This window comes from Eptesicus fuscus, chromosome 2 (assembly GCF_027574615.1).
Source record: "Eptesicus fuscus isolate TK198812 chromosome 2, DD_ASM_mEF_20220401, whole genome shotgun sequence".
NCBI classification, from domain to species: domain Eukaryota; kingdom Metazoa; phylum Chordata; class Mammalia; order Chiroptera; family Vespertilionidae; genus Eptesicus; species Eptesicus fuscus.
This window is the reverse complement of record NC_072474.1, coordinates 110,661,758-110,805,936: the sequence shown is the minus strand read 5'-3', so window position 1 is coordinate 110,805,936 and position 144,179 is coordinate 110,661,758. Positions and strand designations below refer to the sequence as shown.

The window sequence follows — 144,179 nt, the reverse complement described above, 5'->3', positions numbered from 1 at the left end:
TTCACAACTTGTATAGACTTGTATAACCACCAGCACAATTAAGATATGGGATTGTTCCAAAACCACATAGAAATTCCTAATGCTCCCCCTGTAAAGTTACGCCCTCCTTTTCCCTCCTGAAAACCACTCATATGCTCTTCATTTCTATAATTTTAGCACATTGAGAATGTTAAATAAACAGGATCATATAGTACACAACATCTTAGGATTGACTTTTTATAAAAGTAAATTGACTGTTTAAAAGCCATCCAAGTGGTTGCATAAATCAATAATGTGCTTTCTTTTTGTTTGTTTATTTGTTAGTTTGTTCAGTAGTATTCCAATTCATATACTTATGAGAGTTTGCTTAGCCATGCACCATATGAAGGACATTTAGGTTGTTTCCAGATTTGAGCTATTAAAAACAAAGCTGCTGTTTTACTTTTTATAAATGAGGCTGAACATTTTTTACAAGGTTAATGCGTGAAACTTTTTATTACTCTGTAATTATACTCAGAGTTGAAATGGTGGAACAGACAAAAAATGCATTCTCAACATGATAAAAACACTGCCAAACTGTTTTCCAAGGTAGTTGTACCATTTTGCATTCTCATCAGCAATAAATGAGAGGTCAAGTAGTTCCTCATCTTTAATAGCACTTGGTACTCTCAGGCTTTCTTTTAATTTTAGCCATTTTGACAGGCATGTGCCCCATGTAAAAATAGTCACTTTTTTTCTTGAATATAAGATAAAATACACTTCCCCATTGGGCAGAGCCATGATACTTCCAGTGTAACACAATTAAACAAGCCTCCAATAAGCTATGACAGGGGAAGCTCATGTTTTCATACTAGTGTTATATGGATATGGGTATCACAGACACTTTGCAAAATAGATGGAATGAAAGGGAGAAAATATTAGGTAGAGTGCATTATGAAGGAAGGACGCATATAAAATTGAAATGATGAGATTTAGGATGACTCCAAAATTACTACAGCAGAAATAAGAAAGTCAGGATTAAAAGCAGGCCTAGTGTAAATAGCGTGGTTGTGGTAATAACATCAACAAGCATTACTAACATATGGCTGTGCTGGGTTTTATTTGGATCCCATGATCCTCACCCTAACCCATGACACAGAATAGTCAGCTTCACCCACAGACAAGGAAACAAGCTAAGAGCAGTTAGGATCATATCTAAGATCAGAAAGTGAGGGGAATTCTAGTTTCATCTGTGAAATAGAACAAGCATACTATCAATAGTTATTAAAATATTCAAATAAGTGATATCCATAAGCTTTTAAGGGCTATATAAATGTTATCTAGTATTGTTTTTCAATAATTCTTCATTAAAAATTAAATTCACCAAAGAACCCCAGGATTTTAATGGTGGGTACATCTTCTATACAGAAAAGATACATTATCACTCTTTAAATGCTTTTTATATATAAAATAAAAGCTCTTTGGGCTTAATTCCATGATCTCCCATCAGAACACCTAAAAAATGAATATGATAGGAAGCTCAGAAGTCTTTTAATTTTCTGACAATTATGCATGCATATTAATTTGCATGCAAGGAAATATTGCAGAACCAAAATAATATTTTGTTCCCATTTTTCTAAAAACATCAAGAATGATAAATTTGAATATTTGTGGTAAACACTCAGGGAAATGTCAGAATCATTACTTCTGCAAGACATTGTCTCATTGTCAGCTCTTTGTAATCAGTTTAATTTTTATTGAGGAAAAGCAACAATCACAAATCAGCCTTCTCACATCCTTTGAATTCTTATGGCTGCAAATGAGGCTTCCAGCTGCTTCAATTTTATTTTGCAAGCCCACCATGTTGAATCATTAATTACCTAAGAAGGTGCTGCATTCTCATCTCTTCCTGGTAGAAAAAATATATAAATCAGATTGGAACCTGGAGCTGTGGAGTCATTTTTTCTTAAAATGCCATCTGCCAGGTTCCACTTCAGAACATCCAGAAATCATTAAAGATGAGGGAAGGAGGGAGAAGAGGAGGGAGGGAGGGAAGGATTGGAGTGTCAGGGTGTCTTGTCATAGCAGTCTGTGTTGTCACACCTTCACCAGCCTTTACCAGCTCCCACCACACCCCCAGCTTACTGACACAGCCTCCTAATTCCTCTCCCTGTCATCAGTCCTATCGGGCCATTAATCTGGGCAATTAGAATAGTCACTCCATAACACCCATCTGACCACGATTCTTCTCACGTGGCTCTGTAGCCTCATCTCTCATCACCATCCATCTGATAAACTATACTCCCATCATATCTGATTCTGGAAGTCAACATACCCCTTGTCTTGCTGTTTGGATCACCTCTGCTTGAGGCAAAGTTCAGGACTCAATTGATGTTTTTCCTCTTCTAAGACCTCCATAACCTTCTCTCTGACCACCAATTGCCACTACTCATCCACTCCAGCCAGTGGACTGAATACAGTGCCCTGCAAATGAGTGTCCAGAGATTTCAATAGTTACCACCTGTTGTTCTAACTGTCTTTTGCCTTTTGTCCATCTTCTAATAGATTGCGAGATAGTTAAGAGCAAAGATCATGTTACGTCTTCCTTCATAAGGATAGTCTTAAGAATAAAGATGTGTTTGGCAGGGGAAGGCCATCTATGAAGGTATTTCAAATGAAAGAAAGAGGGGAAGAAAAGAAAAAAGGAAGAGGAGAAGAAGGAAAGGGCAATAAAGAATTAAGGGGTAGAGTGAAGTAGAGTGGGCTGGCTGACCACTCTAGTACTGATTCTTCTTTCATGAACCAGTTGAATAATTTGAGTGTCCCAAGCAACATTTTAATTATATAAGCACTAGAAGCCTGGTGCACGAAATTCGTGCACGGCGGGGGGTTGTCCCTCAGCCCAGCCTGTACCCTCTCCAATCTGGGAATCCTGGAGGGATGTCCAACTGCCCGTTTAGGCCCAATCCTGGTGGGATCGGGCCTAAACGGGCAGTCAGACATCCCTCTCACAATCCAGGACTGCTGGCTCCCAACTGCTTGCCTGCCTGCCTTCCTGATTGCCTCTAACCGCTTCTGCCTGCCAGCCTGATCACCCCCTAACCACTCCACTGCCAGCCTGGTTGATGCTTAACTGCTCCCCTGCCAGCCTGTTTGCCCCCAACTTCCCTCCTCTGCCAGCCTGGTCACTCCTAACTGCCCTCTCCTGCAGGGTTGATCACCTCCAACTGCCCTCCCTTGCAAGCCTGGTCCCTCTCAACTGCCCTCCCCTGCTGGCCATCTTATAGTGGCCATCTTGTGTCCACATGGGGGCAGGATCTTTGACCACATGGGGGCAGCTATATTGTGTGTTGCAGTGATGATCAATCTGTATATTACTCTTTTATTAGATAGGATAGAGGCCTGGTGGGGTGGGGGCCAGCTGGTTTGCCCTGAAGGGTGTCCGGATCAGGGTGGGGTTCCCTTGGGGCGTGGGGAGGCCTGAGAGAGGGGCCTGTGGTGGTTTGCAGGCCGGCCACGCCCCCTGGCAACCCAAGCGGAGGCCCTGGTATCTGGAATTTATTTTCCTTCTACAATTGAAACTTTGTAGCCTGGAGCGGAGCCAAGCCTGCTGCTCCCTCCGGGGTGGCAGCCATTTCTGTGGCAGTTAATTCACCTTCTACAATTGAAACTTTGTAGCCTTAAGTTGGTGAGCCCGGCCAGGGTGTGCGGAAAGCTTTGCTTCCCCTGTTGCCGGCGGCAACCCTGGCCTGCTCTCTCAAGATCCATTCTGCAGCCATTTGTTTGAATTTGTTTACCTTCTATAATTGAAACTTTGTAGCTTGAGTGGAGGCTTAGGCCTGCAATGGCTATGGAAAGCTTGGCTTGCTCTGTTACCTGGGAAACCTTGCTCTCTGTGGCTGTAGCCATCTTGGATGGGGTTAATTTGCATACTCACCCTGATTGGCTGGTGGGTGTGGGTTGGCTGGTGGGCATGGCTTATGTAGCGGAGTGATGGTTAATTTGCATATTACCATTTTATTAGAGAGGATAAGTTTCTGCATCTTTAAAATGATATCTAAAGAATCCCTAGATTCTGTTTTAATTTAAAATGGTGTCAGCAGTCCCAGAGTGATTTTAAAGGACTTCTGGTGAAGTTAGGCATTCCATTCCTACCCTGCAAGCTCAGGACCTGCCCTGCCACACAGCCTTCACTTAGATCAGTCCAGGCACACACATCTTTCTTTAAAACCCTGCACACTAATGCTGTCATTCTGAATGTTCCATTTGTCACCACTGTGAAACAAACCAACCTTTCAGGCCTCGTTAACACTCTGAACTGTCTAAGCAAGTGAGACCACATCTGGAGAACAGTGGAGTCCCCTTGGTGCTTGACATTATACCATATTTCTCCATTCAACAAATACTTATTTGCTTATTTTATAACTAGTACTATACTGAGCACTAGTAATAGAATTAATAATGAGACCTAATGTATTCCCTTCTAAAGCTTTCATTTAGTAGGAAATACAGTCAACAAGTACACCTGCCTTAATGATTTGCATAACATGACAGAAAACTCAACTTAAATTGAATAAGCAAAATAAATATAATGGCTATTAAATAAATATAAATATATGTCCATAGGTCAAGTTAAGGTATAGACATTTTTGATGGTCATGATTTGTGGGAGGGTGCCATTGGCATTTAGTGGGTAGAGGTCAGGATGTTGCTAGGCATGCCACAACGCACAGGACAGCCCCTAACCACAGTGAATTATCCTGCCCAAAATGTCAATAATGTCAAGTTTGAGAAACCCTTTCCTAAACTGACAAAGCCAAAATCAGGGCTAAGGATTCCATGGGAACTCTAATTTGGGGAGCCCATGCCCTGATTGTCCAAGGCAAGCTCTCCAGAGAAGAGAACAGGGGGTGACAATGGGACCAGGTCTTTTCCCAGCAACTTGGCTGTAGCAGTTCTTAGGAGAATGTGAAATATAGTAAGTCACATCCAGTTTATGATACTAATCGTGATGACTGTACGCTCCTTCCACCTACCCTTTCTCCAGCCTCCGGTTCCTCAATGATAAAGCCAAATTGTTGAGCTATTTTTTCCCCAAAATCCTTCCAAGCCTGAAAATATAGAAGGTGATGAGCCTCTCCTGGGACTTTCAGGCTTCTGGGTGGCTTGTTTTGGCATTATAAACACACACACACACACACACACACACACACACACACACACACACAGTTTTCTCTCTCCTTAGATGATAGATTTTTCTATCAGTCTTGAAACATTGCCCCACTTCAATTTGCAGGCTCTGATGCCAGCCACCACACCTAACTCAGCCACAAGCTGTCCCTGGCTGCTATTCACATCATCTCCAACCTATCTCAGGTCTGGTGGGAGCAAATGTCACTTCTTTCTGTTACAACCACATCATTGACTGCCAAGCCTGCCAGCCATGTACCTGGCATATTTCCAAAAGGAAGATATTGTGCTATAGGAAGAAGTGGGTGATTTATTATATAAGAGTAATTTTAGTAGAATTAAGTTTTCACTTTGATATTTAACACTTGTAATTATTTTTATTATACCAAGTGCACAAAAGTAGAAAGAGGGGAATGAGACTGTTCATAATGCTACCATCTAGAGGTCACTAAAATAATATTTGGATATAACTCATTATAAGTGATACATAGATTATACTGTAGTTTTATAATCAGCATTGTCCATTGGCAATATATCACGAACATTTTCTAGGTCAATTCATATAGATCCACTGTCACCTTTTAAATGGCTGCATGATCTGCTTTTCTGGAATGTGTAATAATTAATATTAATCCATATTGATGGCATTTGAGTTCCTATATTTAGCTATTAAGTATATAAAAAAATACCCTTGTATCTATATATTTTTCCAGTCATTTACTTAGGATAAATCATCATGAAAATAGGAACTTCATGAGAAACTGAGAGAGGCTTAAAGTTCTTGTTCACCTTTTTATTCCACAGTCTTACTATAGGATCCAGCACATAATACAATCTCAATATATATTTGTTGATTAAATTAAAAATTGTAAATGGGATTACTGAGCCAGAGAGCATGCATAGATTATATTTTAACATACATTGTTAAGATGATACAGAAAAGCCTGGCCGGCATGGCTCAGTGGTTGTAATGAACAAGGAGGACACGGTTCCATTGTTGGTCAGGGCATATGCCTGGGTTGTGTGCTCGATCCCCAGGGTGGGGTATGTAGGAGGCAGTCAATCAATGATTGTCTCTCATCACATTGATGTTTCTATCTCTCTCTCCTGCCCCCCCTTCCTCTCTGAAATCAATATATATATAATATATATATATATATTATTTATTTTTTTTTTTAAGATGATACAGAAAAATTTTATACACATATACAACCCCATCAATACTATCCAGAGGTGCCTGTTTTTTCCTTACTCTTTTTTTTATAGGTGGTCAAATTTATATATATATTTTTTTCTTTATTAAGGTATTACATATGTATATTTATTTCCCCATTGCCCCCCATCCCCCACTCATGCCCTCACCCTCCCTAGTGTCTGTGTCCATTGGTTAGGCTTATATGCATGCATACAAGTCCTTTGGTAGATCTCTGCCCCTTACCCTCACCCTCCCCTACTTTCCCTCTGAGGTTTGATGGTCTGATCAATGTTTCCCTGTCTCTGGATCTGTTTTTGTTCATCAGTTTATGTTTTTCATTATATTCCATAAATGAGTGAGATCATGTGATGTTTATCTTTCTCTGGCTGGCTTATTTCATTAGCATAATGCTCTCCGGTTCCATCCATGCTGTTGCAAATGGTAAGAATTTCTTCTTTTATACCGCAGCATAGTATTCCATTGTGTAGATGTACCACGGTTTTCTAATCCACTCATCTGCTGATGGGCACTTAGGCTGTTTCTAAATCTTAGCTATGGTGAATTGTGCCACTATGAACATAGGGGTGCATATATCGTTTCTGACTGGTGTTTCTAGTTTCTTGGAATATATCCCTAGAAGTGGGATCACTGGGTCAAATGGGAGTTCCATTTTTAGTTTTTTGAGGAAACTCCATACTGTTCTCCACAGTGGCTGCACCAGTCTGCATTCCCACCAGCAGTGCAGAGGGTTCCTTTTTCTCTGCATCTTGGCCACCACTTGTCCTTTGTTGATATGTTGATGATAGCCATTCTGACAGGTGTGAGATGGTATCTTATTGTGTTTTGATTTGCATCTCTCAGATGATTAGTGACTTTGAGCACGTTTTCATATATCTCTTGGCCTTCTTTATGTCTTCTTTCGAAAAGTATCTATTTAGATCCATTGCCCATTTTTTGATTGGGTTGTTTATCTTCCTTTTGTTAAGTTGTATGAGTTCCCTGTAAATGTTGGAGATTAAACCTTTATCGGTGATAACATTGGCAAATATGTTCCCCCAAGCAGTGGGCTTTCTTGTTGTTTTGATGATGGTTTATTTTGCTATGCAAAAGTTTTTTATTTTGATGTGGTCCCACTTTTTTATTTTCTCTTTAGTTTCCATTGTCCTAGGAGCGGTATCAGTGAAGAAATTGCTTTGGCATATGTCTGAGATTTTGCTGCCTTTGGATTCCTCTAGTATTTTTATGATATCTCATCTTATGTTTAAGTCCTTTATCCATTTTGAGTTTATTTTTGTGTATTGTGTAAGTTGGTGGTCTAGTTTCTTTCTTTTTGCCTGTATCTGTCCAATTTTCCCAACACCATTTATTGAAGAGACTGTCTTGAATCCATTATATGTTTTTGCCTCCTTTGTCAAATATTAATTGAGCATAGTGGTTTGGGTAGATTTCTAGGTTCTCTATTCTATTCCATTGATCTATATGTCTGTTCTTGTGCCAGTACCAGGCTGTTTTGAGAACAGTGGCTTTGTAATACAGCTTAATATCTGGTATTGAGATCCCACCTACTTTGTTCTTCTGTCTCAGGGTTGCTGCAGCTATTTGGGTCTTTTTTTATTCCAAATGAATTTTTGGAGAATTCTTTGTAGGTCTGTGAAATATGCCATTGGTATTTGAATGGGGAGTGCATTGAATCTATATATTGCTTTGGGTAGTATGGACATTTTAATGATGTTGATTCTATCAATCCATGAACACAGTATGTTCTTCCATCTGCTTATGTCTTCCTCTGTCTCTTTTTTCGGTGTCCTGTAGTTTTCTGCATACAGTTCTTTTATCTCCTTAGTTAAGTTTATTCTTAGGTATCTTAATTTTTTTTTTGGTGTGATGGTAAATGGAATTGTTTTAGTCTCTCTTTCTGTAAGTTCACTATTAGAGTATAGAAATGCCATAGATTTCTTGGTTTTAATTTTGTATCCTGCTACATTGCCTAATTTGTTTTCTAAGTCAAATAATTTTTGATGAAGTCTTTAGGGTTTTCTATATATAGTATCATGTCATCTGCAAATGACAGTTTTACTTCTTCTTTTCCATTTGGATGCCCTTTATTTCTTCTTCTTGTCTGATCACAATGACTAGTACTTCCAGTACTATGTTGAACAGGAGTGGTGAGAGTGGGCATCCCTGCCTTGCTCCTGTTCTTAGGGGTAATGGTTTTAGTTTTTGCCCATTGAGTATGATGTTGGCTGTGGGTTTGTCATATATGGCTATTATTATGTTGAGGTATGATCCTTCTATTCCCACCTTGCTGAGAGTTTTTATCAAGAAAGTGTGCTGGATTTTGTCAAATGCTTTTTCTGCATCAATTGATATGACTATGTGATTTTTATCTCTCAATTTGTTTATGTGATGTATCACATTTATTGATTTGCGGATATTGTACCATCCTTGCATCCCTGGGATAAATCCTACTTGATCGTGGTGTATGATCTTTCTGATGTACTGCTGCATCTGATTTGCTAGAATTTTGTTGAGGATTTTGGTATCTATGTTCATGAGGGATATTGGCCTGTAATTCTCTTTCATTGTGTTGTCTTTATCTGGTTTTGGTATTAGGGTGATGCTGGCTTCATAGAATGATCTTGGAAGTGTTCCTTCCTCTTGAATTTTTTGGAATAGTCTGAGGAGGATAGATTTTAGTTCTTCCTTGAATGTTTGGTAAAACTCCCCTGTGAAGTCATCTGGCCCCGGGCTTTTGTTTGCTGGAAGCTTTTTGATGACTGCTTCAATTTCTTCCATAGTTATTGGCCTATTGAGATTTTTAGATTTTTCCTGATTGAGCTTTGGAAGGTTGTATTTTTCTAAGAATATGTCCATTTCCTCCATGTTGTTTAGTTTGTTGGAATAGAGTTATTCATAGTATTTTTTAACAATCCTTTGTATTTCTGTGGGTTCTGTTGTTATTTCGCCTCTTTCATTTCTGATTTTGTTTATTTGGGTCCTCTCTCTTTGCTTCTTGGTGAGCCTGGCTAGAGGTTCATCAATCTTGTTTATCATTTCAAGAACCAGCTCTTGGTTTCATTGATCTTTTGTTTTTGTTTTTTTTTTGTTTGTTTTTTTTTTTGTATCTCTGTCATTTATTCTGCTCTGATCTTTATTATCTCCTTCCTTCTGCTCACTCTGGGCTTTTCTTATTGCTCTTTTTCTAATATTTTAAGTTGTAGAGTTAAATGATTTACTATCATTTTTTCTTGTTTTTTGAGATAGGCCTGTAGAGCTAAAAACTTCCCTCTCAGGACTGTTTTCATTGTGTCCCATAGATTTTGGATTTTTGTGTTTTTATTGTTATTAGGTTCCAGGATGTTTTTAATTTCTTCTTTGATATCTTTGGTAACCCAATCATTGTTTAATAGCAGGCTATTCAGCTTCCAAGTGTTTGAATTTTTTTGGATTGTTTTTATTGTAGTTTAGTTCTAATATTATGCCATTGTGGTCTGAGAAGATGCTTGTTATGATTTAAATCTTCTTGAATTTGGGGAGACTTTGCTTGTGACACAATATGTGGTCTATTTTTGAAAATATCCCATGTGCACTTGAGAAGAACATATATTCTGTGGCTTTGGAGTGAAATATTCTGAAGATGTCAATAAAGTCCATCTGGTCTAGTGAATCATTTAGGATTGCTGTTTCTTTGCTGAATTTTTGTCTAGAGGATTTATCTAGTGATGTCAGTGGTGTATTAAAGTCCCCTACTATGATTGTATTGTTGTCTATCTCTCCCTTAATATCTTTCAGGAGTTTTTTATTTGTTTTTTATTTTATGTATTTGGGTGCTCCTGCATTGGGTGCATATATGTTTATCATGGTTATATCCTCTTGTTGTATCGATTCCTTTAGTATTATGAAGTGGCCTTCCTTATCTCTTGTTATGGCCTTCACTTTGAGGTCTATTTTGTCAGATTTAAGTATTGCTACCCCAGCTTTTGCCAGTATTGATTGGACATTGTCAGTATTTCAGCTGCTGCCAAAGTCAATCAAATACTTATCTCACTTTATTCATCTCTTAGATACTTGTGATAACAAACTTTTTGCTTATGTTATTTGTTATATAAATATATATATAAAATATCATTTTAGCCCATTATTTTACAAATATGTTTGACTTTTTTGAATTGGTTAGTAAGTACTATTTATATATTAAGGATATTAATTCTAGGTTTGTCATCATATTAAAAATTTTACTGAGTGCTATTTGTCTTTAACTTTATCATTTTATTTCTTATGCATATATACACACTATTTGGACTAAAGTATTTAAATCTATTTCTTCATGACTTGGGGGAAGGTCACACAAAATCAAAAGCTTCCAGAAGCCAAGCAGGTAACAGAAATGTGTAAAAGACTATATGTAAGACCACATAATATTTTGTTACTGAGACAAACCAAAATGGTTAACATTTAGGGCTTCCATTTCAGTTATTTCCTCTCTTCCTTTCTTTTCTTTGCCTTCTTTCCTTCCTTCCTTCCTTCCTTCCTTCCTTCCTTCCTTCCTTCCTTCCTTCCTTCCTTCCTTTCTTCTGTCCTTCCTTTCCTCCTTTCTTTCTTCCTTCCTTTCTTATCTCTCCTGTTCAAGCTGAATGCATCTGTGGCCAGTACCTAAGACAGACACCATCACTCCTTGGACTTGTGTCTTTTTTTGTGAAAAATCTTCTCCACTCCAGGGTTAGAAAGATCTGCATCTATACCTATGTTTATATCCATATCTGTCTCAATCTATATCATCTATACCTATATCATCTCCATGTCTTCATGAAGTAGTTTTTAATGCTTTTTTCGTTTTAGATTCGTACTTTAAATTCACCTGGAATTTATTTTACAGGAGGGTATGATAGATAGAATTGACTTTGTTTTTTTAAATAAGTAGCCATTTGCCTCATCACCATTTTCAAATTCCTTCTTTTCTCAGGAATTTCAAATGACTAATGTAATAGCATGCCAAATTTTAATATATACAAAACCTATTTATTTACATTCTGCTCTTTCCTGTCAATTTACCTGCCTCTATCTTTATTCATGCCACTACCTCTTTATTCTATTTTATACTTCTCCATAGCAGACATTTGGTAAAGGAATCTCTCAAGACACCCTATTCAACCCTCCATGACATTATATTTTTCAGAGTTTATTGGATATTTTATGCATTTATTTTTCCATATAAACCATTTGTCAAGTAGGAATTCTGATTGGAATACAATTAAACTTAAATTTAGGAAGAATTAACATAGTAGATACTAAACTTTTATTATCTAGTACTATTATAATTAAATCAATTATGTTTTCTTTTGTATGCTTGGGTACAATTTTGTAGTTTTCTTCACCAAAGTCAAAGACTTAGACCTTTATTGTTAATTGATAACTAGATAATTTGAAATGTAATTGCTATTTTGAATTTAATATTTCATCTTAATGCTAATATATTCTGAAAAATGGATCAAGCACTATTGTTTGCCCACTCAAAAAATATATCTGATTTTGTTTCACCCTTTTGCCTTATGGCTCAGAGATCAAATCCTGATTTATTGCACCCAAATATGTCAGTTCTTTTCCCATTAATAATGATTAGTCAATGAGTTGTAAGATACAGGTTCACTAGATGGCCTTCCTTGAAAATTCTATAACTCTTATACATAAATAGTAGAAATTTATTAGTTCTTCATCCATTTAAAGTGACCATTCAGGGTTCTAACTAAGGACAAAGACAATTAATCAAGATGGTAAAATTGAAAGATGAAAAGAACCTTGGTAAAAAAGATGAAAAGAACTTGATAAAATTGCTGAGACACTCAATGACCAATTCATGAGCCACATTAAACACAGACATAAACTAATATATATATATATATATATATATATATATATATATATACACACACACACACACACGTGTGTGTGTGTGTGTGTGTATCCCTATTAGTTGCAGCCAAAATAACCATTGCTGATATAAACAACTACCATGAACCATACACAGTGCCATGGGTTAGAAACCAAAGTAAAGTTGTCTTAAGTCCTGCCCATTAGGAGTTTTACATCTTTGAGAGAAGTTCACAGTCTGGGTTCTAAGTGTAAAAATTAATTCTAATCTTCCAGGCTGTGGTCAACTCCTCTATATCTGGTAGATCAATTCCATTTTCTCATGGATTTTTTGATACCTTTTTTATAGTACTGATTCAAGTTTGTCTTATTTTTGTAATGAATAAATATCCTCCCCACCAGGAGAGAGAAACAAAGTTTTCTGGGAGAGGTTTATAGCTTTTATTTTATTTTATTCTGAGTTGGGGAATTCACATTACATAGTCACATATAACCTATATATAATCACATCCCTAACTGTAACTCTGGTCAGATGATGTAATCTTCTCGCTCTGACCACAGGTCAACAAATATCACAAGTAAATATTTAATAGAGGAGAGGCTAGCTACTCTGTAAACAATTGATATTTCTGCTCTTGTTTTATTCCTTCTGGATTCAATGCCACAAGGTCATTTTTAAACCAGCTACTTTATCCCTCTGCATGTTTATAAGGCACTAACTCTTTGGTGAATGCAAATGCACATTAGGTAGCCTATTATTAAAATTACATATTTCATTCTGTCGAGTTATTGAAGAAAGTGCACACAAACACTGGTTCCCTTCTGTTTTATTCCTGAGCTTACTCCATCACACACAAGATGGCATATCTGATTTTTAAGGAAAAATCTATAGGAGTGTAACCCATTTACAGAGTAAAATCATGCCATCTGTCAACATGTAAATCTTTTTGAGTTTGTTTCTGATAATGAACTGTGAAACCCCAAACTATCAAATTAAAATGAAGAATTTCAAGGATTAAAAATGGCGGCAGAGTAAGTGGATGTTGCAGGGACATGCTCCCAGGAACAAACTGGTATTACAACTAAAATACAGAAAAACTTCCTGAATAATCAACGAAAAACTCATAGGAGAGAACCCTGATATCCAAGGATGGAAAGTGGAGACTGCATAGAGACTGGTAGGAGGGGCGGAGGTGCAAAAGGGCTGGCTGGACACGCACAGACAGCAACTGAAATCCTGTAGAGATATCTCAGTTGTGGAGGGTTGCCACTGACAACTCTGGTATCTAATCCCCAAGTTGGACCCCCAGCAGAGAGCACCAAAACTAAGGAGGGTACCTACATAACATCTGGCTGTGAAAAGCAGCAGGGTGCTGTCTGCCAGGGAATAACAGTTGAAAATTCAGGCACCCTCTTAAAGGGCCATTAAGATACTAACAGAATATTTCACAGACCAAGAACAAACTCTCCAAAAATTCATAGAGAACCATAAAAGACCCCAAATAGGCACAGCAATCATGCGAAAAAGAACAAAGTTGAAGGGATCACAATACCAGATATCAAGCTGTATTACAAAGCCACTTTTCTCAAAGCTGCCTGGTACTAGCATAAAAACAGACATATAGACCAATGGAACTGAACAGAGAACCCAGAAATTGGCTCAAGCCATTATACTCAATTAATATTTGACAAAAGAGGCAAGAGCATACAATGGAGTAAAGACAGTCTCTTCCATAAATGGTGCTGGGAAAATTGGACAGATACATGCAAAAAAATCAAATTAGACTACCAACTTACACCATACACAAAAATAAACTCAAAATGGATAAAGGACTTAAATGTAAGATGGGAAACCATAAAAATCTTAGAAGAAGCCATAGGCAGCAATATATCAGACATATGTTGCAGCAATATCTTTATTGATACAGCTCGTAGGGCAATGGAAACTAAGGAGAAAATAAACAAATGGGATTACATCAAAATAAAAAGCTTCTGCCCAGCAAAAGAAACCATCAACAAAATAAGAGAGCCCACTGCATGGGAGAACATATTTGCAAATGTTACAGGGAACTCATACAACCTAACAACAGGAAGATAAACAATTCAATCTAAAAATGGGCAAAGGACTTAAGTAGACACTTTTTGAAAGTACCTACAGAAAACCAGGAGACATATGAAAACACATTCAAAGTCAGTAATCATCCTAGAGATGCAAATAAAAATGACAATGAGGTACCATGTCACACCTGTCAGAATGGCTATCATCAACAAATCAACAAATGACAACTGCTGGTGAGGATGCCAAGAAAAAGGAACCCTCTTGCACTGCTGGTGAGAATGCAGACTGGTGCAGCCACTGTGGAGAACAGTATAAAGCAGGGGTCCTCAAACTTTTTAAACAGGGGCCAGTTCACTGTCCCTCAGACCGTTGGAGGGCCGGACATAGTTTAAAAAAAAACTATGAACAAATTCCTATGCACACTGAACATATATTATTTTTAAGTAAAAAAAAAATGGCAAAAACACCCACATGTGGCCCACGGGCCGTAGTTTGAGGACTCCTGGTATAAAGTTTCCTCAAAAAATTAAAAATGGAAATCCCATTTGACCCAGTAATCCCACTTCTAGGAATTTATCCCAAGAAATCAAAAACACCAATCAGAAAGGATATATTCACCCCTGTGTTTATAGCAGCACAATTTACAATAGCTAATATTTAGAAGCAACCTAAGTGCCCATCTGCAGATGATTGAATTAAAAAATGGTGGTACATCTACACAATGGAATACTACGCTGCTATAAAAAAGAAGGAACTCTTACCATTTGCAACAACATGGATGGACCTGGAAAGCATTATTCTAAGCGAAATAAGACAGTCAGAGAAAGGTAAATATCACATGATCTCACTCATTTGTGGAACATAATGAACAACATAAACTGATGAACAAAAATAGAGCCAGAGGAAAAAATATTTTAAAATATAATAGAAGTAATCCTGTTATTTGCAGATTTGTAATATTTCCTACAACTTTTGTAATATTATTCTGTGTTAGTACAGTTTTGGTAATATTATTATATTTAATTTTTTTTAAATGTTAATGTTTATTGAATGTAATATTATTATATTTAAAATATTTTTTCTTGAAATATTAATGATTACTGCATGTAACATTATATTTAAAATAGTTTTTCTTGATATATTAATTTTTATTATATGTAAATGGATAATTATTTTGTATTTACAATCTGGTAATATATTTATTTTTATATTGTAAAAAAATAATTCACAAATAAAAGTTTGGTAAACTGGAAAAAATATAGGGGCAGCTTAATTGCAGAATGCAATTTATATATTGTAACATTTTACAGGTAAGGGTTTTTTTAAGGCATCAAAGTGGAACCTGCCAATTTTATTTTTTATTTATAGAACCCGCCATCTTTATTTGTTGAGCCACGTCAGATCCTCCCAGTCTTACCTGTTTCTCTAACTGCTGGCCACTTATTCCATAAAAATACAAATGATCCCATGCAGGTGCAACCCAAGGCCTTCATCTCTCTGTTCTGTCCTCTCTGCTCCCTCAAGGGGTTTCCTATTGCCTGCTAGGGACCGCTAGGTAACCCCACTTATTCAGCTTCAAAGTCTAAGGGAGTTGATGCATATTGGGATAACTTTTGATCCTTGGTATGCAGGAGCTAGTAGATACATTTCTCTCTCTCCTCCTTGCAAATGGACTGTCCTGGATGTCAAGCAGTGGCCAACACGTCTCTGTGAATTGACTGTTCTAGGGGCCTCAGAGAAGTGGAATCATACAATATTTGCCTTTTTGTGACTGGCTTATTTCACTTAGCATAATGTTTTTATTCATCAGTGTGATAGCATGCGTCAGAAAACCCTTTTTAATAATAAAAAATGAAGAATTTCTTTGCTCTTCAGGCACAGGAGCAACAGCTAAATCTTAGATTGGGAGATCATGTAAGTAAAATAAAACACTAAGGCAAAAAAAGTTATGCTAATACTCTACACGGCAAAGGTGGTTTGAACTAAGAGTATGTCTTTTAAGCAGAGATTAATTTGGATAGTTTGGATTCTGCAGTTAACGTGCTCATTGCAGAGGGAGGTTGGAGGTTCAGATGATCTGGTTGTTTGTCCTAAGTGATCAATATCACTGGAAAATCGCCACCTTCTTCCTTCCTTTCTGTGACAAAGCCCTATGCTTGTGAGTCACTTCATTATGTTGCTCCCACAATGACCCCACTCTTTGAGTTTAAGAATACATCATTTTTTGCAAAACATTTTCCTTGGTTTCAAAGGTCTATCTTCTAGTGAGTAACTGTAGTTTGAGCCACTCTGCAAAGTGCGTTAACGTTAAGCGCCCTGTCAGTCACCGGTGACTGACACTATACTTTCCCTCTGGAAGACAAAACAGGCTGGGCGCTTAACATGTAAAACCTGTCTGTACTTCTGGATCTTACAGACTCTCTCTAACATCCCCTGCTGCTGAACCAGTGCTCAGAGGCCCCAGGAGGTCACTGATCAAAGTATCTGCACCTGGAGGTGCCAGGATTTTCTCTGCGTGGAGCCCTGGGCCCAGGCCCTCCAAGAGAATTGAGTGTTCCCAACTTTTATCAGCATCTATTTCTGGAAGGAAAATTGATTGTAAGACAATGAAAACCAAAGTGGTAGTGGAGGTATAACCACCTCCTAGCCTTGATTCTTCTAGTTTAACTCTGGTATGGTCCTTTGAACTTGACATGTGATCTGGGTCTTTTCAGCCTCCACTCCAGTGCTCTCTAAAGACTCTGGCCATATCTGCCATCAATGAATGTTCCACTTCTGGTTGACTCAGGCATAAGAATTTATATTCATTCCTGCTTGGGGGCAAATATATATATACTAGAGGCCTGTTGCACGAAGAGATTCGTGCAATAGGCCTTCCTTCCCTTGGCTTCCAGCACCGGTTTTCCTCTGGCACCTGGGACCCAGGCCTTCGCTCTGGCCAGAGTCTGCCTTCTTTATCTTTGCTGCAGACTCTGGCTGGAGTCTGCCATATTCATCTTCACTGCAGACTCCAGAGTCTGCAGTCTTGTCTTCACTGCGGCACTCCACTCCTGTAGATCCCTTCGCCCCCCACCCTCCCTCTCATAGCAGGCATTCTGCCCCTGCCTGGCCACTCCATGCCTGGAGCAGCTGGGAGGCCATCTTTGGCCTTCTAATTTGCATATTCACTCTGATTGGCTGTGGGCGTAGCGGAGGTATGGTCAATTTACATGTTTGTCTATTATTAGGTAAGATATATATACTAAAGGCATGGTTCACAAATTCATACATGGATTGGGTCTGGCCAGCCTGCCCTAATGTGGGGAGTGGCGACTTGGGGTGGGGCCTGCCAGAGGGAGGCTGTGGGCGGTAGGCCAGCAGGCCCCGCCCCCTGGTCAAACTCCCAGTTGAACTCCCAGTCAAACTCCTGGTCAAGGAGACAATTTGCATATTGGCCTTTTATTATATAGGTATACATTGAGTGGCCAGATTATTATGATCTTTGAACGCATAATAATCTGGCCACTCAGTGTGTGTGTGTGTGTGTGTGTATGTGTGTGTGTATGTGTGTGTGTATGTATATGTATATATATAAAATCTCCACTAGGTTGATATTTAAATGTAAAGATAATTGGTAAGAAATAAACAAGAAAGGTGATGGAAATTTCCAGGAATGAAGTTAAAGAGCCTTCAGGTTTATGTACTCACCGGAGGGCATCTCCATGGGAGTATATTGCTCAGGCTAGTTATATCTACTGGCTTTAGTACACATGAAGATAGCAAAGGTCAGAAGTAGCATGGCTCATTTTGCAAAAGTAATCTTAACCCCACTTCTATGATACTGTAGTCCATCTTCTTCAAGAGTTCTCTCATTGCTACCTTCTTGTCACAGCCAAATTGTATCTTTAAGTGACGTCAGGGGTACTTTTGGTCTATGGCCAGGTATCCAAACTCTACCTTTTGAACCAATACAGCTAATTATTAGTTTTATAGTTTAACTCTAAACAGAGCTGGGATTTTGGTTCCTGGGGGCCAGACCTGGATTATAAAGCCTGTCTAAGGCATCCAGGAGTAAACACAGGAAGAAAGCCATCTACAAGCCAAGAAGAGAGGTTTGGACAGGAGCTTCCTCTATATCTTCACAAGGAATCAACACTGATTCCCTATTGGTCTCAAGTGATACCAATACCTTTATCTCAGACTTCTGCCCTCCAGAACTTTCAGATAATAGTTCTATTGTTTAAGCGACTCAGTTTGTGGTAATTTTTTAAAAAATATATTTTATTGCATTTTTACAGAGAGGAAGGGAGGGGGATAGTGAGTTAGAAACAACGATGAGAGAGAAACATCTATCAGCTGCCTCCTGCACACCTCCTACTGGGGATGTGTCCACAACCAAGGTACATGCCCTTGACCAGAATCTAACCTGGGACCTTTCAGTCCGCAGGCCCATGCTCTATCCACTGAGCCAAACCGGTTAGGGCAGTTTGTGGTAATTTTTAAAGAACAGTCCTAGGAAACCAATACAGCTAACTATTAGTTTCCCTGCACATGGGCCTCTCCTTGGGGGGATTTGCACTTCCCCACAGTATTAGCTGTGTGTTCCAAGGGTGAGAATTCCCAGAGCAAGAAAGCAGAAACTGCCAGTTTCTTCCAGCTTGGGTCCAGCAACTATCACCATGTCATGGCCTCTCTATTTTATTGCTCAAAAATCAAGAGGCCAGATTTATCATTTTGGGGAAGAAACATAAAATAATTTTGAGGCTATGTGTAAACATCATCTCAAGCATTGAGACTGGGAAAGAAACTCAATGGTGGAACATTTTTGTTATGCCCTGTAAAAGATGACAGGTAACACATGTTGTGTACATACCATGCCCTACCCTGCACTCCATGTTTGTTATCTTTTTACTCTGCCCCTGACCCCATAATGTATATGTTGTTGTGATTCCTTTACAGTTTGAAATCAGAAAAATCTAGCATCATATAGTTAGTGACAAAACTGTCATTTGGAACCAAAATGTCTGACTTCTGCACCTGCACTTCTAGCCACTGTGATACCACGACACGGGTCTTTCAAAATGGTTAGAGAAGAGGTACTATTTGGAGATAATTCTGAACTGAGGCCTTCAAACACATACCTGCTGGTTTCTAAGCTTCTCCTCTGAAACATGTTCCCCAGATCCTCCAGTTTAAAAAGGAAATAAAACCCAGTCCCCCTACTTTCATTTTTCCATAAAGGATAGGATGGAATTTAACAAGTTTTATAAAAGTCCCATAGACTAAAAGAGGACAGATATAGACCAGAGCAAAAGTTTGTTACTCCAAGAATAAACTCAAGTGCATTGAGTTTATAGACAGTGGTAGGAGAACAAATCAATTTAACTCTGTATCCCATCATTCTTTACAGGTTTGTAACAAGGTGTACTTTGTTAGATTTTAATCTGTCTATGTTTGAGACACCAAAGCTCTCCACAATCATCTTTTAATGTCATCGCAATTTATAGACAGTAACTAATTTCAAACTTCATAGCACTTGGCTTTTATGATTATTTCAAATCATTTAAATGCAAATGAATTTCCAAAGAGAGAAAACATCAAATGCCCTTGAGTGGCAACATGCAATAGAACAGCGTGCAGAAGCCACCATAGGAATCTGAAGCAGCAGTTGGATAGGGTTGAAAGTAATGCTACATAAAAGTGTTTGCCTAAATCCAATTTGCATTCTATTCCACATTATATTCTATTTATACTTTTTTTTTCATTTTACTATGACTTATTTACTTAATCCTTCTTCTGAAATCCTATCCACTTTTCATTTTAAAGCTAAAATTTGAGTCAGTAAAAGGAAGGATGACAATGCAACATCCTTCCAAAATAATGAAAGACTCTCAGATTCCTCTTGCTTCTCCACACTTCTTTGCAATTAATGTTACCACATGGTGTAGCCCAACATTTTCATGCACATACAAACTATTGCTCTTATTTCAATCTGAGCTAGTGTTTGCCTGCTGATCAAATAATATTTCCTGCACAGAATTGCTAAGGAAAAATATGCATATGGTATTGGAACACAGAAGTCCGGCCTCTATATAAAAACATCCTACTTTGATAGTTCACAAAAGAATTAAAACTATCATGGCAGAGTTTATTTAGAGAAAAGCTGTGCATGATGATATGCTCTTCAAAGAGGAAGAAATATGATACTTAATTTTTTTACTCTACCTAGTATATTCCAAGCTCTGGGTTAGGAATTGTGGGTATAAGCATTATCCCTGGTCTCTACGAGTTCAAACATAATAAAAATATGTTGTTAAAAAGCTATATATTCAAGTGCTGTTCAGAAAAATGCCCTTCAGTTTTTATTGATTTCAGAGAGGAATGGAGAGGGGAGAGACTTAAAACATCAATGATGAGCTGCCTCTTGCATGCCCCCTACTGAAGATTAAGCCTGCACCCCCAGCATGTGTCCTGATGAGGGAATCAAACCTTGACCTTCTGGTTCATAAGTCAGTGCTCAACCACTGAGCCACACAGGCCAGGCACAATGATCATCTTTGAGCCTTAAATAATACGGAGGTAAAAGACAGGGTAGATAATGTGACAGATATTACAGAGAACAGCTTGAATAGGTCAGTCTTCGGGGTTTTCCCTTTACAGTACTCACCAAATCTAACTTTTACTTGTTTTTTAATTAATGTCCCCTTCTATAGTGGAAGAGCCATATAAACAAATACTATAATTGCCTTGCTCAATACCATATCTTTTAGCATAGCACAAAATCCAGGACATAGTAAGAACTCCATGAATATTTGCTAAATATAAGCACTAAAGTGAAAATTCCTTTCCAAAAATTTGAATGACCATTCTCTCTATTGGCTTTCATACCACTCACGTGATCTCATGTCTATTGCTTTTCTAACTATGCTCAACCCCACTCCTCCACGTTATCATATCCTAGTCCTTCTGTTTGGACTACAGTTCTCTCTCTTATCTATGAGGTCCTTCAAGGGCTACTTCAATGATTTGCTTTTATAATAAGAATTAACCTGACAATGATACCTATAATGCTCTCTATAGCTCTGGATTTATATAACATGAGTTATTATTTTCATACCTTTCAGTGAAACCACAAACATAAAATTAGTATGTTTGTGGTTTCACAAAATGTGTGTTTGTGTGTCCTTGAATGCAAAGACCATTAAATATTCTATACTGTATTCTCCACTTTTTAGAACAGAATATCCAAGCCTGGTAGCCCCTAATTATTACCTTAACACTAAACATTGCTGTCAATTTTCTAGAGAAACTAAATGAATGGTCATGAAGTGGTCCACCAAGCATCAAAGAGCAGGTGCACAGAGCAGGACCCAGTATTCATTCTCCCCATTCAGGTCTACTCTCATTTTACTTCTACATGTTGCCATTCTTAGATGCACTATAATGAAACCTATGAAAGATGATAATTTGAACAGTCAAAATCCATAGCTCTTCAACACGAGTAACTTCTCTTTCCTGCAGCTCTATCTTCTCTCCTCCAAACTGAAAAGTCTGGATTAGGGTATATTCTCAATCCCCTTAAAACCCAGGAGGTTCAATTTTCATTTTCTGAGTCAATGGTTTCTGCCACCAAGGGAAAAGCATTAAAATTCTGAATTTTAAAATTAAACATTGTGATATATGACATAATAAACTTCTAACCCTCATATTAGAATGTAATCATCTTTTACATTAACTTGTGCCCAAAGTGAACTAGGAAGGGAATATCATATGTGAATATTACTTCTTATCTTTTCCAAGGAGCTTAAAATTCAATTAGATAGACTGACAAGTGAGGTGACAATTACAAGGAGAAAATGAGTCATCAACTTAGGAACACAGACCCAACCCAGGGACAGGTTCAGTGAGCGCTATGAATCTATAAACACAAACCCCATTCACTAATAGGACCAGAATTTCAGGAAAGGTTCCAAAATAGTGTTTGAAAAAGATGGTAAAAGATTAGTCAGATACTGAAAGTGGTCCACTTGAGGCCACAGGATGTGACCGGTGGTATACAATAACCGTTTTGTGCATAGACTTTGAAGTCATTGAGATATGGATTAATCTGGACTCCACAACTTCTATGTGTAACCTGGATCAAGTGATTTAACAATCATAAGTCTCTGTACAGTCATCTTCAGGCAAAGGTAAATAAAATATTTTCCTCGTGTGTGTTTTGTTGTGTGTGTGTATGGTTTTAGTTGTATGATTTGTGAAGCTCCTGGGGCATAGCAAGTGCTCAATAAAGTTAATATAACAGAAGATCAATATTTATTAAATTGAATTCACACAGTTTTAGAAAGGTATATTGCTAACACAATTGCCTCAAATTCTTTCTGGAAGTCAGAGATCATAAATAAGCCACAAAGCCTGGAGATAGAACAGAACAAGAAAAGGAAGTTGAATAATAATTGTCACTAATATTTGCAAAGTGTTTAAAAAACTCTTCTGTGCTTATCTCACTGGATAGTCTCCGCAGTTCTTGAAGTGGGCAGAAAGAGGGTTGTGTTTCCCATTTTAGTGATGATGACATTAGATGACCTGTTTGCAGTCAGTTACTTACAGAAATGTGGAGCTGGTTATCATACCCATGATTTCTAAATCTCCAACTTTTCTGAAGTAAATATTCTCAAAGTTGTGTCAAGAGATTTTCAAGTAAAGAGCAAGGGTTGAATTTTAACAGAAGTCAATAAGTGTTATATAAATGATACGATAATATATTTAGGAGTGGGTTGATGAATTATAAGAAGGTGTTAAGTGTGGGATAAATTGACATAAGTGTGGGTCTAGATGAGAAATAAGAAAAATAGCAAAAGAAGAAGTTTCAAGGAAGTCCATTCCATGGAAAGGAACACTTGGTTGTGGTCTCACTGTGTGGGCTAGGACTTTTAACTCCCATTTTGTAGTGTTGTTGCACAGATGTGAGTAGCTCCTAACACTTTCTCCAGAAAAAGGCTCTTGTTCCTGACTTGGGAAAATGTCTTAGTACAGGACAGACACAGTTTCAGGAACTAGAGGTACAGAAATGAGAAGCTAACTCTATTTGGGTTATCAAGACCTAGTCAGGGAGACAAATAAGAAGTAAGACATTTAATAAAATGGTGAAAGATTTTAACAGAGAGAAGCACAGGTTTCTCTGAGGTCAGAGAGGAAGGGTCTGCATAGGAACAGAAGGTAAGGAGAGTTTCCTTGGCCAGTGGTGGATAAACTGAGTTTCAAAAGATTAGCACCAGATCAGTGGTAGTAAAAACTGAAAAAAAAATTAAATTGGAGGTATGAGAAGAAAGAGGACTCCACAGGTAAAGCAGTGAGCACAGCCCATGCAAAGCATTGTGGGGTTTGGTGGGTTTATGGAGGTTCTCTGTTGGTATTCCTAGTCTGTGTCAGGAAAGCCACTGAACTAGAGATATTCTTGTACCTGCTCCACTCTCTGCTCATTCTCCATCCATGGCAAGGAACAGCCCCTGTATTTTTCCCCACATGGCATGACCTCAGCTAGCCACAGCCAATTAGACCTATGGGCAGAAAAAGCTGACATCTGAAATATGACCTATGGACTGGAATGAAAGGATGCCTCACTCATTAACTTAAAAAAATGGAAAACAGAGGGACCAAAATAGTGAGTGATATGAACAAAAGCCAAAAGGATATATTTAGAATTACCAGATATGGGGGGAAGATAGGAGGACAAAGACATAAGGAACACAAAGTTAGCAGGGAGAGGGAAGCAAGAAGAATCAGACAGTCAGCTGGTAGAGAGAGAAAAGTAAAGATAAAAACAAAGGAAAATGTCAATAGTAAAACAGAGTGCAAATAGCCCAGAAAATTCTGCATCACTTTTCCTGACAGTTTTCTAACTGAAGCCTATATTTGAGGTCTAGACTTAGTACAAAAAGGGCATTCGTGTTGCAATGTTACTAAAATACAAATTTAAAACAAACCAATGGGGAAAAACAAATGTTTGAAACATATATATATACACATACATATATAGAGCCAGGGTCAGAAACCACCAAGGCTCCACCGAACACTGGAAGTCAGTGCTGGGTTGCCGTGGAGACCCAGCACTGACTGCTGAGGGGGCTGCAGATCAGGCCCAGAGAGAGGCCTAGAGAGAGAGGCAGGGTCTGATCCCCAGCCTCACTGGCAGCTGTTGATCAGCCATTGCCTCTCTCTTTCTCTTTCTGCTTGGCCAGCAGCCAGGCCTCTGTTTCTCTCCAGGCCTCCTACGGGCTGCTGATCAGCCCCACCTCTTTGATCAGGCCCAGAGATAGGCCCAGAGATGCTGACTGGCATAGAAACTGACCAATCAGAACCAAATCTGGGTGAGGTGCCAGGAGCCAATGGCTGCCTAGGAGGCAGAGCTTTTGATTCTGACTGGCATAGAAACTGACTAATCAGAACCAAATCTGGGTGAGGTGCCAGGAGCCAATGGCTGCCTAGGAGGCAGAGCTTTTGATGCTGACTGGCATAGAAACTGACCAATTAGAACCAAATCTGGGTGAAGTGCCAGGAGCCAATGGCTGCCTAGGAGGCGGAGATTTTGATGCTGACTGGCATAGAAACTGACCAATCAGAACCTAATCTGGGTGAACTGTGAAAGCAGAACCTAAGGTTGGGGCTGAGGAGGGGTTTTAAGGGCAATAGCTGTTTGGTATAAGGTATAAGAAAGCGGTTCAATTTTTTCATGACTGGTTTGGTAGTATAGTGCATATGGCTGGCTATCAGTCCAGATATAGGGATTATGTGTTTTTGTCTGCCAAAAGCATCTCCTCCTGCTGAAAATGGCTCCCCCTCCCCCATTTAAGCAATCCTATCCTATATAATCTATCTATACTACTAAAAGGGTAATATACTAATTAGACTGGGTCGACCGGCCATCTTCCAGATGTCCGATTTCCTTCCAGACAAAGCCATGGTGTTGGGGGCCAAAGCAGAGGCAGTTAGGGATGATCAGGCTGGCAGGAGGTTAGGGGCAATCAGGCCAGCAGGGGAGGGCAGTTGGGAGTGAGATCAGGCTGGCAGGGGAGGGCACTTGAGGGCGATATCTGGCTGGCAGGAGAGGGCAGTTAGGCGTGATCAGGCAGGCAGAGGCAGTTGGGGGCAAGATCAGGCTGGCAGGGGAGGGCAGTTAGGGGCGATCAGGCAGGCAGGCAGGGGAGTGGTTAGAAGCCAGCAGTCCCAGATTGCAAGAGGGATGTCCGACCACCAGTTTAGGCCCAATCCCTGTGGGTCCCCGATTGGAGAGGTTGCAGGCTTGGCTGAGGGAACCCCCAACCCCCGTACACAAATTTTATGCACCGGGCCCCTAGTTTGATATATTTGAAACAGATGGTAACTAATTTGTCTCAGAGCTGTTTTATAGTTAAAGCAAAAAGAAAAAGATACTAGGTTACCAGATTTCATTAGCACAGAAAGAAAAATCCCCAGTTGCCCAGCCATGACAAAGTTTTGCTCTCTCAAACTTCAAAATGAATTTACACCTGGATTATTTTCCTGGGGCCTTTCAGTGAAATGAATGACTCCACCCTCCATGATGATTTCACAGCAAATGCAACAATGGTTTTGAAATAATGCACAGTTTTAAAACATCACTAATTGAAAGGAGTCCTGAAAGGGACTCAGATGGCCTGGCTATGTAGCCATCTGGTGGCTCTAACTGGAACTCAGCACACTCTGAAATGGGGCCAAACTCAGGCCTCATCTCTTCCACTGTTAAATTAACATGGAATGGATCATTCAGACCTCGACCTATAAACAGCAATAGATTCCCTTTGCTAAATATCTTATCGAACATTCTTTTTTATTCGTTATGGAAGTTACACTCTGGAAGCTGGCTGCCCTGGAACACTATAAGCTCTTGGAAGGAAGTACTTCCTTCTATATCCCCAGGCTTGCCCCTGGGCCATGCATTCAGAAGGTGTTTAATAAATAAATGATGAGTGATGGACTATAGGAATGAATGACCCAAGAATGAGTCAGAAATTAAATCATACGATATAGACTCTAAATGCCATGTTATTAGAGACTTAAACAGGATGGTGAGACTATTAAAAGTAGAGAGAGCAGGGATGTAGTGAATGATGAAGGAGAAAAGGGGTAACAGAGTGAAGAGAGGTCAAAGGCAAGAAGAACCAACACAAGGCTATTGATAAGAAGGAGGAAAGACCCATATACATAATTTTAATTGTTTTCCTTAATTCTGTGAAACCTGGATTATAACTCATCTCATACATAAAGAGACTAATAGCCAAAGGGTATAGGTATGATAAATTCAGTGGGTTAAGTTGAAGATATGAGGACTATATTGTTAAAGTTTGCCCAAGGTGCTCAGAATCTTGGTATAGCTATCTCAGGACCACATGGCTCATCTGCTCATTTTGAAGACTAAGATAAAAGGACCAAGTAGATCTCATCGGTTGCCCAAGTTTGCCCAGATGTCTTTTTAGTGTTTCAAATGTCTTTTTAAATGATGGATTGTCTTCAATTTTCTTGCATGAAATCCCTTGGGAGATTGTGGAACCTATGGCAGAAACTGATCTGGATGGGAGTGCTGAAGGCATAGGAGGTTGCTATTTCACTTACTGCATCTTCTTCACAGAGTGACTATGCCAATCCTGAATTCCAGGCCTAGTAGATGTAATTAGCTTCTCCTGCTATTTAACCCTTGCAACTGACCTTGAAGAAAACAGCTGGGGAAAAGCAGCTGGTCAGACCAGCTAAAGAAGGAGACAATAACAGTAACCTTTTACCAGGGTGATCAGATTGTACAGAGCTTTGTAAGGAGAAATGACCTGTCTTGTAAAGCTCAGCTACTCCTCTCAGCAGAAATAGTGCTCTGGGCATGGAAAGCTTAGTGAAGGCTGCAGGGGCCCAGAATTGCTGTGCATTGGTGAGCCAGTTGGCGGCCCCACATTGACACCCTGCTGGAGCCACAACTGCGGGTCTGAGAGCATAGACCTTCACTTCTCCCAGCTCAATACAGTGGCATTCAAGATGATAAACACTAAGCATTATGCCTGGAAACAGCAACACCCCATCTGTTGGGTGGTATACCATTTATGAGAATCAACCCATGGAAAATACAATTATTTGAGCAGATAGCACATTACCCATTCTCATAAATTAGAGTTCAGGAATCTTTGGCATTTTGTATGCAATGAATTTTTTTAAGCAAAGGCTTATTACAAGCAATGATATATCAAAAGCAATGAATGCTGTTAACTGAAACATAGGTGGGACCAGTACTTTCCTTTAAGCCCCCTTGTTCACACAACTGCCTCAGAAGCACCTCTTAACGGACTTAATTTAAAAACTATGGATGTAGTGAAAAGAATCCCAACAGCATCTCTGCTTGTGTCTGCCCCACTGTACTACTGGCTTCCAAAGGCACAAATCATATCTGATTTTGCTCAATGTGGCATCACCAGCCCCTGGCACAAGGCTTAAGACAGTGTGTGGGAATACGCTTTGTAAATTCTAAAAAAAAAAAAAGAGAGAGAGAGAGAGAGAGATAAAAGGTAACAGCTAGAAGGGAGTGGTCTCGAGTCATTCATCAGAATCTATTTTCAGGAAGCAATTATGTTCAGTCGAGTTGAAAGTGTTTTCTCAGCAAGTTCACTAGCTCTAAACAAACAAACAGAGAATTATTGTTTGACTGATGCCTGACAGACATTCGAAATGACTGCCAAGCCTATTGTTGCTTGTCATCATTTCTGAAACACCCATCGCTCTCTCCAGCTCCATGTTCCACAACTCATTGTTTGTGAGGCATCCATTGTCTCAAGATCTCCGTCTCACACACCTGCTTTAACTCCTTTCAAACTGCCACACAGCAGCTGAATGTAATTGCACTTTCATCTTCCTTAGGTATCATGTCTAAAGAAAAATCTGCAGTGGGCCTATTCTTCTGATTAGATGGGCACACCAGCAGGAAAATAAATTGAGCCTCTGTCTTTCTGTGAAATCCAATATTTCACTATGTACTATTTGACACAGCTAGGGCTGCACTGATCGGAATTGGACCATTGTAGCTCAGCAAGAGAACATTCCCTCTTATTATATTGCGTGAATAGAGAGAGATTTAAAGGCCCAAGGCATAAACAGTCTTGAGTCTTCATTTCTAGCTCATTGACATGCTGGGCATTAATTAAAACTTCAGAAAATCTTTTACTCGGTGCATGAACTGAGGTTACAGAATGACAATGATCCATAATGCACATGGAGCACTTTATAGGGTCGTGATGCCTGAGATGTGGATAGAGGAATCTGTCCAGCAATAATCTGCCCAGTAGAGGGACAGATACTACCCACAAATTTTTTGTTTGGTATAATGAACTCCAGTTGTTCGCAGGTATCAGCCACTATCTCCAATATCACCTTTATCAGTAATAGAAGTGATATTTTGATTGCTCATACCTTTTTATTTTTAAATACGTTTAGAACTTGAACAATGGAGAGAATGCTGTTTATTGGTTCTCTTTGAATCCTCCTTAACTACTGCTCCAACCCTAAAAGCAAAAATCCCCACAAACAAAACCACAACAAAAAACACAACTGTGCCGTTCTGTATTAAGGAAGCACTTGAATCCAGTTGGATTGGGAAAGGCCTTCTTCTCCTTCACTAGGTTTCTGACCATGCACAACCCACCCAAGAGGAGAGAATAGAAATGAAACTGGGTGAACTGTTACTTAAAAGAGAGTAACTTTAAATCACTGGACTTTTGGGATTCTATGCATCAGAAGCTACATTTTGTTCTTAACAAATGTTTCCCATAAACTGAATTATTTGTCATTGAATATTACAGTTTAATAGAAGTGCAAAGAATTACCAGGATTCCTTATAGAAACCCAAGGCAGCATTCATGTACATTATTTTATGACAGGTGTTTGAAAATATATTTGATTATATTTATTTGATTTTTTAAAAATGTGAAAAGTAAAAAAATAACAACCAAATATTTTTAAAAATGCAATTTGCAGGGAGAAAAATGGTTTAGCAAATGGTGTATTATGCTTCTTCTCTGCAAAAAAAAAAAAAAATACTTTAGCAATTGAAAGATTATATTTCTTAAATTACTTAGCACTTCTCAATGTCTGGTGTTCTCAGCTTATAAACAGTTCTATTATTAATATACAGAGTTAATATAAAAATCACAATCTTATGTTAATTACCTAATTAATCCAGGTATAATTAAGCCACAACAGTCACAACATGATTTTTTTCTTAATTTGGTCTCATAGATACTGAATTTCTTTACAATTTAACATTTCTGGGTGCTTTTCCAACATTTTTATATTTTATATGGACCATTGGGACTTCTTAAAATGCATGAATTCAGAAATCCTGAAGAGTTAGAGGTCTTACATGGTTCCTTAGGTCTTATTTCTAGAGAATTTTGTCCAACTTCACCCTAAGAGCTCAGTAAATAATATTACCCAGCAATTAACATTTGGCACCTCAAATAAAAATAACCACTCCTTCCATTGGCAACTAACCATTTAACAAGGAAAGAAGAAAAGGGGTGTAAAGTGTGTTGAGCACCTGCAGATATGAGAAAATCCTGTTTTGAAGATTGAAAATTTGAAAGCTAAGGACTCATATGTCCTCTCTTCCTTTTTGGGGTCATTGGGAGTGGCAGCACCAATAAATGGTTTCATTCTACAGGTCAAGGTTGAGATGGTGGGCATGGTGTCATAGCTTGACTGGACATAGAACTTCTTGAGGCAGCCTCCACCATCCTTCCCTGGTAACTCTAAAAGCATGGGGCAGAGATGAATAGTTTCCATGGGCCATGCTCCAGAGTGAAGATGGCTAAGCATGAGAGCATGAATGCCTGCTAGGGAATTTCCACAGGAAGGGACAGAGGCAGAGATTGTCCAAGCTAGAAAGGAGATGGTAGTGGCAAGCTAAATCTCAGAGCAGCAGCAGATTCAGCCACGTAAGAAGTGAGGATTGAGTCAACAAAGGAAAATGGACAAATTACACAGACGGTATCATGGAGTATTATTTCCTTTTGTGCTCATTTCACTACTAGATTGTGAAATCCCTGGGAAGTACCCTCATACTATGTACTCATTGACCAGAAACAAACCAGACTCTGAACCTGATGATAAATTTGTGTTTCCCTTTTCAAGATCCCACTCCTTTTAAAGGGCAACACTCTCTCTGTGGTTTGGAATGTGCTTTGTTGGCTATAAAGTTCTACCTAAAGAAGACAATGATCAAGTTTCATTCCATTGCAAGTTAACACATAATTTATAAAAACCATGGCAGCATAACAATGTGAAAATGTCCTGTCAGATCTCTGGGAGGAAACTCTATAGCCCAGCTTAACGACAAAGACACTGGAAATGAAACTAGTCTGTGGGTCTTCTATACACAGTAGCCTCTCAGAGAGAGAGAGCGAGAGAGAGGACAAAAGACCTAGAAGCTGAGGTATCAAAAGCCAGCCACCCAAACAACCCACAGAGATGATGAATGAGCTGTCAAGGAGATGAATAAACAGCAAGTCTGCTGTCATATTCAATGCTTTATTTTGATAAAATAAATGTCATTACAGAGATACTTCATTTGAGAATGATTTGGTTGGAGAGGACTTTAGAGATATTATTAATAAGGGTGGCTAATGTTTATGTCATATTTTCTAGGGGCTTGGCAATTTATATGGGTTATCAGATATAGTCCTCACAACAACCCACTGAGATGGTTAAATGGGCCCCATTGTTACAGATGAGGTTACTGATGCAAAAAAAGAAGAGAAGTAACTTGTTCAAAGTCTCATAACTATAAAATAGTGGGACAAAAATTTACACCTAAGCAGTCTAGTTCCAGAACCTGTGCTCTGCACCATAGTTAATCTCTTTACCATGTAGATGAAGACAACAATGAGAGCATAGCTGCAATTTATGGAATTCTTAATATGAAACTCTGTATAAATAGCATACATTTATTATGTTGTTTCCCTTTCAAAATAACACTATAAATCTAAACCTAAACACATGGAAGAAAAATAATTATGAGAATCAAGTCAGTTAAACCCAAGGAATCTCAGAAATGTTCAAAATTGTTGATACTATGCACTATGAGAAATTTAGATGCGATCTGGAGTTCAACCTGGCTTAACTCCTGAGGCTAGCTGCTTTCCTTTGCTCATGCTGGAGTCTAGAGTTTATTCTTCAGAGAAATGAAAACCAGAGAGGCCCTGAAGGCAGAGTTACCATGTGTGGTATTTGAAAATAAGATACTGAAAATGTGCATTACATGGAAGCCTAAATAGTGAGAATGAGCCAAAAACTATACCATTCTTTATTTTCAAACACCAGCAGAATAAATAGTAGGAGGTGGGTTCACTCACATGCCTGGATCTTCCTCAGGTTGGCTTAAGGCTGAGTTTAGCTAGACTCCTCTCTCTCACCATATAGTCTCAGGTACTCTCCATGTGGTCGCTCTAATAACATATATTCAGGGATGCAAGAGACTAAGGTAGAAGCTGGTGGTCCTCTCAAATGCTAGGCATGGACTGGCAAAGCCTCAGATCCACTATGCTCAACTGATCAAAGCAGTCAGCCCAGGTTTAAATATGTTTGTTTGTTTGTTTGTTTGTTTGTTTGTTTGTTTTATTGATTTCAGAGAGAGGAAGGGGAGAGAGATAGAAACATCAATGATGAGCGAGTCATTAGGCTGACTCCTGCATGCACCCCATTGAGAATCCAGCATGCAACCTGGGCATGTGCCCTGACCAGGAATCAAACCATGACCTCCTTCCTAAGTAGCATCCTATTATAGCATTAGCTCAAAGTCCAGGGTGTTGCATATAAATCATAACCAGGAATGGTGAAGCTCTTTGGGTGTGGTTCCATAACTTCAATTCCTCTCAATCTAAAGATCTAGAAACTGAACACACAGCACACCCAATACGCAATTCTGCAACAGAGACAGGATAGCTACCATGTAAACTCCTGTTTAAACTGATGGAGGCTAAGGGTCATGTTGTAGTCACTAGCATAGGGAAATTTTGGAATCTAGCCAGATGCATATTACCAGTTTTTATGTTTAATTCCGGTCCTGCTTTCTGGGAAATTCTCCATGGCTCTTGACTGCCCTCTGGGTTTTTGGTTCCATCAAAAATCATCTTTCCTTTTCATTTTAAATAGATCATATCCCAGCTTGATTCCTGCTGAGAGGTAAGAGGCCCCAAGAGCTCTTCTTATGCTGAACTCGGTCTTTTTACTCAAAGTTGGTGATAAATATGCCAATAAAATTATTTAAGAATACACCATGGCTTTCCTTTTAATCTTATTGGAGTTCTCTACATTAGACAGTACTCACATCTATATATCTTTCTCATGATGTTCCTTCTCTATTTTTATTTGGCTATGAGGCTGCTGTGGAACAACATCTCTAAAATTCTTCAGGCTATTCTTACTTACACAGAAAGTCAAGAAGGAATCCAAGAAGAACAAAAACAAACAAACAACAAACAAAAAACCCTAGGCATCCTCCTAAAAGTCCAGATCTGGCCTAGTGTCACTTCCATGATATTCTAAAGCTCACGGTAGTCACAGGCTACCCCGTGTCCAGTGGAAGGGAGACAGATTCTCCCTGTCAATGGAAGGGTTGTCACAGAATCACCCACCATCCCTAATCACCACGATTATTTAAGAGAATGGAGGGAGAGAATAAAGACCTGAATATAAGAGAGACAAAGGCTCAACCAACAAAATATAGTCAACAGAGAATATTTACAACTAATAAATGATGAAAGGAAAGTATAAACCTATTATGTAGAGTTTGGGGTATAAATACAAAATAATGGTTTTAAGAGCAGAATGTGGGCATCTCCAGGGAGAGGATTTGTGGGTAGGGAGAGATGGGCAAATCTCCTGCTATATTTTATTTACAGCCTTTTTGGTAATATTTAATTATTTTCACCATGCACATGAATAACTTGTCAGAAATAAAATTTAATTTCAAAAGAGTAATTTCTCTCTATTTTTCCAAGTACAGTGAAAATTATACTTTAATAAATTAAGCAATTTGCTATTATTCTGTACAAGTAACAAAACAATTCACTAGCAACTCTCACTATAGCCAATACCATAGTTTATAGAAGAAGAAAAATAATCAAGACCATAAATGTGCATTACATTCTTTTTAACCAACATTTTTCACACTTCAAAAGTGTTAAAATGCATGCCAATTTTATAATTGAATAAGAAAATAACACCCTGGCTCATATTTGCATTGTGCCTTTGATAAAGGCTTTCCTGTACACACATTTTTTTTTTATATCCTCAACACATCTGCATGACTTTTATTGAACAGACATTATTACTCTCTTTCTTTTCCAAATGAAGAAAGTAAAATTCAATGAGCTGAGTCCATTGCCCAAGGTCATAGGATTCATAAATGCAGACTGCATTTCCTGTCCAGATCCTGGCCTCTTTCACTACATACGGTATGGTCTGTGAAACCTGTAGAAGACCAGGTCCAGAATGGGAGAGGGAAACAGTACTGGGAACATGTACTACTATGAAGCTATGGAAGAATGTTCTCCCACTTGGGCATGTCAGAGGGATAAGTATAATCCTAAGAGGTATACTAGAAGCAATGCAGTCTTAGCAGTATGTGTTTACTATTTCTACATGAGGAAGAAAACAGTGTCTCCCTTGCTGCACACAATGGGCAGATAAGGATTCCAATTCAGTGACATTTCAATGAGAGCATTGAAAATCTCCCTCTGTTAGGACTGGAACATTATCTAAAACTCTCCTTCTAGATAGTGCCAAAGCATAAGTAATTTCAAATTGGCCAAGTTGCAAACTGTCAACTCAAAACCTTGTTTGAGGAAACTGTGATGTGTTTTTTAATAGAAGCAAAAAGGTGGGACCTGCATGGAGAAGTTTCAGAAACATTTCATAACACAGGGGACTCACATCATCCTCTAGGATAGACAGATGTGACAATCCCACCCGCACTGTTTGCGCAGACTCAGCTCATGGACCTGCACTCTGACTTTGAGGAGCAGGGTCACCTTCTTATAGAGTTGGTGAGCCCTGGGGAGGGTGGGTTCCAGACTCATGCATGGATTACCAGGAACATATTGCACCTCGGGGTCACAGAACTCTCATCTGAAGGTTGATTAAATGATATTTTCCAAAGCATGGATGACACACAAGCCAGTCTTAGGACAGAGTTGATACTTTAAATTGTGGTAATTATTTGGTTATTTTTAAATCGGTTAGAATAAAACTAAAACTTCTTATCTGCTCTGAGATGTTCCAGATATTGCTTGAGATGAAACTAGAGTAGGTACTGAAATTGTTGAAATTAGTCAAGTTAAAAGATTTAAAAAAATAGTAATTCATGGAGGATATATGCAGGGTGGGGCAAAAGTAGTTTTACAGTTGTTTGTATGGAAAATATACAGTAATTAATACAAGTAATACAAGAACAAACTCTGTGTTTTCATACTCACACTGGAAACCCACTTTTGCCACACCCTGTAGATGTGAAATTCTCAGAGGTGAGGAAGAAAATGGAAAACAATGGAACAGAAAAATTTTTCTGCTTCAATTAATGTAATGATTTTTTTTCTTTAAAATACAATAAACCCAATAACAAAACCACTAAATATTTACAACAACACTGCAAGGAAGGAACTATAATTTTTCCTATTTATTAAAAAAACAGCAGTTCAGAGGATTGAATAACTTTCCAAGAACACAAAACTAATGGATAACCAGGATTCAAAGCAATTTCTGGGTCACTGCAAAGCCCATGGTATTCTATGGGCTGTGGTAGGAAATGGTGGTATGATCTGGGCAGTTGGGACTTGAATTAGCATCTTGGATCTACCATTTTTCTAGTTGTATGACTGAGCATATTGCTGAACCTCCATGCCTTGGTTTCCTCCTCTGTAAAATAAGGTTAATGGTAAACTGAGAAGATGTTGGCCAAAGGGTAGGAAGTTTCAATTATGTGGGATGAATAAGTTCTGGAGGTCAAATGTGCAGCATGATGACTATCTATACTAATAAAAGGGTAATATGCTAATTAGACTGGACATCTTCTGGATATCCATCCAGATGTCCTTCCAAACAAAGCCACGGTGGCAGGGGCTGAGGCAGAGGCGGTTAAGGGCAATCAGGCTGGCAGGAGAGGGCAGTTAGGGGTGACCAGGCCAGCGGGGGGGGGGGTGATCAGGCAGGCAAGCAGAGTGGTTAGGGGCTATCAGGCAGACAGGCAGGTGAGCAGTTAGGAGCCAGCGGTCTCAGATTGCGAGAGGATGCAGGCCAGGCTGAGAGACACCCCCCCTCTGTGCATGAATTTTATGCACCAGGCCTCTAGTAATTAATAATCCTGTAGGATGTAGCTGAAATTTGCTAAAAGAGTAAACCTTAAATGTTTGCATCACATGTTACACAACAGTAACTATGTGAAGTGAAGGGTATGTTAATTAGCTTGATTATGGTAATCATTTCATGATGTATATAAATATCAAAATATCACATTATAAATATTTTTTTTAAAATTCAATGTTTGGAGACTTTCCCAATATGAAAGCCAAGCATGAATGAATGAATTATATTGTGTTCATGGGATTCTTATATACATAGAATAAGATAGCCATAGTTAGTATTTAGCACATAACCTAATACATAATAAGTTCTTGACAATGCCCAAGCCATTGCTGCTACTGTTGACATGCTCTCTGTATAATTTAATGCCAAAATGATACTCTTGGTGATAACTGTGTGGTGTTGTGCCTTTTATAGATAATTTTTCTATCTATACTAGTAATTTTAATTTTATTCAAAGCCTTCTCCTGATTTTTAAGCACACAGGTTTGCATCTCTCATTTTCCTCTGGATCACTTTGTAGTTCACATTGTTCTTTGGATCCTAAAATGTTTTCAGAGCTTCAGATATCATATTCCTTAGGCTTGGTGTTTCCATCCTTTCTCCCTTTTTCCCATGTGGGCCAGAACTCTGAAAGATGAGACCATGAGGGTAATAGCTGTCAGGTGTTGTGGGCCAGCTCTGCAGCAGTGCTGTACTTACTCTATCTCAGACACCTCATACAGAACATGTGGCATGGCTGCCTTCCTCAGCACTTAGCCATAAGGAATTTGGGGTGTAGAGAGGTTAAGTGACAGACCCACTCTTACCGATGAAATGTGGCAGGGCCAAGATTCACACCCACTTCCACCTGGTTGACAATGTAGAGCCTCAATCAGCACAACAGAGAGCCCACTTTAACTCACGCTGATCTGAAATTCTCCTGGTCTTGGACTCCAATGCTCACTCAGAGCTGTCAAGTTTGTTTGCTGATAATTCCCATAACACCTCTATTATTTTGCCAAGGACATTCCTAATTTGGGGCTCAAGGACATCTTCCATATTTAAACATGAATCTAGGAAAGCATTCTCCTAGGACATCATCAGGGCAGATTGGAAGGTTTTACATTTCAAAGTGGTATTTTTATTTCAGATAAATACACATTTCCTTTGACAAGTTTAATTTTTTAAAATTGATACTTGATGTCTGGTACTGTTTGGTTATGTATTGGGTTTTGTGTGATGATCATAAATTGCCAGCAAGAACCTCCAAAACTCTCTGTAATTTATCATGATCCACAATACTCATCTCAAAATTTGGAGAATTCACTTTAATAGAGATCAAGACTCCCAATATTTCTTATAGTTTTTTTTTTTAGTATGTATGTTTTTTTTTACTGATTTCAGGGAGGAAGGGAGAGAGAGATAGAAACATCCATGATGAGAAAGAATCATGGATCAGCTGCCTCCTGCAATGCCCCCTACTGGGGATCGAGCCTGCAACCCTGGCATGTGCTCTTGACTGGAATTGAACCAAGGGCCCTTCAGTCCACAGGCTAACACTCTATCCACTGAGCCAAGCCAACTAGGGCAATATAGTTGGGTTTTTTTAATGTGTAGATTTTTACATTTTATTTTTCAATCACAGTTTACATTCAATGCAATTTTGTATTTGTTTCAGTTGTATAGCATAGTGTCCAGACAATCGGATACTTTACAAAGTGATCTACTGATGTTTCAACTACCCACCTGGCACTAAATATAGTTTTAAGGCTGTTGAAGGAACCTGCAATGTTGGGCTAGCACAAATCTCTGCCAAATATCGTACCTGACAAGGCTTTTCTTATGACTCAGTTCAGTGAAGAAAACTTCCAGGAAGAGAATGCTGAGTTATATTTCTGTTCCTATTATGTTCACTGATGACTAAGGTTTCTCAGCTTGCAAAACGGGTATTATTCAGGCCATTGGCACTGATGATGACCATTTTGACTTACATTGGCTGTCATTTTGAAAGGCTATCCTCCTTGAGAGTTTTGGCCTTAAAGGATCGATTATTACAATTAACATATGTGAGCTATTATATTTCACAGTAAAGGAACTACCACTAAGCAGCATCCACCTGAGAGCTTAGCACCAAGTAGTCCTCTTTCTCTGCTGTGAACTTCTCTCAAGTGCCTCATTTATATGTGGGCGTCCAGTGATATTTGAAAAGAGAAGATTGGATTATGATAGCATTGAAATTAGAATTCAAGTTCAGGAAAAGGGCAGACAGGGAGGGTTTGGGGGAAGTAGCCACTTATGTGCCTGGCATGGTTTTGAATCCTTGTGTGGATTCAATGTTTATCTGCACATTAAGTTCACATCAATTTATCGCTATCTTTCCTCTCTCTATCAAGACATTAGACCCTCCGATCTGTAGCCCAGCACAGGGTAAGCCTGAGGTAAGTTTTAGATCACACAAATGTTGATCCTTACTGGGTGTGAACATTTGGGTAATTTTATTCTTATTTTTTCTTTCTACAGTTTTATTTTCTTTAATTTTTATGTTTTTCTTTTAATTTATCTTTACTGTTGAAAGTATTACAGATGTCTCCCTTTTTCCCTGATTGCCCCCCCTCCTCCTCACTTCCTTCCCTCCCCCAGGCCTGCACCCCACTATTATCTGTGTCTATGGGTTATTTATATCTATATATATATAAAAGCCCAGCAACCAAATGGCAGAATGACCAGAACGACTGGTCAACCAGTCGCTATGATGTGCACTGACCACCAGGGGGCAGAAGCTCAACACAGGAGCTGCCCCCTGGCAGTCAGTGTGCTCCCACAGTGGGAGCATCGCTTGGATGACTGGGATGAGCAGCACTACCGCAGCGGGCTGATCCCCACAGGCCATGCCCCCACCAGTGCACAAATCCATGCACCAGGCCTCTAGTGTGTGTGTGTGTGTGTGTGTGTGTGTGTGTGTGTGTGTGTATACACACTATATATATATATATATATATATATATATATATGAAGTTCTTTGGTTGATCTTTTCCCTCCATACCCTTCTCCCATTCCTTCTGAGGATTCTTAGTTTGTTCCATGCTTCCATGCCTCTGGATCTATTTTTTTTGTCAGTTTATTTTGTTTATTATATTCCACATATAAATGAGATCATCTGATACTTGTCTTTCTCTGACTGACTTATTTCCCTCAACATAATACTCTCCAGGTCCATCCATACTGTCTAAAAGGGTAAGATATCTTTAATAAATGTTTTAATTAAAAATGCACTGTTCTCAAAGTACTTACTCTTCAAATAAAGTGGGGTCTCCAGAAACAAACTCGGAGTTGGTTTAGGGTGCAGGGGGCACCTTGGGAACAACACCCGTGGAGCAGGCAGGGAAAGCAGAACTGGGTGGAGTAAGTAAACTGTGATGCAGACCAAAGAGCCTCAGCAGACCCACAAGAAGGTCTGAAGCTGAAATGGCCCAGCAAAGTTCTCTCACATGGGCTAAAATCACCCGCCTTTTCTATCATTCGGACCATATCAGTTGGATATGGTTCACTCCAGGAAACTGTGTGATCTTAGGAAACACGGTTTTCTGTAGCTGAGGCCATCCTTGGCATTTCTCCCAGGTGAAGGGACACTTTGATAGCACCAAGGCCTGCTTTACTTTTTTTTTTTTAATCCTCACTTTTTAGAGAGAGAGAAAGAGAGAGAGAGAAGAGAGAGAAACATTGATGTGAGAGAGAAACATCAATTAGTTGGCTCCCCTACACACCCTGACTGGGGATTGAACCTGCAACCCTTTCATGTACAGGATGATGCTCTGACCAACTGAGCCAACAGCCGGGGCAGGGCCTGCTTTATAAGTGCATGGCCTTTGCAGAGGCTCTGCATCCCATGCTTGGAAGGGCCGATGATGCTCACTTCACTACTCTGCTGTTGCTCCCCTGAAATTCTTAATAATTAAAAATCAGTCCCTGCATTTTCATTTTGCACTGGACCCTGGGTGCAAACTAGGTAATGGGTCCTAGGTGGCACACCTCTGTGTCCTCTATGGTTCCTACTCTGTGAGAGTCTGATGTGATCTGATAGGTGTCTCAGCCATGAAACTGAGTTAGTGGATGCTACCCCACAGCTGTGTGGATATAGAATAAGAATCCTGAGATCCTCAGAAATAGAATGAAATGTCACATCATTTAGCTACTTATGTCTAAATAAATGTAATTAGAAGTTACTCAGTGAAATTAAGTAACTGAATCAAAATAAGATATAATGAATTTTTTTTCTTCTTTATGTTGGGACTTTTTTGTGTTTCATTTTGGTGGTGAGTGTTGAGTCAATTTTGGGCTGATTTCTTTACAACATCCCTTTTTATCTCTTTTCCCTTAGCTTATTGGTAACAGAAGCAGAAACAGAATAGATAACTAGGATTGGAGTTGCTCCAGTTTCAGCCATTTTTAAAGTGAAGAAAAGAAGGCTGTACAAGGACATTTCCCAAGGTCACACAGCTTCCCAGGGCCAACCCATGAACTAGCACTCAGCTCTCCTAATTTTAAATACAGTAATTTTTTCACTATATTTGAGATGGAATTTCTTCACTGCGTTACATGCTTAATTTCTCAGTAGCTTGGAACATTTCTAATAAATCGAGTCTATATGAGGATCTGTATTTAAAAAGTGGATGGCAGATTTATGAGGTGACTCTCAAAGCTGCAAATGCTGTCATTCTCTCTAAGGAGTTAGAGTTGTCAGCTGCTGCACCTGGAAGGTTTCATAGCAAATGGCTGCAGTGAATTCACATCAAGATGCTACCTGTTCCTCTTTGTATGAACAGAGAGTTGTCAAAACAGGAAGTCAAATTATAATGGACCCACAGAATCAGCCTGAGGCTGTATTTGCACATCTGGTAACTTTGAATATGACATGTCCAGAGATGGGAACCTTCAGAACAATTTAGAGGGCAGAAACTGTTATTCTGCCTCATAGACAAACTTTGTTGATAAAGGGCTGATAGTTTGAAATGCAGCCAACATGAAAATTCATGCCAAATATCATTGCTATTGGGGTTGGTTGGAAATTGAAGTTTTCAGGCCAATGATTCTTTCCTAGAAGCTAAAATAAATCTGGCACAATGGAATATGATCTTGGGTACAGGCCATATGTGGTCACAAAACTTTGGGTAGCCAACAAGTCAAAATAAACTGCCTCTAGCAATTCAGATCACCAGCAATCTCAAATGACATTGTTGTATTGTTTTCCTGATGTCTTAAATGTCTGTGCATTTTGCCTTGCCTCTTCCTATAGTTATACATGTTTGCTTCGGTCTTCAACTAGGAAAAAAATAATAAAACTAACTTCTAGCTACAAGTAGCATTCATGCAAAAGAGGAGTCACATTGGTGAATTAGAGTGTTTATTTCTTGGTCACTTTGCCGGTGAAATTTTTATCTTTTTACTTTTGGGAATTCATGCCCACACAGTAGATTTAAAGGTTTGTTAAACCTACTTCCAGAAGTGAGGCCCCAGTGTCTTGAACTAATCAGCACATCATCTGGCCATCCTCTGGGCACAGTGATCAGCTCAGACGTGGGTTCATAGCCAGGTGAGAGCCTCCAACAAGTTGTGACTTCTGCAAGGAGGCAGTTCTTTTCTCCTCAGGTCCTGATGGTGAAAAGATGCAGGGCTTAGAGCCATTTTGCCACCATTAGAAAAGCCAGGCTAATGGTGAAGCTAATATAAAAGAGGCCAGATATGATAAAATAAGCACTGATGACCTAGCTTGAGCTATCTAGATGAAACCATACATCTGCACTTCTCAGTCACTTCATACCCAATACTCTGTTCATGGTTTAGCCAAACTGGGTATTTGTCTTTCCCAGCATAAAAAGTAAAAGTTATTAATTAAATTACCTGTAAACTCTAAGTTATCCATATTATAGTACCTGTTCATTTGCCAAAATGTGATCAGTTGAGCACCTACTATGTGTAGGATACTATAGTAGTCTCGCTAAATGCAAATCAATAGATCAATTCCAGTATTTTGTAGTCATCAACTTCCTTCACTTTCTCTAGCAGCATGAAGACAGCTCAATACGTTCTAGGCTAAAGGGATTTCAATTGTACAATTTTATAAGTCAGAGATACAATATGAAGGGCTCCATAGGGTCCAAATACATAGTTTGAGGAGACCCAGGACTATACTTTAATTTCTTCATGCCAATTTCTTACCTATGATCATAATTTATCTTCATATATAAAAATATTGACATCAAAACTTCTGTTTTCTCTCTTCATAGCAGGACTTCAGGTTATTTAGAAGCAACAGTGAGCATAAAACTTAAGGTCCAATATTTTTAATAGATTCTATCCTAGACATTCTTATCTTATTGAACTAAGCTCTCACCAAGCTTCATGGTTTCATCTATGTATATAATAGTGATTCCAAGAGACATATCTCCATCAAAGGCCCTCTTCCTAGCTCCAAACCCTTATGTCAAACATAGATCAGATTCATCCAGCTAGATGTCACACTGAGGCATCTTAATAGTTCTAAACTCAACAGTTCCAAACCAGAATCCTTCATCTTTCTTCAAAGTGTATCCCTCTCCTTTCTATATAATTAGTGGTTTCTAGTTGCCTAAGATAGAAATAACATATTTATTTCCAGCTTCTCCCAAACACTTGCTCTTGTTCATAATCGGCTACTAAGGCTTATCAGGTTTTTTCGTAATTGTGTCACTAATTCACTTCCTCATTTCAATTCTCACTGAGCTACTTGAGATCTTTATTGCTGCCTAATTAAACTTCCATTTAACTGCTCTCCAATTCATCCACAACTTTACCACTAGGATTCCATTTTTGCAAAATAAATTAATCATTTACTTCTCTACCTAAAATTATTTCAACACCCAGCTATGTACAACCTGAAAAGTCTTATTATTCTTTTCCTATTAGTGAATTCAGAAGGTTGGAAAAATATAACATAATCCAGCAATTCCATCTCTGGGTATATATTCAAAGGACATAAAATCAATATTTCAAAGACATATCTGCATTCTCATGTTCATTGCAGTATTATTCACAGTAGCCAAGACATGGACACAAGTTAAGTGTCTATCAATAGATGAATATACAAAATGCATGCATAAAAATGTAAATCTTGCCATTTAAAACAACATGAATAGACTTTGAGTACCTTATGTTTAAGTAAAATAAGTCAGACAGAAAAAGACAAGTACTGTATGATCTCACTTATATGAAAATATAAAAACATAGAACCCATTAAAACAGAGAGTAGCATGGCAGTTGCCAGAGACTGAGGGGTAGGGGGGAAGGGGAGATGTTGGCTTAAGGGCACAAACGTTTAGTTGTAAGATGAATACATTCCATAGATCTAATGTACAGCATTGTGATTATAGTTGATAAAACTGCTTTGCATGCTCAAATGTTGTTATGAGAGTATAACTTAAATGTTCTCATCATAAAAATAAAAAATGGTAATTATGTGAGGTGACAGATGTGTTAACTAACCTTATTATGGTAAACATTTCCAAATATATAAGTATATCAAATCATCACACTATGCACCTTAAACTGACACAACATTAAATGTCAAATTATCGTATCTAATAAAGAGGAAATATGCTAATTGACCCTCACAACGTCACAAAGATGTTAGTGCCCACAGCCAATAAGGAGGGAATATGCTAATTGACTGCCCCACTCTCAAAGATGGCAGAGCCCACAGCCACAAGATGGTGGTGCCCAGTCCCCTCAGCCCCCCAGCCACCCAGGGCCAGCGCGAGGCACAGGCAAGCCTCAGATGATGGCTGACCAGCCGCCCAGGGCCGCCCGAGGCTCAGGTAACCAGGGCCGGCCAAGGCTTGTGCTACTGGCAGTGGCAGCAGCAGAGGTGTGATGGGGGTGTCGCTTTCCCCTGATCACCAGGTCGCCTCCCACCCCTGAGGGCTCCCGGACTGTGAGAGGGGGCAGGCCGGGCTGAGGGACACCCCCTCTCCAGTGCATGAATTTACTTGCCCCGGGCTTCTAGTGTTTCAATAAATCTGGAAAAAACAGGCTCATATGTAGGCACACAGAAGCTCATGCACCCATAACAAACACAGATATTCACTTCTCATTAGGTACACACTTTTCAGTACTCAGAGACAACTGTAACACACAAACAAGCACATAGCAGCAATGACAGCAAGGCATATTGGGGCATATTTAGACCCAAAGAAGTAGGAGACCCAAAGAGAGAGGGAGAGAGAGAGGGAGAGAGCAAGAGAGAGAATACTTGAAAAGTTTAAAGATCAAAAAGAAACTAATTAAGAATGTATATTTATATAGATATACTAGAGGCCTGGTGCATGAAATCTGTGCATGGGGGGTGTCCCTCAGCCCAGCCTGCACCCTCTCCAATCTGGGACCCCTCTAGGGATGTCCGATTAGGATCTGGCCTAAACGGGCAGCTGGACATCCCTCTCACAATCCAGGACTGCTGGCTTCCAACTGCTCGCCTGCCTGCCTACCTTCCTGATTGCCCCTAACTGCTTCTGCCTGCCAGCCTGAACACCCCCTAACCACTTCCCTGCCAGCCTGATTGATGCCTAACTGCTCCCCTGCCAGCCTGTTTGCCCCTAACTTCCCTCCCCTGCAGGCCTGGTCACCCCTAACTGCTCTCCCCTGCTGGCCTGGTCACCCCTAACTGCCCTTCCCTACAGGCCCAGTCACCCCCAACTTTCCTCCTCTGCCGGCCTGGTCACCCCTAACTTCCCTCCCCTGCAGGCTTGATCATCCCAACTGCCCTCTCTTGCAGGCCTGGTCCCTCCCAACTGCCCTGCCCTGCTGGCCTGATCGCCCACAACTGCCCTCCCTTGCAGGCCTGGTCCCTCCCAACTGCCCTCCCCTGCTGGCCATCTTGTGGTGGCCATCTTGTGTCCACATGGGGACAGGATCTTTGACCACATGGGGGCAGCCATCTTGTGTGTTGGAGTGATGGTCAATCTGCATATTACTCTTTTATTAGATAGGATAGAGGCTTGGTGCATGGGTGGGGGCCAGCTGGTTTGCCCTGAAGGGTGTCCCAGATCAGGGTGGGGGTTCCCTTGGGGCATGGGGCGGCCTAGGCAAGGGGCCTGTGGTGGTTTGCAGGCCAGCCACACCCCCTGGCGACCCAAGCGGAGGCCCTGGTATCTGGGATTTATTTATCTTTTACAATTGAAACTTTGTAGCCTGGAGTGGAGCCAAGCCTCCTGCTCGCTCCGTGGTGGCAGCCATTTCTGTTGGGATTTATTTATCTTTTATAATTGAAACTTTGTAGCCTTAAGCGGAGGCCAAGACAGGCCAGGACTGCAGAAGCTTGGCTTCCTCCATCACCGGGGGCAATCCTAGCCTCCTGCTCTCTTCAGCTCTATGGCTGCCACCATTTTTGTTGGAATTTATTTATCTTCTATAATTAAAACTTTGTAGCCTTGAGTGTAGGCCTGGGCCCGCCAGGGTGTGTGGAAAGCTTGGCTTCCTCCATTGCCAGGGAAACCCAAGCCTCCCTCCTGCTCTCTCCATGGCCACAGCCATCTTGGTTGGGGGTTAATTTGCATACTCACTCCTGATTGGCTTGTGGGTGTGGCTTGTGGGTGTAGCAGAGTGATGGTTAATTTGAATATTACTCTTTTATTAGATAGGATTCAGAAAAATAAGACCTAAATTCATCCTCCACAGATCAAAAGACACATTTATTTTTTTTTTTGGGGGGGGGTATAAATTTAACATTATACCATGCATTACTTAGTTTGTCCATGAAATTGTCATAATTGATAAATTTAAATTGTTTAAGGATGTGAAAAATGATGGAAAAAATTTAGGAAGAATGTTAAGGAGTTTCAAAAGAATGTTTGTACCATTTCCCCCCAGAAATAACCTAAAAGTCCTTAAGAAATACTTTCAAAATAATCCAAAATTTATTATTTCTTCTTGGCCTTCATATCTCTATGACAAGATTACCACCAAGGTCTAATCAAGCAATAAAAACTTTATGGTTGGAATAAAGTACAGAATGAAATATCAAGACCCAAAAATGTATGCTCCAGAGATCAAGTATGAAGAAAAGTTAGGAAGGAAAAAGACAATTATTGTCTGAAGTCATAGAGGGAGGCCTCACAGAAGACGTGGCACATGACCCTTGTCATTATGGTGCATATCTAGGTGGTGGGTTTTTTGTTTTCCTTTTGTTTTGCTTGTCCAGTGTCCATTTCCCAATTCTGGGAACCTCCCTCCAATCCTACTTTATCTATTTGATTTGGTTTGGGACTAATTTCAACTAGTACCTCTGAAACCATGGGGTGGGCTCTGGCAGAGGGTTTGGCCAATAAATATTTCATAGGTTTTTTTCAGAGTGTATTTTAGGCCAATAGAGTGAAACATGAGACTTTTATTAGAACATTTGTGGAAAATAAATTATTTTTTATTGGAGTCGCTAAACTAGTTGGATAAAGTCTGGAGCTATGGATGATTGCCATGGAAACTCATGAGTGAAACTTAGAGATAGAAACCCAAGACACAAATTCTGGAGAAAGCTTTATGATTTCTTGGATCTATCCATGCCTGAAAGAACTAGACATCCCCCCTGGACTTTTTGCTTACATTATTCACAAATTCCTTTTACTGTTCAAGCCAGTTTGAGGTGTTCCTGTTTTTTGTGCCCAAAAGAGTCCTGACTAATACAAATACAGATGTAACTGGATCAACATAAGTGGAGGAAAACAATGAAGGCATTCTAAATGAACCCTGACCATTGCAAGCAAAGGCCATGTGAGGGAGCAGTATGTACAATCAGGAGAGGACTGGAGATTATATAATGAGGCAGAACATGAGATAAATATATGCATGGGCAGGTAGGGTCAACAGGTGAGACTTTAAAATACATTGATGGAAGACCACTGATGTCAGGAATCATTTTTGAGCAGTAGTCATATTGACAAGATTATATTTCCATAGCATTTTAGAGCTTCCAGAGTGATTACCTATCATTTCCTTGTATGAATGATCTTTTGAAGACATTAATAGTATTATATCTATTTTAAATATGGATGAACTGGTATTTAGAAAGGTGATATAAAACATATATCACATCTCTGCTGCCTAACATTCAACAGTTTTTCATTGTTCTTAGAATAAATTCAAACCCCTTACCAGAGACTGATTCTTGCATGATCTGATCCCCTACTTGCTCTCTAGCTTCATCCCACACTATGCCATGTATATACTCCCTGCCGTATTCCAGGATACAGTGCTCCAAGATATGGTGTCATCTTCCAGTTCCTCAAAAGCTCTATGTCTTTCAGGACTCAGAGTGTTAACACATACTCTTCCTCTGCCTGGAGGAACACATATATAACGGACACAAATATAGTTTTACGTTTTGTATTAGCCATGTAAAAGCAAAAAGCAGCAGTGAAATTAATTTGAACAATGCACTTTAACCCAAATATTAAAATACTTACACTTGCAATGAATAAAATATTATGAAATCAATTTACTTTTTTCATACAAAGTAATTGAAATTTGATGTGTATTTTATACTGATAGCCCATGTTAATTTGGACTAGCCAGATTTCATAGTGTTCAAACAGGAATATGTGAGTAGTAGCTACCATATTGGACAGTAAAAGTTAAAAGTATTTTTTGACAAAGTCTATATTGGACTAAATGTCTGTTGTTGTTTATCCTAGACACCATCATATCGGACTTCACAGGAAGCCTAGAGCAAACATAGAACAAATAAAATAATTACTTTATATATGCCTATCTGTGTGACCATGTGAGTTAATGTTTCAACCCCATGTTTATAAATCACTTAAAATAATGGCTGGGACAGAGTTAGAATTCAAAAAGTGTGAACTATTTTTATTATCATCATTTATTTTTAATCCATACCTGAGTATTTGCTTAGAGAGAGGGAGGGAGAGAAACATTGATCATTTACCTTCCACACACGATGACTGGGGATCAAACCCACAACCCAGGTATGTGTCCTGACCAGGATTCTAACCAGCAACCTTTTGGTGCACAGGACGATGCTCAAACAACTGAGCCACTCCATACAAGATTCTATTATCAATATTTTTAATAGCAGAGAAAGAATGGGGGCCCAGGGCCCCTGACTTCTAGCCAAATGTCCTTTTCAGAATCCCAGGGGGTCTCCCATATTAACAATGCATTGATGCTGAGTACTGTGTCATGGGTAGCCACCAGCAGCATGGAAATGTGCATGCTGGATTCTGGTGCTGTAAGATCTAAACCACTTCACATCATCTGCTTGCAGGACAAAGTACTGAAAAATAAAACAATTTCATTTTCCTGTCTTGACCTTTAAATCCACGCATGGTGCCTCCACTATGTAGCCTGGGCTGGGAAGGACCCCGATGCTCTTATTAAAGACATAGGATCCTGCTTGTGAACAGAAGCATTGGATGCCTGTCAGGGATGAAAGTCAATGCTGGGAGACCATGGTTTTATGTGAATGCACTCCCATCAATGAGTGAGTTAATGATGCCACACTTGAGCTACATTCCCACTAATGAATCAACTGAAAAAATGAAGGCTAAAAATACTTCATAACATCCTCAGGACTGACAACTGGAAAAAAAGAAGCATTTTCTTAAAGCAAGAACATCTTGAGGACAGCTAGAGTAACCAAATCAAAGCCAATGATTACATAGAAGGGAGAGGATAATACTGAACAGTAAAGGCCTAATTAAGTCTATTTTGTAGACATAAATTCCCAAGATACATTTGTTTTCCTACTCACTAAATATTTTTAAAGGTTACCTAGTCTCTCAGGAAACTGGCCCTCGTATTAATAATTCACTGAAATACAGGAGTAGACACAGATGCTATGACCACTAGTGTGAGAGAATCATTGGTAGTGAACGTAGGATCCTCCTTCACACCCTCTCCACAAGATAAGCAAAATCTGCACTTTTTCACCCTGAGCATCAAACATGTAAGGGGTTGGGTGTGTGGTGGATCATAGAGCAGTTATCAGCAGTTGAAAATGGTGACTTTATGTGTTCCTTTATCACACTGCAGTTGCTTGTCTACCAAGAGCAAGGTACTGTGATAGTTTCTGAGGCTAGAAAACAAATATTGTCCTGCCTCCATTTTTTAAATATATATTTATATTGATTTCAGAGAGGAATGGAGAAGGAAAGACAGAAACATCAATGATGAGAGAGAATCATCAATAGGCTGCCTCCTGAACACCCCACACTGGGGATTGAGCCACAACTTGGGCATGTGCCCTTGACTGGAATTGAACCTGGGGCCCTTCAGTCCACAGGCAGATGCTCTATCCACTGAGCCAAACCAGCTAGCTGTCCTGCCTCCATTTAACTTACAGTCACATGGAGAGGGAAATAACATTTATCAAATACAGCACCCTCAAATAACATTTTGTTCAACATTGATTTGTTATATTAATGAGATGCTTGAGATGCCATAGGAAATTAACTCTTGTTTATATCAATTAGCCTATGGTGAAATTGCTTTTACTATACATTGTTTTGCTTAAAGTAGCAGAATCTATCATTGATGTCGAGTACTTACTACAAGTACATAATAATAAATAACCTTAATAACTTAGTTAGATAAAACACTTTGTTCCAAGACCTGTGATAAGCCCTTCAAATACACTACCTTCATTAATATCCCCACTGAAAATTAACATCAAATTACAACTAAGGTGAGTGCTATATAGGAGAGGAGCATGGTTATGATAGCACATAATAAGAGGCTTTAACCAGTTTGAGAGAACAGTGAGGAAATGACAGTGAGCAGTAGCATTCTGGTGAACAACTAGCATTCGAGAGGGAAAAGTGTGATGTGTAGTGTTTGCCCGTTTCCATGGTATAAATATTCCCACTGTGCCTTCTTGAAGCTTCCATTGTGATGTCACTAAAGGGAACTGAGAACAGAGGTACACAATCAGCCCTCCATATGAAGAGATGCAATCTAGCGTTAGCATATCACTACAATAAGCTATGTTTAGAGAAGACAGGCAACCAGTTGAATGGGTCCCTTCACCAGTGGGTGTTTACATCAATTGTCTGACACAGGGCCACAGGTGGAGATGGGGCTGTCCTTAGAAATATTATAAGGGATCCAGCCAGGCATAAAAGCACACTGAGAATTTACCGGTATAATGAGTAAATGCCTTGCCTATACAAATAAACTATACATTTTACAAGCAATCTTATGACTACTTATATAACACATTAAAGTTCTAATAAGCTCATTCTAGCCGTTGTTCATAGAGTACGTTATTAATGAGAAAATATAATATCTAATCCTGGAAATGAGACATTGATGCTGGGTCTAGAAAATGAGTACGTTTTCTCAGTCACGAAAGGGAGATAAGGACATTCCAAAGGAGAATCTCATGTATAGCTGATTCAGACAGGCCAGTGGCATGGGGATGTAAAATACAATCTTCTCAGGAGGACCGTGAGGTGAGGGTGGTGGTGGACAGGGACCAGAGGTGAGAGTGCAGTGCATTGTGTGGGTAGTGTAGCCACCCCCATGTTCTATCTGCCTTTCCCTGAAGAGCTTTTTTCCCAGAGTAGCATGAGACTTGCCTTTTAGAAGGATCCTTTTTGTGTTAATATGGAAGACAGCTGCAGAAGTAAAAATCTCAGGACAGGAAGATCAGTTAATGGGCTGTGAGAATAGTTTGGAAACAGATGATTAGGACACAGCCAGTGGAGATGCTAAAGGGAGGCCAGGATGGAAGCAGTCCCCACCCATTGTTCCTGCACACAGATGGGTACTGCTGGTGAATTCTCTCCAGACCATTTGATGACACAAAGATGATGGATAATGGAAGAAATATACCAACGTCCTAGCAATAAAAATGGTAAAACTAATAATAAATCTATCAACTTCTTTTGCCTTTGGGTCACTCAAAGGCAAAAGTGTTATTCTATAAACACACATTATAATTACGATTATATTTATAGTTATCACCAAAAAGCACTTAGAGGAATCTATGTTTTGTTTCACTTACTTATGCCAGAGAACTTCGGCTTAAGGCCTTTGGTTTAGAGAGTAAGAGGGGGGGAACATCTGTTTACAAATGAAAGTTTTAGAACAGATACTTTTTGTGGTGAGTTTAAGCTAAATAATGCTTGGTTTCCTCGTTTTTAAATTTTTAGAATTTTTTTTTTAACATTTGGGATTTAAATCTGTGTGTGACAGCAAGAAATAAAGTCAAAGAGTGGAATACATTTAAATAGCTGAGTTCCTGATTGATTTCTGTATTCAAGTTTTGAATAATGTTTAGCATCCCTAGACAACATCAAGCCTTAGTAAGACAGAATTCTTAAAGGAATATGCTTATATTATTTTGTCCTCTCCAGGCCCAATGATTCACTTCTTTCTTTATGCCCATATCTTTTAGACCTGTTGATCCAACAGTCTCTATAATGTGCCCCATGAAGCTCCCAAAAATTTGTAAAAGAGATTATTCATTCAACAAGCATTTAATAAGCAACTACTGTTGTCAGACACTAATCTAGGAACTCAGGGAACAACAGGGACAATTCCTGCCCTGCCCTAAAATGGAAAGGGGTGGGTCCCCAGGGCTCCAATTGTTAACTGTCCACTGTCAGATTTACTTTGGGAGTTAGTGGTCTGTTATGGCATCTCCTTTAAAAACATGAGCCAACACTACTTGGAAATAATTGGTTTATGTTAAACTTATACCTTAAGCTTGAAAATCTATGGTCTAAATAAAGCAGTCAGATGGCCTCAGGTTGCATCCAGTTAGTGGCAGAGCCAGGACTAGAATCCAAAGCTGCGGGTTTCCAAGTGATTGCTGTTCACTCTCCCACATTATGTTTCTGTTCTCTCTTCCCTTGGCAGACTGGCTAGTGGAAGCTCACAGATTTGGAGGATTCTTAGTCTGAATTCCTGATAAATTAAATACATTTTCCTGGCTTCGGTTTCCCCATTCATAATATGAGGATACATGTGGTTTGGTAAATCAGATCAGCCAAAGTATTTTGTACACAATCTGTAAACTATAAAATACTCTACAGATGTTACCAATTATAGTCTGAGACCTTATGTCTGTACCGATACTAATCAAAGTAAAAGATTGGAGGGTGGAATAATAAAAGCAAACTTAGAGGAAAATAATATATTCCAATTAGTCAAATTGTTACAGTTGAAGCAAAAATAAAAATATCTGGGTTGCATCCTGGTCTTTCTTCTTCCTATGATGTCAACTGAGAAGGGTCCTACCTGCACTGTTTCAGACTTGAGCTCTAGAGAGTTAGACTTAAGTGCTTTAAGTTCTCCAACTCTCCATTGCTTCAACTATAAAACTGAGACAAAGCTACAGAGCCTATTTCATTGTGCTGCTCTTTGACATGATGCTTTTAAAGCATCTAGTACAATGTCTAGGACATAGTAGGTGCTCAATAATAATCACCTGTTATTTTGAATTCTAAAATATTGACAATAATTCTTACTTCATGGGCTAGTCATTAGAATTAAATGAATGACGGTTAATTGCATATCCATTAAGTGACTGGTGTAGATAAAAGATGGAAAATATGTTTTTTCCCTTCCTCTTTCCTGAGGTGTAAAACCAACTGCAAGAACAGTATTTGCTGTAAGGGGCATGTCATAAATCCATTCTTCTCAGTCCATGGCTCCAAAATATTAGTGCATGCCATAATCTTCTTGAGATTTACTAAAGAAAATAAGAGTATCACCTTTGGTCCCAGCTCCTGGGGAGAGGGAGCCCAGAAGTCTGACTTCTCACAGATTATTTCAATACAAATAACACAAATAATAAGTTAAAATCTCCTGAGTGGTCTGAGCCCTTGTTACTCAAAGTGATAGTCTTCTTCCAACAGAAAGAGCACCACCCAGGAATTTGCTAGAACCAGAGAATCTCGGCAAGGTCCCCAGATAAATTCCATGTATGACCCTCTGAGGAGTTAGGTGACTAATGCTCCTATGGATCTCTTAGCTTCTTTCTTTCCAATATAATACTTTTGTTATATATCATCATAAATGTCAGGTTTATAAGAGACTGGTAGAAAAACTGGGCATGTTAAAATATCTCAACATTTCTACACAGTTATTGTCAGAGATTTTGTCCATTATATTTTTTCAATGTCTTTTATTAAAAGACTACATGATAAGTTAATTTTAAAAGTAGAATAATGCTTCAAAAATCACTCCTGGTAATTTAACTTTTATCTAAAAAAATGGGAGCAAAAAATAATTAAGATTTTTTTTCCATTGACTGTTATCTCAAAATTAAATTTGATATTCAAGGACAGTAATTCTACTAGTCTAGGTTTTCGACGTGTTCATCACTCTCTCCACTAGCATAGTTCTAGCAGTTTTGTTGCTCTTTCAAAGATTTTTAAAAACATAGGTATAATTTATACATTATAAAGTGAACAGGCCGCCCTGACTGATTTGGCTCAGTGGATAGAATGTTGGCCTGAGGACTAAAGGGTCCCAGGTTCGATTCCGATTCCGGTCAAGGGCATGTACCTTGGTTGTGGACACATCCCCAGTTAGGGGGTGTGCAGGAGGCAGCTTCTGTTTCTCTCTCATAGATGTTTCTAACTCTCTATCACTCTCCTTTCCTCTCTGTAAAAAATCAATAAAATATATTTAAAAATAAATTAAAAAATAAAGTGAACAGGCCCCTTTGCATATGTAAATACCTATGTAGACACCATCCAAACAAGACATAGACTATTTCCCTTTTCATATTCCTGTAAGCTTACCTTACACCCCTTCCCAATCAATAGTTCCTAACTTCAAATTCATCATTCTGACTTCTTCACATAGATTTGTTTTGGCTATTTTTGAACTGAATATAAATTAAATCATAGAGGATACAATCCTCTGTGTCTGGCTTCTCTTATTTAATAAAATGTCTTTAAAACCTAGTTGTATTATTGTGTTTATCAGAGTTTGTCATTTTTATTGTTGTACTTGAGGCCTGGTGCATGAAATTCGTGCACTGGGGTATGTCCCACATGCCAGCCAGCACCCACTCCAATCTGGGACCCCTCAAGGGATGTCTACCTGCCACTAAATGGGAAGTCCAACATCCGTCTCACAATTGAGGACTGCTGGCTCCCACCCACTCGCCTGCCTGCCTGCCTGATTGCCCCTAACCACTTCTGCCTACCAGCCTGATCACCCCCTAACTACACCCCTGCCAGCCTGATAGACGCCTAACTGCTCCCCTGCCAGCCCGATAGCCCCTAACTGTCCTCCCCTGCCATCCTGGTCCCTCCTAACTGCCCTCCCCTGCTGGCCTGATCACCCACAACTGTCCTCCCCTGCAGGCCAGGTTACCCCTAACTGCCCTCCCTTGCAGGCCTGATCCTCCCTAACTGCCCTCCCTTGCAGGCCTGGTCCCTCCCAACTGCCCTCCCCTGCTGGCCTGATCACCCACAACTGCCATCCCCTGCAGGCCATCTAGTGGCAGCCATCTTGTGTCTACATGGGGGCGGCCATCTTTGACCACATGGGGCAGCCATCTTGTGTTAGAGTGACAGTCAATTTGCATATTACACTTTTATTATATAGGATAGTATTTCATTATATCACAATTTTTTATTTATGCTTCTGTTGATGGGCATTTGATTCTTTTCTATTTTGATAATATTATAAATAAAACCAACATGATCATATGTGTATAATTATTTTGGTACATATGTGCACTTATTTTTATTGGATATATACTTAGAAATGAATTGCCCTTTTAATATTCTTCTATGTATGCATACATCTTTTCTGGATATAGGTGGGATATACATGAAGATTGGGAAGGAAAGGAAAAAAAGACAAGAAGGAAGATGCATAAGAGAAAAAAAGGAATAAAGACGACAATAGAACAGCATTTAAGGATTAGAGGTGTGCTATGGTATAGGGCAGTGGTCAGCAAACTGTGGCTCGCGAGCCACATGCGGCTCTTCCACAAAATACCACGTGCAGGCGCGCATGTACAGTGCGATTGAAACTTGGTGGCCCATGCGCAGATGTCGGTTTTCGGCTCTCAAAAGAAATTTCAATCATTGTACTGTTGATATTTGGCTCTGTTGACTAATGAGTTTGCTGACCACTGGTATAGGAGAAAGTGCTGGTTAAGCAGTCTGGAACCCTGGAATTTTTCTACTTTAGGCAAGTCACTTCCTTCTGGAGCTTAACTGATTATTCATTCAACAGATGGTTGGTTGATTAGATGTCCTCAGTGGTTCTTTCTACCTTGATAATCTAGGAATTTAACAAGAATTTTTAAAGTGAGTTATCTACATGTTTGAAAAGGAAACACATTAAACAGTTCTTTGGGATTAATACGTTGTTGGGGAGGGGGCTTCTAGAACTTTTGTTGAAGATTTTGATGCCAGGACTATCAATCTCTACTCCTTCCTGAATCCCTCTCTCAGAATGAGGCATTGCTGAGCTGACTGACCAAAGTCCATGTATTCTTGGGCCCCACTTACTGGTGGGTAAGGCTGTCTGTGCCTTATAGGACAGAAATCCAGGTGGCCCCATCTCTTCCTCATCCTGTCTCCTGGTGCAATAAACTCTCCTGAGCTCTGAGGCTGATGGTCCACCCCGTTTGCTTGGTTGGATGAATAAGTTCAGGGAACTTTGTGCCTATTTACATCTTCCTTTCCATATGAGTGTGTTTTAGTCCAGAAGTCCCAAAATTTAAATTTCGGGAGGCAAAACACATCATTTCATCCCTAATTTATCAAACCCTACTTTAAAGTTATCAGAGAACTATATATTAGTAGTACTTAATTCTTGGTTACTAACAAAACATTTTTCTTCCAGTTGAGGTTTCCCCACCTCTTATGTGTAGCACTCTCTTAATGAAGAACTCCAGAAGAGAAAAGCCTTTCAGAGAAAGGATATTGAGACATCACAGAAATTCTACATGCAGGGTGATCAAAGGTTGTGCCAGGAGAGGTGAGTTGTTAAAACGAGGAGGATGGTGAGAATCCTGGCTGCCAGGGAACCAAGCTCTGTGTGCAATCCAGCGTCAAACCCCACAGCTTCAGATCATGAGGGCTGCTTGGATTAGGACACCATGGGAATCAGGTGTTAAGGAGAGGCAGGGGCTCTGGGACCCACATCCCATCTCCAGACTCACCTGCAGGAGGACCCAAGCATGTCATGGAGTACTGACCCCACCTGAGCTTTTCTCTCTATAGAACACATTCATCTGTCCCTGACAGCTTTTTATTATTACAAGGATTTATATACCTACTCCAGATGGGATAAAAAATACATTTAAAATTATTAAGTCACCTGCCCTAGCACACACAGCTAGTAAGTGGTGAAATCAACATTAGGCTGTCTGACTGCAAAGCCCATGACATCTCTGTCATGAGCAGCTGGCTCCATCTATCATTCTACAGATGAAGACACTGTAGTCCTGGAAGCCTAAGTGAGATGTCAGAGTCAGAAGGAGAATCGGGAACTCCTGACTCACAATTGGATCAGCACCAGTCCATCTGCCTCATCTTGTTAATGCCAAAACAAAGTCCCTGCACTTCCCAAGACATGTTCTGAAATGTCATGAAGGGATTGTTTTGTCATCTCTCTTTTAAGGACTCAGGTACTGGAGTCACATTGTCTGGGTTTGAAGCATAAATCTGCCATTTGGGGTGTCACATTAGTTTTTCTGTTCTTTAGGGTCTTCATATATAAAAATGGGGGAAATAGCAGTACCTTTTTATCCAGTGCTAGGAATACTAAATGAAATAATCCACTTAATTAGTTTACCATCATAGTGGGCATATAGTCACCACACCAGAAGTAGTGGCCGCTACTGAGTATTGCTGTTCTATCTCTGACTCATAAGCAGGCAAGGTGGCTCCTTCAGAAGATCAAAGGATTAGAAAGAAGAAGGGTGATGACTTGTTCCATGACCTCATGGGTCAATGCAGGTACTCTTTCCTGGGGAGTCAGATCAGATCTATATCTTTAATCAGAGCAAAGTCCTAGTCCATCTTAGTCTCATAATTGGCCACAGGTTAATTCATTGCAATATGCCAGGCTTTGAGCTGGCCCCCAGACTCCAAAGATAAAGAACACAGAGATCCTCTCTCGCAGTTCAACCAGAAACTATATCATAAAAAGATGTACCTCTGGTTGTTCACATAGTTTGAGGGAGAAGAGAAAGAGCAAATGTGTGGCAATAAAAATTACAGGAAGTGGAAATAAAAATGAGAGAAGAGAGAAAACACAATGAAACAATACATATGGTATAATGCCATTTCTCTAAAATATCAATTTCTAAAACTTAGAACAAAAATTATTTAATGGCTCAGAATTAAATGATATGCCTCAGAATTAAATGATATGGCTCAGAATTAAATGATATGCCTCCTCTCCTGACCCTGCCAGGGCCTTCAGGCCCCAGGTTGTGACAGGGAACCGGGGGTGGGTGGTGGTAGATGCAGCCCCTTTCCCAGGGGGCCCAAGGACCAGCTCTCTCCTTAGGGCCAGCGGCCAACCTCCTGCGGTCCCTCCCTCCAGCCAGCCAACCTCCCAAGGTCCCCCCCATGCACAAATTCATGCACCAGGTCTCTAGTTTTACATAATACGTACCAGAACAAGAGTGAAAATATAGCTTCTTAACATTAGCTCCTTCAGAGGCCTGTAAATAAAGGTGTCACTGTGGAGGGAATCATTAGCTATACCTTTATACATCTTTGGGTGTGGTTTTTTTCTTTTAATTTTTACTTGTTATAACAGGCAATATTTATAATTTATATAATCTGAAATAGAGAATGAACATTGTTTTCACCCCACCAAAACAGTAATTTTGGATTTCTGTCTATGTGGGAGGAATAATAACACAGGTTCTCCGCAAAGCACTATGCAAACATTCAGGCCAAATTGGAAAGACAGAGAGGCCTCTTCCTGCTCTGCAATTATGCATCTTATCAGCTGGAGATGCTGAGGAAGGAAGCTGGCATCTGAAAGTTTGCCTTGAGCAAGAGCTCAGCTCCAGGAAAAAGTCCAGCTAATCATCTGCAGCTCCAGTTAAGGGAGCTGGAGGAGAACAGATCCTTGCTAGGACTGGGAGATGAAAACTGGGGGAAGTGCATCTATATTGACAGGAAGGTACAAATGGAAAGCATAATAGGGAAGAAGCAGCAAGAGAAGGCGCCCCATGCTGGATTGAAACTGGAGGGAGCGTGTACATTTCCACTGGTTTCAGGAGCAATTACAGATGTCAACTCTACAGGATATTGGATGAGACCATAGGCTCTGAATTCACACTAACTTTATTCCAGCTGCAGCTCTGCCAATTCATCATCTCACCCAGGGCCAGAGTTCCTACCTCTTTGTATCTCAGCCTCTTTAGATAAAAATTGTGTGGTGATTATGATGATAGTAGCAGGAGTAATAATAATAATAACAAGTCTTGCTTCATAGGGGTGTTTTGATTAAATAATGCAATCCCTATAAAATACTTAACTCAATGCATGGTATGTAGCAAGCATATCATATTTTCCATTTTGTTATATTAATCTCAGTAAATTAATTTGGTTGATGGTGAGGGTTGAATAAGGTTTTACAAGAATATATTTTCATGGGCTAATATCTGGCATCTCTGAACATGACCTTATTTAGAAATAGGGTCTTTGATGATGTGATCATGTTAAGAGGAAGATGAAGTCATACTGGATTAGGGTGGGTTCTAATCGAATGACTGGTAAGAAGAGGACAATTTGGACACAGGCACACAGGAAGGATGTCATTGGGAGATGGAGATTTTGGAGTGACACAGCTATAAGAGAACACCAGGGATTGCTGGCAACTGGCAGAAGCATGGAGAAAGTCATGGGCCAGACTCTCCCTCAGAGCCAATCAACCCTGCAGACGCTTTGATTTCAGACTTCTGGCCTCCAGAACTATAAGACAACCCACTTCTATTGTTTAAGCCTCAAAATTTGTAGCAATGTGCAAAAGCAACTGTAGGAAATTAATACATTTAAAGATGTGTCAGTAATTGGTGAATTTAACTAGCAATAGGCACACCACCACATTGTCTGAGGATTGATTAGTCTCATGAATTTGGACATGTTCATTACCAAACATAAAAATCATAGTAGCCATTATTCTTTCTTCCTATTATATAGGGTTGTAATGTAATTTAAAGAGGTTAACAATAAAGAGATTCATCATTATATATTAATATACATTAAATGAAAAATTGTTACAATAAAGAATGGTACATAGTAAATATACTGGTTGTTATCTAATATTTTTGTTACATTTTCTAAGAAAAATGGGCCTTTGGTATTTTATTAATATTTTTAAATGGTTATTCAAGGACTCCAAACAGGTCCTGTTCTAAGTTGGCATTCAAGTTCAGTCCATTAGGTTACACAGACATTTATTCATCACCTCTTATGTATGAAGAGTTTGTGCCCCATGTGGGACTGTGCTGTCTCTGTCCTCCTTGACCTATTATGAAATCCATAAGTGTTACATCTCACTGAATAGAAGGGATGCAATTCATATTAATACATAATTACTAATCTCTTAATTATTAATCTCTTTAAATTCCATTATAACCTTATATAACAGGAGGAAAGAATAATGGCTACTATGGTTTTCTTTACTCCCAATAAAAAAGTATCACGTTAAAGAACCTTTAAAAGTATACAGTACATAAAACAAATTCAGACTATGAAAAATTTCTGTCCCCTTACTATGGTATAAAGTTGTTCTTGGGAAGTAGTTGCCAAGTCATGGATTATAATTTCCAATCCCCTTGCATTTACTCTATGAGGGGCGTTGTTACTCATTTTAACAAACTAATTATGAGCAGAGATGATATGTGTCAACCCCAGGCCAAAGCATTCAGGGGTGGGGAACATCAGGCCCATGGGACATATAAGACCCAAAAAATCATTTGAACTGGCCCTGCCAAGGCATTAGGGGTGAGTTAATTAAATGTTTAACCAAATATAGCAGGCCAATTCTTAAGTTGATAATTTTGTATGGCCCACTAATGGTATTTTAAATATCCAAATGTCCCTTAACAGAAAAAAAGGTCTGCCACCCTGAATAGCAAACTTTTACCATGTCCTCTCTTTCCCTTCTTCATCAACTCTGGAAACCCAGTGATGAATAGGGGCCTGCATCACTGAGTATTTATTGGAGAGAAAGCACCCAGAATGGCTGCCTCAATAGGAATGTCAACACTGCATATATCTACACTAATAAATAAAAGAGTAAGATGCAAATTGACTGTACCTTCGCAATGCCCACCAGCCAATCAGGAGTGAATATGCAAATTAACCCAACAAAGATGGTGAGTTAATTTGCATATGCAGGTGCCGAGGGGTCGGGGGTGGGGCGAGACGCTTGTGTTGTCGCCATGACGATGACACAGGCATTCCGCACTGCCCCTGCTGCTCCGGGCCTTTGGGCAGCATGGGAAGGAGGAAAGGCAGCTCCAGCCAGAGCGAAGGCAATGCGGGCAGCTAGGGGAAAGAAGGCCCATTCTTGCACGAATCTTCGTGCATCAGGCCTCTAGTCCTATCTAATAAAAGAGTTATATGCAAATTGACTGTACCTCCGCTATACCCACAAGCCATGCCCAGCAGCCAATCAGGAGCAAGTATGCAAATTAACCCAACGAAGATGGCTGCAGCCACGGAGAGAGCAGGAGGCTTGGGTTTCCCTGGCAATGGAGGAAGCCAAGCTTTCCACCTGCCCTGGCCTGCCTTGGCCTCCGCTTAAGGTTACAAAGTTTCAATTATAGAAGATAAATAAATCCCAACAAAAATGGCAGCAGCCACAGAGCTGGAGAGAGCAGGAGGCTTGAGTTGCCCCTGAGCGATGGAGGAAGCCAAGCTTCTGCAGCCCTGGCCTGCCTTGTCCTCCGCTTAAGGCTACAAAGTTTCAATTATAGAAGATAAATAAATCCCAGATACCAGGGCCCCCGCTTGGGTCGCTGGGCGTGTGGCCGGCCACATGTCCCTTGCCCAGGCTGCCCCATGCCCCAAGGGAACCCCCACCCTGATCTGGGACACCAGGGCAAACCTAAATTAGTATATAACCTCTTTGAATTCAGGGCAAACCAGCTGGCCCCCACCCGTGCACCAGGCCTCTATCCTATCTAATAAAAGAGTAATATGCAAATTGACTGTCACTCCAACACACAAGATGGCTGTGGTCAAAGATGGCTGCTCCCATGTGGACATAATATGGTCGCCACAAGATAGCCAGCAGGGTAGGACAGTTGGGAGGGACCAGGCCTGCAAGGGAGGGCAGTTGTGGGCGATCAGGCTTGCAGGGGAGAGCAGTTGGGAGGGACCATGCCTGCAAGGGATGGCAGTTGGGGGTGATCAAGCCTGCAGGGGAGGGAAATTAGGGGTGACCAGGCTGGCAGAGGAGGGAAGTTGGGGGAGACCGGGCCTGCAGGGAAGGGCAGTTGAGGGGGAACCAGGCCTACAGGGAAGGGCAGTTAGGGGTAAACAGGCTGGCAGGGGAGCAGTTAGGCATCAATCAGGCTGGCAGGGAAATGGTTAGGGGGTGTTCAGGCTGGCAGGCAGAAGCTGTTAGGGGCAATCAGGAAGGCAGGCAAGCAAGCAGTTTGGAGCCAGCAGTCCTGGATTGTGAGAGGGATGTCCGACTGCCTGTTTAGGCCCGATCCTAGGATCGGGCCTAAACAGGCAGTCGGACATCGTTTGAGGGAAACCAGATTGGAAAGGGTGCAGGATGGGCTGAGGGACACCCCCCCCATGCACGAATTTTGTGCACCGGACCTCTAGTATATATATAAAAGGCTAAGCGATTATCCAACCATCTGACTGGCTGGTAGGTATGATACACACTGACCACCAAGGGGCAGGAGCTGCTGAGTTGTGGTGACTTGGCAGCGGCAGTTCTCTGGTGACGCACCCCGGAACCAGAGAGGAGAGAGCCTGATTCCAGGGTATGTCACTCCAGAACCACCCTCTCGCAATCCAGGACCCCTCAGGGGATGTCAGAGAGCCAGTTTCTGCCTGATCCCCACAGGCCAGGCAGGGGGACCCCACCTGCCAGAGGGACCCTGTTCACTCTGCAGATGCCCTTTGAGCCGAGGCACCATTCCAGGTGCGGCCTGGGGAGGGACCACAGGAGGTTGGCTCCAGGGCGTGTCTGGCCCATCTTGCCCAGTCTTGCCCTGCTGGCCAACTTCTAGTTAATTTCCTTTCAATATGCATGAATCCAATCCGTGCACAAGGCCACTAGTCTATATGCAACTTAAAAGCAGGTAGCATTTAGCCTACACTGCTTATCATTATTATTGTTACCATTGAAGTTGTTACTATATAGCTTTTCATTTTCAAGAGAAAAGAAAAGACACTTCAAAACTCTAGTTACATGGAAGCCATTTCAACTAAAGAGAATTCACTGCCTAAAAACTGACTGCAATGTCTCTCATGTCTAAAGTCTAAATCAAGAGAAAAATATTTCTTGATGCATTTTGTTCACTTTCTTTCCAGTCTCCTTCCAAACAACAAAGTTAGAAGCCTATTTTCCCTGAAGTTTTTGGAAAAGACACTTTTGTTGAAGATTGCTAGCTTTCAGATTGTGACTCCCAGATGTAGACAAAGGTGTCAGCTAGACCTGGCTGATCAAGGTCACCCATAATCAGTTATAAACAATTTGGATCATGTCCACATCACTGAGTGGCTAAGGAGATGAAAAACTCATTCCAGTCAGATCACAATGTAAATTTATAACTTTGTAATGTTCTCTGAAAAAAGAGAAACAAGGTCACCCATAGTGGGAGACTGGGAGAGGTAGGGAAATAGAACTCAAAAATTCTATTTTTGCCAGCACGTAATTTACAAACCATTTTCCCTGCAAAAAACTGAAATGTAATCAGCAATCCATTTGTTTAGTCTTAAACTCTGGTTCTCTTGATTCTCATAATTGTATATCATAGCTGGTGCCCTGGAAGAAGGGCGAACTTCAGTATAGTCGGAACCAGGTAGAAATGCCAATTCTCAAACTGTCCAGTTGTGTGAATCAGGGAAGTCATGCTCTCTGAGCCTCTCTTTTCTCATCTGGGAAATAAGTGTATTATTATCCCCCTCACAGAGTCATTTTGAAGAAAGGTTATTAATGAAGGATCTGGTATAAAGTAGATCATCTTCCTTCTCTTATTTATTTATGCAACAAATAGCTTTGTCTTTTGTGTCAAGTATTTTTCAGGCACCATTCCTAGCACTGGTATTGAGATATAACCCTCATGCACCACACATACATCCTTGTTGGCTATATATGGATGTGGATCTATGTGCACAGAAACACAGATCCATAATTCTCAACCAGGGTAATTTTACCCCTAATAGGACATTAAAAATTGTTATTCATACTAGGGGAAGATGCTACTGGTGTCTAGTGTGTACCGGTAAAGACTAGGGATTCTGCTAAACTTGCTATGATGCACAGGACAGCCTCATCCAAAACAAAGAATTATTCAGCCCAAAATGCCAATAACATGTTAAGAAATCCTGATATAGGGACACACGTGTGTGTTTGCATATGTGTGTGTGTTTAAAAAAATGATGAAGAGTACAGAATGGAAAGTAATAGAGTGTTCTAGAGTTCTAATTAAAGAGACAAACCCAAAATAAAATAAAAGCTCTCTCTTTGTAATTTCTGAGAATTTTCCGAAGAGAAGAACTAGAACTTATAACTGACCACCAGCACAAATCCTTAAGAACCTTGACTCCAATCTTAAATGTCAATTCAAAGTCAGATATTAATTAGGCTCTAATCTTTAAAGCTTTTTTCACTTTCTTACTTTCTCATATTGTGAGTTGTGACGAGAAAGACAAAGTTTTTGAAGATTAATGGACTTAGTACTTTATCCTTAATGTCTTATAGCCCTGGTTTCTTGACCTGTAAAATAGAATCGGTAATAGAAAATACATAAAATAAAGTTGTTTTGAAAACTAAGTGGAATAGCCTATTTAAAACTCCTATATCAGCTTCTGACACACAGTAAGAATTCAATAAAAAACCATTTTCTGCCTACCTAATTGTCTTGGACACGGGAGTGAAGAGAGGGATAATCCAATGAATGCCCCTTGTTTTTTGTTGTTGTTTTTTTTTTTTTTCCTAATTCTGTTAATTACCATTAGTAAATTATTGGCTAAAAATCTCAGAATCATTGTTGATGTTCCTCTTTCTTTCCCTCTCCTCCAGCATTCTCCTCCTGAATCAGTCCCAAAGTCTTACAGATTCAGTCTTTTTGTTAGAAGTGGATAAATGGTATTTAATAGTTTAGGAGCTGACCAAGGGAGCTGTCCAGCAAAACGTTGGAAATTCAGGCCAGAATATGCAGGAGAAGCTGATTCCTTTGTTGGCATTAGGAGAGTCATCTGCTTTGTAGAAATGCCTCAGAGGAAGAGATCCTCAAGGAAGAGCACAGACGATTGTACCTTATGGAAGATTTTCATATAAAGGAAAACACCTATTACATTGGTAGGATGACCCAGAAAAAGAAGTCACAAAAGCCTGAAGAAAAATGAAGGTGTTCAGAAAAATCAGATGTGCTGGAGGAGGAGGAGGACCAAATGAATTTTGTAATTGAAAGGGTACTGTCAAGTTACCAGTTAACCAATTTAGTGGAGCTGCATGAATGGAATCCTTATCTCAAGGGGATCCATTGGAAAATAAAGATATTGAGGTAATTTGTATAGGACATTTTCAAGATGCTTAAAGCAAAGGTAAGTAGAGAGATAGGATGACATCTTGAACAGAAAGAGGGGAGGGTGACCTAGTGCAGAAGTAAAATATTATTTTGGGCAAATAGTGGAGAAAGAGCAGTAGAATGGAAGCCATGTGAAGACACAGGATATTTATGAAGCACATAAAATATAACTCCTACTATATTTCAGCAATTTTCCAATGAGGCAGGGGGTGAAGATGGTCACTGTGAGTGAGTAGGTAAAGAGTTTGGATGACAATTAGAAAGGTTTGAAACCGTTGCTTTGGAAACATGTCAGACATTTTTTAGATAAATCAAGAGATATTAAGTTGTGGGCAGACACTTACTGAGGTTAAATGGAATCAGATTTTCTTTTTTGTTTGTTTGTTTTCTTTTTTATTTTGTTTATATATTTTTGGCAGCAAAATTGTGTTTATTAAAAAGAATCTGGTCTATGAATACATTTCACTGCTTCAGTTGAAGAACCCTAAGCTAAATAAAAATATCAATATTAAAAGCATCATACTGGTTACTACTGTCTTAAAGATACATAAAAAGAATCAAATGCTACAGTGCAGGAAATCAATCACCCCCATATCAGAAATCACAACTTCTTCCAAATAAAGAATATGATAATTTGTGTGGCTTTCTTCCAACAGTGGCTGGCATGGAGCAGAACAAAAGCCAATATACTGGACATTAGATGGCCTGCATCAGAATGTTGGAACGATGAGAATGAAGAAGTAAAAAGTTAAAAGGAAAACTTCAGAAGGGCAGCAATGTATAGAGTTAGTCTATGCATCAGTGTTGAGGTTGGCTATGAAGATATGGGGAAAGAAAAAGAATACGGAAACTATATTGTTGTATTCACTTATTCATAAAACATGTACATCTACTATGTGCCAATGATATTGCCACCCAAGGGGTTAAAGGACTGTTGAGTGTTTTAGCAAACATCCAATTGAAAGGGAAAGTAAGTCACTGAAATGACCTCAAACTCAATAGGGAATTTATTATAAGTACAAGGATATATCTCATAGAACCAAAGGGCATGGAGTAAAATTGCTCTTTAATAAGGACTAGAAATGTGAATAGAAAAGCTCTAAGGAAAAATAATAGAAAAGCTCTACCTTCTCAATTCCTACTTTTATTGAGTCTTATCATCTTATATCTTTGAGTCTTCATCTGCAGCCTGGCATTCTCTGTTCTCTTACATCTTCTCACCCATGGTTTAGGCCACCCAGTTAAAAATTCAACCAATATAGATTAGAGTCACCATATACTGATATCAAAATCTAGGGAGAAAACATGATTGACTCAGCCCTGACAAAAGAGTGATGTCTTCTATGTCAGAAGTCCATACTTCAGTCAATCAGCTACACCCAAGGGTTACCTTGTTTGAAACATAAGAGACTATAAATTGGATAGAGACTCAAAAGGAAGAAAAAAGTATCCAGGAGGTCAGTCTCAGAAGGACTTTTACCTGTTCTAACTGCAAACTGTGAGATTGTGAAGTAAACAATTACACCTACTATTTATTACTAGAGGCCCAGGGCACGAAATTTGTGCACGGAGGGGGGGTGGTTCCCTCAGCTCAACCTGCACCCTCTCCAACTGGGACCCCTTGGGGGATGTCCGACTGCCGGTTTAGGCCCGATCCCAAACCGGCAGTCGGGCATCCCTCTCGCAATCTGGGACCGCTGGCTCCTAGCTGCTCACCTGCCTGCCTGCCTGATTGCCCCTAACTGACCTCCCCTTCCACCCTGGTTGCCCCCAACTGCCCTCCCCTACAGGCCTGATCTCACCCCCAACTGCCCTCCTCTGCTGGCCAATTTGGTTCTGATTGGTCTATGCCAGTCAGCATCAGAAGCTCCACCTTCTAGGCAGCCATTGGTTCTTCACAGCACCCACATTTGGTTCTGTTTGGTCGATTCCTATGCCAGTAAGTGTCAAAAGCTCCACCTCCTAGACAGCCCTTGGTTCTTCACAGCACCTACATTTGGTTCTGATTGGTCAGTTCCTATGCAAATCAACATCAAAAGCCCCACCTCCTAGGCAGCCATTGGTTCTTCACAGCACCCATATTTGGTTCTAATTGGTCAGTTTCTATGCCAGTCAGCATCTCTGGGCCTATCTCTGGGCCTCATCAGAGAGGCAGGGCTTAACAGCAGCCCGCTAGAGGCCAGGAGAGAAAGAAAAGCCCGGCTGCTGGCGAAGCTCAGAAAGAAAGAGGGAGAGAAAGAGAGAGGCTGTGGATCAGACCCTGCCTCTCTCTCCGGGTTGGTCTGCCTTTGGTTGAGATTGGTCCTTACAAACCTGGCCTTTTATATATTAGATCAGTGGTTGGCAAACTGCGGCTCGTGAGCCACATGTGGCTCTTTGGCCCCTTGAGTGTGGCTCTTCCACAAAATACCATGGCCTGGGTGAGTCTATTTTGAAGAAGTGGTGTTAGAAGAAGTTTAAGTTTAAAAAATTTGACTCTCAAAAGAAATTTCAATCATTGTACTGTTGATATTTGGCTCTGTTGACTAATGAGTTTGCCAACCACTGTATTAGATAATATGTGCCAGTCACTGCAATGTGCTTCAGTGGATTGGGTTGAGCCAGAGTGTCTTGAAAGCAGAGACAGGCGAAAGCTTGCATATAGGAAGTTTATTTAGGAATGTGATCCCAGAGAAGAGGATCAAGGGTTGAAAAAATGAAAAAAAAAAAAAAAAGAACAGAGAGCCAACTAGTCCTCAATCCCGAGAGATATTTTTCAAAGCACTTTATGAAATACTTCTCAGAACTGTCTGCCTAGGGAATAGGTGGCAGAACATTTATTAATCAGGTCCAGGACAGCTCCATAGTCATTTCTTCCCCTCATACTTCTAGGTATGCTGTGCACTGCGCATTGCAATCTTCAGCATCAGAAAATCTCCAGGGCAGGAAGTGAGAGGTGTTCAGTGTAGACTTAGGGGTGATGCTGTCAGGTTGCACCTGGTGAAACCAAAGCAACCTGCATGAAACTTGTCACTACAGCCGTGAATGTCTAAAGGGTAGGGCCAAAAGAATGTGTAGTAGTGCACAGGGGGATTCTAGAACAAGAGATGTGAAAAGGTAAACAAACTAAGAGGTGAGGCTGTAGGAACTGGCCTTATCTTCATCTTTATTGGCTCCTCCTTAATTCATACCTCCCACATTCATCAAGGGCTTTCTATTTTCATATAGAAGTTTAATATTTATAACAATATGCACATTAATTAAATAGCTTTCTACAATGTTGTCTTTGAGGATACACAAATGAGGACTTGTTGGCCTTGGTCAGATATTGCTGCTTTTCAGGTGGGGCCATGCCAAAGTAATGTGAATCATAATAAAGCACAAGAATGCTAAGCAATGAACAGAGATCACAATTTAGTTGAGAGAATATAGTCTTGTCATGGCTTTCTCCATGTGGCTTTCTCCAGCAATAGTGGCTGGTAAGGAGCAAAGTAGAAGACAATAGACTTGACAGCAGATGATGTTCGGTAAGATCTTGGGAGGGTGTGTTGAATAAGCCAACATGGTTCCATAGCTAGATGGTGAGACCCTTTGGTGAAATGCTTTATTCCTCTCCATTCTCCCAACCCCATAGCCATAGACACAGGTACGCATGCACACATGCACATGCATGCATGCATAAACATATTTAAATAAGAAGTTTCAGAAATATAGAAACCCAGAACAATTTGGAAATAAAAATTATCACTTGGATGTCATCTCAGTTTTCTGGAACAATTCCTTGAGACTAACAATGATAGCTACCCTGTACTTAATGTTGATGATGAATGATGAACTCAGCTTTCTCCCACTTACTGCTCAAAATAAATCTTTAAGGTGAACATTTATTATGCTCATTTCACAGATGAGGAAGCTTGAACTCAGAGACATTAAATAATTTGCCCCAAATCCTCAGCTGTTGAATTATAAAGCTGAGATTGAACCCGCGTCTTCCTGATTGAGAGCTCAGATTTTCCCAGTACTCAAATGGAAATCCCCATTTGTACCTTGCCTTAAGATTATTTTATTGAGGACTTAGAATTGATCTGTCTATCTTCCTATCCTCTCTGTTATGTTTCACCAGATGCTAATAAAGATCACTACTTTCCTCCCTAACACTGGATCAAGACTAAAAAGTGACAAATTATTGTATATTGTCCACTTAGTTTTAATTTTCTTATATTTTTTCTGTATATATTGATTACCCTTACAGGACTGTAAACTAGTTTTTGAATTATGGACTATGGTTCTTCTATCCTAAACATTTAATTCGTTTATTTCATATACATTTATAATATCTAGAATTTTGCAAGATATATAGAACACATGATGTCCCTAACTTCAAGGAGTTGATAGTACAAATAAGCAGGAAAGAAAAGGAGACACTGAAAAATATGCAAACTGACAGTCATTACAATGTACTATGAAAGCACAAAAATCTTCCCCCAAATCAAATAGGATATCCTAAAGGATTGTGTAGAAAAGATCTTTGTAGCTAGCAAATGGAAGGGAGTATGTGTCATCATCTGAGATGGGAAGGCTGTGGTGGTGGTTGGAGTGGGAAGAAGATTGGCAGGTTGAGATTGAGTTGTCTATAAGACTTCTAAATAGAGATGTGAAGTAAACTGTTGAATATAATATTTGGAGGTTGGGAAATAGGTCTTGACCTTTCAGTGTATAGATTTTCTTTAAAGCTTGATATTGGCTGTAATTAGCAAGGACATAATTATGTAAGGAAAGAGAAGGACAAGCATGGAGCCGGGAGCAGCCCCAGGTGAGGAGGTTACAAAGACAAGGAATAAATAAAGTAAGCTGAGAAAGAACCACCAGTGAAGTAGAAGGAAAATAATGATAATTTAGAGCCCAGTGAATCCTTTAAAAAAAAAGTATTTCAAAGAGAAGTGAATCACCTTTGTCAAATGCAGCTGATAAATCAAATAAGATGAAGATTGAAAACTGGCCGCTGGATTTAGCAGTGGAGGTCAGTGGTGACCTTGAAGTGAGTGATTTCCATAGGGCAATGGAAAGAAAACATGCTTAGACTGGTTTTTAGACAACTCTTTCAAGATTTGCAGCAATGAGGAACACAGAAATGTGGTGCAGACTGACAGGAGAAGTAGAGTCAAGTAATTATTTTTAAGACAGAAAAAAATAGCACATGACTATCTGTTGATTGTAATGACCCAATAGAGAGGGATGATCATTGAGGGTGAAGAACATACAGGATATACAGGGAAGAATCAGTAAAGCCAGATACTTTATACGAGATGTGTATAGGGGCATGATATGAAGAGTTTTTGTTTGTTTTATTCAACAGGAGAAGGAAACTATGAGTTTGACACCTGTCTTATGCTAAGAACCATACAAATGCTTTGCATTCACTATTCTTTACAGTTTTTTGTAACAGCTATTTGAGACTGTCCCCAAGGCTCAGAAAGATTAAATATTTTGAATTAGTAAATAGCAGAATCCTCACCATTCTTAGTTAAAAGGTCGTGCTCTTATCTCAACATGTGCTACCTGCTCTGAAGAGAAAAACAAATGAGCAAACAAAAAAATGAGTTTCTGGCAATGTAAAGGATGGGGCAAATTAGGAGGCAGACACCTATTAAGAGGCTATTTTTATTACCAGCATAAGCAGTGCTGACCATTAGAGCCTTAACTGTGATCTTGGCAGTGGACTGAAGACCAGGCCAAGTAAGAGATCTTTCTGAGGTGGTCTCTTATGGGTCTGGATTGATAAGAAGTGAGGAGTGGTATTGGAAAGGAGAGACAAAAGGGAAGGGAGGAGTCTAGGATGACTTCCAACCTTCCCATGTGGGCAGATAGTGATCCTGAGAGCTATGAAATGAGGATAGGAGAGGGAGGGTTTTTATAGGCAAGAAAATGCCCATGTGTATGGATTTGTGTTCTTCCTTTTCTCTCTCCTCCTTTGCTCATAACTCTTTCCCCTCTTCCATGTCCCACTTTCACCCCTCCTCATAGAAGAAGGTAAGGTCAATTCCTGGTAGAGAGATCATCTTGGAAAAATAAAAATGGTAACAGAAAAAGAACCATGCTATCAGAACACTGCTTACAGTGTTGATAAAAGAAAAAAATTGGAAAACAGTATAGTAGAAATGAAAAGGATGAGAGAGGAAAAATAGAGAGTCCCATAGTAATTTGGTAGAGAAGAGGAAAGAGATGGCTGTTTTATGAAATAACCATCATCATTAACATTTACTGACCATTTACCTTGTGGCAGATATTGGTGTGTGTGTGAGAGGGAGAGGGAGAGGGAGAGGGAGAGGGAGAGGGAGAGAGAGAGAGAGGGAGAGAGAGAGAGAGAGAAGAAAGAAGAAGAAGAAGAAGAAGAAGAAGAAGAAGAAGAAGGAAGGAGGAGGAGGAGGAGGAGGAGGAGGAGGAGGAGGAGGAGGAGGAGGAGGAGGAGATGACCAAATGAGGGGCTACTACCTTTAATTTCTATATGTAGCCAATAAGGTAGGTCCCTTCATTAGATCCAGGTGACTTTTTTAAATATATATTTTATTAGTATTGATTTCAGAGAGGAAAGGAGAGGGAGAGATAGAAACATCAATGATGAGAGACAATCATTGATTGGCTGCCTCCAGCATGTCCCCTACTGGGGTCCAAGCCTGCAACCCAGGCATGTGCTCCTGACCAGAATTGAACATGGGACCCTTCAGTCCACAGGCTGATGCTCTATCCCCTGAGCCAAGCCAGCTAGGGTGATCCAGGTGACATTTGAGAACACTGTAGTAGGCTAGAAAAAATAACCATCTAAAAGATATCTACATTCAAATATTCAAACCCCTGGAACCTGTGAAGGTTATTTTATCTGACAAAAACTGGCATTCACGGATGTTATTAAATTAAATGTCTTGAGAAGGAAAATTCTCCTGGATTATCCAGGTAGACCCTAAATGTAAACACATGTGTCCTTATCAGAGGAAGACAGAGAAATATTTCACTACACATGTAGGAGAAGCCAATGTGATGTCAAAGCAGAGTGTGTTAAAGAGACTGGCTTTGGAGATTAGAGTGATGCGAGCACAAGCTAAGGAATGCTGCCTGCCACCAGAAGATGGAAGAGGCAAAGAATGAACTCTCCTATCTGGAGGGAACATGACCCAGTTGACACCTTGATTTGGGATATTGAGCTCATATTTCTGGCTTCCATAACTATGAAGGAATATATTTCAGTTGTTTTAAGCCACCAAGTTTGTGGTAACTTGATAGCAGACATAGAAAACTAATACATACAGCAGAGGTAATTGGCCCAGTAAATAGCCAAGCCCTCTTACACCCAGGCACTCTGACTTCAGTGGCCTTGAGCAACTCTGGAATGGTCTCTTCCAGTAATTGGACTTCTTTAAATGTTTGCTAGAGAGAGAGGAAGAGTCAAAATTCCTGCCTGGCTTAATCCTTTAGCAGCAATACTACTCTACCACTGATCTTAGGGGTTCCTGTTGATTTTGTGTGTGTGTGTTTTTTTAAAGTATATTTTATTGATTTTTCACAGAGAGGAAGGGAGAGGGATAGAGAGCTAGAAACATCGATGAGAGAGAGACATCGACCAGCTGCCTCCTGCACACCCCCCACCGGGGGATGTGCCCGCAACCAATGTACATGCCCTTGACCGGAATCGAACCTGGGACCTTCCAGTCCGCAGACCGACGCTCTATCCACTGAGCCAAACCGGTTTCGGCAGAGGTTCCTGTTGATAAGCATTTCAGTAGGAAGGCAATAAAGTTGGTGAATTATTAATCCAAAGCTCTAAGAACTGCCTTGGAATGACTTTGAACAGAGTCTCTGGGAGGCTGAGTGAATAATGCCTGTGAGGTCTGGAGCCTTCCCACTGGCTGGGCCTCAGACCTCCAACTAGCTCCCAGGGCAGACAATCCCCTGCCAGGGCTGCTCTCTATCTCACCTTCCACTCCAAGGAAGATGGAGCCTTGCCTTCACTGAGGGGAGGGGCTTCAACCCCCACCAGCCAGCCACTTACAACCCCTGTGCATTTCCCCTGAGCATTTCCCAGCCACTAAACACAACCATCCTACTGGAATGGGTGGTGGGGTAGGGGAAACATTTGGTAAAACAATATTTCCTCATCCCCTCACCTGAACTGAACTGTGGGCCTTCTTCACTAAAGCTTTAGAATAAAAGTAAAAGCTTTTCTAAAATGTTTCATATTTCCATGAAAAACCTCTCTGTCTCTGCAGGTTTGCAGTCTCTCAGTACTGAGGGGCTGGTGGCTCTGTGCTCCTCAGTACCATGGACAGCCCCTCATGAGCCACCTGGTGCTGGGGGTGGGGGTTGAAACCTGCCTGCTCAGTTTTAGCCCTACCTACCCTCCTCCACCTACACATATTTTGTTCCAGTCACAGGATCTCCTCACTTGTTCAGTACAGAATCCCCCTTCTTCCCAAACAGTTTTCTCTGTGCCTTGTAGGACACACACAACTCCCTGTCCAACTTGGTTTGACTTAGCCTTACTCTCAGGGGTCACTCTACTGTGGGTTCCTCTGGGAAGAGCTCCTCCACCAACCTGCCACTAGATCTCTGGACCCAGATCCCTTGTTGTAGCCTGTAACACTGGACAGTATAATCATCTATTTCATTGTCTGTGAGCTCCACAGGCAAGGCAGTTACTTCACTTACATTATTTTATACAGAATCCTAGCACATCATAGGGATTCATTGGGGTTTGTCAACGATTGGATGAAAGTAAAAACAAATGAATGGCTAGCTTTGGGTTGTTTTTTGTTTTGTTTTGGTGTGTGTGTGTGTGTGTGTGTGTGTGTGTGTGTGTGTGTCTTTTTTGTTCCTTAGTGAAGGCTCTGGTGTGTAGCTAAGGTAGCCTCCTTCTACCTCCATCCTTCATAGGGCCTTGCCAGAGCAGAGCAAGTGCTGGACACTATTATCCGTTGATTTCCATTGAAAATTAATCTTGATTAAAAATATAAAATGGTCTTGTGGTGTTAACCTGAGGGCTCTGGGTTCCAATAACTTGGAATCCATTTTCAAAACTACCACTCACAATTGCTCCCCAAAGTCCTTCAACATATTAGACTACTCGCTGTTTTCCCACAGAACATACAATTAAATATCTCTGTATTTTTGTCTATTGCTCTTGTCTCTACCTGGAAATTCCTCTTCTTTCCAACTGGAAAATACTTCTGGTGCCCCTAGGCTCAGCTGAAATGCCCCTCCCCATCCATACTTCTGTTGGGTTGTGCACCCACTTCTATCATAGTATATTCTACATTTAAATCAATGTAGTTGTTTAAGCGTTAGCCATCTCTCAAGTGCAGCTGTGAGATCCTTAAAAACTGAGCAGTTTCTTAATGAACTGTGTACCCTGGAACCTAGTGCTAATCCTGGGGCCTGGGGTATCAAAGTGGTCAATAAGAGTCTGAGAAAATATCCAGATTGACCAAGCCAGAGACCAGGAGGTCACCCCTAATTTCTACAGCTTAGATTATTTACTTTCAGAACCATTTTCCAGAAAAATTAGCTGAGACACAGAAAAGTCAAATAGCCCCAAGTCCAAAAATTTATAGTAAGTTGGTGGAGTAGACAAAACAAGTACCAAAGCCTCCAGATCCCAGCCTAATGCCTTTTCCATTTGTCAGCTCTGAGAGGGTACAGCTTGGTTTTCCATTCACCTTCCTGTATATTGGGACTCACCGGGGGCCGAGTGAAGGGCCTGGTTTCCCTAGAGACTACTTGTCCCAGCACATGTGCCCTCTATGGGATGACTGCAGATAAGCAAGATTAGCTCCTTCTCAATATTCTGAGCAATGCAAATGTGTTCCACTCACACACCAATGACATCCATTGTCAGCCTCTGTGCCAATTAATGCCAATTAAATGCCAAGGCTCACTAACAGGTGTGCTGATTGCCTCTGCAAAATGAGTTACTAGAGCAACTCTCCAAGTGTCAAGTAGACAAGAAAGAATAGAAAGAACATTCTGTCCCCCGGTCCCCCTCCCACCACCCCCACCTCCTCCTCTCTCCCTTAGCTTTTACATTTAATCCCTGCTTCCAAGAATTTTTCCCCTTAAAAGAAAAATCAGAATCATGCTACACATATGCAAACTAAGCCATTATAATTTCTGATATTTAATCTCCCTCTCACCACTGCCCCACCACAGGGCTGACCCTGAGGTCTTTCTGGAGCCCTCTCCCTGAAACCCAACCACCTCACTCATAGCCTTCTGAGTAATCTTTCTAAAAAGGAAAAAAGCTCTCAGTCTGTTATTTTCCTAGTCAAAAACCTTCAGTGACTTCCATTGTCTGTTTAATCAAGTGCATATTCTTCAGATGGGAACTCGAAATCTTTTGTCTTTTGGCCCATGCTATTTTTACAAAATAATCTCCCACTGCACATTAGCCCACCAGGAACTTTCCACTCTACTTTCTATGCCTGCTCCCACCAGCAATGCCTTTTCCTACAACCTCAGTCCAGTGAAAGAACCCTTCCTCCAGACCCGCCTTACAACAGAAACCTCTCAGAACTCCTGAATGAGAACCTCTGTCCCTTTTCCCCAAATCCCAAAGTTATCAGTGCAGAATGACTGGGTTTTGGGCATTTACTGCACGTGTCAGACACACACTGATTGCCTTATTTGTCTTCATTTCATCTTCACAAGATGAGATATTTTCATTCTCTTTTCACAGGTGGGGAAACTGAGTCTCTGAGGGATGAAGTGACTGGCCCAAAGTCACAGAGTTATGAGAGACAGAACCTCGCATTAAACCTAGATTGGGGGAAAGTCCAATGCACAGGCTCTTATCCTACAGCCTGTGTTGACATCCTGAGTAGGATATTGCTAATAACCATGTACATGACAACTATTCATTTCTATGGCTACCTCTATTATCAAGTTCTAAATCCTGAAAGAACATGCCATTTCCACGTTTGTATGCCTGGTACTCAAGGTGGAAACTCAAAAATAGACATTAACATTTTTGAAGCAATTCATTCTAGGCTCGGAGGAACATGCCTGTCCCTCTATCCACTTTTTTTTAATGGTGTTATAGGCATGCTGCATGACATTGTGGATTTAAATTCCCCTGGTGTAGAGGCTTGGCTCTGTGTCTTATTTATATCTAAAGTCTAGGAGCCATAGAGGTTATTTACTTAATGCTCACAGCCTGTAAAATCGAATGGTATCACCCCAGACTCATCAGAGCCCTGTATTTCCATCTCCTTTGTTTCTGCTCACTGTTAGCCTAGGACCCACCCAGAGAAAAATCTTCGCCATCCCTGCTGCCTTCTGAGGTCTGGCTTCCTTCGCCCAAGTCTGTAATCACAGTGACAGCCCTGCTGCTCTCAGATGGGGCTGCGGAGAAGCCTGCCCAGACACAATTTTCATTTCAATGCTCAGACATGAGAAGCGCTCACTGGCTGTGTAAATGAACCCACTGTTTTCTTGTTAAATCAAACTCTGCTGAAGGAAAGCTGGAGAATAAAACTGGCAGAGGATTTGGGGAGAGGGGCAGTGGGAAACCAAACTTTAATAGCTGTTATTTTTTCTTTTTAAATTGTTTCAGCTAAGCTTCCTCGGCTGAGTAAATGAACTGTGTTTTCTGAAGATGCACTGAAAAAGGAGAATAGTGATGCAGGCTTGTTTAATGACAAGGCCTGATGTCTATGACCCATAATCTAATTTAAGTTGCTAATTAAACTGCTTCATCCAGCACCCACACCACTGCAGTAGTTTGGACTTCAGTTCCAGGAGAGGGTCACAAGCATCCATTTTCCCAATATCCATGAAGTAGCAGTCATTTGGCCACCTCTGGAAAACTATAAAAGAAAAAAAAATCTGGAAGATTTTCATAGTGGGCAGAGGGTAGATTCTACTTTCCTTGGGTCTCAGTCTCTTCAATTCTAATAGGTGAGTGGTTAATAGAATATACTAGTAGTTATTCAGTTCCTTGGCAAAGTATAGTCTTTCTCTTTCTCTAATAATATTTGCATCTTCACATAGTTTTGAGAGGGCCTCACATATATTTAGGAAAAAGGAAGGAGAGAGGTGAGAAGAAGGTGACAACGGCCAGACAGACCATGCCACTGGTCATCCTTTTACATGTGACCTCTGAGACTACCCAGGCTGAAGTGCTGTGATTTTGAGAACACACACATTACTCCTTAGATAAATAACAAATCAACAACAACAAACCCCTTCATTATCATGTGACACTTTCCCCTAGTGTTATTAATAGGAGACTTCTACTCTGTTAGAGCCTCAGGGATCTAGAGAACACCATTGCTACAAATGTTCTTGTACCCACTTTTGGTTGTCTACCCCTTTCTTCCTACTGACCAAACCCATTCTTCCAAGGGCTGTGAGGGAGACATAAGTGTGCACACACATACACACACACGCGCACACACACATACACACACACACACAAGTCTGGTAAGGGTGGGACCAGGGCTGATGCTGAAATGGAGCTAGAATTAAACTCCTAACAGCCAAAGTAGTTAACAGGGATCCTAGACTGGATCACAGGGGGGAAACTTAATGCTCCATTGGTTTTCCAGCTCTATTCTACTTCCCTCAGTGCCTAAACCCTAGTTCCAAAGGTTAAAACAGTGGATGCTTGCAAAGAACAATGATAACAAACCCAGTTCTCTTCACTTCAATTACATAGAAGCCAAAATAAAAAGAGGGAAGGAGAGTGATGGCTAGACCTGCTCCCACAATACTCTCTGTCAATTATCAATGAGGCCAAATGCATTGGAAGAGGAAAAGGAGAACAGAGATGAGAGTCCTCCTTCCTCGTGGACTGCACTCTTTGTACTCTCTGTACTTCCACAGTACAGCAGACAATGTCTTGTCCATGTGCCCTCTGAACAACACCCTGTGATCCCACCCTCTGGTGAACCGGGCCAATCAGTGATTTGGATATGACTGCTAACAGTAATGTCCCTGTTTTTAGGGACCGAATATGAGTAGGAATGAAAGAACCCCATGAGAGAGAGAACATATTCTAGACATAACTTTGGCATGGTATTATGTAGAGGAAAATGGGAAATTTGAGGGAACAAGGTGAGTGGAAGGGATGTATTTTAATGTTCAGAATCCAATTTAAAAATAGGTAGAACACACACTGTTTCAAATATCACAGCCTTAGAATAGTGTGAAATACTAGAGAAAGCATGGGCTTTAGAGTAAAAAATGGATTTCTACTGGTTCTGACTATCTGAAAACATACTTTGTTTTACTTTGCCTTTTAAATAATTTTTTTAAATGGACAAAATATGTAAGTCATCTAGTAGAACTTTGAAAGGTGGTAGTGAAAGGATAAATCATAAGATACCTCGGGGCTTGAGTAAGGACAAAGAACCACCCTTGGGTGAAGCCTCTGGGCAAAGTGCTCATTTTACCCCACCCCTGAGTAACTAGATGGTACTCTTTCCCCTTCCCTGTCAGAACCATGGACACTTTGGGGCAGAATCCTCTTGTCTGGGTAACATACACATTGAGCAGAATAAAGACTAGAATAGTGCTTCATAGTCTTTAAGCACTACATTTTATATTTAAACCACAAAAGGGAGCCAGGACAAGAATTCTGAACCTTAAACAGGTTGGCAGCCTACTTGCTATGGACTGAATGTTTTTGTCTGCCTGAAATGCCTATGTTGAAGCACTACCCACCCATCTCTAATGTGATGGTATTTAAGAGGTGAGGCCTTTAAGAGGTAATTAGGATTAGATAAAGTCATGAGAGTGGAGTCTTCATGAATGAAATTAGTGACTGGCATGCTCAGTGATTGAGTGTTGACCTCTGAACCAGAAGGTCATAGTTCAATTCCCAGTCATCCTTGGGTTGCAGGCTCAATCCCCAGTGTGAGGTATGCAGGGGGGCAACCAATCAATGATTCTCTCTCATCATTGATGTTTCTATCTTTCCTTCTCCCTTCCTCTATGAAATTAATATATATATTTTTTATATATATATATATTTTTTATATATTTTTATTTTTTAAGTAAAGAGAGGACCTGCTTCTCCTCCCTGCTCTCTAACATGCTGAAGTTGGCAGTCTGCAACCCAGAAGATGACTCTGGCCAGACCCCAGAGCACCTTCATCTCCAATTTCCAACCTCCACAATTTTCAGGAATATATTTCTATTGTTTATAAGCAACATGGTTTATGATATATTTTTATAGCAGGCCAAGCTGGCTAAGACACTGATAAAATAGAAGATATAGACAGGAACTGTAGTCTTTTAACACTCAAAATGTCCCTGGTACAGTCCAAAACATTCATTATACCAAGAAACAGAAGAATATCAACTTCAAGGAGAAAAGACAATCAACAAACACAATACCAAGATGACACAGATGTTGGAATTGCTGTACAAGGATTTAAAGACAGCTACAATAATCACAAACACTACTGAAACAACACATTTCTGCAAAGAAATAAAACATATAAAGAAGAATAAAATAAAATTGTAGTTCTAAAATATAAAATAACTGTACTAGAGTAAAAAGTACCCGAGTTTGATGTAGCAGCTTAAATAGTCTTGTGATTTGAGTTCAAATGACAACTTTTTAAACTTCTAATTTTTTTTGTAGTTCTTGATGAAACAGTATTGAACTGTTTGTGCAAGATCAACCTATATGTGTGACTGGACTTTGTAACAGATTCAAGCTTCATCAACATGGAAGAGGACAGGTTGGTTGGATGAGATGCATAAGCCTGGCTTTCGATCTTGGGTTCCATTGATTTACTAGTCATGTGGTTTTAGAAAATGTATTTAAACTTTCTTGCCCCATTTAAATATCTATAAACTGGAGCTAATATTAATTTCCTGCTTCCAGGACTAGTGTAAGAAGTAGATGACTTTAAGCCAGACCACATTTACCCTTGATTGCATACATTAGCAAAATTGAAGTATCTTAACAAAGGTCCTTCACATAGTAGATGGTATAAATAAGTAAACTGAGTAAGGAGATTTGTCTTCTGTATGCCACCTGGTATAAATTATATACCCAGTAGGAATGCACTTGGCATTTTTATATTCAGATGACAAGAATGCAAATGATGATTTCACAAGAAAGGAGAAAGTAATCTGGAAGAGAGCAGCTCTTTTAAACTAGATAAAAAATCATCAGGAAAAGATAAGGGGGAGCTTTCTTATTATCTGTCTGAAGTGAAAATTAGAAGCAAGACCCCCAGCTTCCAGAATCACATCATTTTCTCATCCCCTGTGTTAGAGGAAAGTAACTCAATGGGCATGGTAGGGATTCAGACTACATAATTAGATGGTGAATGATAATTAATCTTAGACCTTGAATCAGCTCCCTGCCAGTATGCTTCCTTTCTGTTTCAGCTCTCCATAGCCCAGACTCCCGCAGAATCTCAAACCCACATCTACTAATTTTAGTTTAGCTTAATTAATTTATCCTCCAAATTTCACTTATTGCCTTTGCTCTTTGTTAAGCTTCTATTGAATTTCCCCACAGATTACATTCATTTCCAGAGCCTGGAGGAAGGGCAATAAATACACAATCCCTCACCCTTTGCAATAATCTTCAATGACATGGTGGAAAGTCCCACCCCTTCCCATTTTTGCTAAAAATCTGCATACAATTGACATGACACACATTTGCAAAGTTTGTAAAGGACTGACAAGAACAAAGCCCAAAGGGATGAATATGGTGTTATTTTAAGCTCTATTTTGGGTAAACAAGGTTGGATGTACTTCAGCAGTTCCCATTGTCACCAAAGACACATAAATCATTCTTGGTCAAGCCTTGACAATCTCCAAGTGCATAATGTAAAGAAAATAAGAATAACAAGATTTTAAGACTGACTGGAAAAGAGTTGTTAATAACCCAGATTTCTGCTATTGGGCCAGGATGAATACATGTAGGCTTGCTCTGAGAATGGCAACATTAAGCTGGAAACTAATATTAGGAAAAAATGGTAATGGGTTCAGTTTTAGAAATGTTGAGTTTGAGTTGCCTTTGGGACTTTAATAATCCTAACCTTAATTTCCTTTCTGGACAGAAACACTCCTTGAAAGAGATATTTATACACACTGTTTTAAGTTAGGGTTCACAGAAGGAGGCCAGGAAAGAAGGATTTGCATGGAAATGACTAATTAGAAAGTACTCATCAGGCAGATTCCCACAGAGGGTAACTTTGGCTCACCGCCCCCTCCCCGCCCCCGCCCAAGGAGCCATAGAGATAGTGTAAGTCACAACTCAGTGTCCAAAACAGGGAACGGAGCCGGGGAGTAAGCAATGACACCGCAGGACCTCTTGCATTTCCATTTCCCCTGCTTTGCATGTTTTCCTCTGAGATTTTTGCTGATCCAGCTCTTTATGATTCAGGTCGACTCAAATATCATTTTCTCATGGAAGCCTTCTCTGACAAGATAATCTGAAATAGCCTTCTACCACACTAACTGCCATCACCGCCATCCCCATTCCCACCCCTATAGTCGCTATGCCCCTCTTCTGACCACCATGATCATCAGCACCTCCATTACCACACTGCCAGCAACAGCACCCCAAATGCTACTACCACCCAACTCCGACCATATTCACCACCACCCCTATCATTGCCAACAATACACCATCATTGCCTTCACTATTACCAGACACCTGCCTTTCCCCCTGACCTTACTTTAATTTTCTTCCTAGCATCTTGCACTACTTGATGTTAAATTATATATTACCAGCTTGTTTAGAGTTGTCTGTCTCTTCCCTACTAATTAAAACCTCCTTGAAAACAAGGATGAATTTGCAGTTGAATCACCAGTGTCTCCAGCAGGCCTACCCCATGGTAGACTGAAACATCTATAATCCAGTTACTAGCTAGGAACTGGAGAGAGATGGGATCACTATGGCAGAACAACTTTGAAGAAAGGAGAAGAGAACTGAAGCAAGAGCACAGGAAAAAGTAAAGTTTCCCAGGGAAAGGGAAACCTCTCATTCTTTTGCTGAAAATAAGGTGTGAGTGGGATTTCAGACCTAGCAGATTCTAATTGCTCTGTTAAATGTAAGGTACTTTTTGCCCATCTCAGTCCTAAGTAAGCTCATTAAACATAGTCTAGGGGAATTTTCTTAATGGTTTCATTTGAGAATCTTACTTTATGAGCTTATCAATTAAACCAGTGTACTTAATTTATACTCTATATTACATGCTTTCATGCTATTTTATGTGCTTTAAAGTAGAGACTAGAATGAGATTGTAGATGGAGTCCTGGGGTCGCCATCACCCTGGTCTCGGCTGCAGAAAGACCTCTAGAAGGCAGGGGAAGGCACGACAACTCCTATCAATGCTGCACATGCTTAAATTGGCCCCTTTACAGCCAATGACTGTTTCTCACATTTGATCCCACAGAAGAAACATGTTTTAGAGGAAATAATGTTAGACACTGACCCAGGTGCCCCCCTCCTGATGGCCAAATGGTCTTGGGAGATAATTGTTTCTGAGCCTCAGTTCCTTTGGGTCTAAATATCAGGTGGAGTAAGGTGACCTCTATGACCCCTTAATTCTCTGGGGGCCCTTGAAACAGTATGACATGATCAACCTTGTATTGCCGTACACTTTTTACAAGAGAGGAAACTGAGATTCAGAAATGTGAGTCAACTTGACCAAGCCTCATAGCTCTGGAATGGCAGAGTCATGCCTAAAGTCCACATCAGTCCAGTTCTGAATCCAGCCTCTTGCCCTCCCCAGCACACTTCCTTCCATCCACCTGGCCATCATTGGGGCTTCGAGCAGAGAAGTCCATAGGGATACTGCTGCTGGGCCAACAGCCCAGGGTGATGAGTCCCAGGCTGGGCCTGCGGCAGAGGTGAAGGATGGTCCCCCAGGCTGGGCCTCTGCAATAACTTGCTTAATCCTCCCTCCTCAGCACTGCAGGTTCTTCAACCCACCAAGATATGCACATCACAGCTCCTGGTGCCAATGTTTATGTGAAGACTGTCAAATGATCATGTGACTCAAGAAGAAAGAGGCAGAAAAAAGGGTAAGAGGGAAATGGAAATGATTAAATGAACACAATGCTGGATTAGACTCAATGTCTTTGGGGACCCACTATGATCATCTTTGCTTGGCATGAGGAGCAGTGTGGCCTCTTAAGAGAAGGGGTGCCTTGGTCTCAGGGCACAGCTGGCTTCACTCTAGCCTGCGGCTACATGTGTGAGTGGGCAAGACCATTCTCTTCTCTGAGCCCCCATTTTCTCTCTGTAAATAGAGAAAACAATACCCACCTCAGAGAATTGTAATATGAATCATAGAAAAAAAGCTTGCACAATGCCTGCCATCCAACAGGCATTTGATAAATGGTCATTCTTATTTTGCCTTGCACTGAGCAATTTGCAATGATATGGGGTGATGGGCTATTTGCTTCCCTGAGCAAAGAAATATCTTCAGACAGATGGCAGCACCATCCTGGACACAGCATCTCTCCCAACATCTGCACCCTGCCCAACAGGGTGCCATGCCACAACCCAGGCAGGTGTTGCTATTGCCATGGTGATGGAGTTCCATGCCCAGTCCAACTCTGGTCATCCACACAGAGGATGCAGGTCAACAATTCTTTGTTTGGAATAGATGTGAAGTTGCAATTGATGAGGGAGGCAGGAGTAATCCACAGTCTCAGGACGGTCAGTGCTCTGGAAGCAACCCACTTGACTTCAGTAGACTTTGATTTCTTCATCTATAAAGGGGAAATACTCAAACCTGGCTCCAAGGTTTGTTGGAAGATTGGATTTAGTTATGCATGTGAAATCACCAAGGATGGTGCCTGACGCATAGGAGGTTCTTATTGAATGCTAGTTTTTTTTTTTTTCTTTCTTTCCTATTAGTTTCAATGAGATAAAAAGGAAGAAGAGGATGGAGAGAAGGATGAGGGAGAGGAAGAAAAGAGCAAAAGGATGAGGAAGGATAAAAGATACAATGACCATAATCGTAGTAAAAACAATAGCATTCAGTGTGCCCGCCCAGTCACTTGTTGTCCCAGGCCATTAGTACAAATGGTTAACAATCTGCAATGTATTTTCCCCATGCTGCTATAACACATTATCCAAGAGTGGTGGCTTAAAACAACACAAATTGATTATCTCGCAGTTCTGGGGGTCGGGAGTCTAAAATGTGTCCACAGGGCAGCGTTCCTTCTACAGACTACAGGGAGTGTCCATCCCCTCTTTTCCAGCTTTCAGAGGCCGCCCGTATTACTCAGCACGTCCCCTATGTCACTCCACAGCATCACTCCAACTGCTCTTGTCTTTATGATATATTTTTGTCTGGCTTTATTCTCTCACCACACTTTATCACTTATAAATGTTTTTGCAGATACATTGGGTCCCATCTGCAAAGTCTCTTTGGCCACATAAAGTAATATGTTCATAGGTTCTAGGGATTATGATATGAATATATATGAAGGGCAGGGTCATTAGTATAACTATCACATCCATATATATTATAAAAAAAATGACTTAGAAAAGTTAAGAAATTCTCCCCCAAGATTACACATTTGTAAGTAAAAAAGCAAAGATTCAAACCACACTCTGACACTGCAGCGTATGTTCTTCTTGTGCCTATACCCTAAGATACTCAGTAAATGTTTCTTCTGAAGCCAGGAGGGCTGCATTGGATAATCTCTAAGATTCATCTTCTGTCTGATATTCTGTTCTTCTTCAGGAAGAAAAGCAAAGGTTCTGTTCCAGCCAGTCTCACCATTGTCCCTTTCTCTTCTCCTTCTCTGAACCTAAGGGGAAAAGTGAGAGACCTGGGGCATCTGCAGAAGGAAGAGAATGATGGGAAGCAAGCATTTTCTAAGCAGGAATTTAGAAACAGGCAGAAGCTCTGCTTGTATATATATGACCTTGGAATTAGAAATACAAAATCTGCTTAAGATCCCCCATTGGGCTCCTCTCCTGGCAGCCCAACCATCAAAATCAATGACAATCATGTTAGCGTTTTGCTAATTGAACCAAACAGGAGGTAGCTGGTCTTGAGAAATCCTATAATGAAGTAATTAGTTACTCCATCAGTAAACGGAAATAATAATCACAGATTGCTAAAGCTGAAAATACACTTTCTGATTATAGATGGGGACCTGCAGCCCAGAAGTGTCTGACACCTGACATAGCTGTGAGGGACAAACCTGAAACAGACATGCAGGTCTTTTGGCTGCTGGTCTGATTCTTTCCACAGGATCATGAATCTCTGGAAGTTTGAACATGAATCAGTGATTTTCCTGTAAATTGGAGCATTGGGATGAAGTGACATGTTGCACACGTGGCAGCCTTTACTCCAGGTGAGGGATGGGTGGCTGAAAAGTCCAGTCTGTGTGCGGCTGGGTCTGAGGCTAGGCTGTGGAGAGTCTTGGGTCACATGTACCCATTCACACACCATCGGATGATCTCACCAGCGCACTCAACATTCAAAGGCCATTTTCCCCCTTTTTCATTTCAATTATGAGAATAATGGATCATGAATAAAGATTATTTGATTCGTTCTTGAAAAAAGCAAAAATAAAAACAAACCATCCATCATGAATTCCTCATGTTAGTCACTCTGAATATCAATTTTTTTCTCTATGTCTACTGAACAATTATTTAGAAAAACCAATCCCTCCCTTTATATCCTATATAATAAAAGCCTAATAAGCTAAGTGTCCAGTCATCCAGTGGTCCATTCAAGCAAAGCGTAATATGCTAATGATATGCTAAGGCCTCTCAACCACTTGCTATGATGTGCACTGACCACCAGGGGCAGATGCACCAACCATTAGGTTAGCTTGCTGCTGGGGTCCGGCCAATCGGGACTGAGCCCTCCTGTGGTCCCTCCCCGGCTGGCCAACCTCCCACATCCCTCCCCAGCCCTGATTGTGCACCAATGGGGTCCCTTGGCCTGGCCTGCACCCTCTTGCAATCCAGGACCCCTCAGGGGATGTCAGAGAGCCGGTTTTGGCCTGATCCCACAGGCAGGACAAGGGACTCTACTGATGCATGAATTTGTGCACCAGGCCTCTAGTAGCAATAATAAATATTATTATGGTCCCAAAGGCCTCATCTTATTCCCTAGTCCTCTAAGTGAGCATAGTGAGCCCCAGTGATCTATGTCTGGGTTACAGTGCTTTGTTCCAGCATGGACATGTGAATCAAGCCCAGACAAGAGAACTTTTGCTAGAACAATTAAGAAGGGTGTCCTTACTCTAATGCATGAAGCGTCTGCATTAGATGGGCCATGAAGTCTTGCTTTCATGTGGGAGAAAGTCTGCCTGAAAATAAATAAATAAATCCAAGCTGGAACAGACTTTAGAGAGCAAGAGGGAGAAGGAGAGAGAGAGAGAGAGAGAGAGAGAGAGAGAGAGAGAGAGAGAGAGAGAATCCTGAAAGTAACCTTCTATTTGGATGCCTCAGATTAAATTTCCTTAAAACTAGCTCTGCCCAGATTTCCTAGTTTTTATGATCTGATAAATTATCTTTATATTAAATCAGTCTGAGTATCTGTCACATAACTGAAAGGAAGCTGAATCATACCAGAAATGGTTTCTAATTGATATGTGCAAGTGGCAGAGGCTGGAACATGAGCCTGGCTAGTTGAGGCAGGTGTGAAGCAGTGAGCATGAGAGTCCTCCAGTTCCAAGACAGAGGTTGAAAATCCTTGAGCTAATGTGTACTTATGTAGTCATTTCATGCCATACATACAATTCTATGCCCTCCTTTCTTCATTTAGTCTAATTATAGTGATAATGACAATAGTTTTCAATTATTAAACATTGAGTATCATATGCTATGCATTTTCCAGGCACGCTCTCATTTTATCACCCAGTTGTTTCTATCAGGTAAGTGTTATTATAATTAACAATTAGTGTTAGCATGCCTGAATAAGAAAATGCTCACATTCAAATTCTAAAAGAATTCAAACTTAGCCCTAACCAGTCTTGGATTTGATTCAAACTTAGCCCTAAAGGTCTTGGGTTTGATTCCAGTCAAGGGCACGTGCCCAGGTTTTGGGCTTGATCCCCAGTAGGGGGCATGCAAGAGGCAGCCAATCAATGATTCTCTCTTATCATTGATGTTTCTATCTCTTTCTCCTTTTCCCTTCCACTCTGAAATATATATATAAATAATATATATATATAAAATAAAATAAATCAAACTTTTTTTGTTCTCATCCAGAACAAGATTTCTTAACTACTGTATATTTATTTATTGTATACCCCTGTTTTTCTGTATTTCTTATTCCTTATAAGCATTTTTAACATCAACATTCTATTCCTCTCAGAACATGTCCCAGTCATTTTCCTTTTTTGGGAAGGAAAACAAAAACATAATAAGACCTGGGTCAAAGATGCTGAGACAAGGTTTGGGCCTTGGCTTTAAAAATATTGATCTTTCTAGGGAAAAGCAGTATGGCTAAAACATTTTCATATGGGTTTATCTTTCATCTGACTGAGCCCTGGAAACTTGTACCTGTCTTCCCATCTTAAACCCCATTGGCCCTGCACATATAACAAGGTGGGGGCTTCTATAACTGGAATGAAGGAAGAAAGGCTACTCACTCAAGAAAGTTGACGCATACTTTGTGTGACTGGGGCTAGAGCAATGAAATGAAAAACAGAAAATCTTGTCCTCATAAAGTTTACATTCTGCTTGGGGGAGACTGGCCAAATCAATCAATCAATTGAACATGCAATGTGAAAGATGTCCATGCATGCTAAAGAGAACAATGAAACAGGAAAAGGGGATATAGAGATGGGAAAGGTTGTAACTGAACAGATTCATCAGGAGAAGTCCTCAGTGTAGAGGTGACATTTGGGCAAAGACTTGAAGGCTGTGAGGGACCAGGCCATGTGGATGTGTAAGAAAAGCATTCCAGAAATGCGTTAACACAAGCACAGAGGCTGAGACAGGAGAATCTCTCACATGTATGAGGAAGAACCAGGAATCCAGTGTTGCAGGACTAGAGGAAGTGAGGAGGACAGTATTAGGAGATGAGGTCAGAGACGGTACAGGTCAACAGCACACACCATGGGACCTGCATGGTATGAGTACTTTGGTGTTTTCTTTGAACAAGCTGAAAGGCTGTGTAAGCTGAGGAGTGGGATATTTGACTTGGAGTTTAATAAGGTCCCTTTGGTCTATGTGTGAGAAATAGGCTGTAAGGGGGTAGGCAGGGAAGATATCAGTTGCTTGTACTAGAGTGATAAGTTTGCATGAGCTGAGGAGTGGTCAGGACCTGGATGAGTTGAATATAGAGCAGAAAGGATTTGCTCAGAGGTCAGGTGAGCAATCCAAGGTGTCAAGGATGGACCGTAGGATATAAACATCCCCTGAAAAAGCATACTCGTTTGCACCTGGATAGTTGGAAAGTTAAAGTGGACCAGGGCCATGGCCCCCTTCTGCCCTGGAAAGAAGAGTTGGGTCGCTGCAGATGGCCCATGTCATTCCCTGCTACAGTCATTTGATAAAAAGTAAGGTGATTTAAATATCCCCAGTAACTGTTTTCTTTCAGTGCATAATTGGTAATACCGATCTTTAAAAATGTGCCTTTCTCAGAATGTTCCAGGTGAGTTCTACTTTTTCACTTGTAACATCTCTAAATCATATTTTGCCAGTTATTTCTGTTCTGTGTAGTTTATGGTAGTGAACACTGTGAATAACCTAAATGTCAAGGAATTGTGGAAGATAACAAATTAGTCTTAATATTAAATCTCATCTTTATTGTGAAATAATAGAGAGAGAGTTATCTTGGAAGATCTTAGCTGCATACAATGTTTTCAACAGATGTTGAAGTGGCAGAGATTATGAATAATTTTTTTTTATTTTTCTCTCATGAGTTTCTATTACTTTTTAAATAAGAAAAATTTAAGAAGCATAATAACATTTTTAAAATAATTCTATTAAAGCTTATTTAAGGCATTCCAACTAGTCTCTTGCTTTTGGACATTAAGGTTCATTCATTTTATTATTCTTAATAAATAGGGAATCAATTGTTGGCTAAACATCCTTTGGAACTTAAAAAATATAAAAATTAAAAAATAAAAGACAAAATTATTAAGAATGTGTTAATATTTTAACATATTCCATAGGACATGAAAATTAACAATACTTCACTTGAAAAAGAAAGGCTGGGGTGTAAATTTTAACCAAGTCCACATTTTGACCAAACTGTAGTGATGCTTGTTTTTTGTTTTTTGTTTTTTAACCAAGTAGTGATTCATAACTTATACAAAAAACAAACAGGATGGCATTCATGACCTCCCTGAGAAGACAACAGGTGCTAAGGTCAGATTCCTAGGTTCAACTCTGACACAATTTATCATTATCCTTTGACCTTGGGAAATGTATGTAAGCTACATGCATATATCAGTTTCCTTATCTGAACAGTGATGATGATAAAAGCTTCTCCCTCATGAGACTGTTGTTTTAAGAAGAAAAGTAACCTACCTAAAGCAACTAATCATGATATGTGTCATAGGGTTAGTTCTCAATAAATGTTTATGGTGTATTATCCATTCAGATTACTCTTAAACACTTTGAGATTCCCATTTGTCATCTTCCAGCTCCCAACTTGGGTGGTTGCTGCGGCCTGCTGAGATGCTGGGTTGCTGCAGAGGACTTCTTATGTGGTAAGCACAGCTTCTCATGTGCTTAGTGTGTTCTAAGGGAATGAAACTGAGCTAGAGCCAGAAGATGCTAATTTACTCATCACCCCAGACCAGTGGTCGGCAAACTCATTAGTCAACAGAGCCAAATATCAACAGTACAACGATTGAAATTTCTTTTGAGAGCCAAATTTTTTAAACTTAAACTCTTGGAATGCCACTTTTTCAAAATAGACTCGCCCAGGCCGTGGTATTTTGTGGAAGAGCCACACTCAAGGGGCCAAAGGGCCGCATGTGGCTCGTGAGCCACAGTTTGCCAACCACGGCCCCAGACCCAGTGATGCATTCTGCAGCTCTCCCAGTAAGGCATTGCAGCCTCTTTGCCCAAAGAACTCTGTATATTGGGTTGTGATATATACAGTATATAACACATTGCATTATAATTGGTTGTAATGTTTCCCCATTTAGTCTGTTTCCCTAGACAGACTGAGAGTACTTGAAACAGGGCCTATGACTTATATATGTTGTCTTCTTAGTGCTTGGGATAGTCCCTCTTACAAAGAGATGCTTATTAAATGATGGATGAATGGTTAAATGGATATATAAATAAAAAATGTTTAAGATTGGTCCTCCCCATATATATATTCTGACTTATTTATTTTTATGTAAAACAAAAAACAAGTCATAGCAATAGAGTAAAAATAGCCACATTAATGCCTCCAGTTCCATAAATGAGATAGATTTAGCTTTCTCTGAGCAGTAGCCAATAGTAATAAAAAGGAATAGAATTATTTTCCCAATTTTATAACATAATACATCAGTTAATTTTGTGTTTGCTAAAGGAGAATAAAGTCTATTTATAACTCTACAAATGTGTTTAAGTATTTTTAAAGTGATGAGAGTTTAAATGTTATTAAGTGACTAATGAGAAGGAAGGAAGACAAGAGGACAAAGGAAGAAAAAAAGCTTAATAAATTCTTAGGAAGGAAAAGTTTAGGGTCTCAGAAATATTTATTTGTTGAAACTTACTTTAGAATCTTTATCTTTTCTCGTATGCATACACATGTAAATTTTATAAGATTCAATTTAACTTATTTTCAATCCACCATTCTCAAATAATTAGCCCTCCAACTCCTTTCTTTATCTAGGTAGTCTACCTCATCACCTATCTCATGAAGATAATATAAGCAACAAAAACAAACCAACAGTCAAAAACCTGGAAACCAGCCCTCTTCACCTGCGTACTCTTTTTTTTTTTGTTTTGTTTCTGTGACATTGAGATTGGTGTCTCTTCTCCATCTAAAGTTTAATCCCATTACCTTCAACTTTCTTAGGGGCTTAGCTCATCAATTATCCCTCATTCTCTAATGTATTTTCCAATCTCCTATTTATCTCTCTCCATCATGAGATAAATATCCTCAAATTTTCCCAATTGAAACAAAAGGTGTCCATTTCTCCTTCTTCCCTTCTGGCTAACACTCTTTCTATCCATCCTTATCTCTTCATTTCCAAAGTCTTAAAGTAATTGTCTACCTTCACCACTTTGTCCTATTGTGTCATACATGACCACATATGAATGCACTTTGAAATTAATAACTATCTCCTATCTTATTTTATTGATCATTCAGCAATCTATGTAGAGAAATCTATGTACCTATCTATGTACATCTTTTTCTGCAGTCCAATATCTCCCCAGAGGAACACATCTCTGAAATGGTTTCACTTCCTTCCTCCCCAATGAAATGGCCTCAGTCTAGATCACTACCAAAATAGCCTCTCAGATGTCCATGTGCGTTCATGGTTATCTCTGTGACTAATTGTCTATAATGCAACCAGATTACAGATTTGTAATGTGCCCACCACTTGCATCATCCAAGGATTTGCAAAAAGTCATTAGTGTAATAGAGTAATACATTCAATGAGTCTAAGCATCATTTGCCATAAAAGGCCCTATACATTTTGTCCCCTACATGCCTCTATATAGCCTTCTCCCAGCATCCACAACCTGGTCATAATGGACTTCTTTCAGGTCCTCAAAACATTAAACTCACCAAAATCCAAATCTCACACATGCTGCTACTTTTGCTTGAAATATTACCTCCCATCATCTCTCTTTGACAAACTCTTATGAAAATTTTAAGTATAAGTTGATATCACCCTATTCCTTAATGTTCCCTGAACCTCTAGGCTATTTTAAGTGGTCTTTATCATGTGCTCCAAAAGCACACCATTCTTACTATAAAGTAATCATTATCACACTTTCCTGAAATTCTGTATTTAATCATCTGTTTCTATAGCTAGGCTGTATGCTCAGAGAGAAAAGGGCCTCATTTACTGTTACAACTCTGAAATCTATTAGAGGGACCTAAAACTGTAGACAGGAGAAAAGTGTTTATAAAATTAATGAATGGATGTTGGATACTCAGCAACTGATTAAGCCACCCATCATTTTAGATGGTTAGTGGGAACAAGTGAAGGTTGGGGGTTTTTTATTAGAATAGTGGCAATTTAACTTAAGATTTACATTTAGTAATGAATGTAAGCCATACTGTCTAATATCTTTGCTAGAAAATAGTTATTGTTAAATATTAATAATTTCCATTTTCATCATGGAGTTTGCAATAAGCATTAAAAATAATACATTCACACACAGAGAGAGGCACAAAAATATCGATATATTCTTCTTTCATTCAAAAGGGCCATTGTAATATATCTACTTTACCTTAGCATTCTCATTTCCCAGGACTCCTCAGCTTTGAAAAAAAAACAAAAAACTACTTATTTCCTACAATTTCCCCTAAGAACAGAAACAAGACAGGGATGCCCACTTCCACCACTCCTGTTTGACACAGTACTGAAAGTGCCAGCCATAGGGATCAGACAAGAAGAAGAAATAAAAGGCATCCAAATTGGAAAAGAAGAAGTAAAACGGTCATTATTTGCAGATGACATATATTGTACATAGAAAACCCCAAAGTCTCCATCAAAAAATTACTAGACTTAATAAATAAATTTGGCAATGTAGCAGGATATAAAATTTACACCCAGAAATCTATGGCTTTTTTATACACCAATAATGAACTCACAGAAAGAGAAACTAAAAACAAAACAAAACAAAACAAAACATAAACAATCCCATTTACCATTGCACCAAAAAAATTCAGATACCTAGGAATAAACTTATCCAAGGAGGTAAAGGACTTATACTCAGAAAATTACAGGACGCTGAAAAAAGAGAAAGAGGAAGACATAAACAAATGGAAAAATATACTGTTTTCATGGATTGGTAGAATCAACATTATTAAAATGTCCATACTACCCAAAGCAATCTATAGATTCAATGTAATCTCCATTAAAATACCAAAGGCATATTTAAAAAAAACCTAGAACAAACTCTCCAAAATTCATCTGCAATAAAAAAGACCCAGAATAGCTGCAGCAATCTTGAGAAAGAAGAACAAAGTTGGAGGGATCACAATACCAGATATCAAGTTATATTACAAAGCACTATCCTCAAAACTGCCTGGTACTGGCAAAAGAATAGAAATATAGACCAATGGAACTGAACAGAGAACCCAGAAATTGACCCAAGCCATTATGCTCAATTAATATTTGCCAAAGGAGGCGGGAGCATACAATGGAGTCAAGACAGACTCTTCAATAAATGGTGCTGGGGAAATTGGACAGATACATGCAAAAAATGAAATTAGAACACCAACTTACACCATACACAAAAATAAACTCAAAATGGTTAAAGGACTTAAAATAAGACAGGAAACCATAAAAATCTTAGAAGAAATTATAGGCAGCAAAATAGCAGACATTTGTTGTAGCAATATCTTTACCAAGACAGCTCCTAGGACAAGGGAAACTAATGAGGAAATAAACAAATGGGACTACATCAAAATAAAAAGCTTCTACATAGCAAAATAAACCATCAACAAAACAACAAGAAAGCCCACTGCATGGGAGAACATATTTGCCAATGTTATCTCCAAAAGGTTTTAATCTCCAAAATTATAGGGAACTCATACAACTTAACAAAATGAAGGTAAACAATCCAATTTAAAAAATGGGCACAGGATCTAAATAGACACTTTTCTAAAGAGGACATACAGAAGTCCAAAAGACATATGAAAAAATGCTCAAAGTCACTAATTATCTAAGAGATGCAAATCAAAACAACAATGAGGTACCATCTCACATCTGTCAGAATGGCTACCATCAACAAATCAACAAGTGACAAGTGCTGGCAAGAATGTGGAGAAAAAGGAATCCTCTTGCACTGCTGGTGGGAATGCAGATTGGTGCAGCCACTATGGAAAATAGTATGGAACTTCCATTTGTCCCAATAATTCTACTTCTGGGAATATATCCCAAGAAAACAAGAACACCAATCAGAAAGGATATATGCATCCCTATGTTCATAGCAGCACAATTTACAATAGCTAAGATTGGGAAACAGCCTAAGTGCCCATCAGCAGATGAGTGGATTAGAAAACTGTGGTACATCTACACAATGGAATACTATGCTGCTGTGAAAAAGAAGGAACTCTTACCATTTGCAACAGCATGGATGGAACTGGAGAGCAGTATGCTAAGTGAAATAAGCCATTCACAGAAAGATGAATATCACATGATCTCACTCATTTGTGGAATATAATGAACAACATAAACTGATGAACAAAAATAAAACCAGAGACATAGAAACATTGAACAGACTATCCAACCTATGAGGGAAGGTGGGGGTTGAGGGGGTAAGAGATCAACTAAAGGACTTGCATGCATGCTTATGAGCATAACCAATGGACACAGACAGTAGCGGGTGGGTGAGGGCATGTGCTGGGGGTGGGAGCAGCCAGGGAGAGGTCAATGGGGGAAAAAGGAGACTCATGTAATACTTTAAACAATGAAGAATTTAAATTAAAAAATGAAAGTTATAGATACTGTGATGAAGAACAGCAGTAGATATGAAAATTTTAGTTAAGGTTTATAATAGGGTATCAAAAAATGGGATTGGTAAAAAAATTTATTTAAAAAAACTACTTAATTTCCTCACCATTTCATGTATTTTCATTGATCAGCAACTTTACATCTTTCTATTAGCTTTTCTCTCTCCCTGAAAGACCTTCCTTCTATTAAGTTTTATCAGATTTCCTCTTTTTAGCTACTTAAGGCAACTAAAACTTCACCACTTTTCTATAGAGCTCATAGAAGTTTAAGTCCTTTTTTTCTCATTTTTATCTCCCAGGATAGCACTGTATTCAGGACAGATGAGAATCTCTGAAAAATGAATAAATAAAGTAAATAAAGTGAAGGAAAGAATAGGTGTGTGAATGCATGGAATGATAGCTGAGCAGATAAAACAGTGGATGAATGAAATGAATGGATGAATAAATAAATAAAGTTTAAAAATGGATCTACCCCTTGGACATCCCTCTGAATTGTTTCAGGGATGGAGATACATATGCCTCAACTCATCTCATTGGTTAGTAAACTAAATCTCAAAGATATTATTACACGTACAAGTGATCCAGCAATAAGAACCACAATGGGGAGAAGAACTCATTCTCCTAAGTTCATGAGGAATCTGTGTCCCAGGCTGAGATGTACTAACATCAGTAGTAAACACCATTGGATAAACACAAATGTCTCTCCCACCAAATCTCATATAACCTCAGGTTTCTCCAAATCACAGATTACTTCTCTACTGTGCCAGAATTTGGACTTGACAAGCTCTAAGATCATTCCAGACTGAAGAATTTGTACTTTACTACAGACCCCGAAAAGGACAATGGGAGAAATGAGTCTCAGACAGAAATCAGTCAAGTGTCCAATCAGGAAAATGGAAGCCACCCTAAGTATTTTAACAGAGCAAAGTTAGTACGAGGAACTAGTTAATTAGGTAGGTGCTAGAGGTAAGAGGCAAACAGTGTCATGAAGATTAAATAGACAACAACTGCAGGCAGCAGCTGCCATGGTCAGGGCTAGGGGACACTGTCTGTTCTTGCGAGGGCAGTTCGGGTGCATTGCTAAGGCCACCCAAAAGGAATGACAAGCAAATAGAAAAAGCCCATCTCTCGCTCCTGTTTGACCTTTAAGGCTTTATCTAGCACCATTTATTGGTAAATCCTAACAGTTGGCAAAACAGAAATGCAGTATGCAGGTTCTCAGCTTTGGCATTAAAAGGAAGAGTACAGAGAGATGATTTGGCCGAAACCGGTTTGGCTCAGTGGATAGAGTGTCGGCCTGCGGACTGAAAGGTCCCAGGTTCGATTCCGGTCAAGGGCATGTACCTTAGTTGCGGGCACATCCCCGGAAGGGGGTGTGCAGGAGGCAGCTGATTGATGTTTCTCTCTCATCAATGTTTCTAGCTCTCTATCCCTCTCCCTTCCTCTCTGTAAAAAATCAATAAAATATGTCAGGAAAAAAAAAAAAGAAAGATGGATTTGGTGCTGAGATGTTGCAAAATGAGAGCTTAATATAAGACAAATATAGTAATCTTATTTCCTAAAAACATAGACACTTCCATTGTTAGGGGAAAACAAAATATTCTTTAATAACACTGAGATCCTGCAGAAGAGCAGCTGAATAAGCAAAATGTAAATGGGAGATATGGAAAGAAAAACTAATTTTATATCCTTTGGTAGCCAGTGGGAAGAGACCTAAATGGAATATACTAGACTGGAAAATTAAAACGTTCATATGACATAAACAACGTCTCTACATAAAAAAGCAATCTACGTGGAAGAGAGGAGAGCAGAATCTGGGTCTTTCCCCAGGGAGGCTAAGCAGGCTTAACACACTAGGATGACATACAGAATATCAGTTAAGACCCAAGACTCTGAAGCCAGGACAGCCAACTATTAAACACTGTTGCTTACCACCTCTGTGATTTACACACTCACTGCCCTAGTCTGTGTTTTTACTCATTAAAATTGAGACACAAGACTATTTTCTTCCCAGAACAAGTCCATAAGATGATTTTAAGGAATAAATGAAATATGATCTTAAAGTGACTTGGCACATAGTATGAATCCAATGCTTGGGAGCTATGATCAGTGAATCAGCCTCATCCCCTCTGACGTTCTGCTGGCTGTTGCCATATTTTCTTCAAAAATTAAAAAGTTGACAGTTTAGGACTCCTTTGTGGATGAGAGTGTGTCAAAGAAATTTCTAGAACTAAGGAGGCTACTAAGTTCATTCTTATTCTCTGCCTACTTATGGAAGAGCCCCAAATCCCCCCAACCTCTGCCATTAAACAGAATTACTCTAAATTACTCTGACTAACTCTGAACTATTTTTTATGCCCAAAGCCCAAGGAATCCCCATTTCTGCCCGCAGCTGGTCCAAATTTTTAGTCATACCCTGTTCTCCCTCGATGACATCTTTGTCTTCTGCTTGGCCTCACATCAAACTCATATTAAACTATACAAATTCATCAAACAGCATATGAGTTAAACATAGATTAGAACAAAACAAAGTAGTCTTCTGTCCTTTAACCCACTTGATCTTCAGTTTAGAGAAATGTTTCTGTGAGCATGTCTATGTTTTCTCCACTGGTTAGCATTATGAATCTTCATTTTCTCTACTTGAATTTCAATTATTCGTTTTTTTTTTTTTTCATAAAGGGAGCTGACCGTGGGGGAAATAAAAACTTTGGAGAAAAATTTTTGGCAATTTGTATCAAAGATAGAAGAGAAATTATATTCTGTTGATAAAATAAAAAATAAATAAATATATAGAATGAAAAGCTCTGTGAATCCAGAACTAACTACAGAATTTGAACAGGGCTAGAGCAAAACAAAACATGTGTTTGGGCCATCTGTCATTGGTCCATAGAACATAGTGAGGGGTTTACTCAAATTCAATTGGTAGGTACAATGACAAAATGAGCAAAACTCATTTAATGTTGCCTCCAAAGTCAAGTAAGGGTTTGCCACATTGGATATTCCCACAAATTGCATCACTATTTTCCCTTATTTTAAGTAATTATCCACAAGGGTCCTCCTTCCGAGGGTAAACATTCTCTCATGGGCTGTTGCAATTGGTTTAATGGGAAGTGCTTAAAATGTTTTCTGTTTTCTCGGAATCCTAATGACTCTTCTAACACAGACTCAGATTTGAAGAACTGCAGCTGAAGCTATAAATGGAAAGTGTAAATTACGTCTCCAGATGTGGGGAATGTTTCCCATCAAACAACAACATTCTCCTGCCTCCTAATCTGAAATATAATAATAATGAGATAGTTCGTGGGCTTAAAGCAAGTATTTTTTTATGTTTGCACATCATATGCACATGGTATGATCATAACTTTTTAAAGATTTGCATTGGAAAATAAAAGAAGAGATGATGAGGTGATAATTGCTTTGGGATAAAAATGTAAATGCCATGGATTTTTCTGAGGTTAAGATTTTTCCCAATTGTTTGTTTTTATGCAGTTTCTCAGTCCTGTGTCTTAATTCCCATTTGCAGACAGTTTTTCAGTTCATCATGCACTCTTATTGTGTGATTTCATTCTTTAGGCATCACACCAATATTTGAGGAAGAAATTACTACTATTCCTCACTGATGGGTAAGGAAACCGAGGCCCAGAGACGCAGCGATTCCTTGATCAAGGTCACACAGCTAGCAAGAAGCAGCACTGGGATTGAAGCCCAGGCTGGCTTGGTGACAAAATGAATGCCTTTTCTAGAAATCCTTATTGTCAGCACTCCCTGCTCTCAATCTCTTTGTGAGCCTCAGGAAACCTCCTGGAGAACGTCATACAGGGAAATGGTTTCTTACTTCCATCCCTGAAGATTTTAAAAACAAAGGCTACTTCTCATTAATCTCTACATCCTCAGGGTCTCATAAAAGACTGGTAACAGAGCATCATCCATTAGACCTTAGGCTGAGAGACCACGTTAACCTACACTCACTGAGTCCTATTGGGAAGGGAAGCAGGACAGAGATGAAGACCTGCATTCTAGTCCCTGAGACCCAGTGGGGAAGGCAAAAGGGGAAAGGAGAATGGTAAGGGATGGAAGCTGAGAATGAGGACAGAGAGCTCCAAGATTCCCCAGAGGAACACTCTTGGCACACGATGACCATAAAAGCCGCTCAGGTTTTGGTTGACCTCCAATAAACTTTATGGCACCAGGATGAGAGAAGTGGGACTGAACAAAAACTCAGGAGCTGAGTGGCTGGTGCACACTTTTCTTAGACTCAGCAGGAGAACCAACTACAGGGGGAAAATAAAACACATAGGTTCCTAAAAATAACTTGTTCTACTCTCACAATGATAAATTGTACATATTTTTATTTAATTTTTTATTGATTTTTTACAGAGAGAAAGGGAGAGGGATAGAGTTAGAAACATCAATGAGAGAGAAACATCAATCAGCTGCCTCCTGCACACCCCACACTGGGGATGTGCCCGCAACCAAGATACATGCCCTTGACCGGAATCAAACCTGGGACCCTTCAATCCACAGGCCGATGCTCTATACACAGAGCCAAACCAGTTAGGGCTTTATTTAATTTTGTTGGGATTATTGGGGTGGCATTGGTTAATAAAATTATATAGGTATAAAGTATATAATTCTGTAATATTGTATTGTGTGTTAGCTATTCAAAGCCAAGTCTCTTTCCATTACCATTTTCCCCCCTTCATTCCCTTCTACCTCCCCACCCCCCCTTTCCCTGTGGTATATTTGATACTGTTGTAATAACCTGGTTATTAATTAATAGGAAAGGAGTAAAGGGAAGCAAGATAACATAGGCATGCCATTTGTGCCAGGAAGATGCAGTTAATATTCTCCAGGTCTGTTCCCCACAGATAGATGAGGGAAGTGACTGGATAATAGATACATGCCCAGTAAGATCTGGGTGATGTGGGAAAGTGCTTACTTGTCAGTCACATCTGGGAACAGGGCATTGGCCAGAGTAGGCATGGCCACTGCAGGGTATGAAATATGAGATACGTAAGTTCCTGAACAGAGGATGTTCCCTTTCTTGGCCCTCTTGCACTCCTGGGTCTCCTATTGCAGGGGGAACACATCCCTACATTAGTCCACATGGCTCACAGCCATGGAGAGCCCACACACAATAGACTAATGGACTGTGACTAGCCTGATGCTACAGGGGACCCAGTTCTACCATGGAATGGAAACTCTAGACACTGGCTTTGCTTCTAGCTCTGCTGAAGCCCCAGCTGCACATTTTCCAAGACTGGATTAAGGAAAATGAGACTTTGGAAACCGAGGGATATAATTTCATGCAAGTAAAAGTCATTCATTCTTGCATGCAAGTCTTAGAAAATTGTTTTTCTCAAGATACCGAAAGAACCCAACCCCCAATTCCCAGTGGGGAATGGGATAACCCACTCCTACTAGCATCGGAGAAGTTCCATCCATACAGTCCTCTGATAACACATTTACACAATGGAGTACTACTCAACCACACAAAAGGAAGAAAAGCTCACCTTTTGCTACAGCATTGATAGACCTGGAGAGTATTACACTAAGTGAAATAAGCCAGTAAGAGAAATACAAATACTATATGATTTCACTTACATGGGGAATCTAATGAATACAATTTTACACCTTTAAAGATAAAGACAGACAGATTTATCAGTCATAAAAACAATACTAACTAGCATTTACTGAATTATTAATCTGGGTCAGTCACTCAACTGAATGGTCCGCCTACATTGCTCATTTTTAAGCCTCACAACTCTCCTCTAAAATAGTTATTTTCTTTTCCCTTTTACAGATTAGCAGAATAATACTCAGTGAGGTGAGTAACTTGCCCAGAGTCACAAAACCAAAACTTTATAAGCGCTTTCTCTTCTGTCAAACAGGGATTATAACAACTCCCTATTGGGGTTGATGTCAGGATGAAAAGAGAAATGTATGTATTGGAACAGAGCCTAGCATACAACAAATAACAAGTCTTGTTATTGAAAGCAGAGGAGCAAATGTGGTTTGAATGAAGGTAGTTAAAGTCCCAGGTTTCACAGCCAAATACAAGGGTTCAAACACTTGCTCTGACATTTTCATATGTGTGGGTTATCTTGGTTCTAAACATCAGCCTGCTTCCTTATGTCTAGATACTAATAACAACAATAGAAAATGCCTTGTGAAGCTGTTGTGATAATTAAATGAGGTTTTACTTTCTGGTAGAGGCTATGGATGCATAAAGTTCAACTATACCTAAAACATGAAGGGCCTTCAAATAAAAAGGGACTCTGTGATGTGGGTGGGTGAGATCAGCCTTTATATAATAAGTCATGTTATTTCTTTTTAGGTTTACATCATATTATTAAATTAAGTGACATTTTTTGGCAGATTGAATAACAGTAACAAACATTCAGTTCACAGCCATGATATAATATGCACATGCACTTAAAAGCCTCTCTGACAGTCAGCCTGAGACAAATTCATAAACATGTATTTTATAACCTTCTTAGTTGGATATTAAATAATTAGGCTGGATTCACCTATCAATTACTCAATAAATGAAAATAGAATATTTTCAGAATGAAGGATGTTCCTTTTCTAAGGTGGTTGATGGGGAGGGGGGAGGTGGGTTTCTTCCTCAGACCCCGGACATCTTTAAAATACCTGATGACATGATGATGAACACATCAACAGAAGCACCAAATGACCAACCAACAGGAAGCCTGTCTTGCCATGAACAAATATCTCTTTGGCTATAGCACTGAATAAATACTCTATTTACACAGCCTTTCTATACCCAGCCATATATATATATCTCCTAAAAGAAGAGAATTATTTTTATGAGCCCATCCATTGTTTTGATAAATAAGTTGATGAATACCTCCAACAAGCCAGAAAATAAAATAAAAAATAGCACAGAGAAATCTAAAGCAGTTTCATGACTTGACCGATGTTACACACTTAGAAAGCAAAAAGAGTTAGTTCTCAAACACATGGCTCAGCTCTGTTGGGTTGCTCCTGGCATGTCCTCTGGCCACAATAGCACTTACTTGGTTTCTGTCATCATGATGGAAGATGCAACTTCAAGGGGGGCAAGATTCAGTAAGAATTAGCTCCAAAAGACAAATGATACTGTTGTTCAGAAGGATTTTGCCTAGGACGGTAATCATTATTGGGGGTGTACAGAGATATGCACCAATCCCAATGCTAAGCACTGGATCTCCCAAGACAGTGTAGCAGGGAGTCACCTACCCATTTACCATCCAACACTATTCACATTGACCAGTCACTCTAGTTGAGATTTTGGTTTGTAATTGTATCAATCTACTGTGAAGTGAGCTCTCCAAATATACTTTCTTGGAAGGCTATTGGGACCCAACAACCACGACAAAAATCCCATACTACTTCCTTCAAGACCTTCACCACATTCTTCTCTCAGTACCTGCAGTCCAGTGGCCATTCATTCATTTACTTGACAAATGTTGATAGAGCACCTCCTGTTTTTGGTCACCGTCAGAATGGAATTGATTTTCACTAGATGATACTACTTCTCAATTACTTTTTCTTCTGTTGGGAGAGGGAGAGAGAGATAGAAACATCAATGATGAGAATCATTTATTGGCTGCCTCTTGCATGCCCCCCACTGTGGACCGAGCCCACAACCTGGGCATGTGCCCTTGACCAGAATCAAATCTGGGACCCTTCAGTCCGCAGGCTGACTGACTCTAGTCACTGAGCCAAACCGGCTAGGCTGAATCTCATTTTTGTTGTAGCCTCTTAGCAGAAGCATTCTATTGTTTCTAGATCTTGGGTAGAGATCAACATTTATGGCTACACTGACCAACTAAACATGGAGAAGAATAAGCAAAACAGTGGGGACCCTTGACCTATGGAAGGTAAAAGCAGCCGTGGAGGTGAGTGACTAAGAGGATGGGCTCTGTAGCCAGACTTCATGGGTATGAAATCTGGCTCTGCCACTAGGTAGTTGTGCATGAATCCCAGGCAGGCTACTTTACCTCTCAGTTACCTAACCTTACCTGTATAAGGGGAATAATAATAATTATTATATCATAGGGCTATTGGAAGAATAATAAAACCAACATAAGAGCATAGAACAGTGACATTTGGTGAGCACTCAATAAGTGTTAGCTATTGTTATTATTAAAAATGTTAAATATTTCTATCTAAACTCTAGATCTTTTTGTAGAGCATGCGAATTATCTTCCCTAGCACGTGTCAAAAAACTATGTTATGATACCTTCCATACCTGGAGCCTTGTGGGAAACTAATGCCAGAGTCATTATTATAAACATGGGTTACTCTTTTATTATCAGGGCAAGAAGAAACAGACACTATTTTTAAAACTAATATTTAAAACATGTGTTGGTTTTCTTATTCTTACTCCTTCTTCTTATGATCTTAGTTTTTCAGTTCTCTTGTATGTCCCGGGTCCAATGCTAATCTTTCTTTCATTCTGATTATTCTTCTCTGGCTCTTGAGCCACACTACCTGGGTTTGTGTTTTGCTTCTTTCACATCCTGTCTATTAGAACTTGGAGAATGTACTGAACTCTCTGTGCCTCAGTATTTCCATCTGTCAAATAGGGGGAAATGTTGGGCCAGTGCATTACTTTGTAGATGTAGGCTCCCAATAAATTCTAGTTACTGTTATCACCCTGAGATCTCAGGACAATGTCTGACACGGTAGCTGTTTCTGTAAAGACTTGCTGAGGTATGTTCTATGAACAGCAAAGATACAGACCAGGGAATGTGCAGGGTAGATTGTGAACATGCAGAGTTCCATGAGCCTGAGCATGTGTCACTACAACCGTGAATGTCAAGCTCTCTTCCAGATGTTCAAGCATGTTGGCTCCCAGGCACAACCCCAAGCCAAGCCTCCCCAGACCGCTCAGCAACTAAGGCCAATAAGCTGCCTTAATTTGGAAAATTCCACTCACGTTCCTGGCTTCTGGCTCTGTGCACGTCCCCAGAGGCTTTTATGCCAGCCTTGAATCCCAAATGCTGAAGAGAAAGAAAAGAGGGAATGGAAAAAAAAAAAAAAAGGTAGAGGAAAGGTCGGAAATTTAAACTGAATTGTTTGGTAATGGAAAGTCCCTTTCAAGCCTCCATAATTCTTTATTTGGATTCCATTGAGCACGTGCCAAGAGGGAAAAAGGAAAGGTTAAATCCTTCTATCAGATCTGGCAAAAGAGCTCAGTGGAGCAGCTTAAGAGAGGATTAGCTGTCCCACAATGCAAAAGTGTTAATACACAGGATGCCAGTGGGCTGCACACACCCCGCCTCCCTACCAGGCTTGGGGTCCACTGGCTCTGGGAGGGGGAAACTGGCCCACCAGGTGAGAGTTAGATCCCCAAGGAGGTGTAAAATGGTCAGTCTGCAAGGGGTGGACTGAGGCCTCAGGTATATTCACCCTTTGAGAATATGATAAAAGCTTGCCTCCTTCTCCGTGAAAATACTCACATGTATAAGATTTTACCAAAAACCTGAGGGGACCCAAGGATCTTGTGTATCCTACCCATAGACCTTGAACCTCTGCCTTAAAAACTTCCAGAACTTTTTGCTGGATGTCTTGCTGTTTTTCACATGCTTCTTCCTGGCAGGCTTCCCTGGACTCAAAACCCTTTTGTTAAACTAAGATCAGATCCAAAAATCAGAACGTTCTTGTCTGGGGCCTGATGTGTCTGTATTGGATTCAACAAAGCAGGCCAGTTTAGTGAAAAGTTAATCTGTCATTGGAGTCAATACTGGTTTTGCTCCTAGTGCCAGCCGTCTGAGCTGGATGGGGCTGGAAAGTCATTTCTCACATGCCCAAGTGATTTCCCAGTGGTAAAAAAGGCTGCATGAATATGAAAGGTTAGGGAGCAACGATGACATGGCAGATGCTGGAGGTGCTGAGGGAAGGGATCACAGGTCCTTCCTTTTCCAAAGGAGCTTGTGTGGGGTGAGGAGGAGGACCAAAAACTCAATGACCATAGCTCATTGCAATCAAGTCTTGGGATAAAGGCTCTGTGAGACCTCACAGGGGAAGAATGCATCCTCTCTGAGAGGATCCTTAAAGCTTCTGAGGCAGAAGAATATCTGGGCTACATTTTCAAGGGCAGTAAGAGTAGCCACCTGGGAAAAAAAATGGGGCAGGATATTTCAATCAAAGATATCACCAAGTTCAAAATCAAAGAGAAAAGGTCTGTTGAGAATTGCTGAGTATCTCATAATCATGTGGACACACTACTTACTCTTACTGTGTTGCTGGGAGTTTTGAATGAAAACAAATACTTAAAGGACAATTCAAGGCCAGCGGAACGGATGAAGAGATGTTCGAGCTAGGGCCTTCTCAGTGAGTCTTCTCAGTGCCCTTCAGAAAGGCAGAGGGCAGCTCTGAGAATTAGCCTTCTCTCTGCTTCCAGGTCTGCCTGACCTAGGCCTCCAGCTGCCATGGTTCTGCCGAGGGGAGTTGTTACAAATGACTGCGCTTCCCCTTATGTTTCAGATTCTTTCACCTTCTTTTGAGACCTGTTTCCCATTTCAGATTAAGAGAAGTGCCTACTTATTTAGGCTCTTTGAGATCCTGTGCCTAAGTGAAGGACCCAGTTGGACATCAAGAGAGAAGGCCTAGCTCTCTGGGCAGAGGAAGCTTGGTTGGTTCTCTACCTGCAGAACATCCTCTCAACCGTGTATGAGTGTATGTATATAAAAATTCATAGGATTTGGAAAAGCCAAATCCCTTTTTCCCCATGAAGTTTTAAGCTTGTGTGTGTCTTGAAAGAAATGCAATCCTCATATCCCCTATGTACTTAGGTTGAATATGTTCTAGTGCTTCATGATAATTTCTGCCATCAAAATTCTTAGAGCCTGGAATTTTAGTCTTAAGTTCTTTTCCTCAAATCTGGAAACTAAAGATTTTCCCCAAGAACAAAATGCGCATGAGCCAGACAGAACAGAACTTCAGTTGTTTGTTTCATGCAAGAAAAAAAAAATCTTCTACAATATACCCTTCTGTTGAAGTCCTCATCTGCCTCACTCACCTTATTTATTGATAGGGAGACCTCTTACCTTCCATTTCCTCAGACAGCCCAGTTCATGCCCTTTGCCCTGGCATCACTACCTGCAGTTCCCATTTCCACTCTCCAAATATCTTGGTTTAAATAAGAAATGATAGAAAACCCATTATCAGGCAAAGTTTTGCCATGCCCATTCTACCCTTCCTTTCTATTTGTTATGGTCCAGAAAGATTTGTCACAAGTCACATATGTGATTTTGTCTAGTAACTGCATTAAAAAGGATAAAAAGAAATAGGCAGACTCCATTTAAATAGTATATATTTTAAGCTAATATTACCAAAGTATTATAATTTCAAAATATAATTAGTATAAAACAATAAGATAACTTACATTATTCTATTCTTACTAAATCTTTAAAATTTACATATGGCATATCTCAATTAGGACCACCATGTTCCAAGTGCTCAGTAGCCACACATGGCAATTGCCTACTGTACTACTGTACTAAAGCATGCCACTCCCTGCTGGAGCAGTCTGTCACAGAGTTTCTTCCAAGTGGTAACTGACAACTCTATAAAAAGTTAATACAAGAGGGAGCATGCTACAGTTCCCACTACTGAAGCTCCAGTGTAATCATTGAAATTCATTGTCACCTTCATCCATAACCCATCCTAATTTTCCTGGGAAATTATAATTTTGTTCAATTAATAAACTCTCTTTCAATTACCTCACATTTTTAAACTGAATGAGAGAGCAAATTTTTAAATTGCAGGCAGGCAGAAAAGGAGGGAGGTAGAGAAGGAAGGAAGGAAGGAAGGAAGGAAGGAAGGAAGGAAGGAAGGAAGGAAGGAAGGAAGGAAGGAAGGAAGGAAAGAAGGAAGGAAGGAAGGAAAGAAGGAAGGAAGGAAGGAAGGAAGGAAGGAAGGAAGGAAGGAAGGAAGGAAGGAAGGAAGGAAGGAAGGAAGGAAGGAAGAAAAAAGAGAGAGGGAGGGAATGGGAAGAAAGGAAGGACACTAATTATCCATCCATCTGGCCCCTTGCAACAACACAATCTATTAGCCATTGAATCTATTGCACACCGTCCTGTGGGTCAAGGCATTCTGATTGCCACTCTGACTTTGCTGTACATATGGAGATTCTGTCCACCTGGCTTCAACAGTTAAGTGCTACCACCTAGCTTTTGCTATTCCAGAGACCTATCATTTCATTTTATACTAGAGAACCCAGGTCCATGGCAACCTCTCCCCTGGTCAACAGTGGCCTACAGAGGACAGACACTACTAAGTTTATCAAAGACCTCTTTCCTAAAGTGTTTCTTACTTAAAAGGCATGTTCTTAATTATATAGTTGAAAATATAGTCACAACATTACATTTTCTTAAACATGGCATGTATTGAAAATACTATGTATAAACTTCTTAACTCAAAAGATATTAGTTTCAAATATTAACTTAAAAACTGGATTCTTGCCCTAGCTGGTTTGGCTCAGTGGATAGAGCATCAGCCTGCAGACTGAAGGGTCACAGGTTCAATTCCAATCAAGGGCACATGGCTGAGTTGTGGCCTCGATCCCCAGCAGGGGGCATGCAGGAGGCAGCCAATCAATGATTCTCTCTCATCATTGATGTTGCTTTCTCTCTCTCCCTCTTCCTTCCTCTCTGAAATCAATAAAAATATATTTAAAACAAAACAAAACATGATACTGAATTCTCCCAAACAAATAATTTTAAACTGAGGCATTCTGTCTTGTACATGGTGTACAATGGGCACTTCCTAACTTAAAGAAGGGCTAGTCTCAAGGCTCTTTTCCTTAATATAATGCCACTTTCTGATCTACTCATCTAAGCCATCAGGCTAATCTTGCATTTTGCATTTGGGGGCTCTTAAGATAATAAAATGCATTTTCCTGTTAACTCTGCAGGACTTTTAACTTGATGGGTTTCTGCATTCTTTTCATGTCCAACCTCTATCTTATTAAAATTGTAGTGATTAAAATTTGGATCTCCCTCATGGCTCTACCAGTTGATTTGCTTACATAAAAGGCCACTAGACCCTGAATAGTGACAGCAATCTTGAGAAAGAAGGACAAAGTTGGAAGGATCACAATACCAAATATCAAGCTATACTATAAGGCCACTGTTCTCAAAACTGTGTGGTACTGGCACAAAAACAGACAATACTAGTAGACCAATAGAACAGATCAGAGATCCCAAAAATTAACCCAAGCCATTATGCTCAATTAATATTTGACAAAGGAAGCAATAGCACACAATGGATTCAAGACAGACTCTTCAATAAATGGTGCTGGGGAAATTGGACAGATACATGCAAAAAATGAAATTAGAACACCACTTACACCATACACAAAAATAAACTCAAAATGGCTAAAGGACTTAAAGTAAGAAAGGAAACCATAAAAATCTTAAAAGAACCCATGGGCAGCAAAATAGCAGACATTTGTTGTAGCAATATCTTTACCAAGACAGCTCCTAGGACAAGGGAAACTAATGAAGAAATAAATAAATGGGACTACATCAAAATAAAAAGCTTCTTCACAGCAAAAAGAAACCATCAACAAAACAACAAGAAAGCCTACTGCATGGGAGAACATATTTGCCAATGTTATCTCCAATAAGGGTTTAATCTCCAAAATTTATAGGGAACTCATACAACTTAACAAAATGAAGATAACCCAATCAAAAAATGGGCAAAGGACCTAAATAGACACTTTTTGAAAGAGGACATACACAAGGCCAAGAGACATATGAAAACGTGCTCATAGTCACTAATCATCCTAGAGATGCAAATGAAAAGGACAATGAGGTACCATCTTACACCTGTCAGAATGGCTATCATCAACAAATCAACAAGTGTTGGCCAGGATGTGGAGAAAAAGGAAACCCTCATGCACTGCTGGTGGGAATGCAGACTGGTGCAGCCACTGTGGAGAACATTATGGAGTTTCCTCAAAAAACTAAAAATGGAGCTCCCATTTGACTCAGTAATCCCACTTCTAGGAATATATCTCAAGAAATCAGAAACACCAATCAGAAAGGATATATGCACCCCTGTGTTCATAGCAGCACAATTTACAATAGCTAATATTTGGAAACAGCCTAAGTGTCCATCAGCAGATGACTGGATTTAAAATGGTACTACATCTACACAATGGAATACTATGCTGCTGTAAAAAAGAAAGAACTTTTACCATTCGCAACAGCATGAATGGACCTGGAGAGCATTATGATATGCAAAATAAGCCAGTCAGAGAAAGATAAATATCATATGATCTCACTCATTTGTGGAATATAATGAACAACATAAACTGATAAAAATAGATCCAGAGACATAGATGCATTGAACAGACCATCAAACCTCAGAGGGAAGGCAGGGGAGGTTGGCAGGGGCTAGGGGTAAGAGAATAATTAAAGGACTTGTATGCATGCATATAAGCATAATCAATGGACACAGACAGTAGAGAGGGTAAGGGAATGTACTGGGGGTGGGAATGGCTAGGGAGAGGTCAATGGGGGAAAAAGGAGACATATGTAATACTTTAAACAATAAAGAATTAAAAATATATATATTGATTATAATAATTAACACTCATTTTACATACTGATCATTCTAATGACATTAAGAAAAGGTTAAATTGTGTTCATTATATAGTAACAAAAAATATAAAGCCTAAAAATTTTTGAAATGATAATCTTAATTTGTCAACATTGCCATGTTCCTTTGTAGTCAGGAACCTTTTCATGATTATCTCTGTCTAGACTTTCTGAGGCTACTCACTGAGTCTTAAACATAATAATAACTATCACTTTGGAGCAATTACTTTATGCAGATGTAAACTTGAATGTTTTAAACATATTATCTTGTTTCATTTTTATGCTTAAAAACATAATTATGTGGATATTAATACTCTTACTTTAAGGATGAGAAAACTAAGGCTCAGAAAGCTAAAGGAATGTTATAAATCAATGATAGGCTAAATTTTGCTAATTAACAAACAACCCTCAAATCTCGTTTGTTCAAAGTAACAAAGGTTTATTTTCCACATAAAGTCCTTTCTGTTCTGAATCCAGGGGACTCTCTAGGAACGAATTTTCCCCATATGTTGAATTGGCAGTTCAAACTGAACACCCACCCTTGAGTTTTTCATTTTAATGTGAGGGCTTCTCGATAACCATTGTGGCAGGAGAAGGGAAGAAAAGAAGTGGAGGGTCTTACATTGACAAAGTCTGCAGCCCAGAAGTGGCATGTGTCCCTTCCATTCACAGCCCACAGGCAAGAACAAGCCCCCACTCAAATGAGGTTACCCACAAGCAAAGAAGAACTAGGCACTGATGAACCCTAACACAGACTTACCTAAAGCCACACAGGGAAATGACAGAGTAGCAAAGATAGTATCCTAAGTCAGTGGTCAGCAAACTGCGGCTCGCAAGCCGCTGTTTGCCACTCTGTTGACTAATGAGTTTGTCGACCACTGACCTAGACTCTCGATTCCAATAATTACAGGCTGTTGTTGTTCCTTGTGATTAAGCCCCTATCCCAGTGGTCGGCAAACTCATTAGTCAACAGAGCCGCAGTTTGCCGACCACTGTCCTAAGTCATTTGATTTCAAATTCCTATCTTATTGTTTTGTCAACCATCTCAAAATGTTTCTGTGTTTAAACGGGAAACTGTGTAAAAGCAAGATTCTCAAGTATTGACAAATTTTGGAGGACTGTGAATGCTTAGAAATTATTTAGGACAAGAAAAAGTTTCTTCCACCTTAAATTATACCCTAGTGTCAGCCAAATATATGGGAAACCTCAGATACCTCTGGAATTCTAGCCCTACTCCCCAGTAGTGCCATCATGTTCAGCTCAACACATCACCCCAAATAAACAATCTACCAGTAAACATTACTACTGCTGATAATATAGTCCACATTTGTTGAGCAATTGTATCAAAGCAAATGTTCTTCAAAGTTTTTTACACATATTCATTCATTTCATCATTACAAGAGCTCATTGAATTAAGTACTACTAATGATCTCATTTTCATGTGAGAAAAGTGATGCAAAGGGGGATCGAATAATCTAGATTTGCTATGCAAATTCAATTGAAGAAACTTTCCCTACCTTTTCCTTCTTACCAGATTACTCTTATGTAGGCTCCTTGGGTATCTAAATTCTAAAGCTGCCTCCTTCTGGAAGGAATTAAATATGAAGAAGTCAGCACACCAAGTTCTCAAATAATCAGAGAAGGCACCTGGCCACGCCCAGAGAGACAGGTGCCAAAGTTCAAAGCTTTGGTTAAATACCAGACAGTCAAGTTACACAAACCAATTCTTAAGATAACTCAGTGAAAGGAAAAACAACAGGAACAAAAAGAGCAAGCATTGTTGGACCAGTGCCATGGAGAGCTCAGCACCCTGCAAGGGTCTTAGGGACTCTAGGAGGCAATCTCAGCAGCTTCCTCCTCCTCACTTATGATCAGCAGGGATTCTTGATAGAATTTAATACAAAAAAACAAACAATGAATAAATAGAAAATATATTTTTAAATGAACTATTTTAAAATGGCATAAAATATCAAGTACTTAGACATAAATCTAACAGAGATGGAAAGGAGCTTTATGGAAAATCATATAAAACTTTATTGAAAAACATTAAAGAGGGACAAAATGTAAAAGTTCTATATCATGTTCATGGATAGTAAGATAGAACGTTTATGTCATTTCAAATTGATCTATAAGTCCACAAAGTCAGTGTAAATTCTAATATTGTTAGAACAGGTTATTTTCAAGGAACTTGGCAAGTTGACTTAACCATTTTATATGGAAGAGCAAAGGGCCAATGAGAGCCAAAACACTTCTGAGGGAGGGAGGGAAAATGGTGGAGTTTGGCTTTCAAAATATTCAGCATTATTATTAGGTGGTGGTAATTAAAGCAGTCCGCTGTTGGTGTGCATATGGACCAATAAGTACATGAGAAGATAAGAGAGACCAGCAACAAGCCCACACATGTGTAGAAATTTGATTTATTACAGTTCCAGCATTGCATATAAGTGGAGAAAAAAAGAACTATTCAATAAATGATCCTAGATCTATTGCTTATTTATATGGACAAAAATGAAATTTGGCCCCTATTTCATACCATATTCAAAATCAATTCCAGGTGGATTAAATATTTAAGTGTGAAATGTAAAACAATAAAACTTTTAGAAAATAATATGGGAGAACACTAGAATATCTTTATGAATTTTAAATAGGGAAGAGTTTCTGAACAAGAACTAGAAAGTACAATTCATGAGGAAATGAACAATATTAAGAACATCTGTTCATCCAAAGACATAATACAAAAAATTACATGACAAACCACCACGTCAGAGAAGATGTTTGGGAGAACATAATAACAAAATTAGTATCCAGACAGTAAACAGAATTTATATTAATCAAAGAATAAAAGAAAACTCACAGAAAAAAATGTGCAAAGCCTTTAATAAGCACTTCACAAAAGCAGAAATTCTAATTCTCAATAAACATTTTAAAATGTTATTCAATGCACTAGTAATCAAAGAAAACTAAAACCATGAGGAGGTTTCACTTTTCATCCAACAGATTGGCAAAAATTAAGGATTGAGAATATCAAGTATTGGTAAGTATGGGAGGCAACCATATCCCCTATATACTGCTGGCAGGACTACAAATGGCTATAGTTACTTTGCAAACAAGACAATAGCATTATATAATGATACTAGAGGCACAATGCATGAAATCCATGCAAGAGTAGGCCTTCCTTCCCCCGGCTGCCAGCACTGGCTTCCCTCTGGCACCCAGGACCCGGGCTTCCCTCACAGCCCTGGCTTCATCTGGAAGGACGTCCGGTCTAATTAGAATATTACACTTTTATTATTATAGATTGAACTTTCGCAGATCCTGAGACCCACCAGTTTTCCTCCCAAATATCTACCCTATGGAGAATCTTGTCCACCCACATTATAAGATTACATAATAATGTTGAGGAAAGCACTGATAATAATAGGGAGAAAAGGAAGCAACTAAAATATTCATTAGGAGTAAAGTGAGTAAGTGAATTCTGCCTTATCCATACACTAGTATATCTGCAGTACCAAAAAGAGTAAATTATAGCTACTCAAAAAAAATGTGGATGTGTCTCAGAGTACAATGCTAAACAAAGCAAATAGCAGAGGATGAATAGCAATGTGATTCCATTTATATAGATATCAAAAGCATGCAAAACTAAAATGTTCTATTGTTAAGAAATGCAAGCATAAATAGTATAACTATAAAGGAAAGCTAGAGAAGTTTTAGCACAATATTCAGGATTGCTGTTGCCTCTGGAAGGACAGGCAGATGATGAGGTTGGTGCATATACAATGGGTTTCAAAAATAATGGGTAATGGTATGTAGGTGTTCATTGTATTGATATTTTGTATAAAGCATACATATTTTAAAATCAAGATTTTATTTAATATTTAATACACAATTTTTAAAGATACATTGAGTATGTACAAGAAAAGTATATACTGCCTTGCATTGGAAATCATTAACTTATAACTTTCCTATTACTAAGTATTTTAGTGAGTGATATTAGTAACTAACAATAACCCCTTAATACATGCCAGGTACTGAGTAAATACTTTATATGTTTTATCTCACTTAATCTTCTCAAACCTTTTCATCTTTATGCCCATCATGTAGATGAGAAGACTAAAGTACAAAGAAGTTACATATACCCCAAAGTTTCATAGGTGTCGAAATGGCCCCTGCTGGCTCCCTTGAGCTGCCTAAGTCTTAGCTTTCAGTATCACACCAACATCTAGCTGCTCAATACATATTCAGTGGTCAGTGGACTAGCAATATTGTTCCTACTGCCAAGAAGCTTGAATAATCTGACTCAATGACCTTAGGAGATGAGGCTTGAGACCATGACCCCAGACAGTAGAGGCTGATAACAAGTGAAAGCAACAGGAAACATGTTAACCATCTTGGACACTATAGGTGAGTCAATTCAAGGGGATGAATTCAAAACAATGCATAAAGCTGTGCTAATCTTATAAGATTATTGAAAAAGCACACAAGCCTGCTGTTGAGGGAAGGAGCAGAAAGAATCCACAGGTTCCGAGTAGTCCTCCTGGGAGACCGTCACTTTCTTTGTACGTTATCATTTTATTTTCACATTTATCCTACCATGGGTATGTTTTTTAAATGTACTTTTATTGATTTCAGATAGGGAGGGAGAGGGAGAGAGACATAGAAACATCCATGATGAGAGAAAAATAGTGATCAGCTGCCTCCTGCATGCCCCCTACTGGGGATCGGGCCTGCAACCCAGGCATGTGCCCTGACTTGGAATCGAACCATGACCTAGTTCATAGGTCGAAGCTCAAGCACTGAGCCATGCTGGCCAGGTGGCATTTTTTTATTATTATTTCTTTTGTGGATGAGAAAACTGAGGTTAAGCATGATTTCTGCCTCACCCAAGGGTGCCCATCCAGCAAGAATGGGATCTGTATTTGAATCACAGTCCACCTGACTTCCAAATTCCATCCATCCCAATCCCTCTTTCCTCTGCAAGGCCACATCCAGAACGTCACACTACTGAGCTCTGCTCTGAGCCAATCCGTCCAATGGGTACAAAGTGAAGGGTATAGTGACATCTCATGTGATAACAGATGGTGTCAAATGACATGCTCAGGTTTGAATACAAAATTTGTATGAACCTTGATCTTTATAATTCTCATCTGAAAAATTGTACTAATTAACAACAATAATAATGAAATAATGAAACCAACCTTATAAGACTGTCTCAGCAATTACAAAAATGATCGCCTATGAAATGCTTGACATCTGGAGGCACATAGACAGGTTTGTGCTCTGACCCACCCCCCCTTTCTCTAAGTAGGAAGCTGCCCAGATTGGCCTGGATTCCCCATGGAGTAGCAGAGAGGCCTTGGTGGACTGTTATCCATCCTCTAGGCTTCATTTCCTCATTAGTGCAAGAGTGATAGACAAGATGACATGAGGAAGAACCAAGCCACAAGGGCCACTTTGGACTAATAAAGCTTCAAACCTGAGATGGCAAATATCCTCTATCATGTGAGGGCAAGGAGTGGGGGGGAATGAATCTTGATCTATTTTCCTCTGCTCCAACAGGAAACCTAACCCTCACCACCCACCTCACTGGGATCTGGGAAGGATTAATGAGACATAATGCTCAATGCTCTGCTGAGAGCTATTACCACCTCACAGAGGGGAAAATCCCATTGTTGCCAGCAAACCAGACTGCCAATTTGATGAGGTGTGAATATTTTCAGTGTAACAGTATGTAAACACCGCTTTTTTTCATCCAAGTCATCACTCTGCACACACTCTCATGCATTTTTATGAGGCCATTTCTCTGTGGCTGTAAATATTCTGTGCTTGCCCTTTTCCATGAGCCCAAAGAATGTGCTGATCAGGGGCCCCAGCTGAGCCTCCTCCGAGCTGATTCCGAAGCCTCCACCATGTCCTCCTGGAGAAATGCTAATAGGCGTATTCCCATTTTGTGCCAGTGTGTGTGCCTTCCCTCTGGTCGCTGCACATTGCATCATGCAAGCCAGGGGCACAGAGAGGCCTCTGTTGGAAAAGGTCCAGCTATTTCATAGGAATAAATGTGGAACAGCAACATGATCACTGAGACACAAAAGTGGAACAAAGGCAGGGTGCCTGATTCCAAATTGTGTTCCTGCCACACTTGCTTACAAAGTCAGAAGAAGGCTAACTCTTCAAACCAATCCCTTTTCAGTAAACGATTCCACTATTCATTCATTTGGCAAACATTCACTGGGCACCAGGTGCCGGACACTGGGCCACACGCTAGGATATAAATTGAGTACGACTCAGCTCCAGCCTTCACAGGGTCTCATTTCAGTGAAGAGCTTCATAAAGAAACAAACAGAACAACTTGGGGTAACTATGCAGGGCAGAGCTACCCTCCCATCCCTCTGCCACACAACCCCTGAAGAGTGGCCTTCTCTGCAATATTTGGGGAAGATGGGGTTTGTCTTTTGTCTTCCTGGAGGGGTTGTCCTTGACAGCTGTTTCTGAGGTTAACATTTGCTCCCCAACTCTCACTCTGTGGCTGGTTGCATCTCAAATTCTAGGTCCATGGCTATCAGGGACCGTGTTCCTGTGTTGCCCTTAGGCCTGGACAGTAGGTGAATGAGGGGCGGGCCAGGCTTTCCTCTGTGGCTCCAACATGCACTGTGTACATGACCACTGAGCCAAGTCACAGGCACACAGCTATTTCACTGAAGGATGGCATGCATGGAAGTCCAAATATAAAATTATACTGAAAATAGCAAATCCTCAATCTAAGGATGGTGTATCTTATATAACTTTATTAACCAATGTCACCCCAATATATTTAATAAAAACTTAAAAAATTAAAAAATATAAAAATAAGAGTAGCAAATACTGCCATGTCCACCTCCAAAAAATTCTCAAATCAACAATTCTCTTCACTGCCAATAAGACAGCCCTAATCCCAGTTACTCATAATTATGTTTAATTTGATTCATGTAATAAGATACTACCCCTGATTTTTTCAGATTCTACTATTTGTCCTACTCCAAAAATCTATTCTCCTTCAACAATCAGAACAACTTTAAAAAATATAAATTATATCCTATTTTGTATTACATGAACTCTTCAATAACTCTTAAAATCCAGAATCTTCCACTGGTCTTCAGGTCTGGCCGCTGCTGACCTCTTCAATGGTTCTCCAACATCTCTCACCCTTGCACCCAAGTCCAAACCTCAAGTCCTTTCTATGCCTACAAGATGCTCAGCTTGTTTCCACTTTCAGGTCTGTGCCTTTGCTTTTTTATTCTGTTTGGAATCCACTGCCTCCAGGTCTGCCCTTGGCTGGTGCCTTTCCATCATGTCTCAGCTCAAATTCCCTCTCCTTACTGACTGTCCAAATTATTCCCCATCCCTCCAGGTGCTCTCTAACAACATTTCCGCTTTTATTTCTCACATAGCTATTATCATGGCTTGGACACATCGTGTACATTTCCCTGCTTTTGTATTTATTTTGTCTTGCTCCACTAACTTGGTAAGCCCCATTAGGAAAAGCTTCTTGCCACCTGTATCCTCTGTATCTCTAGCACCTAGCACCTGCCAAATGTCATGGCTCGGTAATCGAATGAGCATCCTCAGAACACAAAGGAAAACTGTAAGAAAGTTTAACTTTTCTCAGTTCTCAGACGATACATAGTCCAGAAAACCACCTTTCTCTAGGCTTCCATGCCAATCCCCAACCCTACCCACAAGGCTTAGTCTGCACATAGAATCTACGTCCTGACATGACGCCTTTGCTCTCCCCCTAAGCACTCAGGAACACACAGCCATATCCCAGCAGCACATGTTTTAAAGTCCACATCATTCACTTTAAAGTTTCAGCAACTTTTCCCAAGATCAGCTCTGGCCCTCAACCTTCATCATGGCAGTTTAGTCTCTTCAAATTCTCTTCTGAACCAGGTGCATAAATTCCCCCTCATACTTCTTAATCATCAAATGAAATATATTAGCACATGAGACTTGGTTGGAAAGTTTGTAAGGAGGACATTCTGATAAAAGGGAAATGTGTGGAAGGCTGCCTGCCCTGCTTATCGAAATTCTGACTTAGGTGAGACTTAGGGGAGTGTCGAAGGTGGCGCCCCTAATTATTCCTTGACCTTTCCAAATAAGTCTGTGCATGTGCAGACTCCCGGGTGTTCACTGGAATCCTTATGCTTAATCCCTGGATGCCCTTGCCTAGAGGACAATGTAAACACATGTGTCCTCCCAAGATTACTCACCCTATTGATTGTATCTAAAAGATAAACATTCCAATTAAAGCCTAATGAGGCATGCAATTGAGGCTGCTTGGACCCTTGAGCCAGGCAAGCCCCTTAGCCTTCTCTAAGTAAGTGTCTGAGTAATCTGTTAATCCGTCATTCAGCAGCTGCTGGTCAGCCCCAGCACAAGAAACACACACACACACACACACACACACACACACACACACACACACATTTTCTAGGAATGAGCATCAGTTCTCAAGCACAAAGCCATCTACACCCACCTTAAGTAACAGCCATGATAGCTGCACAGTTGTCACTATATGGAGAGGGAAGGCCACATGCTTTCTGATTATGCCCTAGGTTCGTTAGTGATTTCTGAGAAGCAAGGCTCAGCACAGAACCACCTGCTCCTACTGACCATCCCTTAACTGGTGGTAGATCAGTAGAAACAGGTTTGAAACAATGTGATACTCGTTTAGTGTTGTTGTTTTTCTTTTACTCTTTGATTGAGGCCACTTCTTCAGTAGATTGTCTTCCTGTTGTTTCTAGACACAGAAGAAATGGATATGCATCCTTTTGCCCAAGCGAGGGAGGAGGCGGTTTTCCTAGGGAGGAGTAGTCCTTCCAGGTACAGATGAGAGTGATAAACCCCAAGTACCTTGCTGCTTGGAGGAGATGCCACTAACACAGCCCAGGGTGACAGTGGATGTGGTGGAAATGGGAGTAAGCGGGGAGAGGTTTCTCAGGCAGGTGATACTAGAGCCATCCCTAAAAAGTGAATGGAGTTTCCAGGCAAAGAAGAAAGGAAATCATTTCAGGCAGCATCAGTTGGGCAAAATCCTCAAGGCAAGTGAGAGCAAGAAATATCCGGGGAACCCAGGGAATTTCACAGCCAAAGCATAAGAAGGCAGAAGAAGGGAGTGGCAACAGGTGTGTGTGAAGAGGTAAGAAAAGCCTCTCTCATGAATAAACTGGTGACTAAAAATAATGTCAGCACACTTCTCCAACAGTAAAAGAAAATGAGTGAAAGGTTTTTAAGCAGAGGAGAAAGGAGTTTGGATTTCAGGACTTCACTTTAGCGTCAGAGCTTGCTGGGGCAATGCCTGCCTCTCCCCTGTTGGTGGGTATCCTGCCAGACTCCTCCTCCCTGGCTGCCTGCACCTGAGCACTGAGTTATCACCAGGCAATAGGATTTCTAAGAACAGCAACCACAAACCATTACCTGAGAAACAGGTTTGTGCTCTTTACGATGGAAGAGACCTAATTAAAGTTCCCAGTAGTTAAAATGAGCAAATGTTACTTATATAATGTCTTATTCATTAGACTGTCTGTATTTCCAAGTGTCTTGTTTAAATAAATCTTGATATTTAGAAGGGATTGTCGGTGTCAGAGGTACCTTTCTTCGGACTTATATGTGACTGTTGATCCTTATCCAAAACAAATTGAGGTCAGCGGGCTAATCTTTATGCGATAGACCTGACATTTTCATTCTCAAGGTTATTAATCAGTTGTTACATACCAATTCAGGTTCTTGTAAAAGGAAAAAAAAATATCCCATACATATTATCCACACCAACTCTTCAAGGTCTCCCAACATTGTGTTGAACCAGTATCCTTTCAGATAATGTTCCCAGCAAGCCAAGCGAAGAACAAACTGAACAAATTGATGTTGAGTTGTGTTAATGCCTGCACTCGCCACGTGATTAAAATACAGCTATGTTGAACAAATGGGGAAAAATAGTGATAAATGTAATTAGAACATCAACTGCTGAACTTTAGAAGCCATGCCGCTTAGAGGAATGAGCACTAAACCATGGAATCAGAGGCCTCCGTTTGCACTCAGCTCTGCTCCTGCTTCACATCTACTAGTAAGCTCCTCCTCATCTGTAAAATGGGCTGCATGAGGAGGTTCACATAAGACTCCGCATCAACATTAAAAGCAGGTATCCTGCTTAGAAGGTGGTGCTATTACTCTCATCATCACCACCATTCCATTATTGGGTTGAAATAAGGAATGATTAGTGGAGGCTAATTTTTTTTTCTCTTTAAATTACGAGGCTAATTTTTATAGTGACTGTGTTTCCGTAAGCAGGAATTTGGGAATCGTTCGTTACATTTTGCCTCTAGTTGGGGTCCACATTCACCCCTTTGTGTCCTCAGTGAAGTTAGCCAATCTTTCCTAGCCTCTATTTTTTTTCATGGGTAAAATGAACATAGTAATAACTTCTTCCTCAAAGAGCTGTTATGGTGATGAAGAACATGCTCCACCACCCCACAAGGGACTTGGAATGTGCTAATGCTTATTCTCTGCACTCTATAAAAAATTTTGCTGGTATTTTCTACTGAAACAAATGAATTACCTTCAAGAAGGGCCAACAGGATCAGGAAAGATGGGCTGTGTCTTCACCTCTCTGGGAAGCCTCCCTTGACCCTTCATCTGTCCTCTGACATGTTGGCTCAGGATGCTGAGCTCCCTTAGTGTAGGACCATCCATGTGGTGCTGCAATCTACTGTTTATTAGGCCATCTCCTCAACTAGACTGAAAGTTCTTTAAAGAAAATGACTGTATTTTCTTCACCATTGTCCCTTGGGGACCATCCACATTGTCTGGCACATGTGCATAAATATTGTTGACTAAAGATAAAAATAAAATAAAGGTGCTAAAATTCTTGTGGCTCCCTGGGGACCCTGAGAGATACTCAAGATGTGTGATTTCAACCAACTTTGTTTGATGCCTACCAGGTAGCAGACATCTGAGTAGATTCTGTTTCGAGGTGAGCTCCATAAACAATGAGAAGGAATCTTGCAGTCATAATATATGAACATCAGAAAATGGATTTCAAAAGGTGTTGTTGGACCTCAGGAATTCGGCCTTGAGCTTATATAGTAAAGAAGTAGAACAAGAACCTCTTTGGAAAAAGGGAAGGAGAACATGATGAACAAAAGCAGGAAACATATATTTGGGCTACATCAGAAAAGGCTGTAGAGACCTAAGAAATTTGAGCTGTATTCTGTGTATAAAGAGGAGCAACTCCAAATTTCAAAGCAGGAGAATAACAGATGGGAAAGCACACCACAGGCCCTTGCTGGGCACTCTCAGGCATGACCACTGCATAAGACACTCCCTCACAGAACTGAGGATTCTATTGGAAAGTCTCTTAGTTTTCTCTTTCCTTGGTTGGATAAGCTGATCTATATTCTCATCCCATCTCATGGACACTGCTGAATAGCATGGAAATCAGGTCATGCCTGATAATTACACATAAAATAAATTATATCTCCCTCCCAAAAAAGGAACTTTTTCCTACCTGACAACATCAGCCCACTGCCTTCTTCCAGGTCTACTTCCTTCTTCCTGTCAAGAAATGTTAATGAATTAAATGTTAGAGATACAATGGATCCAGTGGAGGACCCAACCTTCATGAAGCTTACACAACCCAAAAATCATACTACGTATCACAGCAAATTTTGATGAGTGCTGGTAAGGAAAAGTGTTGAGTACCATTGAATCACCTACCAGGTCATTTGCTCTCTTCTCAGAAGTCAGGGACATCTTTTACTGTGGGAGGGTTGCTTAAACGTCAACAGTAAGTACAAACATCACGTGTGTGTGTGTGTGTGTGTGTGTGTGTGTGTGTGTGTGTGTGTATGAGAGAGGTGGGTAACATTCCTAGAAAAGAGTGATTGCATGTATAAATATCCCCAGGCATGAGGAAGATGGATTGTGAACACTTAAGGAATCAGGTGATAGAGAAGGTCCTCAAATAATGTTGTTTTGTTCAATGTCATTTCCTTATAACATTGAAGAGATACCTAGACACTTAACTCTTGTTTATGTCAGTTATATAATGTCAATATCAATTAGTAACATTGGTTTTGTTATACATTATACGTTGTTTCCCTTAAGGTTGCAGGAACTATCAACAACATTAAGTGAGGACTTCCTGTGTTCAGAAAAAACCTTTAGTGAGCACTTACTGTGTACCAGGACCATAATAATAATGCAAATATACATGTAAAGTCTCTAATCTTAAAAAATGTACAATAATAACAATGGTCAGTGGCAATTAAGATGAAACAAAGTCATAAAAAATAATAACACATTTGTTTGACTTATTGTGCAATCACCACATGTCCAATAGTGTGTAGTTCAATTTCTGTAATCACTCTTTAAAAGAAATTCTATTTTTAATCCCAACAATATAGATGAGAACACAGAGGCTTAAAGATATTAAATATATTGTCTATGTTGGTACAGATAGTAAATGGTGAATATTAGATTCAATCATGGAAATATTTGAGTTCAAAGCTATTGTCAAGAGCAATAAACATATTCCTTCAGTAAATATTTATAGTCTAGTATGTGCCAAGCACACTGTTTCCAAACATTGCCCTCAAGTAGCTTATATTCTAGCCCGGTCTTTGTTGCTCAGTGGTTGAGCATCAACCTATGAACCAGGAGGTCACGGTTACATTCCTGATCAGGACACATGCATGCCCAAGTTGTGGGCTCAATCCCCAGTAGGGGGCATGCAGGAGGCAGCTGATCAATGATTCTCTCTCATTATTGATGTTTCTATCTCTTTCTCCCTCTCCCTTCCTCTCTGAAATCAATAAAAAATATATATTACAAAAAGAAGACAGTAGGGGTTGAGGGCATATGCTGGGGGGATAGAAGTGGATAGGGAGAGGTCAATGGAGGAAAAAGGAAACTTATTTAATACTTTAAACAATAAAGATTTTAAAAAAAAAAAAAAGAAACACAAACCTCCTAACATCATGGCCGAAGAAGAAGAAGAAGAAGAAGAAGAAGAAGAAGAAGAAGAAGAAGAAGAAGAAGAAGAAGAAGAAGAAGGAGCTTATATTCTAGATTCTGGAGGAGATACAGAATAAGCCACAACATACTATGTTAATTATTTTAATCAGTTTAGGTGTAACTAAAATACAATAAAATCCAGCAATATTAAGTTTAATATTAGATGAATTTTGTTAAATTAATATAGTCATGTCATTACCACTACCCTCATGATTTAGAACATTTCCGTTCCTCCCAAAAGCAACCTCATGTCCCTTTGCAGTCAATCCCTTTCTCTACCTGCAGCTACTAGTAACTAGTGACTTGCTTTCTGTCACCATAATTTTGCCTGTTTTTAAAAATTAATTTCATATAAGCAGAATTACACAATATTTAAAAATTTGTTTTGGGCTTCTTTAAAACATTTGCATAATATTTTGAGATTTATCCACGTTGTCTTGTGGATCACTAATGCCTTCCTTTTTGCTATTATGTGATTGAATAAATATAGTGCTATTTGTTTCTCCATTTACCAGTTAATGGACATTGGATTGTATCCAGTTTTTAGTTATTCTGAATAAAGTACATGCCCTAGAGGAGAATAAACTGGAGAATGGATCAAAGGAGTGTAAGGCCTCACATGATGCACATGCATAAGAATAATCCCAGCCTCCCTTGTGAGAATAAGATACCCATTCTTTTTCAAGAGTTATGAAAAATAACTATTGCAAAAGCTATTACTTACTGAATGTTTACATTTTGAAAGGCATTGTATAAGTTCTTTTAACTTATGGGTGCATTTATTACTCACAGAGTCCCCATCAGCAGAGTTCTGTTATTCTTCCCATTTTACAGATGAGGAAACTGAGGAAAGAGAAAGGTAGTAACTTGGCTAAGGACATAAAGCTAGATGGTAAAGCCAGTATTTGAATTAAGGGAAGTTAGTTCCAGAGCTCCTACTCTATGTTACACAACATTCAAACTCTAGATATGGAGAATTAAAATAATACTCTTTAAAACCAAATATAGCAAAAGGTTAACAATCAATGAAACTAAGCAGTGGGCTTATGGGTGATCAATGCACTATTCTTTTTTTTTTTTAATATATTTTATTGATTTTTTACAGAGAGGAAGAGAGAGGGATAGAGAGTTAGAAACATCCATCAACTGTCTCTTGCACACCCCCTACTGGGGATGTGCCCGCAACCAAGGTACATGCCCTTGACCGGAATCGAACCTGGGACCCTTGAGTCCGAAGGCCAACGCTCTATCCATTGAGCCAAACCGGTTTTGGCATGCACTATTCTTTCAACATTTATGTGTATTAAAACATTTTATGATAAAACAGTAGATAAAAAGTTATTTTTGAGGAGTTTACAACAATGTGATTAAAGATCCAACACACACACATACATACACAGATATGCATACAATACACACACACATACACACACAAACACACAGAGACAGACACACATACAAATATATAGATTAGTAAAGGACAGTAAACTCTAAGAATCTAAGTTAGAGTAGGAGATATTTCTTGGCAGGCCAGGTCTCCCCCATTTCCAGCTTGTGAGCTCCCCAAGGGTAGGAACTGTGTCCTGTGCCCACTGCATTCCCTGTGCCCAATACTGGACCTAGAACATAGTTGGCACCTAATGAATGCTCAGTTACCAAATGAATCAAAGAAAGGGGGTCAGCACACAGTCTAATAGAGGCTAGGGAGATGGTTAGGACCATAGTGTATCATTTCCCTAGGGCTGCTGGAACAAAGCACTGAAAACTGAGTGACTTGAAAGAGTAAAAATCGACTGTCTCACCAGTCTGGAAGCTCAAAGTCCAAAATCAAGGTGTCAGCAGGATTCTGCTCTCTCTGAAACCTGCAGAAGGGAGAGTCCTCCCTTGCCTCTCCCTGGCTTCTGGTGGTGGCTGTCACTCTCTGGCATCCCATGACCTGCAGTCGGTCACTCCAACCTCTACTTTCATCATCACTGTCACCACATACCATGATATTTGTCCTGTGTGTCTCCCTCTCTGCTTCTTATAAGAACACCAGTACTATTGGACTAGAGGCCCATCCAACTCCAGTATGACTCATCTTAATTAATTATATTTGCAATGACCCTATTTTAAACAAGGTCACCTGCAAATGTCCTGGGGATTAGGATGTAAACAAGTCTTTTGAGGACACACAATTCAACCCATAACATAGGTATTGGGAGAGACGCAGGGAAAGGAAACAGGGGTTTTCATCTCTCCAAAATGTCCAGAAGGAGAGGAATCCCGCCAGGATGCTCCAGCGTGAAAGGTGGAGAACAGACTTAATAGATGTGTGTTGACAATACTCACATCGCAAGGAATTTTACAACCTCTGCCAAGACAATGCCAGCAGCTGGCGTGCCCCCAGTGCCAAGTCAGCTTTCCCTCAACAGCTTATGACTGGCTTCTCCGTGGCTGTTTATGTTTTCAGAATATTAAGCAGTGTTTAGTCACTTTCTCAGGGAGGGCTTCTCGGTGCGGTTTCTCAAAAATGTGCTGAGTGTGTTTCCAGAGAGGGAAGGCGCCCGAGGGCCCTTGATGAGGCACATGGAGCCTGGTAATCATGAACAGATGGCAGGACTCCTGCTCTGCCTCCAAGAAACTAGCAAGGGTCCTGAGTGCCAGCTCACAGTCAGCCTGGGCAAAACCACTGTGTTTTTATCTTCCAACACTTGTCAGAAGTTGCCCTGGCCAGTGGTTCTCAGTGGTTAGAGCATCAGCCCCCATGCCAAAGGGTCTCAGGTTTGATTTCTGGTCAAGGGCACATAGCTGGGTTGCAGGCTCCAGCTCCAGCTCCAGTTGGGACATATGTGCAGGAGGCAACCAATCAATGAGTCTCTCTCACATCAATGTTTCTCTTTCTATATCCATTCTCCCTCTTTCCTTTTCATTCTCTCTAAAACTAAAACAAAAATATCACGGAAAAAATATCAAGATCATTGGGTGAGGATTAATAACAACAAAAATTGTCAAAAGTTGTTAGGAACTCCCGGGTTCTATCAAGTGCTCAACCCCCCAGGGGACTTGATTTTCTGATATAATAAGGAGACTGTCTTCCTAACCTTGTGATAGATCAGGAATCCATAAAAGACTGCTGTGCCTCAAGGTTGTGGGACAAGCATTCTACAGAGGCTTTTGCACTGGAAGAAGCCCCACATTTCTAGGTAACCAGCTTGATACCTCTAGGTAACCAGTTAACACAGGTGAGCTCTTCTTTCTGACAGAGTTCTTGGAGTGCAACCCTCAGAATCTGACTCAGTTAAACACCGGGAGCAAAGTGCATATTGGTTGAACACTAGGGGAGCCTCTGGGACTATGGGAAGGCTTCAGGAGTGCAGGGACAGGGAACAGGTTTGGGCACCTAAGCAATGGGAGAGCTTGCATAACAACACCTTCATAGTGATGGATCCAAGAGCCCCCCCATGTGTGGGCATTTCCAGCCGAGATTCCAATTCCTAACCTACATGGAATCATCTACCTTCCTGAGGGAAGAATAATATGAGAGAACCAAGTGCTGTTATCAAAAATAGGGAGAGAATTGAAATGTTCTGAGCAGACAGCAGCAGCAGCCCCGGGGGAAGACTGATCTGTGTGTGCAAAGGACTCCCAGCATCCCTCCACAGGTAGGTCTGCTGCAGCCTGCATTCTCGGAGCCCCACTCTGATTTTCCTGCAAAGTCAGCAGGCCCTGGGTCTGTCTTATGCACCAAAATAATGCACAACAGATACCAGATGGAGAAGAAACCCAAAGAGAACAATATCTATATAGGAATTTGTTAAAGAGCCTATTGAGCAACAGCAAGGGCATTCAGTGTCCTGTGCATCCCTCTATACCCAGCACCTGCAGAAAGTGCTGAGACAGTGAGCCCTGCTCTAACTCCAGGATCAGCTTTCTTAGTCTGGTATCTAACACCCTCTGTGGCAGCAATTTTCTCCGCCCAGGATGCTTTCCGACTTCTACACTGGGCTCCTGTAGTACTGATAGGCTAAATCATCTATGCCCTCCACACGTTACAGTGATGAGTACCAGTACCCAGGAGCACTCAGCAAAGGAAAGGCTTCCTTGAGCAACTAAAAGTCTCCTGGGTCTCCAAACACTTGGCATTCAATGGGCAGAGGATGGGGAGAGAGATTGTTGGGCAAGGGGGCCACAGTGCAATTTGGGGATCACCCAAGGAATATTTAGCAGCAGAAAGGAAGTCTATTAAGAGCACTGCGTTTACTGAGAGAAATACAAGAAAACTTCTAACAAGATTTAAAACGCTATAAATTCTTTTTAAAATAATAATAAATGTAATTCCATTAAAAAGTAATTATCAAACCAAAAAATCCACAAATAAATTAAGACAAATAACAAATGAGGAGATGAATATTTGCAACAACTATATCAAAGGGTGACATTTTTTTTTACTGTATGAGTTCATTCAAATTAATAATTAAAGGAACAGTTACATGAGCAATATATTTTATTGATTTGAGAGAGAGAGAGGAGAGAGAGAGAAAAAGAGAGAGAAACATTGATTACATTGATTTGTTGTTCCACTTATTTATGCATTCATTGGCTGCTTCTTATATGAGCTCTGACCAGAGATCAAACTGGAAACCTTGGCATATTGGGACAATGCTCCAACCAACTGAGCAACCTGGCCAGGATGGGCAGTATATTTAATTGTTCAACAAATATTTATTGTGCACCTATTATGTGCTGGTCTCAGAGAAAGGAATTGCTTAGGACGATATGAAGTCTAACCTCGCTCAGTGATTTAATAAATTCAGACTGAAACAGAAGGCTATTGTTTTTATTTTTACCTGTCAGATTGACAATAATTAAAAGCGATTACAAAACATGGTTTGGGCAAGGTAGATAGATATTCACGCAGTGGTAAAGGGTATATAAAATGGCATAACATCTTTAAAAGTCAATTTGGCAAAAGGTCAATATTTATTAAAATACCCTATAACACGGATTTTCCACTGCAAAGAATTTTTTGTACAAGCATACACACACATGCACTCCACCATGAATGGCTAAAGATATTCATTGCAACATTGCTTGAAAAAGAAATAAAAAACAAAATGCTTCAACATAGAAACAATCTACATGTTCATCAATAGCTGACTGTGGATATAAATTATGGTACATTTACATAATGAAATACCTTAAAACCATTCAAAAGAATGGCCTAGAATGATATAAAAGGAATGACATATATCAAAATAAAAACTTCTGCAATATATGTGAAGTTAAAAGTAGAAGGCAAGAGTGGTGTTTGTAGAAAAATGATTATAGAACCCTTTCATTTGAGTGTGTCAGATATGAAGTCAGGGATGTGTGTGTTAGAAAGCATATGCATTCTAATCTATTTGCATTGTTATATGTGTGATAATTTCTACTTCATTTTGTCTGTTCTCTATTATGTGAAATGCATGTCTTGCAATCTACAGATTTTTACCAGATTAATTTGTTTTTGGATCATCACATCCTTGTAGACTATTTTGCTTTCTTGGGAGCGCCTAATTATTTTTTTTATCCTTATTCCATATTTTATCATCTCCTCACATTGTAATCAGCTTTCAAACATACTGCACATCCAATGGCGCTCTCTTTTTAATCTCCCCATATCAGTGAGTTTTGCATAACTTTCCCCAAGGCCAAGTGCTTCCTTTGAGAAAGAGAACTCTAATGCTTGTGTCCTGATAGCCACACCATCCCTGTGCATAGTACTAGATGAGCAATATCCCCAAGTTGGACTAGTTCTACCTACTGAATCCAGTCCATCTCTCTGGTAAGCATATGCCAAGAGAGAAAGTCAATAGAGTTGATGAGTCAGGTGAGAGCTGCTCATTGTAGTCCTAGAAATATAGTTAAAGGAGTTTATAAACAGATAAAGCATCCTGAAATGCCCCAGAAACTTATCACACCTGATTCATTCTTTCTCTGCTTCAGCTCAGCCCTACAGGTTTAAGTAACTGTTTATACCCTTTACACAAGACACCCTAGAAACATTTCAGCATTTTGGGAGGTCCCCAGAGACAGGCAGACCTTCTGTGAAGAAGCACAGCTGGGTGTGGGTCCTGTGTACCTGCTGTGGACTTAGCATCCTCATACCCTCTAGACAATGGGCAGACAGGGACTCAGACACCAGGGACCCAGAGCTATTGTTTAAACTAGTGCTGGAAGTCATGACTGCAATTCACATGTCAGCACATCCCTCCCAGATTGTGTTCTTATTAATGGCTATGAAACATTTTAGAAGTCATGCAAAAGCCTTGGGGAAGGAGCTATTAGCTACCACAGCAGAGAGTTGTCTAATTAGAAACATAATATTCCAGTTCAGCCAAGATTTTGGAAATCACAATGGCAGGGAGTAGACCAGCAGCACGTCCTTATGCCTTTTTTGGAGGGAGAGGGGTCCCTGTACCAAGTCACATTTTGAATAAGAAAAAGTAACAGCAGCAACAAGCACTTATGTCCTGCTCCCCATATGACAGAACCTGTTGTCAGTGCTTTTAGGGTAAGTTCACTGAATCCTCACAGGAGCTCTGCAGTCCATGTTCCTGCTACTGCCACATGTCAAGGCAGGAACCGAGGCACAGAGAGATGGAGCCACACAGCAAAGGTCTCCCGCTTGTCAGTGTGGAGGTGGGGTGACGCTGGAACTCAGGCAGAGTGGCTACCACACAGCCCTCCACCCACTAGGCTGCATCCCTCTCTGTAACTTAACTGGGTGCCTCCATCAGGACTCCCTTCCCTTCTCCTGTCCGAGCAAGCACAATGGCCACTAATAATGGTCATCTGTGTTTGAAATGCCTTGATTTCTTTGCATAAAGTTAAAGGCCAGAGGCAGGTATTGGAATTAGACAGATCTCTGTTAGGAATTTGCTCAATCACTTGCTCACTGTGAATCCTTGAGCTGGGCATTTATTATCTCTGACTAAAGTATCCTCATCTGGAAAATCAGAACAAGAATACTCACCTTACAGATGTGAGGAGTGAATGAGACATTTGAAATCTCCCCACCCCCAGTGGAGGGAGACACACATAGTAAGTACTCAGTATTTATTGGTTCTCTCTCCTGTCTTAGCTGTTCCTTTTTTACAGCCCCCTGTCTACTCATATTCACTTCAGAGTAGAAAAATTCTGATAGAAAACTGCCTTCTTATTCTTCAACTAGTGACCCGGTGCACGAAATTCATGCACATTAAAAGGGGATTAATTAGAGGAAATAATTTAATATTGCTATTTGCACTTTCTCTATAATAGAAGTGTCAGAGATGAAAATTAGTAAAATGTATATGAAAACCTTCCTCCTGTCAGAGTCTGGGGCTCACCACTGGACCCAGAGTCAAGTCCCTGCCTACCCACATGCACCTCAAAATTGTGTGAGACCCAGACCTGGCTGCCCCCCCCACCCCACATTGGGCTAGATCCAGACCTGGCCAGTACCACCCTTGTCAAGCCCTGCTGGGCAGGGGACGTAGCCTCATGTCCCCTGGCCCGGCAGCAGGACGGGGGTGTGGCCTGAGGTCCCCCAGCCCAGACCAGGGTGGGGGGCGTGCCTTGAGGTCCTCCATCAAGCCCCGCCAGGTGGGGGATATGGCCTGAGATCCCCTGTCAAGCCCTGCTGGGTGGGGGGCATGGTCAGAGTTCCCCGGTCAAGCCCCACCAGATGGGGGGGTGCAGCCTCAGGTCCCCTGGCCCAGTACCGGGAGGGGGGTGCAGCCTCAAGTCCCCTGTCAAGCCCCGCTGGGTGGGGGCACAGCCTGAGACCCCCTGACCCAGCACTGGGGGTGCATCTTGAGGTCCCCCATCAAGCCCCGATGGGTGGAGGGCATGGCCTGAGGTCCCCTGTCAAGCCCCGCCAGGTGGGGGGTGCGGTCTGAGGTCCCCTGGCCTGGTGCCGGGGTGGAGGGTGCAGCCTGAAGACCCCTGTCAAGCCCTGCTGGGTGGGAGGTGCAGCCTGAGGTCCCCTGTCAAGCCCTGCCAGGTAGGGGGCATGGCCTGAAGTCCCCTGTCAAGCCCTGCTGGGTGGGGGGCGCAGCCTGAGGTCACCTGTCAAGCCCTGCTGGGTGGGGGGTGTGGCCTGAGGTCCCCTGTCAAGCCCTGCCAGGTAGGGGGCATAGCCTGAGGTCCCCTGTCAAGCCCTGCCAGGTAGGGGGCATGGCCTGAGGTCCCCTATCAAGCCTCATGGGGGCCAGGGAGGGCGTAGCCTCAGGTCCCTGCTGATTGCTTGTTAAGGCTCCTATGGGAGCTTGGCCTCAGCTTTGGGTGCAGCCATCTTTGTGATGGAGTGATGGTCAATTAGCATATTCCCTCTTTATTAGATAGGATAGCCCCATGAATTCATTGGCTTGCACCTGTGGCATTTCCTTTTTTAAAAAAAAATATATATATTGATTTCAGAAAGGAAGGGAGAGGGAGATAGAGAAACATCAATGATGAGAAAGAATCATTGATCAGCTGCCTCCTGCATGCCTACCACTGGGGATGAGCTCACAATTTGGGCATGTGCCCTGACCAGGAATCGAACCATGACTTCCTGATTCATAGGTCAGTACTCAACCACTGAGCTATACCCAAAAGGAGCAGCTGTGGCATTTCAATCTCTCTCTTCAAGGTTACATGGCATTCTCTCCTGTGTGTCTCAGTCTTCACATGGTTTTTCTCTCTTATAAGATATAAGAGCACCTGTCATATTGGATGAGAGCCCCCGCATAAGAACCTCATTTTAATTTGGTCACATCGGAAAAGACCCTATTTCCAAATAAGGTATCATTCACAAGTACTAGGGGTCAGAATTTAACGTATCATTTGGAGGGACACAATTCAACCCATAAGAAGGGTATGAACAAAGTGGCATAGCATTGAGCCAGGAGAAACAGAAACAAGGCGCATGCTTGGGACTTTTTGTGGATTTGCTTCTATCAATCAGGAAATGTTGTTATTGTCATAATTAGCTAGTTTTTTATTATTAATAAAGGAAGAGAGCAAAGGGGAGGCCAGACATTATAAGCATGGCCATCTGGGTAGCTTCACCAGGAAGCTATAAGTTCACACTCACCACTTGTCCATTCCCTGCAGATCACTGGGGGAAGGGGTTCAACAAAGGGGAAGATGGGCATGTGCACAGTGAAGCTGGGGTGATATAGGGAAATCTAACCTGGGAACAAAGGTCATTGGCTAGGGGTGTGTGCCCCAATTCAAGTGTGAAAATTTGGGAATACATAACCCTAGACAAAGAGTTCCCTTGTGCTCTTGCTTAGCTTTTGCCTCTTGCTCCCTTGTGCTCTCTTACTGTAACCATGGCTCGCCTCTTCTCCATAGCCATGTGGCCTTAGACACTGTATTTCCCATGACCATGCCAACTCCACACACAGGATAATGGACTGAACTGCACTTTAATATGGAGTGGAGGCTCTGGATAGTGGCCTTATTCTTGCCACGCTGAAGACAAGATTGAACTTTTTCAATGATGGGTAGAGGGAAATGCGACATCGGAAACCCAGAGGTTTAACTCCATGGAATAAAGGTCACTCATCTTCCATGCAAGTCTCAGGAAATTTCTTTCCTTGCGACATTGCAAGAACTCCACTTCCAACTATAGCAGATGGGGACACAGAGGACACCCCACCAATAACAATGGGAATCACCACCAACACGCTCTGCAGGGAAGACAGTGGATCAGGAGGCCAGAAGTACTGAGGAAAACTCCTTTCTCATAAGAACAAGAGTCAACTTTCTCCTCTAACATCTACCATTACGGAGCCACTCCACATCACCTCATTGGAAACTTCTAACACCCTTGTGAGAAAATACAAGTAAGGGAAATAAATTCACACTCACGAATGATTAAACAACTTGCTCAATATGAGACCACAGTAAATTTCAGGGCTGGAATGTGAACACAGCTCTGTCTGGCTCCAGAGCCTAAGAACTGATGAGATCCACTTAAGGGGAAATCCATAACAGCTGTTCAGTAGTGTACACACATAAGGAATTAAGGTTGTTTATTATAATATCACTGTAGGCCTGTCATTATTATTGCCACATGGAGATGGACACTGCTAGATATAGATGAGCTTACCAAGAGGATCTAGGGTCATTTATTCAATTGACCTGATCTCTCTAAGCATCCTCCTTCTTCCTCCCCTATCCTGCAATCCCATCTCATCTCTGGGTCCAGATGGGGCAATCCCTGAGGTGTGTGTGCAGCTGTGGCCCATTGAGACTCCTACAAATTGGCCACAGGGTGGAGTGCTAAGATGCTGTGCAGCGTCTGAGTCTGCCACACCTGAGTTAACAATCCTTCTGTCCTTAACTAGTTCTGGAACATCAGGCGAGTTACCTAATATCACTGAGCTTCTGTTTCCCATATGTAAAACGAGGATAATTATACCTAGTCATAGGGTTGTTGAAGATCAAATTAAATGTGGCAACATATGAAAAAACACCTGGGATAGCACTGAAGCCTAGTTCAATTAATTCTACATGATATGACAAATTTCTTACTTCTGTAAGGCAATGGGCTCTCCTGTATTTTAGTTCATTGCACTAGATTTCTGTAATCTGCTTCAAATGTGTAAGAAGTGGAGTTAAAGAGCACTGGAACCATAAAATACAAACACAATGAAATTTTGCCCAAGGGCCATCATATTTCAAACCAGGTGGTGTCGGTGTCGGGTACAAGGAAACACAGGGACCATTCGTTTCCTAAGGCAGCGGTAACCTCGTACCAAAAACTGGTTAAGTTAAAAACAACACAAACGTATCATCTCACAGGTCTGGAAGCTATAAGTCCTAACCAAGCTGTTGGCAGGGCCACACTCTGCTCTCACTAAAAACCCCAGGGGCTAATCCATCCTTGCTCCTTTCAGCTTCTAGTAGCCTCAGGAGTTCCTCAGCCTATAAACACAGCACTTCAATCTCTGTTTCCATCTTTGCATAACCTTCTTCCCTGTCTCTGTGTCTTCACATGGCTGTCTTCATTTAAAGACACCAGTCAAATTGAATTAAAAACCCACCCTATTTCAGTATGACCTCATCTTAAGTGATTACATCTACAACGACCCCATTTCCAAATAGGGTAGCATTCTGAGCTCTTGGAGGTTAGGAGTTCAATATGTCTTTTGTGGGGGACATAATTCAATCCATAGTAGAACACAGACTAAACTCCAAGAGGATGCCTTTTCACTCTGTTCCCCAGGGCTCAGGCTGTGGTCTGACTGATGAGCTCACTGAACCCCCAAACTTAAAAGAACTTCCATGCACAACTCTTTCCAATTCTATATTCAGTGACACCACACTGATAGCATTTACAGCATGGCAATCAGCAAGTGTTTCGCAGCAGAGTGCCTATTGTTCAGCATTTACCAGCTCACAGGGAGTCCCTTAGTTCCTATGGGATAGAAAAGAGCCAAGACATGTGGGTTTCAGGATATTACAACAGGCAGAACCGAGAGAGTGCTTCATATGAATTGATGTCAGTAAGGAGAAATCCTGATGTCTTCAATGCTACTATACAGGCCTATAGTGAAGACTGAAGGAGATAAGAGCAGAAATACAAGGTGTTCCTTACAAGCATAAGACTTGAATGTTTTTTTTGTTTTGTTTTTCCTGGAAGAGACTTGTTTTATTCATCTTTAAACATTCGAAAAGCCTTGGGAGTGTCACATGGTGGGCACTCCATATTTGTTAAATGAAGCATAATCACCCCAATCAGAAAGGCAGGTTTTTCTGCACCTTGCTGCAATTTAGCTTTGGTAAAAGCATAAGTAAGTCCAGGATACTATCTAATTGCTAAGGCAGAATGCCTTCTTGAAAGACCTTAACAATAATTCACCTTGGCAACAATTCACACAGCAGTGGCCAGTCCTTTCTCTTCTGTTTCCAACTGGAACCTGGACCAGAATCTCTCCTTCATCCACCCACCTGCCCAGCAACCTGTGCACAGCCCTGTCCCCTGGACTGTGACATAAGCATCGCAATGACTCTTCCAGCCTCCTACTTACCCACCCACTAGCCATATCTCCACCCCATGCCTGGGGTGTTCTTTCTAAGTACACATTTGACCATTTCATCTCCCTGCCCACTCAGATGCAACCCAAACTCCTGAACACAGCATTCAAGGTTTGGGGACTACTATTTGGTTTGGGTTTACCCAGGATCATTTCCCATCTCTCTTTTGTAAACATATCCTGACCCACCACAGATTGAGATGGCAAGTAACTCAAGTTGAGGCAATCATATTTCCACATCAGCTGGTCACTTTGATTGGTGATCAGGAAGATCACATGACCCAAGCAAGGCCAATCCGTGTTCCCTGGGATTTATTCTTTTACATTTATTTTAATTACTAGAGGCCCATTGCATGAAGATTCATGCAAGAATAGGCCTTCCTTCCCCTGGCTTCGCTCCCGGCTGCCTGGGAGCCACCAAGTCCCCAATCCCAGGCCTCCCGGGAGCCGGCAAGTCCTCACTCCTGGCCGGAGCACCACTCCTGTAGCTCCCTCTGCCCCCCCCACCCCCTCATAGCAGGCGTTCGGCCCCACCCAGCCACTCCCTGCATATGCAAATTAACCTGCCGTCTTTGTTGGGTTGATTTGCATACACACTCCTGATTGGTTGTGGGCATCGTGGAGGTATGGTCAATTTACATGTTTGTCTATTATTAGGTAAGATTCCTTTTATTTCAAGTCATTAGATTGGAGATAAATAATCCCAGACTTATCAATGACTGTGTTCCTTACCATATAGGGAAATTCTATCTTTACAATAAGATGTCTTTAATCTTGGGTCCAGTTTCTCTAGAAACAAGTCACTTCTGCCAATATGCAGGCTTTGCCACACAAGCCTGCTTCCATTTCACCTCTCTGGTTGGGTTTCTGTGATGGAAAATAATCCTGACTAGCAGGACTGTCCTGGCACTCTGTCCTTCCAGCCTCACCCATTTCCCTCCCCACCCTCTGTGCTGTCACATCACCTGTGAACTCCTGGTCTCAGACTGTGCCATGCTCTCCACACTGCCACACCTTTGCACAATCTAATGTCTCCTCCAAGAATTCTCTTGTCCACTGGATAAACATCCACCTGGTATATGCACAATGAATACTTTGTTGAAGAAGTGAGTGCATTTATCCACAGGATGGGAGAGAATGTGGTTGTGATAAAAGATCACAAGCTTTGATGTCATTACTTGATAGACCTTGAACTCACTGAGGAAAGACACTGGGTCCTATCATTTCTAGTGCATGCAATGCCTAGCACATGGTGGGTGCCCAGTAAGTGAGTGGACTGACTTAGTCTACAAATTTTTGGAAACTAGGGAGTGCCCCAGGAGCCCCTAAAACTTGAGGGTACTCAGTAAATCTGTGTGTGGACCTAAGTGACAATTAGTCTAGCTTTTTTTCCTAAATACTTTTCTACATTTTTGGAAGGAGTAATAAATTGCCTTATTGGTGATAATAGTTGCTTACACTTATTTATGTCACTAAATTCAATACCTGTTTATGTTCTTTATTTTTTAGAAGATTCCTACATCATAGCTACTTTTTTTTTCCTTTTTTCAGATTAGGAAACTGAGGCTCAGAACTAAGTGTTATGCTCAGAAGTCCATGACTGCATGTTAGAGCAGGAGCAGAGCCCATGGCCCTCTAGCAACACCTCCTCGGCCCTTGGCCACTCGCCATCACCTTAGCTTGGCTGAGACTCTGTGGCAGGCCCCATGCTCACATTAAGGATAGAGCATGGCCTTCAATGGGTTAGGGACGCAGGGAAAACAAAGAATGACATCTAAGCAGGCACATCAGAGTAAGGTAAAGAAAAGAGACCTAGTCCAGGCTTAGGACAGTGGGGACAGGGGCTCAGAAAAGGCCATGGGGGCTGAATTCTGAAAGCTGAAGAAGAGGTAGCTAGGAAAGGAAGCAGAAGGGATAGAGAACAAGGGAGGAGAGCATTCTCCAAAAAGAAAACAAGTGTAAAGGACGAAGCACTGAGCAGAGTTAGTAAATGAGCTCAAAGAAGATCAATACCTGAGGCAAGGAGTTGGGAGGTGGGGGGAAGACCTAGGTTATCAATGTCAAAGGTCATGGGCACCTCACCAGGTAGTAGCCTATCCTGAGATTCAGACATGAAGCACTAGAACTCAGATCCTGGTCATGAGCTTTGCAATCAGGCAGGTCTGTGATGTTGCAGACTGGAGCCCCTGAAATGAGGAGTTAAAAGGAGGGGCCTCTGTGATGTTTCTTTATGATGATCCTGGAGAGCAGGTGTGAGGAAAAAGGGAAACAACAGGAGGTTGTACCAATAAAAGATGCTTGATCAAGTTGGCCGCCATGAGGTATGACTAGTTGCCTGATCCTGCAGGAAAATCTATAACATGCATCTCTGCACAGCCAGCTGTCCAAGGGACTAAATGGGGATAAAGCCATTCATTTAGTTTCATTTCCCACTATCAAAGGTGTGACCCAGGGGCCATTAATTTCCGGTTCTTCTGAGCTGTGTATGCACAAGTGACTAGGGAACTACAGATCCAAGGTCACAGAGAAGCTCCAGGGCAGAAGGAAACAGGCATTATGCAGAGGGTGCCCACGATAAAGTACTGGCAGATCTCACCTGCCTAAAGCTGCTTGTTGCTATAGCAGCTCCTGGACCCACAACAAGGTGAAGCTGGGTGGTGCATCAGTCAAATGCAGACTCTCATATCACTCACAGGCTGTTGTATCTTTTTTTTAACTTTATTTTTATTGTTGACACTATTACTATATACGTTCTGTGCCTTGGTTTCCTCTGATGAAAATGGGAATAGTAATTATCTGGCTCAGGAGAAAATTCAAATGCCTAGGATTGTGCCTGGTACCTAGAAAGTGCTCATTAAATGACAGGTATTTTTATTATTACTATCATGATCATCAACAAGAGTATTATTGAACAAACTTTCCCTAAGATTTCTACTTTGAATCACTGTTGGTTTTAACCTATTATGTACACAGCAGTGTATCATGAAAAAAAAATCAAGAATAACCTTGAGTATTAAAAATAAAAATTCAGCCCTAGCCAGTTTGGCTCAGTGGATAGAGCATCGGCCTGTAGACTGAAGGGTCCCAGGTTCAAATCTGGTCAAGGGCACATGCCTGGGTTGCAGGCTTGATCCCCAGTGGGGGGTGTGCAGGAGGCAGCTGATCAATGAATCTCTCATCATTGATGTTTCCATCTCTCTCTCTTTCTCTCTCTCTCTCTCTCTCTCTCTCTCTCTCTCTCTCTCTCTCTCTCCCCCTTTCTCTCTGAAATCAATAAAAATATAGTTTAAAAAATAAAATTAAAATTCAGCACTTTATTTTAAATCTCATTCATCTCAGTCCCTGGAATCAAATTGACCCCTCTCTCTAGAAACCTGATTTTGAGGACCCAGAAGACACAGGCCTCACTTTCACCCCTGCACACAAGCTGCGCACTAACTCTGGGCAGGCCTTGGGCCTTGCCCTGTGGATCAAAGATCAGTCTGGCTCAGCCTTCTGAGAGCTCACAGTCTAATAAGGCAGGTATGTCCCCTGAAAGTGCTGAAGGCAATGCATTCTTCACTATTACAGGGAGTCTAGGAACAAACAGAGAATCACACAGGGCTCTTGAGATGGGTTTCTTCACTGGTCAAAAGAATGCACCAGAGTGTCCCAGAGTGTAGAACAAAGCCCGCTAGGGAAATAGAACAATTTAGGTGGTACAAGACAGGATGTTACATTAAGTGAGGTAGTGACTCTCTTCACAATCCTTCTGGTTCATCTAACAGAGAGCTGCAATCCAAGGTTTGCTAATCATCATTACAATGAAGAAGAGGGCAGGCCAATGGCTCAGAGTTTTGTTGGCTGATATGGCATCCAGGTTTAATTTGTTTCATTTTATTTTATTTTCTACAACTTTTATGGAAAGCATTGCTTTCTAACTGAAGATTGTCATTTTAAAATATATTTATTTAAGTTTTCAAAAGTAAGTTGATTTAGAAACATTATGTAAAAATAGTACAGACAGCATGTAAATGTAAGGAGGTAACTTTTTTACTACATGATTCAATATGAAGTATTCATTTAGATGGAAGGCATGCAAATATAGCAGAAATGATGAAGGTGGAATGAAAGTTGCTAAAGTTTGGAAAACAGTGAGATAGCTGACTTGAAAGGTCTCCCATTTTAAAATATTCCTTTGTCCATTACACAAATACATACAGCAAACACTTCTTGGATGAGTACTTTAAGGGAGCTGACTCAGCTAAGATGACTTACTTATCTGCTTCATCTTTCTGTGTCTCAGAATAAGGATATGATGGCAAGAGCTAAAGCAACCATTTTGGACCATGAGGTGGTCTTGATGATGGATGCCACACTCTAAGAATAGGAAGAAAGGCACCTGGGACACTGAGGAATGCAGAAACACTAAAGCAATCCTAGACCATCTACTGCTAGACTTCTTTTATATGAGACTGAAATAAACTTCATTCCAGTGTATTCCACTGCAATATTGATATTTCTCTTAGATACAGCTGAACCTAATCCAAATGATGCAGAGTTCAGTACTTGCAAGAGATGCACTATAAGAAATAGCATCTAAAATGTGGCATTTCCTTATTGGATAAGTCACTAGAGGTAAATATTAAGGTCTGGGATATTGTAGGAAAGAAATCTGTGCCTCAGGCTATATGGGACAGAACGTTTGCCTGCTCAAAATGGGAACATAGACCACGTACTCATTGAGGCTGAAACATTCAGATAAAAGGAAAATTCCAGAATGTTGGAATAGCAATTATCTCCAAAACAGCAGCAAACGTTTTCTTTGTTGTTGTTTTTGTTTTAAATATATTTTATTGATTTTTTACAGAGAGGAAGGGAGAGGGATAGAGAGCTAGAAACATCGATGAGAGAGAAACATCGATCAGCTGCCTCCTGCACACCTCCTACTGGGGATGTGCCCGCAACCAAGGTACATGCCCTTGACCGGAATCGAACCTGGGACCTTTCAGTCCACAGGCCAATGCTCTATCCACTGAGCCAAACCAGTTAGGCTGGTTTTTTTAAATCTCAGTTTCCAGGATGAGATTAGGACTACAAGCACAGTTTAGCTGGGTCCCTCTTGATCAAAGTTGCTTTTAGGTTATAATCAAGGTATCACCTGGGGCTTCAGTCTCATCTAAAGGCCAAGTGAAGTCCACTAACAAGCTCACTGGCACAGCTGTTGGCAGGATTTAGTTCTGCAGAACCTGTTGGACTAAGACCCTCAGTTTCTCACTGGAAGATGGTCAAAAGTCTTCCTCTATTTCTTGCATGTGGGTCTTTACAGAGGCACCTAGTTCTCCTCAGAGAAAGAATGTGATAGGATGAGAGAGAGAGAGCAACACCCAAATTCTAATCTCCCAAGCAGCATCTGCCACCTCTGTGGTATTCTGTTAACCAGCAGTGAGTCACTAAGCCATCCCACACTCAAGGGGAGTAAATTTTATAAGTAAATGCCAGGAAGTGGGGATCACTGGATAACACAAGATGGTATGTGACAGTCATCTGTAACTGTTAGCAAAGTTTTACAAGAAATGAAGTCAAACAAAATCTATCCATTTATATGAAGAAATACAGTGTGATTTGCCTGAAGACTTTCATCTGGACTAAGAATCCATAGCTGGAGACCTTGAAAAGTTATTAGCTAACCTGAATCCATTACCACCAGCTGGAGTAGCTAAACTTGGGCATTAAATAGTCTTATTGGTGAAATGGGAATAAATGCATTGCTTCTTGAAAAGAAGCCTATTGTTTCACAGAACTATCAAGTTGGAAGGGAAGAATGGAGAGAACACAGACATCTGTACATAAAATCCAAGAGCCTTCATGTTTAAAACTTCTAGCTAGACAAGATTTTGGGCTATGGTTCCTTGTACAAGAATTTTCCAGAAGCATATAGGATGGAAACCTTCGAAGTTTTTAAACAATAGCCTGCCCTGCAGAAGATGTCATTTTCCATGGCTTGGGGACCACTGTGTATCTCATCATCCCCTTGCTGGTGGGTTCTTTCTGCAGGCGTGCAGCCTCTGCTTCACCAATGAATTTGGGCACGTGAAGGATGCGAAGCAGTCAGGCTGTCTTAGTTTATAAGCCACCAAGGTTCAAGGAGACACAACCAGATTTGATGGAGAGAACTGCACATCTTTTCAGATGCTAGACTTTCAACAAATACAATACCTGGGTGGAATACTGGAGTCCTAAAAAGGGAGTTTAAGTGCTGGGGATAAACTGACAACACATGTTGGACACCTACCCAAAATCTATTGTTTCTTTTTGCATTGTAGCAGCCCCCACCACAAACACACTGTTTATTCAAGGTGGTAATACACCCAGGTAAAAGGCTGCATTTCCCAGCCTTCTTTGCAGCTAGATAGCACAAGTACACTAAGTTGTGCTCAATGAGATATAAGCTCAAGTGGTGTGTGGGACTTTTGGGAAAACTCCTTAAGGAGAGCTAACCTACCTGGAAGGCACATCCATTTTCCCCTAATTCCTTATCCTCTTCCTGCTGCCTGGGATGACACATGATGGTTAGAGCCCCCAGAGAACATGCAATGACCTGGAGGCTAACAACTAGCACTTGAATGATGAAGTACTTGAACTAGAAGGAGCCTTGGTTCCTGATGAACACAGAGTAGCCACACCAGTACTGGGCTGTCCACTTCTAGACTTCTTTAATATAAAGGAGGAATACATTTCTACCTTATCTCAGGCGCTGTTATTTTAGGATTTTACTGTTACTGCTGCAAGACTGATTGTAGCACCAGTTCATGTCCAATTGTATGAACAGAGAGTTCTTAGAATAGTACCTGGCACACAGTAAGTGGTTAATAGCTAGAGGCTTTGTTACTACTCTAATGCCACACATGGGTGGGTTCATGTCATCACCCCAATAGCCCTAGGGCATGTATTCTTTATAACCATCTTTATTTTACATATGTAAATCCTGAGGCACATTAATTTGCCCAACTTCAGTCAACCAGTAAGTAACAGGGTAGAGATATGACCCAGGCATTTTGACACCAGAATCCATGATCTTAAGCATTACCCTCAAATGCCTCTCAATAAAGTCAAGCTGTCTTGTTTTCACAGCCTACATTACATCCCATGGGTCACCCTACACTTTCTATGAGCTATAGAGATGTTAATGTATAGCTGGGGACTCATTCAACCTGCTGATGGACTATAAAGGTTCGACAAAATATGAATGGTAGAAATGTGATTCCTGCTATGGTGGACAATACCCTTCCACACACATTCTGTTTTTCATTTCCAGCAAACCAGGGTCCCACCTCTTCTTTTGATCAGAGTTGGCTGCATGACCTCTCACCTTCCCACCCTGCCCTGACCAATGGCTATTCCCAAACCAGAGTGAGAAAAGGATGAGGGAGTGGCTGCTAAACTGAGACTCGTCTAATTAGGGGCCAGGGCCAAGGTAGGGTTCCTGGCAGGGGAGACAAGCACAGTCTAAAGGGCAGAGCCCCCAAGAAAAACTCCAACTTGGAAGCTTGCTGCCTCACTCACACCTTTGCATCAACTGTTTTTCATGGCTCATCTCCTCAAACCCAGCTGAAAGGACTGAGCTTTACTGGAGGAGCAAAAGAGAAGCAAGAACTTGGAAATCAGGGGAGATGAGGGAGCCCTAAAACGGCTAATGTGCAACTCAAAGGCTCTGAGCAAGCAGCTCCCAAAGGAAGCTGAGAAGGTAAAATGGACACAGTGGCCCACCTTGAAGTGCTTTCTACCATTAGTAAGAGTCAAGGGAGAGATGTGTGGGGGTAAACATTCAGGACTAATTTAGAATGTTGCGGAACTAAGTTCCTCCAGGTTGATACAGTTTTTCTGTCCTGAAGAGGAAAATTATAAATAAGAAAAAAGAAAGTGAAACAGGAAATGTAAAAGGAGTAAACATTACACAGCACATACTGACAATTGCAAATGCAAGATAATGGTGATTACTGCTAAGACACTGGTTATTCACTGGCCTTGTTCTAAGCACTTTACAACCACCACTAATCATTTAAGCTTCTCAGCAAAGGGATGCCACTTATCCCTATTTTGTACATAAAGAGGTTGAACCACAGATAGATTAAGTAACTTGCCCAAGGTCACATAGCCAGGATGACAATCAAACCCAAGAAGTAGGTCTCTAGGGACCATGTGCTTAATTACCACTTCCTCTGAACAAAACTCTTTGAGTCAGCAAGGGATAGAGGGAATGAATCAATAAACAAATGGCCAACTTAATGAATAAGTAAATTACTGAATGAATGAATTTACAAACAAAGGAATTGAATAAATGAATTAATAGATGCCCCTACTTTTGCTAGAACTACCTGGGGTTTGTCAGATCTCCTTAGTCTTTATCTTGATAATGCATTCTCCAGGTAATCTTTGAACCTGATCAAAATTTTTAGCAATGGAATCTCAGGTCCGATAGGAAAGGGAGAAGGGGAGCCACCAACATGGCTTCATGTTTTCTTCCAAGCCCAGCCTTGCTGGCTCCCATCCCCCAAATCACCTGTCAGTTACTTCCCAAATAGATTATCATTTTCTCCTCCAAACCGCTATTATTTAGAAATTCACTCTGGCTGAGTAAAAAAGAAAACATAGGGTGGAAGTATGCTGTCCATCATTCATACCTCATCATTCGTTTACTTATTCATCAATTCATGTGTTCAACACACCTCCAGCCCAACTACACACCAGGCTCTGTGCTGGCCCCAGCCCTGCATTGAGTGGAAAGTCACTGTCTTATCTTTGACTGCCCTAGAAGCGCTCTGAGACCAGGATGGCATGCAGGAGTTTTATTTGGAGGCAATCCCTGGATAAATGGTACAGGAGTCAGGGCTGGGGGTGAGACTGGACAGAGAAGGACTGAAATAAGGCTATTATCATGCTGGTAACTGCTGGGGCTCAGCCCTCGCTGGGAACTCAGGGTCATGTTGCAGAATTGGCTCCCAAGAAATCCTGCCCAAGGGGTAAGGATGCTGGGCTACTTATCGCCTAACTCCTTTCCATCATTGGTTGAGGTGAAGGCTGCTCCCAGGGACCCTCTTGTACTTCTGGTTTTCCCTGCCTGTGGGTGAAGGAAATCCCCTCAGGCAAAGAGCTTCAGGTGCCTGTGGTAGGACACAGGCATGCACTAGAATAGTGGTGCCAAAAGGGTATAGGTGGGGCCCTAGAGCATCTGCCACAGTGTGCATGTAGATAATTAAGATGGGGGCTAGAATAGAAGCATAATCTAGGTTCTACCTAGGACAACTGATGGGAGGGAGTGACAACCTTTTTTCTCCTCTGGGCTTCCCTGACTATTTCCAACACATACACACATGCACATACGCATACTTACATAAACACGTGCGTGTGTGTGTGTGTGTGTGTGTGTGTGCTTTCAAGTCAATTAAACACCTCTTTTGGTTTCTTTCACAACTCACAAGAATTTCTTATTATTAGAGTACATAGTATAACTGTTTAAGTTTTTCTCCTTATAAGGATGAATGACTTTTTGAAACTTCAAGCCTTGGAAAGGCTTTGGCTCCTTTTCTTCTGATATGCAATTCAATAAAAATACTCCTAAAGGATAAACACTTGTAAGGAAGTTCAAATCAATTGGGATTTTTCCCCCTGTTGCATAGTTGTGTGTGTTTAAAAATATCAAATCATTTCAAAACAGTTTCCTGGTATCCAGGATTTATTGGTACCCCAGACACATACTTGCTCTGCTCACTGGGTGGTATCTACACTGTTCCCAAGACTCAAGTATCATGATGATGAGGTGAACCTTGTCTAATTTAAGATACGTGATAACTCCAAGGCCTAGTAATATCAGGCACAATCTAGAAAGTCATCAAATGTTATATGGAAGGAAGGAAGGAATGGATGGATGGATGGATGGATGGATGGATGGATGGATGGTGAATTCTATTTGGATGGAGAGAAGTCCTGGAACATGAGAGAAGTTTCAAAATGGTAAACTCTGAGTTTTGAAGGATGGCCAATGGAGGTCATCAGATTGAGGTTTAGGATGGGAGATAGGAATATCTTGACACTTATCTTTCAGATGGTATGAACCACCATTTAACTTAACTTAGTTCTAGTCTCAGGTTGGAATCCATCAGGCCTTTCTGGCCCTTCTAGTCAGCGTGACATGGAAAGACCTCATGGGTGGTCTCTGAAGTTGTCAGCAGCCTTGGCTACTGTCACAAATAATTTATTCCCTCTGCTTGGGCTTTTGCTACTGAGAGGGACAGGCTAATTGGGTCTTCCTGGCACTCCATGTCAGCCAGAAGCTTCCTGCTAAGACCAGTCTCCCTCCTTTCCAATCTTTCTGGTGCCAAGGCATAAGGAGGAAGAACATTTATAAAGCACATGCCTGCTGAGAATCCCCTCTGGTGATTGTTTTCCCCAATGCAGGCATTCCCGGCCAGCTACTTCAAAGGCTTTTGAAGTCACTGCTAATTTAAAAGCAATAATAAGAT

At 40.5% G+C, this 144,179-nt stretch overlaps 1 long non-coding RNA gene across 3 annotated transcripts; it reads right to left on the bottom strand.

Annotated features, from left to right (window-relative positions):
- Positions 1-41,070: 41,070 nt before the first annotated feature.
- Positions 41,071-120,176, bottom strand: LOC129150901 (uncharacterized). 3 transcript variants are annotated; one of them, XR_008557702.1, is made up of 3 exons: positions 120,135-120,176; positions 101,413-101,537; positions 41,071-41,285 (listed from the first exon to the last, which is right to left on the bottom strand). It is a non-coding gene; the product is annotated as an uncharacterized LOC129150901 (long non-coding RNA). The 3 variants fall into 3 exon arrangements; XR_008557704.1 differs by lacking the exon at positions 41,071-41,285 and adding an exon at positions 76,206-76,241; XR_008557701.1 differs by lacking the exon at positions 41,071-41,285 and adding an exon at positions 83,941-84,177.
- Between the last annotated feature and the right edge of the window lie 24,003 nt (positions 120,177-144,179).